Source organism: Thamnophis elegans, chromosome 4, assembly GCF_009769535.1.
Source record: "Thamnophis elegans isolate rThaEle1 chromosome 4, rThaEle1.pri, whole genome shotgun sequence".
Lineage (NCBI taxonomy): Eukaryota > Metazoa > Chordata > Lepidosauria > Squamata > Colubridae > Thamnophis > Thamnophis elegans.
This window is the reverse complement of record NC_045544.1, coordinates 113,275,268-113,419,446: the sequence shown is the minus strand read 5'-3', so window position 1 is coordinate 113,419,446 and position 144,179 is coordinate 113,275,268. Positions and strand designations below refer to the sequence as shown.

At 40.9% G+C, this 144,179-nt stretch overlaps 2 protein-coding genes across 2 annotated transcripts in view; one reads left to right on the top strand and one right to left on the bottom strand.

Moving 5' to 3' along the window:
• CHRNA2 (cholinergic receptor nicotinic alpha 2 subunit) overlaps nucleotides 1-14,061 on the bottom strand; it is a 26,232-nt gene extending 12,171 nt beyond the window's left edge. The window contains exons 1-4 of the mRNA XM_032216348.1: nucleotides 13,808-14,061; nucleotides 6,721-6,878; nucleotides 5,344-5,388; nucleotides 3,551-3,660 (exon numbers count right to left, since the gene is read on the bottom strand). Of these exons, the coding sequence (XP_032072239.1) occupies nucleotides 3,551-3,660; nucleotides 5,344-5,388; nucleotides 6,721-6,878; nucleotides 13,808-13,877 (383 nt within the window). The 5' untranslated portion in view covers nucleotides 13,878-14,061. The remainder of the gene's footprint in view (nucleotides 1-3,550; nucleotides 3,661-5,343; nucleotides 5,389-6,720; nucleotides 6,879-13,807) is intronic.
• A 46,477-nt stretch (nucleotides 14,062-60,538) lies between these two features.
• Nucleotides 60,539-141,916, top strand: EPHX2 (epoxide hydrolase 2). The gene is made up of 19 exons (XM_032215143.1): nucleotides 60,539-60,705; nucleotides 67,980-68,064; nucleotides 70,052-70,211; nucleotides 71,032-71,222; nucleotides 72,098-72,220; nucleotides 78,217-78,291; nucleotides 79,804-79,899; nucleotides 80,112-80,190; nucleotides 84,178-84,212; nucleotides 86,915-86,941; nucleotides 106,543-106,628; nucleotides 109,364-109,475; nucleotides 126,679-126,753; nucleotides 128,044-128,092; nucleotides 129,196-129,298; nucleotides 130,663-130,732; nucleotides 134,395-134,475; nucleotides 135,193-135,251; nucleotides 141,516-141,916. Exons 1-19 carry the CDS (start codon nucleotides 60,599-60,601, stop codon nucleotides 141,598-141,600), a joined length of 1,698 nt encoding a protein of 565 aa, XP_032071034.1. The 5' UTR covers nucleotides 60,539-60,598; the 3' UTR covers nucleotides 141,601-141,916.
• Nucleotides 141,917-144,179: the final 2,263 nt, after the last annotated feature.

Genomic DNA, 144,179 nt, shown 5'->3' with positions numbered 1-144,179 from the left:
ATCTCTAAGCAGTTTACAGAGTCAGCATATTGACCCCAACAATCTGGGTCCTCATTTTACCCACTTCGGAAGGATGGAAGGTTGAGTCAACCTTGAGCCAATGAGATATGAACTGCCAAATTGCAGGCAGCCGGCAGTCAGCAGAAGTAGCCTGCAGTACTGCATTCTAACCACTTTGCCACCGTGATCTTATCATTTATTATATCATTTATTGATGTCTACAGCTGGCGGAGATATATGTATATTACTGAAATGACAGTACCTGCATAATTCGGCATGACTGCAGGATGGGTACAACTTATAGATATGTTGATTTTGAGATGTATTGCTATTCTACTAAGAAAGTAAGGGTGGCTGATGCTTTTGGAAATATTCATGGTTGAAAGTCTTCTTCCTCTTACTAGCTAACATTTGTTTGGTTTTTTATTTTTATTTTTCATTTATTTTAGGACGCAGATGTAAATATTCATAAGATTGTCCAAAATGAAGATCTATTTTATGACTGAAAGATGTAAAACTTGTCATAATGAAGTGGTATAGATGTGGTTGTGTGTATGTTCTGTCTTCTTGGTTTTTTTGCTCACCTTTCAGTGGCTTACTTGGACATGATCCACTCACATCAAAATTAACAAGTAAAATTACAAACAAGGAATCTTCTACCATATGTGGTGGACCTGCACCAAATCCAGAAAGTATTAGCTTAAAATAAAGGAATGGCTGGAACAAATTACAGAACAAAAGATCGATCCGCAACCAGAACTATTCTTATTGGGCATATTAGGTAAAAAATGTAAACATTTTCAATATATAATATTACATATTCTAACTGCAGTAAGAATTGTATTTGCTTAAAATTGGAAACAGAATAATATCCCTGCAGATGCAATGAAAATTAGAAAGGTACTTGAGTGTGCAAAGATGGATAAGTTGACCATGGAACTGAAAGATAGAGAAGAATCAGAGTATTATAAAGTGTGGAGTAGATGGTATAAATGGCTGGATGATAGATGCAAAAATACTGTATAAGAATTAAGTATTATTAAGATTAAGATTAAGATTTAGTTTATTTGTTTATTTGTATGCTGCCCTTCTCCGGGAGGGACTCTACAATTTACAATACAATCTATTTATCTACAATAAATATGACAACACTTTATATATCTGTAAATATTATTATATTCTAAATACTATATAATATAGATTACACTAGAGAATATAGAAATAGAGCTTATGTAAATATGAATGATATTAAAGATACTGATACGGAAACACTGTAATGAGTGGAAATTCGTGTTTTGTTTTTAATGTTTAAATAAGTTCAATAAAAAAAATTTTTTTTAAAAAAAAGAAGTAAAATTTATAGCAGTAAATATGACACCATCACTCTGTCTCACACAGAGACAATGTAGATGAACACAGAGACAATCTTAGAGAAGGTATGTGATGACCAACCAGGAATGAGAAATAAGTTTAGCCCAGGGAAACAAACAAAATAGCATGAAAAAGAAACTTAAGATTGCTTTGGGTAGCCTCTTTTTGATGTAGGAGAGAGGGAAAGGAAGTCTTGACAAGCTTTCGAGATTCCGTTATTATAATCTATACCAATAAAACAGAGTTGTAGTATTTTTTCTGCTGCTTCTTGATCCACTAACCTCAAAGTGCTAAACATGTACATTTATGTTTGAGCATGTATGTGTGGTTACACCAGTAGTGGGATTCAGCCAGTTCACACCTATTTGGGAGAACCGGTTGGTAACTTTCTAAGTAGTTCAGAGAACCAATTGTTGGAAGAAATCTCCTTTTGTTTTTTTCCACTTTACAGGGCTAATCCTGTAAGGAAGGCAGGAAGGAAACATTCTAGTGTTGTTTCTAGCCTCAACTTTATTGACCTGCTTACCGAAACTGCCTCTCTGGTTAACCGTTATTACATTGTAACAGCTAAGGCAAAGTGCCCATCGACCTGAGTGACCTTGAGTTGGCCACGCCCACCCAGTCACATGACCACCGAGCCCCACCTACCCAGATGGTCATTAGGACAGAGAACCGCTTGTTAAATTATTTGAATCCCACCACTGGGTTACACATATAGTTAGGATATCTCTGCCCTGATAAACTCTGCCTCTTAACTCCCACAGTCTGACAGGAAAAGTTGGCTTATCTTCAGTTTAAGAAAATGAACATCTGTGTAGTTATTTTTCCTACATAGGATGCTGCCAATATGCCTCTATTTCATTTGCATTTCTAACATCCTCTCAAATTGTACACAAGAAGATAGATGAATGCCAGGGACATGTACCAGAGAGCTATGCTTTCCACAAAAACAATCTTCTCTTTATCCCTAAAGATTGAGGTGCAAAAATGAATGGAGGCATCATGGAATGTTTCTTTTTTTAAAAGAAGAAGAAGAAGAAGAAGAAGAAGAAGAAGAAGAAGAAGAAGAAGAAGAAGAAGAAGAAGAAGAAGAAGAAGAAGAAGAAGAATATTGCAGTGATGATCCTGTGATGGAAACTCCACTCCTTTCTTATGTGCATTGTGCAACACATTACATGAGACTTATGGACTTTAACTCCCAGAATTCCTCATCTAGCATAGCTGGCTGGAGAATTCTGGGAGTTGAAGTCCATAAGTCTTAAAGTTGCCAAGGTTGGACATCCTTACATTAAACAGTAATAGAGTTTTGATTACATGTCATGAGTGTCATCTTGATTTTTTGCTTCTCCTTATGGATGCTCATTGAAATGGAAGAGTCTCTCTCCCCTGAAATTCAGATTTGCTGTTGATCTTCATTCACGTGACAAGGGGAAAGTCCCTCCAAACCAATCAATTCCAAATGAGGTTCGGAGCTGTCTGGAAGCCAACTTTTGAAATTAAGTTGGAAGAAAGGGCAGCCTAACCTGTTCCTTGAAATTCTCTGTCTTCCCTTGACATCACTTTGCTCTGCAGCAGGTTAGTGTCAGAGCAGTTGGCAACCACTCCAAAAATCTATTCAGGCCATTTTCACATAACATTTCTAATCTAATTACAGAATTAATTAATTCTCTGGGTTGTGATTATATATATATAATTACAAAGTCACAAAATGACCTTGATTCACACCATACATTAAGCACCAAAAGAAATTTTAGTGAAGGTCAAGAGAACCACATTGAGCATCTGATGTTAATGCAGACATTTCATTTTTAGATGTTTGGTCCTATGTGCTCAGTGGGGAAATTCAATTTCAAGGAGAATATCCATTTGGATACAGAACAGGCAGGATGTCAGAGTTCCATTAACAGAGATAAGTTCTCTCCAAATTTGTCCCCCTAGGAGAAAAATATATAACAACCTTACCTCCATTTCCCAGTGTGTATTATGATTTTGGACTATATTTCATTCAGCCCCTTCAATTCATGACATTTAGTGAATTTACCTCTGTGTGTTCTTTTGCATTAGTCCTTTCTATGTTAGGTTTTAAGGAAGTTTTTTTTTGAAGTGCAACGTTGAGATGTCCTTACATTTGTATTTCTCACTGTCCCAATTCATCCAAATGTTCAATCCCATCACCTACTTGTTATACAGCACAATATCTGGGATCCAAATCATCTCAGAAGGTACTCGAATAGAAGTAACATTGTCAAAATCTGTTGGATTCCACTGAAGCTTGTAATCATTCCATTCCTGATGGTAAAGAAGAAGTCTTTGTTCATTCCTTTCTAGCAGGATGATGTGATTATTTACAAGGGCACAACAAACATAATTTGTTAATTTGTTTATTTACAAGACTTATATGCAGGGGTGGGATTCAAAAATTTTACGAACTGGTTCTCTGCCCAGTTGCTGGGTGGGTGTGGCCCTGGTGGGTATGGCCATACTCGGCCTCCTGCACCACTGTGTGGAGGAAGGCTCCAGAGGGTTTCTTCGAGCCTCCGGGAGGGTGAAAATGGCCACCCCTGGGCTCCGGAGGCCCTCTGGAGGCCAGAAATTGATCCATTTCCGGACTTCCAGGAGGCCCATTATTTTCCCTCCCAGAGCCTCCGTGCGGGCTTTGCACTTACCTAGCATCCAAAACCATCTACATGGAGACTCCCGGAAAGGGAGGGCAGGGATGGGTGGGGCCAGCCAGTCCTTGCAACTACCGGTTCAGCATACCAGATGTAAAATTAGTATCCCATTTGCCCGAACCAGTCTGAACGGCTGAATTCCACTCTTGCCACCCATCTCATACAATGACTCTAAGCAGCTCATGACAATTCATAAAACATAGTTAAAAAGAAATATATTGTTCCTCCCATGCACTAGATCAAACATCCTCATAGCTCAACCATGGTCCTAGATCAATACCTGGGGCAAGAATCAGGTCTTCCAAGCCTTCCAGAAGGTTTAAAGAGCAGGAATCCCTCTGATCTCTGGTAAGAGACTGCTCAAAGGGGCTGGGGTGGCACTTCTGAGGTCCCACTGGAGGGCCACAAGAGTGGGTGGGGACCTGGAGCACACGCATCTTATCTAATCTAGTAATACAGGTAGATACCCTCAAAAGAGGCAGTCCTACGAATAACCTGGCCCTGTGCCATGTGGATCTTTGAAGTGTAAATTACACCAGAATTCAAATTCAGGGAACCCAAACTGTGTGTTCTGCTGCATCCTGGACCACTTTCATTTTTTGGATGGTCTCCAAGCACAGCCCCATAGAGAGCACATTGCAGTAATCCAAATGACTAAGCCATGGATGATTGTGAGCAATTGGTGGCCTAGAAATTGGTTCAGTTGGTGCATAAAATGGATTTGTGCAAAGGCTCCCCAGGCCACAGCTGTCACATGCTCTTCCATCAGGAGTCACAAGTCCAAGAGGACCCTCAAATTATAAACCAGAACTGTAAGGGATAATGATATCCATCCCAAGTCAGAAATATTTCCCCCCGCAAAACAGGTAGATTTATAGGACTTACTAACCCAGAAAAATCTAATTATGGTTAATAGGAACCAAGACCATATCATGGGAAAGCAGCTGTTAGCTTTTTACTGAACTTGATGGTATGAACACAATGATGGTGTGCTCATCTCAGACATTGTCTTTCCTGGTTTTTAAAAAGGATTAAATAAACAGACTATAGCTCTCAAAAATACAATATATTGGCCAGCCTACAGTAGACACCCACCATATTCAGATATAGGTAAAAGTTGGAAAAACAACACAAGGTTTGCTATAACGCCCTCTGGAGTCTCTTATTAGAAGTGAAAAAACAAAGGAGGACACAGCCCCCTTTATATGGTACAAGATCCATATAATGTTGTTGTATTTGGATAATCGATTTTTGGAGTCACCCAGCGTCAATTTCACTAGATTGTACCTGTACTGCTTACCTGTTTCAGCCAAACATTTGTGGTCATCATTTGATTCTTTTCATCCTTCATGGGCAAAGAAAAAAGTAGAGGTATTAGGATTGAATGGAAAGACACACATTAAATCCTGTCACTGCATTTAACCCTAGAAAGCAGGGCAAATTCTGTACTTGTAAGGCTGGCTTGTTCAGTATGCTAGATAAGGCTAAAATTGGAAGTTTCAGCATAGTGGTGGGTTTCCAATTTTTTTACTACTGGTTCGCTCGGGCATGCACTCGCATGTGCAGAAGCATCTGGGTGGGTGGGTGGAGCGTCCTGCCGCCGCTACTATCAGTTTGCCCGACCCGGGCTGGACCAGAAACAACCCACCTCTCTTTCAGCATATAGCAGGAACTCAGCTATTTCCCTTAGCAGGCTATGTGGACCAAGCCATTGAGCTAAACATAAGGTGAGTCATTTTGGGGGGGGGGGGTATAGCATATTCCATGAATACAGCAATGTAACTGCTGTTTGTCTAGATTTAAGCAGGTTGTATGAACTCAGCCTCTGGAAACTTTAAAGATAGCAATCCCCTTTCTTCATCAGAGTGAAGAGCACAAATACCTTCTCTCTGACCTCTGAAAATGAGTGTTATAACTGGTTGTGAAAGAGCTGTGGTGGCGCAGTGGTTAGTATGCAATATTTCAGGCTGATTCTACCCACAGCTAGGAGTTTGATCCTGACCAGTGCAAGGTTGATTCAGTTTTCCATCCTTCCAAGGTCAGTAAAAGGAGGGCTCAGATTGTTGAGGGCAATAGGCTGACGTTGTAAACCACTCAGAGTACTGTAAAGCACTATGGGGATATATATGAGCCTAAGCCTATTTTAGATATGAGGAGGCACTGAGGTAAATAACTGAACTTTATTTAACAGAAGTAACTCGAACAGTCAGTTCAGAACACGTGCGCTGGACAGCGCCGCCTGACAGCTATTTATACGAATAGCTGTCAGGCGGCCGGCCAATGGGAGGACCGCAATTCTCCCGCTGGCAGGCAGCCACGCCAGGACCAATCGGCTTCCTGCAAGGCGTGGCTTGGCTGCCAGCTGCGTCAGGAGGACGCAACAGTCTATTGCTATCGTGTTTTCCAAAACATCTAAAGAAACATATATCCCTGCCTGTCCCTGTCACCAAATATGTCTTCCATGATATATATAATGCAAATCATTCTCTAGGGGGGAAAATCCCCAAACACATGCATTTTGAAACCACAAAGCCAATTCCAAAAGAGGGCTTCAATCTGAATCCTTTCTCTTATTTTCATAGTATATTGACAATAGAATTAATATGTGTTTTCTCCAACTGCAAATATTTTTACTGAAAGTGCTACAGAAAGATCAAGTGCTAGCTTGTATACATACCACATCAATTAGCTGAGCTATGGAGAGTCCAAACTTGACAATCACAACATCTGAAGTATTAGGAACCGGCCTGGACCACCGGTTGTAAGCATGGAAAAGATATCTGAAGAGCCGTTCTTCTGCCTGGGTCTGTGTCCGGCCTTGGAGAGATGCAGATTCTACAAATAGGAACATGCAAACCTGTTATGGACAATCTAACCAAACTTTTAAAAAACCGGCATATCATTCTCAAATATTGCAAAAATAAGTATTGCAAGTCAATGTCTAAATCAGTTTGAACAATGAAATTAAATACTAAGATCAATGTTCAAACATGACCAGAATTTAGAGATGGTATTCAGCCAGTTCTGACAGGTTCTGGAGAACCAGTAGTGGAAATTTTGAGTAGTTCAGAGAACAGGCAAATAGGCTGGCCCCGCCCTGCTGCCTCCCAGCTGATCTTCTTTTGTTGCCCTGAACAGGAGAACGGAGCTGGAAAGCAATTTGTGGGGTGGGGAGGGAATGGGTTTTTTGCAGTAACCTTCCCCTGCCATGCCCACAAAGCCATGCCCACAGAACCAACAGTAAAAAAAATTGAATCCCACCACTGGGCCATATGCTATTTTTTTTAAAAAATACTGAAGCTGAACAATCCTCCCCCATTTCTTACATTAATCATTTTGAGAACCCCGTGAAAATCAGCAACTTTACTGAGCCTTCAGGATCTTTATATGGTTTTTCATAATGGGCTAGGTTGCTCAAATAAATACATAAAAAATCCTCCCAACCCCAGATCTTGCAAGACTGCTGTGTGGTACAAAAGTTTCTCGTGTTATCTATGCAAAGATAACAAACTCCATAAGGTCTTACATACTGGTGTGAACTTGCATGAGACTGTGGTAATTTTTGCAGCGACTATTAGGTAAGGAAATGAAGAGTTGTTTGGATCAATGGCAGCCACATAAATTTGTGAAACCAAACAATCAATCACTAGAATCCTAAAGCTGGAAGAAGAGTTCATTCTGCTCAGCGCAGGCATCCAGATTAAAACATTGGAAACAAATGAGGGATGAGACTGAGAGAGAGAGAGAGAGAGAGAGAGAGAGAGAGAGAGAGAGAGAGAGAGAGAGCACCTCTATTGTATTGCATTATGCACAAACACATTTATATGTAGGAAAAACTCAAAACTGCAAAGCTCTCGGGGAGAAGTTGGCATGCATAAAAAGGAAATGTACCAGCTCAAGAAGACAAACAAAGCTTGAGGAAAGGATATAAGCTTCATGTTGCCACAAATTAACAACAGAAAATAGGGAAGCTTAGATGTATTCATTATAAATCCTAGGTTTGAATCTAGTAATATCTGCAGGGCAGCCTTACAAGTCAAGATGACAGTTGTAGCTTGGATCATCGTAACACCCCTTTATGATGTTTAATAGATATACAACAGAAGCAGATGGAGGCAAGGAAACATAGTTTGCACCAGTGAGATGACAGTGGTAAGAAAACAGCTAGGCTTGACTAGATCTGATGGCCAAGATCCTACAAGGAGTTTCAGCGACATAGGGTTGGTCATGAAAGGAGCGGAACTGTCTCAGAGGAAAGATTACATTGAAATCTTCACAGCCCTTCACAACTATGCTGCCTCTTCTAAGACTTCTTAAGAGATTTTAAGCTTGCTCCTCTCAAACGGCCAAGGGAGATGGGAATTGTGGGAGTAGCTTGTAAAAGAAGACTTTTCTAACTTGATTTTTGCTGTGAGGTTCTTGGTGCCCCCTGGGCTTGGTTATTTTCTTGCAGAGGTTTTATTACCCACCTAGGTAACATCAGCACTGCTAGAGATGACACCTAATTGGGTAATGGAATGTCTGGAAGAAAACAACCAGGCTCAAGGAGTATCAAGACTCCACAGTTCAACTCTTACAAATATTGTCTTCTATTGAAGACAAATGAACAGCCAAGGAAAGATTCGGATGAACAGTTGATGTGGTGTCCTTTTCCAGTTTATATTATTTTTAACTGTTTTTTAACATTCTACACCAACCGACATCATTATGGTATGTGTGCATATGCCTTTATCTACTTTTTGAATCCTGGTGACTGCCTGGATTAATCTATGCACTTGTCTTGGAAAGCTTTTCAGAAGTGGTTGGCCATTGTTTGCTTTGTAGAGTTGAGAGAGAATCACTGGCCCACTAGCTGGCTTTGGGCCAGTGGCTTTGGCTTTGTGTCTAAGATGGGACTAGAATTTAGGGTCTCCTGCTTTCTAAGCTCGAAACTTTGTATGCCACACAAATGCATCTTGCTACGAAATCTGGAAAGGTAAGCAGGCATGGGGACCAGTGGTGGGATTCAAATAATTTAACAACCGGTTCCCTGCCCTAATGACCAGCTGGGTAGGAGTGACTCAGTGGTCATGTGACTATGTGGGTGTGGCCAACTCAACATCACTCAGGTTGATGGGCGCTTTGCCTTAGCTGTTACAATGTAATAAGGGTTAACCAGAGAGGCAGTTTCTGTAAGCAGGACAATAAAGATTAGGCTAGAAACAACACCAGAATGTTTCCTTCCTGCCTTCCTTACAGGATTAGCCCTATAAAGTAGGGGGGGGATAAGATTTCTTCCAACAACCGGTTCTCCAAACTGCTTAGAAAGTTAACAGCCAGTTCTCCCAAATAGGTGTGAACTGGCTGAATCACACCACTCATGGGGAACATCTTTCTGCATCAAATCTTTCGATGGCAAATCATTAGGTAATTCTAGATAAAATAAGATATGATTGCAGAGGCCAATTCTGAGGTGGAAGCACACTCAAGAACAAAATTTTGGACTGGTGAAGTTGCCAGTAGAAATAGGAATCTTTTAAACTAATGAGACTTGTACTCCATCAAAGATGTTCTGCTTCTTTGTTTATCTCCTCCATTGTACCGAAGGAATTCTTTCATTTGGACTCATACAGCTGACATCCTTAAAAACCAATGGCTCAGAATGTCTTTGCGTTCTGAGTCAAAATACCTTTTGGACAACATCAGGGACAATACCTAACACTTAGGTCTTGAATAAGCAGCAGCATGATGTACGTACTATATGTGATAGATTGCCTAACAATCTTTGGGAACATAAAGAAGACAGGAAGAAAGTTAAGGGAGGAAACAAGGCTGTTGGAAAAGAGAGTCTTAAGTCCAAGGGAGGGGTAAAACCTGAAAAAAAGACTTAGGAAAACTGCCTTAATTATACTAAGCATAAGTTGTGTAGGAGAATTGCTTTGGTAGGCTTTCAAGATTCTGATGTGTTACCTTACCAGAAACAAATATATTTCCAGACATTCAAATAGTTCTTGTTTCCTGAGTTTGCTAGCTTCACAGAAAAGAGAGTATAAGACAGTATAAGACAGTATCCTGGTCTAAAACCTAATCTGAATATTGTACGCTCGAGCAGAAAACCCTACACCATGTCAGACAAAAGACTGTCCAATCTCCTCTTAAAAATGCTCCAGTGTTGGAGCACCCACAACTTCTAGAGGCAAGCTGTTCCACTGGTTAATTGTCCTCACTGTTAGGAAGTTTCTCCGTAATTCCAAGCTGTTTCTCTCCTTCAATAGTTTCCATCTGTTGTTTTTTCTCTTGCCTTCTGATGCTTTGGAAAATAAGTTGACCCTCCTCTTCTTAGTGGCAGCCCCTCAAATGCTGGAATACGGCTATCATGTCACCCCTAGTCCTTTGTTTCTCTAGAGTAGACTGACCATACCCAATTCTTGCAACTGTTCTTCGTATGTTTTTATCTCCAGGCCTTTAATCATCCTAGTTCTTCTTTGCACTTTTCCCAAAGTCTCAACATAGCAATAGCAATAGCAATAGCAGTTAGACTTATATACCGCTTCATAGGGCTTTCAGCCCTCTCTAAGCGGTTTACAGAGTCAGCATATCGCCCCCACAATCTGGGTCCTCATTTTACCCACCTCGGAAGGATGGAAGGCTGAGTCAACCCTGAGCCGGTGAGATTTGAACCGCTGAACTGCAGATAGCAGTCAGCTGAAGTGGCCTGCAGTACTGCACTCTACCCACTGCGCCACCTCGGCTCTTCAACATCTTTTTTGTAATGTGGCGACCAAAACTGTATACAGTACTCCAGGTGTGATCTCACTAAGGCTTTATAAACCGATGCTAATATTTCATGTGATACTGATTTTATGCCTCTGGTTTACACAACCAAGAATTGCATTAGCTTTTTGGGCTGCTGTCGCACACTGCTGGCTCATGTTCAAGTAATCGTCCACTAGGACTCCAAGATCCCTCTCACAGCTACTGTTTTTGAGCCAGGTTTCGCCTGGTCTGTATTTGTACCTTTGGTTTTTAGGTGTAAAACCTTGCTCTTCTACTTGCTTTCTTTTTTAAGTGGCTCTTTGCTTTAAATGCAGTTTATGTGTATATTTGCAAATTCGTATTCTGGTTCTTCAAGATGAGATAATGCCTTTGGATAAATAAACTGACAAACTACTGTGCCAAATAACTGTCAGGGTAGAAACAAATCCAGCAATGGGAAAAGCTAGTAAATCACATAATAAATGGGTGGCGTTGGCTCAGGCAACTTTCCTCGTCCCCAAGGACAGATTGACACAAAGAAAAAATAACCGTTTTTGCATCTGAAAGTTTTTAATCTGCCCCTTGGCTGCCCAGGTTATTTTTTTCTTGCTGTTGGCAAGTGGGTTTGAAATACAGACACAACCCTACATCTGTGTGAGTGGACTGATTGGGGAAGCACTGAAAGAGCGATCGTACAAGAACAAGCTTGTGCAATTGATACTCTCAGAAGCATGCAACATCAAAAAACCCATCTGTTAACTCAAACTGCAGAAAGACATTTCCCTTGTTTTGTAGCTGTTCACATACGTATTGCTATATTCGTAGAGGTTGGGACTCAAGTCAAGCATCTGAATTTTGCCTCTGGAATTCATTCAAAGTGAAGAATGGACCATAAGTGAATAGAGGTTTGCCAAGCAGGGACAGGAGATTAAAATGGTCAAAATGGCAGGAGGTGGTTGCAATCAATAAGCACTCCCACCCTTTTGAAGATGCATCAGACCGTTCAAAAGGGGCAAAAGGCATGCTTTATCTGCCATGGTGCTGGTTTTGACACTTCCCTTCCCATGAATGCCATTGAGGTTGGTCATCAGAAGCAAATTGGGTGCTAGGAATCTGGATGGCACTGAGTTTGTAATTCACTGGATGGAGAAAAGAGTGGGGAAGGAGAGCTAAGAATCCTAAAATGAAACAAAGAGGTTCTAACAGACAGAATGGAACCTGGATGGAAATCATGGAACTGGACCTTCTGAAGGGATGGGAAAGATGCCCTCAAGAAATGATAAGAAGAAACAAAACTTTTGGAAAAGTATCAAAGGTATGGAGTTGTGGGTGCAGGAACAGACATATGGGACAAGAAACAGTTCTAAGGACTCCACTTGATACAGAGCTGATACAGCATGGGTTGCATAGGTAAACCCACCAGTGGCTGGCCAGGTTAGGTGGTCTTAATAGAATGGACCTTATAAATTCATTTTAGTTTGGCTTTTCATTCTAGTGCCCTGGAGCCCCAAAGTTGACTTTTAGCTGGAGTGAACTCTTCTCTCAAACTTCCTCATAAGTATTACAAATAGGGCTGAACTGTGTGGCAAGACCCTGTAAAGTGGAGGCACAGGAAGCCAGACGTGGGTGAGAGATAGAACAGAGGTAAAAAGCTGCTGACAGCTTAAGATGAAATAGGAACTTCTCTTTTTTATATTTCTCCTATGTACTTTGCTGTAACAGTCCAAGTGAACTTCCCCTTTTGAAATGTCATGCTTGTCTCGTGTATGGAAACGCCTTGAGAATGTACCGTGTGGAACACGGCATAAAAGTAGGATCCTGGGCAGAGCTCAGTTCAGTTCAGATTTTGGTGTGTGAACACGCTGAACTCGATGCATCCAATAAACCTGTTTCTCTCACTTTCGTGGTCTCAAGTCCTGGTCTTTCGTAAGTAGATTACAAACCACAATCTGCTGCAACAGAGCTACCCACAGATGGCGCTGAACATAAATCATACCCCACTGAACAGTACAAACAGACTAGCCAAAGTCAGTCTGAAGGAGATTGCCTCTTGGTATCTTGGGCTTATATCCTTTAGCACTAAATAAGTTAAACCAACACTTGAATTGCACTCGTGCAATAGTCACAAAATGTATGTTCTATTGCTAAAGGAGCTGGAGCTTGTCAGCACATATGCCACTGCTTTTCACACCAACTGCGATTTCCTAGCAGTCATCAAGGGCAGTCTCTGATAGAGTTAATTGCAGTAACCTCATCTGGAGAGATCACAATGACACGAATGACTGTTGCCAGAGTTCCCTACTCTAAAAAGCTGCAATTCACCCATCAGCCAAAGCTGCTTGCCCATAATCACAGTTTCTACCTACAAATCTAAGCAAAACCATAAATCCAGGAACCTCCCAAATTACAGACATGGTCTTCCAGATAGAGGACAACCTCTTCTAAAGTCACCAGGGGAGGCACCTAATCACTGTAATGTCACTGAACAAACTGCCACACTGTCTCATCAGAATTCAAATCCCAACACTGGGAAAGGACTTCTACAGCATCGCCTCTTTGGCTCTGAATAGAGAAGTACAACCAATAAATCAATGATACCTCTCCCCCAAGCAATGGATGATTTCCTCCAGTAACTTTTAATTAATGCTAAATGGGGCAGGTGAGAGGATCGACACTGCAGCATCCCATATATAAGGATTTATAACCTTGACCACTTATCCCCTACCCCTACTGACAGGTATTATCTACCCAAGTAGGAGTAAAATCAGTATAAAATCATTCCCTCAATTCCTGATACCTTATAGACAGCCCAGAAGATACCCACTGGGTAATAAAAAATAAATCTCTTTAACTGATTTGACATTTGGAACATTTCAAACTTCTTTTTTTCCCCTCTAGTTTATGCATTCCTTTGCAACATTCCATTAATCACTCCCTTCACTAATTTGCAGAATAAGACACTGTTTAAAGAGGGAGGTAGATAATTTTACAATTGATGTGGTGGAGGGGGAAACATAGTTGTCCCTTACCTGATAACAGCACAAACCAAAAGGATAGGATGATCCAGAAAGCTGGAAATCCACTCATAAACAGCTCCATCTTCTCAGAGGTTGTTGTTCATCACTTGACCCTGAAATTCTTGGCCCAGGGATGGAAATTTGGTCAGTGCTTCTTTCACTGGCAAACTCTCACAAAATGATACCTAGGAGGTTAATGAATACACACGTTCATCCTCTTTGACTCCATCAGGGAAGGTAGTGGAGCTCAGTGCCGCATCGGTTGGGTTCCCTCCTGGTTGACAGCTGGCCGGTCTTATCATTGGAATAACTTCTTGTCACCTGAGATTTGAACATCAACAGGGACCTTCACAGTGTAGAGACAGTTCAAACATGTTGTCCCACATTTACATGGGAACAAAGGAAGAAAAATGTTTGATTGCTGCTTAAGGCAGGACACTCAAGCAAATCTGCAGGCAGGGACAATAGGACCTAGGACCCTAACAGAATGATATCATGAAGAAGGAAGTAGGACTGGTGTTAACAATCCAGTATGTTTTAAACAACATATGCCATAGGTTACAAGAGAGAAGGTAAGATTAATTCCTCTTGCTAGGAGTGTGGGAAAGATTTGAACCTTCAGTGCTAAAACTGGGATTCAGGCAGTTGTTTTTTGCTCCTTTCTAAAACAGGATACATGGATTAGGGCTTAAGCAAAACAAGCACACATACACACAGGCATAACAGAGAGAGGGAGGAGGGCCCATGAATATCTGCACCTTACATACATTCACATTTTGCAAATCACAAACATGTACAAAATTGTATACACATTTGTATACATGTGATGCACATGTATATAATACACATGTGACACATTAGATCCTTCCAGCAGATATTGGCAGGTAATAGAGGGTGAAGCAAATGGAGATAACACCTTATTTGCTTTTTAGAAGGCTAGGTCTACAAATATGCCCACATCTTGCCCATTATTCTCTGATTTCTCTTTCCTACTTGCCTTTTTAACGCCTATAACAGCAGCAAGGAAGGGGAAAAACAGATGGGGATAAGAGTGACAGTCACTCATTGTAAGATCAGGATAGGCCGTTCCAAAAAGCACAGCGTAAGCAAGAGGATGAGACCAAACATGTACAATGTAGTGATTTGTTTTCCATAACAACTAACCAAGTGTGCTTGGGCAAAGTCAAATGCAGAAGGAAAGGCCAATACTTCTCCCCCTGTGGTTCCTCCACAATTTTCATTCAAAGGTGTGATGTTGGTAAGGCCAGGATCCATCAAATTCTGTGCACAATGTAAGGCATTCATTTTTCTCCTTTATTTCCCATTTTTAAAAGCACCTCAAATGTTGACATCATCCACTCTGGGAAAGTTCTGGGGGCTACAAATACAATAACAGCAGGCCCCATAACGTCCCAAGTCACATTCTTTACATAATATAATTTTTATTGAGGTTCATCATAATATAAAATAGAAATGAAAATAAAGATAATAGGGGAAGAAACAGAAGGGGACAAGAAGTGTGGGGTAAAGGGGAGAGAAAATAAAACAACAACCTCCAAAATATAAAACACAGTTACAACCTCAGCTTTTTACTTTTACATACAGAGCAAATACTGGTCACTTTTGTAACAACAAACTAATCTAATTAGCAAAACCCAAAATCAAAATTTCACATACATATTTTTTTCTATTTTGAGCACAAAATCTAGAAGTGGTCACCAAGCAGAAACAAACTGTTAGGTTCTTTTCTTTAATTAAATAAGTTAATTTTGCCCTCTGCTACTTCCATTAGTTTTTCCATCTGTTGTTCTATTGCAGGAATTGACCTGAGTCACATTCTGTGTTTGGTTATAATCACATCAGACCATTTGTAATATTCAGGGCATCTGGTTCAATCTCCTGCTCTTTTTTTATACTTCCTTGCGGATACAGAGGCTGGTTCAGTTAGAACAGCATATAGATATCAAAGAAGAGGCCATTTCCACACAAAAATGACAAGAAAGTAAGACTTCAAGGCTCTCTACTTAAATTAATAGGCTTTGCAATTTTTTTAAAAAGTGGATATGTTCTGAATTTTCTGTGCCATAAATGTATGTAGTCATGTTTGAGCCCTAGTCAGCGTATGGTATTATAAAAAGGAGCCCAAAGCAATTGTCTGAATCCCAAACAGCCCTCAATGCTACAATGTAGTTCTCTTTAAAACTTGGGAAATTGATAGCATTGGAGTCCAGGCCAAAAGAAAGAAAAAAAAGAACACGATTTGCATGCAGTTCTTTTCCTTTCAGATCTATAAATCCTTTTACCGTATTTTTTGCACTATAAGACGCACTTGGGCTGTGTCGTCCCCCCGCCCCAAACAAAGTGGGTGGAAATGTCTGTGCATCTTATAGAACGAATATTGCCACAGGGGGCAGGAGGGTTGGTGCAGCAGCGGTGTTTGCCGCCACCGCCTGTCACCCCTGCCTCCATTCACAGCCGCCAGGGAATGCTGGAGCCTCCACTGCCGAGAACCTGATCGGTGGTTGGATCGACCTCCTGGAATACTGCCAATCAGCTGTTCTAGGCAGCGGGGATCACTGCCGCCATTTGCCCCCCCATTCTCCACCGCCAATCACTGCCAATTGCCACTGCCGAATGGTGGCGGTGGCAATAGGCAGCAGCAGCAATAGGCAGCTATTGGTGGCGAACGTGGTAGTGAACGGCGACAGCGAAGAGCAGTGGTGAGCAGCAGCAGCGAACAGCGGTGCGAACAGCAGCTGCGAACAGTGGTATTCTGGGAAGCCGATCCAACCACCAATAAGCTATTTTGCAGCAAAGGCTCCAGCATTCCCTGTCAGCAGCAGCAGCTCAACTCAGTTGACTGGTGGTGGGTGCAACGGAGCGGAGCCCTGATGAGCGATATGCTAGGGCTGCGATAACGTGCTGAAGCTGCCCAGGCTGTTTGCTGTTTGCTGCAAGGATGCTAGCCAGATGAATACTGGATGGATGCGAGGAGGCAGAGGCAGATTTTTTTTTTCTTGTTTTCCTCCTCTAAAGCTAATGTGCATCTTATGGTCCGGTGTATCTTATAATGGGAAAATACAGTAACTATTCTTCTGACAATTTGGCAAATCCCTATATATTTCATTTGGCACACAGAAGACTTCAGGGCCAGTTTTACCTAACTGAAAATGTCAGCTGTCTCTTTGCAGTCCCAGGAGACAGCACAACACCCAAGTGGTCAGGGCAAGCAGGTGTCTACTTCCAAAAGGATGAGCACAAGAGTACCTCTTTCAGGAATTTGTTCTTCATCTCATCTAGACTTCTAAATGGAAGAAGAAAAAACCCAAATATGATAAAAAATATCAGAATTATCATCTGTAAGCATGTATGGACCTATTTGGACCTACTTCAGTGAAGAGCTGTGTGCCAAGGAGGCCATGCGATTCTCTTGGCAAAGCAAAGAGGTGACACAGTGGAGACTGAAAAGGCACGGGGTGTTACTTGGCCTATCTTGACCAGCATTTGCACAAGTTGGAAGGTCTTTCTTCCAGCTATCGCAATTGCCAATATAGAGATGCAGAAAGTAACAATGAAACCACTTTGCTCTTGGGAAGGGGCCACCTGGGTTCATGAGGGGGGGCGGGCTTCAGATGAGCCTTCTTCAAAGCAAAGCACCCTTTTGAAGATCAGTATCATCCTAATCATCAAATATACCGTATTTCTCGGAGTATAAGACACACCTTTTTCTCTCAAAAAAGAGGGTGAAAATCAGGATGCATCTTATACACAGAATACAGCATTTTTGGTCTCCCGAAACCCCGCCCCCTTTGCAAAAATGGCTGCGCATAGCCTTTAGGAGGCTTCCAGAGTGCTCCTGGGGGCTGGGGAGGGCAAAATGAGCAAAAAACTGGCCGTTTTGGGGAGGTCTGCAGAGTGCAAGAACTTTTTTTTTAATTTGCCTCTTCAAAATTTTGGTGCATCTTATACTCCGGTGCATCTTATACTCCAAAAAATATGGTAGTTATGGAATGGAATGGAACGGAACAGAACAGAATGGAATGGAATAGAATAACAGAGTTGGAAGGGACCATGGGGGACTTCTAGTTCAACCCCTTGCTTAGGCAGGAAACCCTAGTAGTAGCAAGATTATTGTTTCCAGAGCACCAATAACTGTCAAGCCAAAAGGGCACCATCCATACATAAGCAGGAAGTATCAACTACTTTGGGAAAATGTGAATGTTGGCAAAAGTATAGATATTTTGGAAAAGTGTAGGGAGTGGGACTGGTTCAGTGAGGAACCAGCACACTGTTTGGTGTGGGAGAAAAGCAATAAACCCCAAACCCCTTGGTTTTTGCACCTCCAACATACTCACCAGTATGGTGGAGTTAACATACTCCGTCAAGTTCTCTATTATAATCCACTCCAGCCCTCTCAAACTTATTTTACTGTCCGCAGGGCAACATAATAATTAACCTAAATCAGACACTGAGTAAAGTGTAAACTCACATCTTCCATGTCAAAAAAAAAAAAAATCCCCACCATTCTTTATGGAACAAATTAGAGAAATGCTAGGCAACCAGCCTTTCTATAACCCAAGTCCCCTCATTTTACAAGGAAAGGGAATCAGAGCTTGAGCAGGATATTCTGACTATTTACAGTTATGGGTACATTTGAAAAATGAACCAAGGAACAGACAAATGAGAGCGTGCTATTTGGTCAGTATGATGCACCTCATCTCATCCATTCACTTTTGCATCAGATCCCAGACAGGTCAAATATCCATCAATTTGGCAACCTCCATTCTGTCTGCTGTGGCTTATTTACCCAATAACCCTGATGTCTGCTGCTATGCGGGAATTTACTGCCACAATGCTGGAAGGCTGGCCAAGCTGAGTCAAGCATTCTCTTCAATGGGTGCCCACAGTGCCCCTATTTGCACAACACTGTAGCTTCTGCAGCATCATCCCTTGTCTTCAAAACTGTAGAAATCTTTCTAATTGCAGAAGAAGCTAGGAAAGAAGCATAATAGTCACTGATTGATAGTCCTAGCAACAAGTCTGTTTTCTTTAATAGCACAATTGCTGCTCCATCTGATAGCATCTTGAGTCTAACCTGACCTGTTACTCCATTGCTAAGTAATTCCATTAAGTTTGTCCATTTTGTGCAGATTATTAGACTATGTAATGACACACTCAGGGATGTAGTCCTGTATGCTGCTTATTTATTTCCAAATTTCAAGGACACCTTTAAAAAAATATCTAAAAGTTTGTTTGGACTTGTATCATTGATAAGGCAAATGGACACAACCCCCCACCCAAAAAAAGCCAGCTAACCCCAATATGGGGCCCAGCTTGGAGAGCTCTCAAAACTATCAGAAGATTGGGAAGGTGAGTTAAAGCCTCCCAACCCTCTCTGGGGTGGTCCAATATCGTGGCACGACAAAACCGCGCTCGACTAATCCGCGCCCGATTAAACCGCGTTGCTGACGTCATCAACAGGGCGACAACAGCGAGCACGGAGAAAGAAGGGTGCTTTAAATAGCGCTTTGAAAGCAAGCCAATTCAACTTGAGGTAAGGGTTAGGTTTAGGGTTAGGTTTAGGGTTAGGGTTAGGGTTAGGTTAAGGGTTAGGATTAGGTTTAGGGTTAGGTTAAGGGTTAGGATTAGGTTTAGGGTTAGGTTTAGGGTTAGGTTAAGGGTTAGGCTTAGGGTTAGGTTTAGGATTAGGTTTAGGGGGTTAGGTTCAGGGGTTAATTTTAGGTTTAGCGTTTACAGCGTGCTTCTGTCTTCGCGCTGTTGTCACCCTGTTGATGACGTCAGCTACGCGGTTTCGTCGAGCGCGGTTTAGTTGAACGCGGTTTTGTGGTGGAACCGTCCAATATAACTGGTAGGAGGCAAATGAAACACCAGTTGAGACAAGAATCTATTAAACCAGGGGTCTCCAACCTGGACAACTTTAAGCCTGGTGGACTTCAATTCCCAGAATTCCCCAGCCAACTTAAAGTTGCCACGGTTGGAGACCCCTGCTTTAAAAAGACAAACAGAAGCACCTTCCTTCTTCTAAAATACTTTATTAGTTCTGATTTTGACTGGCAATTTACTGAGTGCAAATACTGTAATTTTCGGAGTACAGGACGCACCAGAGTATAAGACATACCAAGATTTTGAAGAGGCAATTTTTTTTAAAAAAAAAATTGCACTCTGCAGACCTCCTAAAAACAGCCCGTTTTTCATGAAAATGAGCCTGGTTTTTTTTTCAATAAAAAAGGGCATGAATAGCCTTTAGGAGGCTTGTAGAGTGCTCCTGGGGGGTGCCCTCCCCCAAAATGAGCAAAAAACAGCCCAGTTTGCAAAAACGGGCCTGTTTTTTGTGGGGAAAAAAGGGCATTTATAAGCCTTTAGGAGGCTTATAAAGTGCTCCTGAGGGCTGGGGGGTTCAAAATTGAGCAAAAAATGGCCTGTTTTTCACTCATTTCTGCCCTCCACAGCCCCCAGGAGCTCTTTGAAAGCCTCCTACAAGCTATGCACAGCCATTTTGGTGAAGGGGCGGGGTTTCAGGTGGCCAAAAATGCTGTATTCAGTGTATAAGACACACCCAGATTTTCAGCCTCTTTTTTGAGGGGAAAACGTGCATCTTATACTTCAAAAATACAGATAAATCCAATATGATTTGTGATAAATTTGCAGCTTTGCCGCTGAGCTGTTTAAAAGAGTTGAAAGCAGCAGGGACAACTGAATCAAAGAACAATCATTTCTGTGGTTCAAGTGGTAGAGCCAATTAGAAGCTGCTTGCTGGGGGCGGGGGGGGGCATGACACAGAAATCTATGCACAGTCAAAACAGGCAGTGTGATGCCTGCACAGAACTACCTGCTTGGCATGCATCCTCAGCAGAGTTTGAACTGCAGAAATGGCCCTCAAAGGAAGATCTAAGTAAAAGAAGATCTAAGTAAAAAAAAAAAAAATTAAAAAGAAAGTGTTACTATAGATGATAATGGCAGGGAAGCCTCTTTCCTGGAATGTGGAAAAACAAAAACGCTCCGCTCCTTTTAGCCCAGGAAAGAGACAGTAGGAGAATGGGGACCATGTTTTGATAACCATGTTCAAAAAAGGATAGAGGGGTAGGGAGGTTTTTTTTTTCCTCTCGCCTCTGTAACACGGACTTTTAAGATGACATTTTGAGCAGCAGATTCAAGATGGAAAAAATGGCAGGTACTTTTTCACTTGATGCATAATTACTTCTAGCACTTGCTGCCACATGATATACCCACTCATCATAGGCTTAGCTGGAAGGGGGAATTGGACATGCACAATCATATCAAGGCAATGTTCCCCTCTGGGGCAGATGCTGGGGGCACAAAGCATTGGGCTCATTGTTGCTTTCGTGTCAGGTTTTGGGGAAGCATCTGGCTAAAACTCTGTCGGAAAGAATAAACAGGAATCCTTGTTGCAACAAGGATGCTGCTTCTGTCCCGAATGATGAATCAAGAGATCAAGAGATCTCTGATCTCCGGCACTAGGAACTCCCACATCCTGCACATTTAACAACTTCATAAAAGCAACGTACAGTTTCCCTGAGTATATCTTTCACTCAGCAAGCCTTGGTTTTGGAGGCTTTAGAGTTTATAGGATTCCTCCAGCAGACTAGCTGCATTCCCCCTCCCCCAAATGGGGGCTGCAATCTCCAAATCTAACTCTTTAGTCCTGAATATGTCTATAAAAAGTTCTAAAATGTTGTGAAACTAAGAGTGAAGCTAGGACATGGTCCTCCTCACCCCACCTATAAGACAGAGATGACTGATCTCAAAACTCTGAGGCCGCAAGGAGCAAGATGTGACACATGGGCAGGGACTGCAGTAAATATTGCAAAAACCCAAAACCCTTCTATTAGTGCTGATTGTCACTGCTTAGAAGCAAAATGCCTATCATTGTAGTTGGTCAAGGACCCTGCAAGACCAATGGTCACGAAGATTTCCAAACAGGGACATCTTCATTTGTATACATCTCTCTCTCTCTCTCTCTCTCTCTCTCTCTCTCTCTCTCTCTCTCTCTCTCTCTCTCTCTCACACACACACACACACACACACACACACACACACACCAAAAAAACTCTCAGATAGGCGCACGTGGAGTTAAAGTGGCCGGGTTGCAAACATCCGAACTGTCTGCTGTCATCTGGTGGCCGTCCGGATTGCTACAGCCTAGATACCATGGCCCCAGATGCATTGAACGCGGGGGAGCCGTCCTATGTTGCAACTTGTCGGATCCTCCCCTTGCCTCCCCTTGCCGCCGCCTGCCTTAAGGGGAGTGAAGTCGGGAAGTTTTTTGCGGGGAGGTGGGGGGAAAGGGGTGTGAGGCAGCAGCCCCTGGAACGTGTCGAAAGCAATCGAGAGCAGTAGGGGCTAAGCAAGCAAAGGGGACGCCCGGAGGCCGGTTTAACTCGGAGCCTTTCCCACCTGCCCGGCACGCTAGTAGCGCCTCCTAGTGGTTGCTGGGGGAAAGAAAACTTCTTCCGTTGTGCTATTTGAAGTTTTTCGAGCGGACGGTGGGGGGAGGGAGGGGGGAGCGGATCACGAGAAAAAGTAAATAGCAGCGGGCCGGGTAGAGGCGCTGTCCGAGCTGGTGTAAACGCAACACTTTGTATTTCTGAGTTTTATGCTCTTCTACATCCTGTTTCCAGCTTATAGGGCTGGTATATGTATATTCATATACATTGTGCCTACAGTTACGGGTATCATAACGTTGCCATCACGATTATTTTTGTTTTGTTTCATTTTTAAAGAGGTAAAGTATCCCATTAGTCTGATCATTTATAATCCATCCCGCAGGGAGCATGAGTCCCTGGAGTGTCCCTTTAAGGGTACAAATGAATGAATACCTTTGCCCTTCCTCAATTTAATCTATAGTAACGTGCCCGTTTGGGCTTTTCGGAGTTAATGGTTAAGGGCAGCTTATGTGGGAAAGCTTTACAGACTATCCCACCACTTTGCACGTGTCTCTGCCCCTTGGCTAGTGGTGGTGAGGCAGGTGAGTGCCCCCCTTTCCCCCACTGACATTACAGTTCTGATGGGTCAGGGAAGCACAACTACTGGAGCCTTTGCAATTTCAGCTGCTGCTTTAAATTCTCTATGTTTATGAAGTCAATCAACTGTCTTTCCCAGTCTGATGCCTTCCAGATGTTGCCTGGAAGTCCTTGCAGTTCCATGGCTCATGTGCAGAGTGCCGGATTGGTAAAATTACCTCTGACAAGTCTGTAAAGCAGGCCATAAATAGCACTAAAATACTAGCTCAGGAAGGAAACCCAGGTTAGCTTATGTTACATGAACCATTGTTCAGGTAAAGGTAAAGGTTCCCCTTGCACATACGTGCTAGTCATTCCCAACTCTAGGGGGCGGTGCTCATCTCTGTTTCAAAGCCAAAGAGCCAGCACTTTTCAAAGACGTCTCAGTGGTCATGTGGCCGGAATGACTAAACGCCAAAGGCACACAGAATTCTGTTACCTTCCCAACAAAAGTGGTCCCTATTTTTCTACTTGCATTTTTACATGATTTCGAACTGCTAGGTTGGCGGAAGCTGGGACAAGTAATGGGAGCTCACCCCGTTATGCGGCACTAGAGATTCGAACTGCCGAACTGCCAACCTTTGGATTGACAAGCTCAGCATCTTAGCTACTGAGCCACTGTGTCCCTTTAACTGCCTCAACTGCCTTGTTCCCAGAAACTCAAGATCTTTAGCTTGTCCTATAGACGGCAGGTATGAAGAGCAAATTGGTGTTCCATTCAATCCATTCAATTTCAGGAAGTTCCACGCCTCTATTGAAATGCCCATAGAAAGAAATGATTCTGCTTCAAGGTGTAAAATTTGCATCTTCCTGAGGAAAGAAGATAAGTTGGCAAACTTATGTTCTTCCACTTTTTCCCATTCATTGGAATAGGATTTGTGTTAAAAGGATTTCCTGGAGGATCCTGCCCTGAGGAAACTTTACTTCCATCTGCTGTTGGTGTGGCCAACTTTTTTGCACCAACCACTATGCATGGAGGTGCCTGTGTAATGACTCGTGCTAGCACACCAGAATTAGCAAACCAGGATTACTTTTACTCTGTTCCTCTGGATAGGCGCTAGTCTAGTAGCTACTCTGCAAAGATTAGAAACCAAAGGACTTACCTTCAGGGAGAAGAAAAGAAGAAACATGTGCTAGCCAGTATCAAGTAGTACAGAGCCTCCTGCACTGGAGAGCAGTTGTCCAGACGCATCTCCTTAAGAACAAGGTGGAGAATCCACTAGAGCAGAAGCAGGCAAACTGAAAAGCAAAATGTGCACAAACACCCTTCTGGGCATCTCTCTCTCATTCTCTTCTGTGCTGTTTCTTGGCTATGAGTTCAGCTCAAGTTGCCAAGTGAGCATCAGTCGTCTTTCTGCTCTGAAAGCTAAATGGTCCCAGGAAACCTTCCTGTCCAAATGCAGCAATGTGTTTGCATGAAAGAGGGAGAGAGCCTTTCTAGTCTAGTGACGACAGAGGCTGGAAGGAGGAGAGGCTCCCAGCTAGTTTGCCTGTAGGTGAGAAGAAGGAGAGAAAGGTTTGGAGCTTGGCCATGGAAGGGTAAATACAGGGGGATGCTTCAGGGAAGGGGCAGTTGTTGTTCTCAAGGGCTGCCTCTTCATCCTTTGGTGCAAATCCTTCATCCTCTCCTTCACTTCTGTAAAGATTACTTGCCGGAGTGAAACAGCCAGACAAATTTGATTAATTTTCAATCTACCGGAAGAACAGAGAAGACCAAAAGATGGCTTAATAGGCAGCATCCTGAGCTCATTCCAAATCTTAACCCCCAAACTTAGGTCTTCCTCCCATCCACAACCTCTCCAGCTGTGAAATGGACATCTAAAAAGCCACCTATTTCTCCAGCTAAACATAAGGAAAAATCCTTGTGTGTTAAACTCTTGGGGTGGAAATTAGTCACAGCAGCTTAGGAAATCTGCATATATTGGAGGAAAGCAGAGAGGACCAAGAAAGAGAAGTACTTCATACAGTATGCATTTTAAACACGACATAAATTACATTTTGATATAAGAGTGATCAAAGATTGTTTGACTAGATATTAACAAAACATAAGACTTGGTAAATTCTCATCTTTCCACTTTTGCCATCCTTCTGATGGATTGTTTATTATGATCAGATTTAAAATCTTTTGAAAGAGGGGGAGGAGGAAGAGGAGGGGGAATGAGAAAGGGAAGAAGAAGAGGGAAGAATAAGAAGAAGAAGAGGAGGAGGAAGAGGAAGAAGAAGAGGAAGAAGCTGCTTACTAATTAGCTGTAGATAGTTTCTATAAACCCAAAATAGCAGCCCTTCCAGATGGATGACACAATCAGTAGCAATAATAGTCTCTCTGAACTGGGATTTTTGGCTTAATTACTATATAAACATAACCTGAATGTTTAACTGAAGTGATCAATATAGACATTTCCCACTGATACAGCAATTGCTTAAATGCTGTTCCATATTTACAGTGGGACAAACCTGCAACTATCTCTTAAAATAGTTTATCCCATCCTGGTACCCTCCAGATAAATTGGATTATAACACCCAACTTCCTCCAATAGTAATGCCAACTAATATGCAGCCTGCAGTGGGGAATTCTAATGTAACATTTCCAAGAAAAGGGTTTAGAGAGTTCCCTTTGTAAGTGCCAAAGTATAATGACGATGACAAGACTGCTTGGAAGTTTCAGCTTGCACGATCAGTCCAAATCAATTCACTGAAAGATGATTAGTATGATAGGCTGACCATAATATATTTACCAATCTAGATTGGTAAATAGGCTTCGGGGGGAGGAGCCTGCCGCCGTCGGGAGCTCAACGGAGCTCCTCTCAGGGTTCTGGTCTGTATATCTTATAAGATCTATAGATATCTCCCCTTTCTGGCAGAAAGGGGCAGGGAGAAGGTCAGTCGTTAGGATCTCTTTGTAATTCATAGCTTTTTTTTTGCTGTGAATGGAGAAGAGGTTCAACATTAGCTGAGCTTTTACTCCAGCCAGTTCTCCGCAGCTGCCTTTTTTGCAGCCCTAGGCAGATTGCCCCCCCCCCCAGGACAAAGCTAAGCTATTTAAAAATTAATCCGGGCGGGGACCATTCCTGAGGAATTTTTTTTTATTACTATCTAAAATACCAGCTTCAACTTTGCAAAAGGCTCCCTTTTCTAGCTGCGTCACAAGATGGCGATCTTATAGCTTTTGTGTTTGATGTGACGTACTTAGTCAGCCCTACTCTCCTGAAGGCTTCTCCGTATTAACTGTTAAAAGATTAACTGAGGGGAGCAGAGACTTTGATTCTTGGCTAGCCTCATTGCTTGTCTTTTATTTTTATTCTGGAATGGCTCCCAAATCTAAGCAGAAGCGCTTCCTTAATAACATATCTCAAAAAACTGCTATGAAGCCGCTACCCTTGCCTCCTACGTCCTCCACTGGAGATTTGTTAACACAAGAATTTCTTCTCAAAACGCTTAATAATTTCAGACAGGAAATTAATCAACTGATATCGGATTTATATGATCAATTTGATGCTAAAATTGCTCAAGCAAAGGAGGATATGATCAGAGTAATGACAGTCATGACAGATTATATTGCTGAAACGGAGGATAAATTGGAACTTTTGGAAGAAACTAACTTTAATTTGACATCCAAAATTCAAACGTTACAACAGGAAATTGAAAATGCTCAAAAACAACTTGTCATGATAAATTATAATAAGACTGCCTTCGCAATAAGAGTTAGAGGACTGCGTGAAAACGAACAGGAGAATTTGAAACAGATCTTCTTTGAGGCTCTTAGCCGCTCGGTGGGAAGTCCGGGACTTAACTTTGATTGGCAGATTCAAAAAATTTACCGCCAGAATTCGTGGGTAGCAAAACAGCGACAGCTTCCGAGGGACATAATTATATACTTTACCACAAGGGAATCCAGAAATGTGATAATACAGAAGCTTTACAACAAGAGGTTGAGAATTGATGGACAGGACTTGATTGTTTTTAAAGAGATACCATCTCAAATATTAAGAGCAAGGAGAGATTACATTTTCTTAACTGAAGAACTCAGAAATTCTCAGATTCCATACAAATGGGAAGTCCCAGCTGGCATTACAGTTACATTTGGCAATCAAAAACACCGCATTAATTCTGTCTGTGAAGCCCGAGAATTTTATTACAAGACCCTGAAGGCGGGACTTCCTGATTCATCCGGACCTGGAGAGAGACAAGGAGAAGGAGAAGACAAGCAGCGAGACACGTGGCTACAAGGCGGAGGGTGTTGCTTTCCTCTTCCGGAAGGGCAGAAGAGTAAAGAATAAAGACTTAGCGATGTTCTTAAAACTTTATGATTTCTGCCTGGGATAAAATGGAAAAGTTGTATATCGATGATGAGACATGGAGACTGAAAGAAGCGTTGCTGATTGTGGACACATATTGTATATAAGATTTGTTCGAACTCTAACTCAAATTGCGCATGAATTATTTTCCTAGGCGAGGAGAGCGGAGATCGCGATCTTTTTGAGTTGTGGTCTGGGACGAACGGAGTTGGGAGGCGCGTGGGAGAGGGAAGGGTAGCGAAAGCTTAACTAGACTACTTGGGGCTAGAATGCAAGCTGATGTTTGTATCAGTTGCTATTTCAATATAAGGTTAAGAAAGATTAGTCAGAGAGTCTCCAGGAAGGTGGAGTAAATATGTGAAGAGCAATGGACGCGGATAAAATATATATGTGGATATGGATAAAGGCAGGGTGGAAGGTAAAAAATTTACATGTGGATGTGGGTAAGGATAGAATGGGAGGTGTTGGAAATGAAAAATGAAAGAAGTACTTGAGTTTAATGGTTTTATAGAAAGGTTTGGATATTCGGATAAAAAAGAGATAAATTAAAGGTCTGAATAGATAGATAAAGCAATGAGACTTTTAGTTGGGGAATCCTAATTGATTAACTTACCTGGCTCTAACACAGTTTGAAACCCTGCAAGTAGTAAAATAACCGAAATTTGGAATGAGCTACATTGTTTAAGATTTACAGATGATGGGAAGCTGTGTTAATGTAGTGGGTTTATTGATCTTTCTTGTTTTTCCTTTTTTTTTTTTTCTTTTTCTGTGTGTGTTTTTTTCTTTTCTATTTTTTACTATTCCCTTTTTTTTGTTTTTCTTTTATTTTTTTAACTTTAAAGTTAGCTGGCTTTATTATACTCAAGTGCTTGTTAAAGAACTATGCCGGGTATGGGACCTGGGAAGCCGTAAGGGGGTTAGGGAGGGGGGATTATAGCGGGGAGGGTGGAATTACAGTTTCAATTCTTAGAACAATAAGAATTCACTTGTATACTGCGGCTCGTTTTTCTTTTTTTTCTTTTTCTCTTTTATTTTCTAAAAAATAAACTGAATAGATTAATTGTAGGGATACACCAAAGTGAGGAGAAGAGGGAAAGAAGAGGGAGAAGTAAAGAGGGAGCGAGAGGGGAATGTAAGGAGGGTGAGATGGAGGGAGGGGGAGATGTCTGAGGGGGAAGGGAAGTAGAAGAGGGGAATGCTGGAGGGGAGAAATGAAAGTTGGAGGGGGAGAAGAAAGGGTGTATGGGGGATTGAAGTGTCATGTTGGTTTTTTTTTTTATGGTGGATTTTTTCCTTTTTTTTGTTTTTTGTTACGCACAGTATATAAGTGATTATATAAAATGAAAATGAAAATGAAATAAATAAAATGTTTAAAAAAATAAAAACACAACAATCATAGATTGGTAAATAGATATTTCCCAACTTCCCAGGCTAGGGTTATGTGAGAATGACTGTTGCCCACCAGCAGCCAACAGAGTTGGCAGCAGATTCAGACAGTGAGAAGGTTGGAGAGGAACATGGACCAGTCCTGGAGTCTGGGGAAGGCTCTGACGAGGGCTCTGTGTCAGAGGCAGAGATAGGGCCAGGGCCATATGCCAGTCATCAACTGCCTTCAGGGTCAGACATCAGTGAGGCAGACAAACAGCTGGAGCCTGTTCCCAGTGTGCACATGTGCAGAGTTGCCAGATGAAGGGAACAGCTAAAGAACAGGGTCGACTTGGGAGTAAGGCTACAGGTGGATGATGAATGACCCCTCCCAGAGGAAATAAAAGAGGAGCAAAAGCGGAGTGGAGTTTGCAGAAGACAGTTAGTCTGCTTAATTTAGCTTGGGACTCTCTGAGACTCCTTGCCAAGTTCTGCAGATATCGGCTTGTCAGCTCTCCAAGCCAGATAAGGTCTGTGACTGTAAATCCTCCCTTGAAAGACTTTACTGGATATGAATGAGCAGAATTCACAGTAAATTAAGAATAGGGTTTTTTGTCGGGACAAGGAATCTGCTTCATGCTCTCGGGAAACCTGGGTCAGAACAATGACTGGCCCAAAGTTACGCAAACGTCTGATGTGCCTAAGCCAGTGTTTCTCAACCTTGGCGACTTTAAGTCCTGTGGACTTCAACTCCCAGAATTCTGGCTGGGGAATTTTGGGAGTTGAAGTCCACAGGACTTAAAGTCGCCAAGATTGAGAAACATTGACCTAAGGGAAGACCAGAAGGTGTGAGAAACTCCCTGTGATCCCACAATAGCCAATGCTAGAAGTTGCAGCTTTTCAGTGGCACCACTGCTGATGTGGAATGGTCTCTACAGAGATCAGGTCGCCCCACCCCCACCTCTCCGCTTTATGACTTTGCAGAGATTTTCACTCACTGCAATATCGTTAACTTACTTTTTTTCATTGCTACAGTGTATGAGATTGGTAATTTATTTTCATTCTTTTTTATGTTGTGTTTTCATCCTATGGATATTTTAATTCCCCCACCCCTCGTATCTTGTACAGTGCTGAGAGTTATGAGATTGCAGTAGGATAGATATTCAATAAATAAATGCTAACATGCACGGGCACAATCTTTTGTTCAACTTTCTGTCATAATAGTTTGAGGGGGTGTCAGGACCATTTTCATTTTTGCAACGAGTAGGAGAGGTGACTTATATTCAAGACTGCCAATGGTTTAGGGGGCTGAGCAATGATTGGATGACATTTTTACACTCTTTTACTGATTAGCTGAATGGCATCCTGCTTGGCCCAGGATGGTTTGACACATTCCGTGCTTTTCGAGAAAAGAAGCAGCAGTGAAGACAGTTATAATTCAATAAAGAATAGAATAGAATTCTTTATTGGTCGAGTGTGATTGGACACACAAGGAATTTGTCTTTGGTGCATATGCTCTCAGTGTATATAAGGAGAATAAAATACATTCCTCAAGAATCATAAGATAATGATAGTCATAGGGTACAAATAAGCAATCAGGGAAAAATCAATATCAATATAAATCGTAAGAATACAAGCAACAAAGTTACAGTCATGCAGCCATAAGTGAGAGAAGATGGGTGATAGGAATGATGAGAAGACTAATAGAAATAGTAATGCAGCCTTAGTAAATAGTTTGACAGTGGTAAGGGAATTATTTCTTTAACAGAGTAATGGTGTTTGGGGGGGGGAAACTGTTCTTGTGTTTAGTTGTTCTGGTGTGCAGTGCTCTGTAGTGTCATTTTGAGGGTAGGAGTTGAAACAATTTATGTCCAAGATGTGAGGGGTCTGTAGATATTTTCACAGCCCTCTTTTTGACTGGTGCAATGTACAAGTCCTCAATGGAAGGCAGGTTAGCAGCAATTGTTTTTTTCTGCAGTTCTAATTATCCTCTGAAGTCTTTGTCTGTCTGGTTTAGTTGCAGAACCAAACCAGACAGTTATAGAGGTGCGGATGACAGAATAATAAAGGAGAATATTTGTAGCTCAGGATTGAAATGGGAGGTCCTAGGGGCTCTCTGAGTTTGGTTGTTTTCTTGTGGGCATTTGATCACCCAAACTAGATAACATCATCAGTGTTAACACTGAAGATGTTACCTAGTTTGGGTAATGAAACGTCCTCAAGAAAATAACCACGCTCAGAGCACCAAGGATCCCCGCTCAGCTGTAAATCAGGATTAAACTATTTTGGAGTGATTGGGGAGTTTAAAAAAAAAAACCTGTGGTGGAATAGAAGTGCTGAAGCAAGAGTCATCTTTTCCTCCAGAAATTTACAATCTATAATGTGTCAGGTGGGAAAGAATGGGAAACAGATGAGGAAAGAATTACAAGGAGCATGTAGAAATAAATAATGCAATGATATCTACCTAGTTTTCACAGGCTGGCAAAGGCAACTAAGAATGTGAGCCAAACAGTTTGGAGAAAAGTGAATGGTTTGAAAGAAATTTTGGGGAAAGAGATATTGCATCACTGTAAATATTCTAGTGGAGATTAGGAGAAGCACTGGGTATTATATGCAGGAAGCTACCTTGAATGTTATATTACAAAGATCAATGCAATGAATGAATGAATGGGAAAACTGTCAATTGAAAGGATGAACTAGGAAGTTAGTTTTTAGTGGCATCTGAGGATTGGTAACTTTGAATTGAAGGGTTTGAAGGGACTTTGCATGGTGCCTATCTAATGCAGCAATCATCCCTTCTCCTCCAAAAATCCAAAAGGTTTTCCTCAGTGCAGGAAATCCAATATTTTTTAGAAGGCATCCAATGATGGAAACTCTATAATCCTTCTAGATTTATCTCCATTGCTGAGCTGCTATTACTAACAGGATGTTTCTTAAAATGTCCCATTGTAGCAACTTAGAACTAAGGAGAAATTTCCTAATAGTGAGGTCAATAAACCAGTGGAATGATTTGCTTTCAGAATGTGTGAGTGTTCCATCACTGGAAGCTTTTAAGAATAGACTTGACAGCTATTTGTCTGGAGTGGTGTAGGGTTTCCTGCCTAAGCAGGGAGTTGGACTAGAAGACCTCCAAGATCCCTTCCAACTCTATTATTCTATTCTAACCTTCAAGGTCCCTTCCAATTCTCTTATTCTGTTATTCTGTTATTCCTGTAACCTAAATCTATTCAAATTAAACCTGGCCCATAGAATAGAAAATTATAACTTTCAGATTTTCTATCTCAATGCTGCAGTACGACTAATCAGTTCAGAGGTGGGTTCGGACCAAGTTGGTCGGTTAACTAAGCCTGCCACGCCCCTGAACTGGTTCTATCTTGTTTTTTGCTTCTGTACATGCACAAAAGCATTTTTTGTATTACTGCGCATGCACGCATAGCGCGCAGGAAGCGCGTCCCTGAGCAAATCGACAGTAGCAAAAGCCAGAACCCACCCCTGCACGATAATTTAAAATTGTTTCAATTTAAAGGTTTAAATAAACAAAAGTCTTGATGAGGTTGTGATCACCCACAAGACGTCCTTGTAAAATAGACCATTTTTTAAAAAATGATAAAGAATTCTCTTTGGCGGCTGAACTTCTTTCTATCGGCCACAGAACAGACATGGATCTGACCCCCATGTTTATTCTGACCTCCACCACAGTTTTTCTCATCATTTAGTTCTGGCACAGGAGATACACATTTTGGATCATGCCCAAAGTCTGATGAATTTTCAGTAAGTGTACTTGAATGTGAATGTTAACAACTTCACTGTATCTCATTAGATTTACAGGGCAAGGCTACATGATTTAAACAAGCTGGCAATAGACTAAGATTGGGGGCCTAGTGCAGGATTTTTAGCTGTAGAATAATTGATTTCCCCGTTTTTATTACAAAAAGAATAGCAGCCAATAATGTACGCCACAAGAGGGCACTGGAGTCAGTGGTAGCTTACCCTGCATATGGCAGCGAGAGTTGTTCTGCTGTGTTCCAGAACTAATATTGATCCATCTTTCTCCTTCTGCTGGGGGCTAAAGAGACAGAGCATCCTGGATTCATAAAGGAGGATGATAGGCTGAATTCCCTGGAAACACTTGTGGGAGGAAGATGACTGAATTACACCCAATTTGATATTAACAGGACTGAGCCTTTAAAGGGATATTATTTTCAGCTCAATATTTCAGTGCAAAGTTGAAAGTTGAAATGAGTCCTTGGTGCTCTCTGAACTTGGTTGTTTTCTAGCAGACATTTCATCACCCAAACTAGGTAACATCATCAGACCTCGTTTGGGTAATGAAAGGTCTGCAAGAAAACAATCAAGTTCACAGATCACCAAGGACCCCTTAAATGGGATTCCCAAGAAGAATGCTCCATGAACAAAGACAATAATGGCAACATAGCAATAGCATTTAGACTTACTGTATATACTGCTCCATAGTGCTTTGCAGGACTCTCTGGGCAATTTACAACATCAGAATAGTGCCCCCAACAATCTGGATCTGCATTTTACTGACTGCAGATGGATGGAAGGCCGAGTCAATCTTGAGCCCCAACAGGGTTGAACTCCTGGCTGCAGGCAGAGTTAGCCTGCAATGCTGCATTCTAACCACTGCACTACCAATCAATAAGGCTGCAGATGACACCAGCTCATTTTACCATCAGTTTTTCTACAAACCTAGTGTCTACAGTCTATAGTATGGCCACCACCACCCTTCCTGGCAGAGGAGTGTGCTGATCCATTGTCTCTGCTTTACCCGCAGGAGCCGTGGTGGCACAATGGCTAGAATGCAGCGTTGCAGGCTAACTCTGCCATTGCCAAGAGTTCAATCCTGACCAGCTCAAGGTTGACTCAGCCTTCCACCCTTCTGAGGTTAGTAAAATGAGGAGCCAGATTGGGGGCAATATGCTGACTTTGTAAATTGCTTAGAGAGGGCTGAAAAGCACTATGAAGTGGTATATAAGTCTAAGTGCTATTGCAATTTATTGTGCGAAATGACAATTATGCTTTAAAAAAAAGATGGGCACATTGTGGCTTCTAACTCCCAAATGGAATTAATCCATCATGCTAAGCCATGGTTTGGTTAACCATAGATTGGAGTCCTTGGTGCTCCCTGAGTTTTGTTCTTTGCATGCAGACATTCATTACCCAACTAGGTATCCTCACTACTGCTAACGATTGTGGAGTTGCCATTGGCAGGGAAAGCTACTACTATATATAAGCAGTAAGTAAACTGCTACACTCACTAGCAATGTTGATGTTAGCTTGTTGGGTAATAAAACATCTTCAAGAAAACCACAAAGCTCAGAGATCACCAAGAACTCAACAGAACCCTGAATTATATATACTCTACTACTGTAAATATATATTGACCTAATAAACAACATCTGTCTGGATTTACACATTATGTTCAACCAAAATCAAATTAAATCATATTATAGCAAGGGGTTGGACAAGAAGCCCTCCGAGGTCCCAAGTTGGATATTCTGTTATAGTATGACACCATTGTGGAATTCAACCAGAGGTCACCAATGTCATTAAGATGGACAACTTTAGACCTTTTTTTACCATATTGATAACACAGTTTTTTTGCCACATTGATAACAGAGTTTTCCCCATAGTCATGTTGAGTGATTTCAGAATAAATGCACATGAAGGACACCCATTTCAACTCTCTGAATACCAGTTTCCTGTGCTTATACAGGCAGCTAACTTGGCAGAAGCAGAACCCAATACTGCAGATATATTCTCCACCAGTTCCAATGGATATGCTTGGCACCAATTTCTACAGCCTTGAAAGCTATATTGTACAATGTTTCCAGCCCATTTAATGTAAGAAACCCATTGGGTAGCATGCCCAGGAAACTAGTACTTAGCCTTTCTCTAAGAACTTCCAGCAAAAGAGAGGACACAGGTCCTTTTAAGGACATTGGCTTGGTTTGATTGACAACAAAAAAAATTGAACTCTTGCATTCAAAGCTCTTTAGACTAGGACAAGGGTCTATTGCAGTGTTTCTCAACCTTGGCAAGCTTGAAGATTCTGGGGTTCGAAGTCCATACATCTGCAGGCTGTCAACGTTGAGAAATGCTGGCACTTCTTATTGTATTCAGTGTGCAGACCTTCGACATTTCAAAATATTACTCTATATCCTATTTGTCACGTCTTTTTCAGATTAGACATGTTCATATCTTTCAAATTCTCTTTATGAGACACTTTTTCACTCTGCAGATAAACTCTGATAATTTGTTCAGCATCTGTTGGAAGAAACATCCACCTGGGTTCAGTTCCAAGTGGGGAAGAAGACACTGGAAACATGGAGGCTGTTTGGAAAGATGATTTAATGGTGGACAGGATCACATGGCTTGAGCTCCTGAGCAGAATCACATGGCTTGAGTTACTGAGCAGAAAAAGGAAGAGATGTTGAGAGTCCCTGGGTTTTATGCCCTCTCTTGGCTTTGAACTTCCTGGGCCACAGGAAGAGTATCCTGATTGGTTGCTGTCAGAGGTCATAGCTAGCTTTGTAAGTTGTCTGCCTGCTGCATTTGGTTGAAACTTGGTGGGTCATGCAATGAAGGGCAATGAAATGGCTTGGCCTGAAAGGGGTAGATCTTTGTTATGCAGAATAGACTGGCCCAGGCCTTAATGGCCCATTGACAAAAGTGGAGAGGCTGAGTTTCTGCCTCCCTTTTAGGGGGAAATATTCTGCCCTTTTAATATTTCCTAAAACATTTCATTCTTCTAGGAGAGAGGTGGGTGCCAACTTCCTACAAATCCATTCTGTTTCCACTTTTTAAAATGTGGCTACTCAGAAATCCAACCCTGGTTTAACTTTCTTCTTCTGATAAGACTGCAGTTAAGAATGACTGTCAGGCCTGCAGTCATATTCCTTTTTAGGATCTTTGGCCTGCCACACACTCTATTATTTCATTATGCTGTTTCATTAGTGTAGTAGTTGGGAGGGGGGAATAGAAAGGAGTAGAATTGTGGAATGTGTTGTTGTCATTCCTTTCTAGAAGCCCAAGGTCATCTTTTGTCTCCGCACCTCTGCACTTGACCGGAACCAGCTGGGTGGAGATGCCAGAGTGGCCGAAGAAGATTGGACCATGTGATGGATTTATGGGTGTGGGGATAAGATCATGAACTTTCAACTGGGTGGAATCCCAGGAAGCTTTCAGATTTGGGATTCCACAGTTTGTGCCAACATGTCTGTCTTATTAAATTGGAACTTTAAGGATAGTTCTGCCTTGGACTCTGATTTAATTCTGCATGATATTTGGAACACTGACATCGACATTGTTTGGCCTAGGCAAGGCCTTGTGTTGCTTCCCCGGAGGAGGAAGGCTATTTGAGGGATCTTTTGGATGTAGTAATCATAGGAACCAAATTCAATATACAGTTGCCTCAGTATATCCCTGCCTCTTCTGAAATTAATCTTGCACGTGTTTCCAAATGGGAAATTGCCCAAGCTTACATGAGAGAGAGAGAGAGAGATGTACAAAGGGAAGGAGAGAAGAAGACCAGGATGGGTACCGGTCAGTGGTGGGTTGCAGGAGGTACGCCCTGGTACAGGCATACCGGTGCCTGCTGGGAGCACTGGGTACCAATCCAGTACGGTGCGGCAGAGAGCCCACCCACCCGCCCGAGCTCCTTACCTGTATTTGAGCTCTTCGGCGCTTCTACGCACACACACAGAGCATACAGCGCCTGTGCAACACTCCACTGAGCAGCTGGAGAGTCGCGGAGGCGTCGCGGAACATCAAAGGAGGTACGGATGCATGCTGCTCAAATGCATGTGTGGGAGGCTGGGCCCCGTTGCACCATACCAGTTGCACTGGGATCCAGAACCCACCACTAGTACAGACCTATTTCGAAACATTCAGAACTGATTTTGCCAGAGGAGGTAGGAACACCTGTTTTGCAAGCCAAATGCTTGAGAGTCATTTGTAAACATCAGCAGTTAAAAGGACACTTTCTTTTTTACCTAAAACTCTGGAGAACCACTGCCAATTGGTGTAAGCAGCGGCAGGTAAGACAATCAGTGCATTTTTAATTTATTAAATAGATTTATATTCAGCTCGTACACAGTGATTCCAAGTGGCATGCAACATTACAAATCAACAATATAAAACCAACCAATGAAGCCATCCACCCACTCCACCACAATGGTGAGAAAAATGATTATACAATCATTGGATTGACTCCAAATCAACTGGGCATAAGGTGCTGATTTAGAAATCAGGAAACCTTTCATACATTTCCCCCACAGAAATACAGCATTTCCCCGAAAATAAGACAGAGTCTTATTTTCTTTTACCCCCCCCAAAAAAAAATAAGCACTTAGCCTTATTTTTGGGGCGGTCTTATAATTTTTGAGGTGCAGGAGGCGGTGAGCATGGACACCTCTTGGCTGCTGCTGTGTTGCAATATTTTCGGGGGCTCATTTTAGTGTATACTCTCAAAAGTCAGATTGGGCTTATTATCCGTGGAGGTCTTATTTTCAGGGAAACAGGATAGCTGGGAGAAATATATTGAGCTAAGAGAAAAACAAGTCTAACATGCTTAGTGAGATTTCATAGTTGACAGCGGTACAACTTAACCTTGCTTCTCATAATCTTTCCTGTTGTTGAGTATTTATTTTAATTTTTACAATACAATACAATAGCAGAGTTGGAAGGGACCTTGGAGGTCTTCTAGTTCAACCCCCTGCCTAGGCAGGAAACCCTATACCGTTTCAGACAAATGGCTATCCTTCTTAAAGACTTGGCTAACATCTTCTTAAAGACTTCCAGTGTTGGGACATTCACAACTTCTGGAGGCAAGCTGTTCCACTGATTAATTGTTCTAACTGTCAGGAAATTTCTCCTCAGTTCTAAGTTGCTTCTCTCCTTGATTAGTTTCCACCCATTGCTTCTTGTTTTACCCTCAGGTGCCTTGGAGAATAATTTGATTCCCTCTTCTTTGTGGCAACCCCTGAGATATTGGAACACTTCTATCATGTCTCCCCTAGTCCTTCTTTTGATTAAACTAGACATACCCAGTTCCTGCAACTTTTCTTCATGTTTTAGCCTCCCTAATCATCTTTGTTGCTCTTCTCTGCACTCTTTCTAGAGTCTCCACATCTTTTCTACATTGTGGTGTTTTAAATGATATGATCAAACATTTGTCTGAAATGGCATAGGATCTCCTGCTGAAGCAGGGGGTTGGACTGGAAGATCTTCAAAATCCCTTCCAACTCTATTTTTCTATGTTCTATATTCTTTTTAAAGTACTTTATATGAAAAGGATCCTTTGATTTGTGGTTTAAAGACAGAAAAGCTGCAGTTGAAACTGACTTCAGATATAGGTGTTTTTTTTGTTTTTTTTTAAAGGCAGTTCCTGTGCACTTTCAGAATCCTTCAAATTCAACATATGGTATTTCTTTAAGAGTATTTTTTTAAAAGCAACAACTGAGTGCCAGAAAAAAATATTGCAGCCTTGCAATACGCTTACATATGTTTGTCCAAAATGAAGCATTTCTGTAGAAATTCAAAATTAATTAAAATAATGTTTTATTTGCACAACTTATATTTAACCAGTGGAATTTACTGCCACTCAGTGTGGCAATGATCAAAGGAGCAAAACAAATTGGATGGCGGATTGAAATATAATAGTTTTGATGTCTGCATAAACCATCTACCAACCTAGAACTAAGGAGAAATTTCCTGAACACTTAATCGGTGGAACAACTTGCCTGTAGAAATTGTGGGTGCTCCAGCTCTGGAGGTTTTTAAGAAGAGATTGGACAGCCATTTGTCTGAAATGGAATAGGGCTTACTGCTTGAGCAAGGCGTTGGACTAGAAGACCTCCAAGGTCCCTTCTGAGGGGCACGTGACATGGAAGATTTGGTTACCACTTCCAGCCCTGTTCCTCTGATATCTACAATATTATAGGCAAAAAACTGAAATATCAACTGGTAGGCAGAATTGTAGAAACCATCTATTGCCTTACTATGTATGCCAGGGTACTTTCTGGAGGATTCTGGTTAGATGTTGCATGACATAGAAGCTTGGAAGCTTTGATCTGGACCAGGACTGGCTCCTTTTTTTTTTACTTTGGGCTAATCATTCATTAATTCACATTTACCTAGCTTGTTTTAGAGGACTGTGAGTCTGTGAAGATCAGTTGATGAGATAGAAGAATCTTGGATACCAGCCAGAGTTTCTCAAGGCAGAAGAAATGTTATTCAAAAATGGTCTGATTGGTATTTTGATTTCCTGAATCAGGATTCTTCTCTCTAACAGCATTAAAGGGCCCTGTAAGGCAGCAGAAAAGTATGCCAGATTTTTTTAAAAAATGCTGACTGCACTACCAACATCTATTCCCCTCAGGGACTCCAAAGCAGACTCACAGAAGCACAGCAGCTGTAATGTGGGGCCAAAGGGCTAAATAAATATTTTTATCCCACTTCCCTTTGACTGTGGCAAGGGAAAAAGAGGGAGGAGGCTTCTTAGCCACCATTCCCATGGGGTAAAATATGGGGGATTGGTTTTTTTTTCCTCCTTCCCTTCCATGCCCCTATTTCTGCCTCTATAAAGGGTATCTCCAGGGTATAGTTTTTTTTTTAAAAAAGTCAAAATAATGGGTTCATTGGTGCAATCGAAGCCATCTCTCTCTCTCTCTCTCTCTCTCTCTCTCTCTCTCTCTCTCTCTCTCTCTCTCTCTCTCTCTCTGTGTGTGTGTGTGTGTGTGTGTGTGTGTGTGAGAGAGAGAGAGAGAGAGAGAGATATTGTGCAACACACATAAAACCCAACTTCGATTGCACTGTTGTTGCCACCAACTTGACTTTTTAACTACATCTTCTGGACACTCCTGGGTCAATTAGGTGGCAGGGAAAGTGAGAAAGACAGATGTGGGGAGAATGGCTCTTTTGGTAGCAATCCTCTGAACCTTCCAAGTAACACCCCCAATGAAAGAAGACTCCGAGGCTTGAAGTTCCTCAAAGTTCCATTTAACTAGAGATGTCATATTGGCACATCTGGGAAAACCCGAATCTGAGAGCTTCCAGGTTTTCTCCACCCAAAAGAAAGTCCAAACACCTACCCAACACCCACATGTCCTTCACACGGTCCAATCCAAGCACCAAAGCACCAACTGGAGATGCCTCCCAGTCACACCCCTCGAGGAGCAGGGCAGAATGTCCTTGACTCTTGGAGAAAGGAATGTTATTATGACTATATCTCTCCCCAGCTCCATACAATCCCCGCTCCCAGTTTCCACAGACATGTGGCAGGCCTGAAGATCCAATGCCCAAGATGCCTTCCAGGCCTGACACTGGCCTGGAGAATAGAGACCAGCTCCCCACTTAATTCTCTGCCATCTCTCCAATAAAATTGCATTCTTCCAACTGATTAAGCATTGCCGCACCTTATCTGTGGGTGGGAATTCACTTCTGGGATTGTTTGTTTGTTTGTTCATTTAGAGGATTTAAAAATTTATCCAGTCATTTTACGGAAGACCATGGATGCTTTGGCAAGAACTCACTGGTGTGTTATGTGACAGACAAATGCCAACCTGTCTTAAATCTAAGATTTACAAGATTACCATCCGCCCTGTTGCACTATGTGGCACTGAATGCTGGGCAGCAACAACAGGGACCGAAATATATCTCCATACCATGGAAATGCAAATGCTCCTTTGGATATCTGGCATCTCCCTTCTTGACCACATCACAAATGATACCATTCGACAACATTTTGGTGTGGCACCAATTATAGAGAAGATGAGAGAAGGCCGGCTCTGCTGTTATGGGCATGTCCTGAGAGCAGCACCTTCCACGACCTTCCAAGACTGCCTACCAGAGGTGGGTTGCTCCCAGTTTGGTAGAACTGGTACTGGAATTCAGGTCTGGGTTGCAGACCTGGCAGTGACCCAGGCCTGCCACACCCCCGAATCGGTTCCCTTGTTGTCGCTGGGCTGCTGACATTTTGGTTTTTAGTGGCTGCACATGCGCAGTTCACTGTAACTTGTTCCGCACATGCACGAAGAACAATTTACATTGAACAGCACACGCATGCACAGTATGCGTCTGGCGTGTGCAGGTTGTGAACCGGTAGTAAAACCAGCAGCAACCCACCCCTGCTACCTACCAACTAGAAGTCAATGATCAGCAGCCTCACAGGCATCCAAAACAGAGATGGCAAGACAGCATCAACAAAGATATGCAAGCCACGGGCCTGCAGCCTAGAGACGCAGCTGACTGTGCCAAGTGGCATTCAATGATCCGAAAAGCAGATCCTGCACTTGCAGGAATGTGCTAGAAAGAAGAAGATTTTACGAAAGACCACTGGACATGTATTAAAAATTGAATTAGTGCAGTCCCACTAATCAGATGCCAGCCCTTGGAGGTAGAAGCTAAAGCCCTGCCTCATTTCACTGCTCCCACCCACCCCAATTTCCTTTCTCCTAATATTTCTCCAATCCAGAGGTGGGTTCCTACCAGTTCACACCTATTCGGTAGAACTGGTTCATCAAATCTACCGAACCAGTTAGAAGAGGTTCCACCAGTGGACCCGGAAAGCAGGCCACACCTACAGAAGAGGTTTCAAATTTTTTTGAAACCCACTACTGCCACACACACACACAGAGAGAGAGAGAGAGACAGACAGACTGACAGAGAGAGAGAGAGAAAGAGAAAGAAAGGAAGAAATAAATAAATAAATAAAAAAGAAAAAGAGTGAGAAATGAAAGAAAAAAAGAAAAAAGGGACAGAGACAAAAGGAAGGAAAGAGGGAGAGAGAGAACATATGGCTGGCAAGCCACTCCCACTAGGTCACATGGCTGGCAAGCCACTCCCACAAAGGAGGCCACACCCCCAGAGTTGGTTCCAATAAGTTTTGAAACCCACCACTGCTCCAATCCCATGCGATGCCACTGCTTGGTAGAACTACAATGGCTGAAGAACCACTCCCTGCCGAAGACATAACCCTTCACTTGCTATGTCTCCAAACCTGGCAATTTTGGGGAACTGCAGCCAACATGGCAGCGAAGTTAGAAAAGGCTGCCTGAAAACTAGAACAGAAAAATATGAATTCAGGAATCCTGTTTGGTGGATCATGTGAGTTAAAGATGTTATTCCTGTCCTCTGAATATGATTGCTAAAGCATCTCCAGTCTATGATTAGAAGGTTGTATAGAACAGCCTTAAGACAGAGAAGTTGTCTTCCCCATTACACAGAATCACAGTGGCTCAGTGGTTTAATGACACTGGAGATGGTCTCTGCTCCAGAGATTCGAGTCCTAGCACTGCGTATTGGGGTGAGCTCCCATCATTAACTTCAGCTTCTGTCCACCTAACAGTTTGAAGGCATGTTCTATGCGAGTAGATAAATACGTACCATGTTGGTGTGGAAACAACTTGGTGCTCTGTAGAGGCAGTCAAATTCCTGCTGGCTCTGAACCTTCCTGTTGTGGTGCCTGTTTGTGAGGTGGCTCCAGGAAGAGAGGGTCCATGGATGACACTACAGGAAGGGCTATTGTCTTTCTTTCTGTTGCAAAACCAGCTTGTCCTCCTATGGTGCACTTGGAAATGTATGAGCGTATTTTACAACAGAGCAGCCAAAATAGCATTGTGGTCTCCCAGCTAATATAACAATGCCATATGCTAATAATAATAACAACAATTACAAACTACACATACTCTGATATGATACATTTGAGTACATGGTATCCAAAGTTGCCATCACACAATGTGCTGTTTCTTTTTACTGAATTAATTGTTTTCCTATAGGAAAACAATAAAGGGGAGAAGGAGAAGGGGCCTTGGTAATAGCTGGAGGGAGCTAACAAAAGATAGATGCTTTTCAACCATAATGAATCTCACGTTAGAATTAGCAAATCCACTCCTTTCATGGTTTCACTTGTAAATTGTTGTGAGCCTGACAGCATTTAAAGGGAGCTGTCTTCCAAGAACTTTTCCTGCATAAACCCAGTTGAATTAAATGGGAACCATCCAAGAATTTCAAATGCTTTTCTATACAGTTCCTGCTTGTTTTGACTTGAACCAGAAGACTTCCTACAGGGCAGTCCCCAAACTTTGGGGTGTAGCCCCGAAGTAGGTCTTCATAGCAAGGCTTTCTTGCTGCTCGCCTAAGCTACTTTGATTGACAAGTGGCACAATCTCAGAAATACGTGTTGCAAGAAGAGATGTTTGTACATTCAGCCTGCAGTGTTACAGCCAGGATCACTTGAATGGGATTTCTGCTGATTCTTACGGGTTTCTCCAGGGGAAATCACATTGCTGAGGCTCAGTTTCATATCTCAGCGGAAATTTGGCTCAGAGTTCTTGGAGTCTGCTAGAGTGTGAGGGCCGAGAACAAAATCACTCCCTTGCTGTTTCATCTATGACCTCCCTTTCTTGTGCTTATTCTCCTGGTCCTCTTGTCCTGCAGTTCCACGTCCTTGGAAACTCCTCCTGCTCTATATAGCTTAATAACTCTTGGATAAAGTGGATAAGCAATAAACGAAGAAGCTATAAATTATACAAAAGAGCAAACAATTCTTCACCCAATTTATAGAATTCACTGTTGCACAAAGGGTGATGAAGGCCACTGATTTAGAGGATGTCAGGCTAACTGATTTCATAGATCACTTTGTGCATTTGGAGATCTGACTACAGAAGACAAGTTCCCCGGACTTGAATTTGATTTGATTTTTTGATTTGTTTATTTATAGGCCGCCCTTTTCCCTGAGGGGACTCAGGGCGGCTTACAATCAAAAAAGGGAAGGGGAGTGTAGGACAATACCAAAAAGAGATGTGCACAAAGTAAATTAGACAGTAAAACTCAACATTCACTCAGCATTCGGGAGGGGCGAAAATAAGATTATCCCCAGGCCTGACGGGCTAGCCAGTTCTTGAGGGCTGTGCGGAAGGCCTGGACGGTGGTGAGGGTACGAATCTCCACGGGGAGATTGTTCCATAGTGTCGGAGCCGCAACAGAGAAGGCTCTCCTCCGAGTAGTCGCCAGTCGGCACTGACTGGCGGATGGGATACGGAGGAGGCCAACTCTATGCGATCTGATGGGACGCAGGGAGGTAATTGGCAGAAGGCGGTCTCTCAAATAGCCAGATCCACTACCATGGAGCGCTTTATAGGTGGTGAGTAAGACCTTGAAGTGCACCCGGAGACCAACAGGTAGCCAGTGCAGCTCACGGAGGATCGGTGTTATGTGGGCGAACCGTGGTGCGCCCACGATCACTCGCGCGGCCGCATTCTGGACTAGCTGAAGTCTTCGGATGCTCTTCAAGGGCAGCCCCATGTAGAGCACATTACAGTATTCCAGCCTAGAGATCACAAGGGCTCGAGTGACTGTTGTGAAGGCCTCCCGATTCAGGTAGGGCCGCAACTGGCGCACCAGGCGAACCTGGGCAAATGCCCCCCTGGTCACAGCTGAGAGATGGTGGTCAAAAGTTAGCTGTGAATCCAGGAGGACTCCCAAGTTGCGGGCCCTTTCTGAGGGGTATAAATTTTGCCCCCCCAGCCTGAGTGATGGCATCACGTCCACCGCTTCATTGAGTTGGCACGGGGCGGACAGATACAACTGTGTATCGTCCGCATATTGGTGGTATTTTATCCCGTGCCTTCGGATGATCTCGCCCAGCGGTTTCATGTAAATGTTAAATAGTAGGGGGGATAGGACCGACCCCTGCGGCACCCCATAGGTTAGGGGCCTCAGGGACGATCTCTGCCCCCCCACTAACACCGACTGCGACCTGTCCGAGAGATAGGAGGAGAACCACTGCAAGACAGTGCCGCCCACCCCTATCTCCCGCAGTCGTCGCAGAAGGATACCATGGTCGATGGTATCGAAAGCCGCTGAGAGGTCCAGGAGAACTAGGATGGAAGCATGGCCTCCATCCCTAGCTCTCCAGAGATCATCAGTCAATGCGACCAAAGCGGTTTCTGTGCTGTAACCGGGTCTGAAGCCAGACTGGAAGGGGTCAAGATAGTTAGCTTCCTCCAAGGTACGCTGAAGCTGGAGAGACTTTCTTGCCCCTCTCTCCCCCATCATGAAAGCTGATTAGACCAACTTATGGACAGAGGATTGTTTTATGATTTTTCAACCCAAAAGCAAAATAGAACCTCTAAAAGCAGAGTAGTTATATACTAGAGCTTAGAAGCCAAAAAATGGGCCATTTTGGGCCAAAAAGAGGCCGTTTTTGCCTGTTTTTACCCTGCAGAATGCTTCTGGAGGTGGAGGTGAAAAACGGGCACAGATGCCACAGGAGGCCAAAAAACGGATGAAAACTGCCCATTTTTCATCTCCCCCCGCCTCTATCAAGAGAGATTGATAGACAGAGAGAGAGAGAGAGACAGAGAGAGATTTCTCAAGCCCCTTGGAGCTGAGAAGAATTGCTGCAAAACTGAGTTTCCTGAAGTGGACCACTAGACTCCTAAATAACTGAAAAAATGATCTAGTAAAAAGAAAAGCCAACCAAAAGAGCAACATGCAAACAAAAGCAAATAAAACACCCCCAGAAGCAAAACAAATTAAAATGTAATGTTTGTGCATTAGTCAATGGTCTGTTAAATTGGCCACGCCCACCTAGTCACATGACCTAACCATGTCCACCCAGCTGATCCGCGCTCCCCCAACAGTCTGAGGGACCGTGAATTGGCTCCGTTTAAAAAGTTTGAGGACTCCTGTATACTAGAGCAAAGCACAGCCCTATATACTACCTCCTCACCTTAATTTCTTCTGTTGTTTGCACTAAATCTTCTCATATTCCAACAGTAGCATTCTTCCCCCTTCTCTATTCAGGATCAACTTATTTAACCAATCTAAGACCTTCCCAATATTGCTCAATTACAATTCCAAGACAGAGCTAATTTGGCCTCATGGTTGAAGACAGTGGATTAAAAGTTTGAATTCAAATTCTGCCTTAGACTCAGAAACCAGCTGGCTGGCTTTGACCCAGCCACTCTTTCTCAGCCCTAGGAAGAAAAAATAGCATTCATTCTAACATTGCCAAGAAAACTTCATGGTTTTGTTCATACAGTTGACAGGAATCAAGTGACTCAATCGCATCAGCAGACATATATCCACAAACCTCTAAGGAGCTCCAATTAACAGTTCTAAAGCACGTTAGGAGATGTAATTCAGCAACATTCGGAAGTCACAATTTTCCCAACTCCATATTAATTTATCTTCAGGGATAATGTCTGCCTGTAACAGTGGTGGGTTGCTCTTACCTTCCACCGCCCCTGCGACACCCAGCTGCTTGTCAGAGGTCGTGCAGGCGCCGCATGCTGTGCACGCATGCGCAATTGGCCTGGTTGCCTTAAAAACAGGTATGGAACACGGGAGGGCGGGTGGCCAAATGAGCCACCGTACCGGTACAGTGGCCGCTGCTCTCGACTACTACCATACCATCCGGAACCCACCACTGGTCGGTAAGTGTGTGTGTGTGTGTGTGTGTATGAATGTATGAGTGTATGTATGTATATGTATGTATGTATGTGTATACATACATACATACATACATACATACATACATACATACATATATATATATATATATATATATACTGGTAGTCTTAGAAACATAGAAACTCAAAGACTTAAAAAACAAATGAAGATGAGGTTATGATTTCAGTCCATGTCACAGCACTCTTCACATCCCTAGATCAAGAACTAATGAAAAATCCCCAGTATTATATACAGATTACAGACAATAAGCTTTTGGCACCAATTAAAGATATAGACAGTCATTCTGAGCTTTAGCTCCATCTGTGCTGCTGTGATTGTTTGTTGTCCTGGTTGCTCCATTCATTCCCATTGTGTGATTTTAGGTGTATGTGAATTTTAAGATGTGGGAATTTTCATTGTAACTTGAGTTAGGAAAACTGTGACTAACAAATGTTGCTGAATGATACATCCTAGCATCCTTCAGAACTGGCTATGTTGACTGACATCAGTCTTTCATCCCCGAGGTAAAGGAATATGAGAAATGATTCCTTTCTATGACTGGTTGGCTTTTAGAGCACAGTCTGCTTTGGCACAATCTACGTGTCTGTTGCCACCATGATAAGCCTCTAGTTGCAATGAAGTCCATAGTATATGTCAGGTTGAAATCTGATTATGTTCCACTTATTCCAGGAATCCAGGAAAAAAACAGGAAAAAGATGGGGGAAATGTAAAAGTTATCCCTCTCCCTCTCTCCCCCTCTCCCTCTTGCTATTTTATTCAACCTTTTTTAAAAATGTATTTCTCAATTTCTGAATTTCATGAGAGCAAACTTCTGACAGTTCTCACAAATGTCCACACAGTATGCTTAACATATACAACAATCCTTTATGAACAGAGAAGTTACTCCACCTATCCCTGAATTTTCTAACCCAGCTTTCCTAGTTTTAGAACTTCTAGATCCGTGATGGCAAAGCTATGGCATGCATGCCAGAGGTGGCACGCAGAGCCCTCTCTATGAGCACGCACACGCTACTCTTTTGGTTTCCGGTGCGCACATGCGTGCTGGCCAGCTGGTCTTCAAGGGTTCCGGTGCACTGAAAAACAGCCTGAGAACAGCCCCCAAAATGGCCAAAAACAGCCTGAAAAACAGCCTGAAAATGGTTTGGAAAATGGCCAAAAATGGCCTAAAAACAAGCATGTGCATGATGGCCAGCTAGTTTTTGGGTTTCAAGTGCTCCAGCGCATGCATGCACGGATGCACATTTAGGTTTGGGCACTCGGTGCCAAAAAGGTTTACCATCACTGTTCTAGATGTACCGTGTTTCCCCCAAAATAAGACATGCCCTGTTAAAAAGCCCAATCGGGCTTTTCAGAGCATGTGCCATAATAAGCCCTCCCCCCAAAATAAGCCCACCCCCAACTATTGAAAGGCATGCGCAACCGATCCCTGCCATTACCACTGTACCACCTACCAGTACAGCTTGCGGGGCAAAAAGAGGGTCCACCACAAAAACAGCAGCAAGCAAAGCAAAGTGCTTCCAACCCCGTCCTTCCCTCCCACGCAAAAAGCCCGCCGCAAAAAGCCCGCCAGGCCAGCAATGCCCCCTCATACTTGTTCCTTCTTGTGCAAAAAAAAACACAAAACCACCGCCCACCCCACCCCAATGGTAAAGGCAGCCTGCCTGGTTCCCTTCCCTGCTGCCCCTTTAGCGAGGGGTGGCAGGTGGGGGGGGGGAGAAGCGAGGTGCGCATCCTAGCACTACCAGAGACTGGCAGCTCCACTGCATTTCTCACCCTTTCGTCCAACGAAGCCCCTTGTAAAAAAAACCTCGCGAGTTGAACTCATGAGTTTTTTTTTACAAGGGGATTCACTGGACGAAAGGGCGAGGAACGCAATGGACCTGGAAAGGTAAGAGGCGTGCCTCACTTCTCCCCCCCCCACCTGCCACCCCTCGTTAAAGGGACGGTGAGTAAGGGAACCAGGCAGGCTGCCTTTACCATTGGGGCGAGATGGGCGGTGTTGGGCCGCGAGACGCACCTCTTACCTTTCCAGGTCCATCGCGTTCCTCGCCATTGTGCCCAGGGAAGCTCCTGATTAAAAAAAAAACCTCGCGACTTCAAGAAGTTTGATCAAACTCGCGAGAAGGGTGGTTTTTTTTTACCGGTGGCTTCTCTGGACACAATGGCAAGGAATGCGACAGAGCTGGAAAGGTAAAAGGCGCACATCACTTCTTACCTGCCCCAGAAAATAATAATAAGCCCTCCCCCTAAAATAAGCCCAAGGCCATATTTCGTGGGGCAAAAGAAAATAAGACCCTGTCTTATTTTGGGGAAAACATGGTATTGGACTGGTCTTGAACTATAAAAGATATCTCTTGTTGTCAGAGATCAAGAAGGCATTCAGGATGAAAGTGCAAGTGTGGCAATGGGGCAAGAATAATTTCCTGTTGCTCACCTAATTTTGCAATTGAGGTTTTGCAACTCCAAGCAGCATTGTTGTATCCTTGTGCTAGAGTAGGGAAAGGTCATTCAAGGCAGTAAATACAGTTTCCAGAAAATCAGTGATTCACTGCCTTAGGTTCTGAATAGTGGACAATGTTCTCATTATAGGGATTCTGGACTTGCCCACCTTCCAAATCCTGGGATTCCCATCACACTGGCAAGATTAGGTAGAACCTCAATACAAAATTGTCGGCACACCAATAATTAGGAATTGGGTAGGCAACAGAGACTGCACCATGATAAGTGCAGAAACACCGGTAAATACCAACACTTGTCTTATTTCTGTAAACTTGGAGAAACTACTTGGAATCTTAGAAGAGCAGTTTCAGTTAACTCCATTTTCTCTTTAAATGAAGAGACCCTTTACTCACAGGCAAGTGGCTGTGTTATCCTTGCAGGGCTAGGATGTGGCTAATATCAGCGCCCAGTGTTAGTCCCCGCTACTACTAGTAGAATTCTTCAAAAGTATAATCACAAATAGAATTTCTACTAGCTTGCGAGAATGAATGAAACTGACAAGATGCTTATAATAGCCAATGCAATTTCTTTCTTTCCCCCCTTTTTTGTATCTAAACCAGCTACATAAGTTTTCTTTACCATTCCTTGGGCAATATTTCCTTGCCAAAATTGTTCTTTTTGTGCTTGATCAAACTCTGCAGACTCTTAATAAAGACATTTGACATTTCACAAATTGTATCTTGACAGAGTAAATGGATGGACCTAAACCTCATCACTTACACAGCTGAGAAGAAAGAAACTGAAGAAACTCACAACCTTTGTTCTAACAAAGCCTATCTACTCATCACAAACATGCCATTGATAATCTGTTTGAACACCTTGCTCAGTACAGAGGTCAAGCTGATAACTCTGCAGTTATCTGGCTCCTCCTCCTTCCCTATTTCATGACTTCTTCTCCTTCTTCCTTCCCTGGTATTATGCCTGAGCAGAATACTAAAAGAATTAGTAGAGTTGATCTGAAAAAAGCAGATCCTCCATTTGCTGGAAAAATACGAACAGATCTGGATGGCAATTTTAGCAAGTCTTGCCCTCTATTGTGACCCTAGTTAAGAATGTAAGCATGGCTCGATTGCATCACACCTTCACTTTACAACATAGAATAACAGAGTTGGAAGAAACCTTGGAGGTCTTCTAGTCCAAACTCCTGCTCAAGGAAGAGACTGGACAGCCAGTCTCTTCCTAAAAACCTCCAGTGATGAAGAGGAAGAAGAAATTGTTCTCTCTTATCCTTTCCTTGTTTATCCTCCACTCCAGGGATGTCAAACTCGATTTCATTGGGATTGTGTTTGACCTTGGGGGAGCTGGCATGGGCAGAGGGTGGTAAAGAAAACTTATGTACCTGGTTTAGATACAAAAAAAAAAGGGGGGGGGAAATTGCATTGGCTATTATAAGTATCTTGTCAGTTTCATTCATTCTTGAACTACTAAGAAACCATGAAGTCTTCTATTTGTGATTATCCTTTTGAGGAATTCTACTAGTAGTAGCTGAGACTAACACTGGGCTCTGATATTAGCCACATCTAGCCCTACAAGGATAACACAGCCTCTTGCCTGTGAGTAAAGGGTCTCTTCATTTAAAGAGAAAATGGAGTTAACTGAAACTGCTCTTCTAAGATTCCAAGTAGTTTCTCCAAGTTTACAGAAATAAGACAAGTGTTGGTATTTACCGGTGTTTCTGCACTTATCATGGTGCAGTCTATGTTGCCTACCCAATTCCTAATTATTGGTGTGCCAGCAATTTTGTATTGAGGTTCTACCTAATCTTGCCAGTGTGATGGGAATCCCAGGATTTGGAAGGTGGGCAAGTCCAGAATCCCTTTAATGAGAACATTGTCCACTATTCAGAACCTAAGGCAGTGAATCACTGATTTTCTGGAAACTGCGTTTACTGCCTTGAATGACCTTTTCCTACTCTAGCACAAGGATACAACAATGCTGCTTGGAGTTGCAAAACCTCAATTGCAAAATTAGGTGATCAACAGGAAGTTATTCTTGCCCCATTTCCACACTTGCACCTTCATCCTGAATGCCTTCTTGATCTCTGACAACAGGAGATATCCTTTATAGTCCAATAGCATGTTTTCCCCAAAATAAGACAGCCTTTTTGTGCTCTGGAATGCAACGTGCGACCCCCAGTGCGCATGCGCGAATGAGAGGCGCTCCCCCATTTTTTGCATGCTTTTTTCACCCTCCCCAGGCTCCAGAGGCTTTATAGGAGCCTGGGGAGGGCGAAAACAGCCTTCCCCGCCCTCTGGAGGCCCTCTGGAGGTTTCAGAGACCTTCAGGAGGCTTCCCTGAAGCCTCTAGAGTGCTAAAACCACCCCTAAGCCCTCCAGAGGCTTCAGGGAAGCCTCCTGAAGGTCCCTGAAGCCTCTGGAGGGCCTCCGGGAGGGGCTGTTTTCACCCTCCCGAAGCTCCTATAAAGCCTCTGGAGCCTGGGGAGGGCGAAAAAAGCATGCAAAAATGGGAGGAGCACCTCTCATGCACGCATGAACACTGGGGGGTCGCGTGTTGCATTATGAGTGTGGCATGCCAGCGCACGATCCCCCTGCACTCCCCCGCTTATGGTACGCGAGCCAAAAAGGTTCGCCATCACTGAGCTAAGATGTTTGACAGCACAGGGATATGCTGTCAAACAGAAGGTTGCTGGATTGTACATAGTTTGCACTAATAAAGAGCTGTTGTTACTGTTAGCCTGAGTCTGCTGTTCCATTCACCTGATCTAACAGAACTATATATTATTTAGCTTACCTTTTATTTCCAGAAGAACTGCTTTTTGCTGGCCTGCCAAAAAAGAGGCTGTCCATGTCTTAATCAGTATACATACTGCAGTCAAAATACGTGGAGTCTTAATTGTTCATTCTTCCAAAGCAATGCAATTTGGCAGTTTAGTCTAGTTTGGCTCAGACTCTGTATTATTTCCAGGGTCAGTGGTTTGAGCAGTTAACTTGGAAGCCATGGAGGTAATCAGCTAACATCAGCTTTCAATCACCAACCAAATGTTCATATTTCCTTTTTTCACCTCCAGCTCTCTCCAGCATAATGCCAAAGGGGCTGATGTTGGCAATATAAAATTGCTGCTTATGTTGTACATTGAAAATACTTGGCTTTCAATATGACTGGGAAACCTACTGTGAAATTCCTGATTCTAAGAATAGATTTCAAAATGAACATGCTTCCCATGTATCTGTTCAGTGAAATTATTCTTTTTCTGAGCCTGTAGATCTAGACTGGAAAGCTCCAGATATCTGCTTGGTAGCAGCAAATATATACAGGAAGTTGAAATTCTCCAATGCCGTGTAAAGATCATCCATAGTTTTGTGGTCCCACAGTCATAGTTTTTTTCCATATTGTAGACCAGTGTTTCTCAAATGGTTGAATATGTGGACCTCAACTCCCAGAATTCCCCAGAGAGTTAAAGTTCACACATCTTCAAGAGGCTAGGGTTGGGAAAAACTGTTGTAGACTATACAATTCTTGAACCCAAGTCCTCTGTGTCTTAGGAAAAACAGCACATTGAATTGTGGGAGGCTTGGCAGAATTCCAGCACTTCCTATCTGAGTGCTTGATGGATGACTGACCATTTCCTCAACATCCCTAGCTAGGATTGCTATTCTGGGAGCATCTGAGCTGGCTAATACCAGAAAAGGCCAGTACTGCAGAAGTGGTATTCAGCCAGTTCTGACAGGTTCTGGAGAACTGGTAGCAACAATTTTCAGTAGTTCAAAGAACCAGCAAATAGGCTGGCCCCGCCCCCGCTGTCTCCCCCCAGCAAATCTTCTTTTGTTGCCTGAACAGGAGAACGGAGCTGGAAAGCAGGTTAGTGGGGTGGGGAGGGAATGGGGATTTCGCAGTATCCTTCCCCTGCCATGCCCACAAAACCACACCATGTCCACAAAGTCACGCCACGGCCACAAAACCACGGCCACAGAACTGGTAGTAACAAATTTTGAATCCCACCATTGCAATACTGTACTACTTACCCTTCTGTCTGACTCTACTCAAATCCATTTAGGGCCACTTTTTAAGAGAATTCTAAAGTTGTACTAATTCAGTGAGCATCTCTAATTCAAATGAGTTTTACTATAGTCTTTTCCAGCATGAAATGTTCGACATGGCTTCTGATTTTAAGATTGCTGTTTTTGTGACCTTATTTTTGTACTGTAATTTTTTATAGCAGTTATAGCAGTTAGACTTATATACCACTTCATATATACCTTATATACCTCTCTAAGCGGTTTACAGAGTCAGCATATTGCCCCCAACAACAATCCGGGTCCTCATTTTACCCACCTCGGAAGGATGGAAGGCTGAGTCAACCCTGAGCCGGTGAGATTTGAACAGCCGAACTGCAGAACTGCAGTCAGCTGAAGTAGCCTGCAGTGCTGCATTTAACCACTGCGCCACCTCGGCTCTTCTTTTTTGCCTTCAGCAGCTAAGAGAAAGACATAGTGAGATCCAGAGAGATATTATTATTATTATGCAATTTCTACTAGCTTGCATGCACTTTCTGCATTTCACTGGCCTTTAATTAACTCTTTACAATCCTCCCAAATCATATGAGTGTGTGGAGTCATGATACACACACAACTATCATATACATGTGCATTTTCTCCCTTAAGTGAAGAACTTTGCACTAACCTGTTAAATTTTATTCTGGTAATTTCAGCTCATTTCTCCAGCATACCAAGACTGTCTTAATTTTGATTTATGTATTCTAAATTATTAGCTGTCCCATCCAATTTTTTGTGATCTGATTTCCACCTTTCATTCATATCAATAATGAAAAGATGGAAGAATAAAGTATGAAGGATTTCTTTCTTTTCAATATATATTGAACTGGAATAGGATATGCGTCTAAGGTTAGAGTATAATTTAAAGACTAAAACTCTAGCATAGATAAGGATGAAAAGAAATCTGGCTCTAAGTTAGAAAATGTCCTTAGCTTAAGAATCAGAAACCTGATTGGCATTTTATTTTAGCACACCCAAACAATTATCCATCTAATGTTTCCATGTAATGCAAACTATAGTTGGAGTTTTCTGCAGGCCAATAACCACAGTTTCAACATTCAATGTACACAAAAAAACTCACCAAAATTTATCAGCTAAAGTTGATGTCATATGAATCACCCATGGTTATTAGAACTGCATCAACAGACGGGAGATAATCTATTCTTATGAAGCCTGCAAAATTCCTACACTAGAGATTTCCCGCTTAGGCTTTGAATGGTGTATTAGAGTCACCCAAGGCAAAAAAGCAGATCTTCATAGGACAAAAAATGATGTGATTTATTTTAATACAAACACATTTAATATGATCATTCCACATGTGCTTAATAATATTCCCCTTCTCTCCAGAGTTGTCTCCATAAATAAAATTAAAATTCCTAGCTCACCATGACAAAAATTTCAACAAGCTTCAGTGCAGCTTCTAGCCAAAACTTCAATGCAGCTGTTTTCCAAAGACAGTTTATAAAATTGTGTACTTTCAAAGGAGTGTTTGGATCTTCTGCCCCCAAACCATCTCCTTGCAATCCTGTTATGTAAATTGCTAAATTCATTTGGGCCTACTTATTACACAATAATTCCATTAACATACACCCAAGAGAAGAAGGTGGAGTACCTTATCCGTGGCACATATTCTAAGACTTGGAACTGCAGCTTCAACTTTGTGAGGTTGGAGTTCAGTGGAGTTCATTTTTCTTTTTTCAGCAGAATGCTAATGGCGAACCATAAACGATTTCTCTTTTGAAAACAAAAACGACCAGAAACACGTTCAGAAGAAACAGTCTCTTCATTTCCACCTTTCCAACAGGCCTCTCCAACATTGTCTTTGTGAACTAGGGACTAATAAATAGAGGTAACCAACTATCCAACTGTGTTGCTCAAGCATCCAGTTGTAGGTAAACTGAAGGGGGGAAAAGAGATATGAAAAAAGTGATCTGTTACTTATGAAACTGCTTTAAGTAAAGTAAAGGTTCCCATCGCACATATGTGCTAGTCGTTCCTGTCTCTAGGGGGCGGTGCTAATCTCCATTTCAAAGCCAAAGAGCCAGCGCTGTCCAAAGACGTCTCCATGGTCATGTGGCTGGCATGACTAAACACCAAAGGGACATGGAACACTGTTATCTTCCCACCAAAGGTGGTTCCTATTTTTCTACTTGCATTTTTACGTGCTTTTGAACTGCTAGGTTGGCAGAAGCTGAGACAAGTAATGGGAGCTCACTCCGTTATGTGGCGCTAGGGATTTGAACCGCCGACCTTTTTGATCAACAAATTCAGCATCTTAGCCACTGAGCCACCGCATCCCTCCTGAAACTGCTTTACTGCTTTTTAAAAAACATGTTTGAGTAAATCGTGTATGGCTTGCTTGGTTCTACTTGGATAGGCAGAAGGTTTCCCCACATCCATAGCTAAAAATGCAAGGACCGGACCCAGGATTTTTGTTTTCAAATGTTGTGTTTCAATTATAGGCTAAACCAGTGTTTCTCAACCTTGGCAACTTGAAGATGTCCGGACTTCAACTCCCAGAATTCCCCAGCCAGCGAATGCTGGGGAAAATCCACACATGGTTGAGTTCACACAACTTACTATCCTCCCAAAAAAAAAAACCCAACTAAATATTTAACATGTAAGCATAATGAACATAGCCTGTGTTTTGATTGGATTCACATAGGGTAAAATGAGAATCGGCAGGTTCTATCTCAGTGTGTAGCACAAACCCATAAATCAGTTAATTCCATAAACCTTAATTAACCATGGAGAACCCTGCAGTATGCATATAACTATTGAGTATAATATCAGTTACTTTAAAAAAAAATACTTTAAACTTGTACAGAAAAGAATAGTCAAGATTTCTCTACCTTGTGGATGGAAAATTAAAGTATATATTTTTTTAATTTTTAGTTTAGCTAGGGGCTACTGGAAAACAGGTAATAAAATTTCTTAAGGGTGTGAAGAAAGTTGCCACGAAGATTTATAGAACAAGGTTTGGTATGAAAGACTTGTTCACATAAAGTATAAGCAGTTCATGAGGCCCATAAGATACAGTGATAATCATTGGCTATGAAATATCATTAGACAACACCATAAAGAACAATCACTGAGCAAGCGATTGTAAGAAATTATCATTTGTCAACAGAGTTCAAGGGTAGGTATAGACAGGAAAACAAAAAACTGACCAGAAAAGTTCTATATGTAGCTGTAACAGTAACAGGGTGCAAGAAAATTATTCGTTTGTTCTGTTATTTATATAGCTATGTGTCTTACATAAGTGACTCTGGGTGACTTATATAATAATTTAAAAAAATAATTGTCGACAAAGCCAAGAGTGGGCTGCTGGGGTTCTAGCTAGGCTTCTGCCCAGTTTGGTGAATCCACCAAATGCCACCCCTGGCTGGCCACGGCCGCCCGCCCCTCCCACCACGCCCCACCGGTCCCAGGAGTCTCCACACGGCCTGTTCATAATGCCAGGTAAGTGCAGGGTCAGGGAGGGGGGGGAGAAATGGGCCTACAGGAGGTTCTGGGAGTTCAGAAACCGGCTTGTTTCCAGCCTCCGGAGGGCCTCCGAAGCCTGGGGGAAGCAGTTTTCACCCTCCCGGAGGCTCAAGCAAAACCTCTGGAGCCTAGGGAGGGTGAAAAATCCCCCCCCCCCACACTGTGGTACAGGAGGCTGACTACGCCACACCTACCATGGCCATGCCCACCCAGCAACGGCGGAGTGAACCGATTGCTGCAATTTTGGAGCCCACCCCTGCAAGAGATGTCAACTATTACATTCTTGGGGGGGCAGGCCATAACACAAAATCAAGGTTTTGGACCCTTGCAAATGGCCAGCACAGTCAGAACTAATTTACTCTCAAGTAGTATGATGTTCCAAAGGGTTCCACCACAAAACCGTGTTCGACTAAAGCGCGCTCGACGAAACCGCGTAGCTGACGTCATCACAGTGCGACGAAAAAAGCACGCTGTAAACGCTAAAGCTAAAATTAACCCCTAAACCTAAACCTAACTCCCCTAAACCTAATCCTAAACCTAACCCTTAACCTAACCCTAAACCTAACCCTAAACCTAACCCTTAACCTAATGCTAAACCTAATCCTAACCCTTAACCTAACCCTAAACCTAACCCTAACCCTTAACCTAACCCTAAACCTAACCCTAACCCTTAACCTAACCCTAAATCTAACCCTAAACCTAACCCTTACCTTAACTTGAATCGGCTTGCTTTCAAAGCGCTATTTAAAGCGCCCTTTTTTCTCCGCGGTCGCTGTTGTCGCCCTGCTGATGACATCAGCGATGCAGTTTAATCAGGCGCGCTTTAGTGGAGCGCGGTTTTGTCGTGCCACGGTTCCAAAGGATGGGCATTGTGAGAGAAAAAGTATTTCTCCTGGGCCCCTCTAATCAACACACCTTAGTTGGTATCACAAAGAGCAGAACCAGCCAGACTCAATGGGATGGGTAGAAATAAATGCAAACAAACAAGAAATGAATTATGATAATTACTGATTCTCCATTGTAGATAACTGACTGCTTGCTGCTGAGTAAGCAGATGTTGTTACAGAGGAAGACTACAAGGCAGCCAGTTTCCAGAGAAATGTAACAGAACCTTGGCCGAAAAGTTCAGCAGGAAAGTTTGACAGACAGATCCCTAATAAATTTTCCTGCTGAATTGACAGTATGCTTTTGGCAGACATAAGAGCTTAAAAAGGGAATAAGTAGAAACAAAAGCATGTCTATTGGTAGTGCCTTAAGAAATAGGAGAGAAGAGGGATAGACAGGATTGCAGTTGTTGGCTTTTGTTCTCATCTAGTATTTGGTTTTTAAGCAGAAAACAATGGGATCTGCAGGAATAGGTCAAAAGGTAGCATTATGATCCAAGTCATTTTGTGCATTCCTGTGATGTTGACGCATGTAGAAAACGGGCAGGACTCGGATCACAATGTTGCATCTTCCATCTTGCCCAGTGTCTCTTATAGACACTGTTGGAAGGGTGATCACTTGGCATATATTGTCTGCAATTGCAATTGTAGGTTACTCATAGAAAAAGGCAAAACACTGAAACAAGAAATGGTGGCATATCAGTTCAAAAGAGGATTTAAAGATTCACCAGATCAAACAAAGAAGCCATTACAATAAATGCTGAGGGAAGAAACAACTATATTTGAGAAAAACATATAAAACCAAGATATACAAAGCAAAAGATAGAAAAATTATTCTGAGCTGGTGGAAATAAAAAACAGCCTTGAGGCCTTCATACACACATAAAGCCCCCTTGCTCCCCCCACAAAGACAACAGGCTGTTAGTCTTCAGGTAAAGAAAAAGAGAATATTAGCTACACAAGTAGTGTCATCAGAAGAAAGCTTACGGGACATGAGTCTGAGTCATCTAAAAGATGGACTGTAAGCACAAGATAGATTTCACCTCAGAAGTTCCAGTGAACATGTATTCGACAAAACATGACAAGGTTGATCTGAATTCTATGAAGGGTGGAGACAAAATCTTAAGAGAATCATTCCAGAAAAGACTTACACTGTAGAAAGCATTTCTCCAATGGGGCCTACTAGACCATTTAATGAAAATTCAGAAATAGCATTGGTTTCAAGACCTTTATGCCTAAGCACCAATGGTAAGAATATGAAAAACTGATGAGCCTGAACTCTTTATACAGGAAAGAAAATATGATTCAGTAAATATAATCGAAACCTGGTGAGAGAATTCTGATGACTGGAATATAACCACTGAAGGACATAATTTGTTCAAAGAGAAAAGTTATAATAGAAATAAAGGAATATTTGCTATATATGTTAAATCTGTTCAGAAATCCAAGTGAATGAATATAGTGGTACTGGTGGAATTAAACACCAGTAACTCTGAAATTTGTACCTGGGAAAATTCTAGAGTAGATCAGAAGTTGAACCACTGAAAATAATTGGGTAATTATCCAGAGATCAGAGTGGATTTTTAAAAAAATATTGCCATGTTAAGCTTTTTTTTAAATGAATAAATTACCTCAGTAGATGATGGAAATGCAGAGACATAGTTATACTATAAATTTTTGGCAAAACATTTGTCAGAATAATTTATGATATTGTATCTAGTTTGGCATATCATTTAATGGATCAGTGTTTCCCTAACAAACATGATCAGTGTTTCCCTAACAAACATTAATGGATCAGTGTTTCCCTAACAAACATACTGAATGGGCTGCCATTCCTGGTTCTTGGAGTCTTTAATGTTTTATTAATGCCTTGGAATAGAAAGTGGAGGGAAATTGTAAATGACAAAAAGGTTGGCTAATACTAAATAATACTAATAAAAATAAAACTGAAAGTCACAGAATCAAACTTTACTAAGACAAATGCAAAGTTCTTCACTTGTTTGTTTTGTTTGTTTTATTAGTATTTGTAGGCCGCCCTTTTCCCTGAGGGGACTCAGGGCGGCTCACACAAAACCGGGAAGGGGGAATACAGACATTAAGATAGAAACATATAATAAAATAGTAGGCAACATACATTCATCATTCGGGAGGGGTAACTATCCTTCTCCCCAGGCCTGACGGGCGAGCCAGTTCTTCAAGGCTATGCGGAAGGCTTGGACGGTGGAGAGGGTACGAATCTCCACGGGGAGCTCGTTCCAAAGGGTCGGGGCTACTGCTGAGAAGGCCCTCCTCCTTGTAGTTGCCAGCCGACACTGGCTGGCCGATGGGATGCGGAGGAGGCCTAATCTATGGGATCTTATTGGTCGCAGGGATGTAATTGGAAATTAATTAATTAAGAAATTAAGTCCAGAAATATAAGATCGTGGTTACCTAGCTTGGTAATAATCCTTGTGAAACAGATCTTGAATGAGTATTTGACAGCAAATGAAATTTATTCCTAGGTCAACAGAAATACAGGTGTAAAAACACAGGGAGAATTAGCTTCAATTGACAATGCGGTAATCAGATCACAATGAGCATTGTGTTCAATACGGCGCAATAAGTAAAATCCTGACTTTTCTGAACAGGTTGAACAACTCTGGAACGCCTTGAGCAATTTCAACCAAACTTGGTACACAGATGACTTACTCTCTGGAGAAAAATACTGTGGGGGTAAGACACCCCTAACACTCTCAAGGTGTATGTTCTGTTAAGATACATCCTGTTGTGCCATACTGCCTACTGACTTCTACTGCACAGTGCAGTGGAGTTGCCATGGTAATGGCTTCACAGTACTCCACCAGGGGGCTCCCTTTGGTAAGAGGAAAAATCCAACATTGGAAATTACATTTGGTCTGGACATTATATTATTACACTATAAATAGATATCTGGGCAACACCGGTTTATTGGCTGGTATTTGAAAAGATTGGATTGAGGAATATAGCACTCTTTAAAAGGCTATCACAGAGAAGATTGCTCTATTCCCTAGAATGTAGAAAAAGAAACAATACATTTAATTTTCCAGGAGGAGGATTGTAAAAAAAAAAAAAGCCTCTTAACATACAGAAGAGTAGAACAGAGTTGGAGAATGAACCTTTGCCATACTACTGCCTAAGGAAAAAAGTTAGGTAGCCATCTGTTGAGACCCTTTGCTGTAATGTGGACATTTGCCACTGAGAAGAAGATTCATGGCCAACCAATCAATCAGTGATAACTTATGGAATTTCCAACCCAGAGACAAAGCACCACTGATGGGTAGCTGTCTCGATAAGCACCAACTTTTTGTTTCACGCGTTGCTTATAGGCATCCACTTCATCCGGAGTAGGAAATAGCTGGGATTCCTATACTCAAAATCGCCAATTCACCCAGATTTTGGTGAGGTTCACATCAAACTTGGCAGGGTTTAACATGAGGTCGCCCCCCACCCCCCGCCGTCCATAGACCGGTTTTGAATCGCAGGTAGGCGCTAGGACCCAGAATATTTTCAATACCAGAACTATCGTCTCTGATTTGAAAGAGATCGCTGCGATTCTCAGGGGGCGTGGTCCAATAAGTTCCCACACAGCGCGGAGGTGTGGCTTGCGGGAGGGCGTGGCTTATGTTATGATTTTTTTTCTTAAGCGAGAGTTACTGTACTTGTAACCTGCTTCAGAGAGTCTGCTCGGCGGCCTCGGAGAGCCATGGCGGGGAAGCGGCCGCTAGTAGTCTTGTTCGACCTGGGCGGCGTCCTTTTGGGTAGCACTCAGATGGTTTTCCGAAATCTGGAGAAGACAATGGGCTTGCCTGGGTGGGTAATCGAAGGGAGTAGAAGTGGTGATGTGGGTGGGCTGGATTTGCGTGCCCGTCCGATTCTCTTTCTGTGTCTTTACCTACGACGTCTTTAGCACTTTGTGTGCTGCGCCCGTCCGCAGTTATGGTGCAAAACTTAATTTTTGCAAGTTCAGTTGGCTTCATAAACATAAACGCCTGTGGCACTTTCTTTCACTGCGTATACGCAATGAGTTTTCCAACGTATTTATTCAAAAGTTCCAAGAGTTAGACACTGCCAAGTTCGGTGTGAACTTCACCAAAGTCTCTGGGTAAATTGACGATTTTGAGTTATAGGAATACAGATTTATAGAGCTGGCATTTTGTCCATTGATCTGCAGCATTGAGAGAACCAATTGTGTGCAAGTTCTTCGGGATTTTGAGGAGTCTTAAAATAGGGGAGAGAAATTCCGATGCCGCCTTGCAGTTAGGATTATTATGCTCAATAATTGTAAGCAAAGGCGTTGTAGTAATTGATATTTTTATAGCGTCAACTGATGTGTGTGATACATTATCCAGAACAGAGAAACAAATCCACGTATCAGAGAACTTAACTGCTACTAGAAATTATGTATGGAAAATGAGAAGGAAACGGAAGGAAAAGTAAACCAGAAAATAATGCACAATGATTGTACTTGTGATTTGTTATGACAGACTGTTCTGTACTTTATTTAAGATTTATATGCTGCTTTTTATTGTAAGAAAATACCAAAGCAGTTTACAACTATTATAAAAGCAGTCAATTGAAAAGACATTGGAAGTTCCTGCTTTGGAATATAATTTTGACAAATAATTTTGATTTTGTGAACCCCTTAGAGGTTCTAGGGAGACCCTCAGAGTTCCTTGGACCATACGAAACATGGGTATATAGAGGATTCACTTTAAAATATCTGGTGCCAGTTTCAGAACTTTATAAGCTAGTTAATAATTACTATTTCTCCTGTATATTGATTCCCACAGCTTATTTTGTTAGCATTGTGGTAAATAAGGCAAGTTTTATAGTATTGCAAAACCATCACTGGTTACTTAGGGTGTTGGCTTAATAACTTCTTTGATATGTAATGTACTATTTACTTTTCCCATGGATATTATGTATAACAGCTCAGTTTGGTAGAATATTATTATCCTTATAATAATGTATAGGAGACTGATATCTGTAGAATAGAATAGAATAGAATAGAATAGAATACTTTATTGGCCGTGTGATTAGACACACAAGAAACAAGGAATGCCTGGCTAGGTGGCTCAGTGGCTAAGAAGCTGAGCTTGTAGATCAGAAAGGTCAGTAGTTCGGCGGTTTGAATCCCTAAGATAGGTCTCCTGGGTGAGCAAGAGGTTGGACTAGATGACCTCCAAGGTTCCTTCCAACTCTGTTGCTGTTAACTGAATCTGTCTTTGGTGCATATGCTCTCAGTGTACATAAAGAAAAATAAAATAAAATACATTCATCAAGAATCATAAGATACAACACTTAATGATAGTCATAGGTTACTAATAAGAAATCAAAGTATACTAGGATACAAATAAAACAATATAAATTTTAAAGATGGAAGCAACATGTATAAGGAAAAATAATTCCTGTAGATTTGAATTGAACAGAATTTAGAGAAAAAAGTAACATGGATCTTTGAAGAATGCAGGTGGTTGGGATGCGCAGAAGGAACTAACAATGTATATTTTACATTTAATCCAAATCCAGATATGCGGACATATAAACGGCTACCCATAGATATATTTTTTTCAAAAAATATGCTAAGATTCCTATTTCTCCAACTGCAAAGTATGATTAGCAAATGTTCTTCCAACAGTCAGCAAGTCAGAAAGGTGTATACTAGGTCCAATTGTCTGAGGGGAGGGGCTGCTAACCGGGGCAAGTAAGATTTGTTAAGAAATAATTGCATAAACAATGCAAAACACTTGCTGCCACTCCCATATAAAGCAAGCATCTTCCCATGGTTATAGTCATGGGAAGGTACTAGGAAGGAAGAGAAGAAGAATAGTAATACAGTCTTAGTAGGTAAAATGACAGTGTTGTGGGAATTAGTTGTTTAGCAGAGTGATGGCATTTGGGGAAAAACTGTCCTTTGAAAATTGGGACTTGAAATTCAATGACCCTGAGCCTAAGTTGGCCTCCTAAGCAATAAGTTCTACCAGAACTAGGGTTTCTGTATGTAGAAGACTCTTTTTACCAAGAGGGTCTGTGAACAGCTTTCCTATCCTTCTGAAAAAGTAAAAATAAAGTAAATTGAAACTAGATAGTTGCAAGCTGCTTTAAAACCAAAATAAATAAATAAATCCATTCATAGTACAGGTGGAGGCAGGATTTCCCATTCAGAACAGACTTACTTTAATTGGCTTTATCTAAATTCCAAAGAAATATGGTCGTTTTAATAACCCAATGTAGGCAAATCAAAGATATATTTTTCTAGCTTAGCATAAAGCATGTGATCATAAGGATATTAAAGAAGTGTATGAACTTGTTCCACATTGAGAGTAGGATCTTCAGAGTAAATTAATAAGTCAGCCAAATAAATTATTAAAAAGTTATCCAAAAGAATATAAAAATATTCGTAAATCACATGAAGACCTAGGCAGTTTTTTACTAACCCATAATTCATTGCTGTAATGGGTATTCAAAGTTCCCATAATAAGAGTTGAAAGCAGTTATACATTAACGATCCTCTTTAATGCAAATTAGCAAGAGCCAATTGAAGGCGTTGAGAAGTAGTTTTCTTGGGAACAACCAAAAATAGCACAAAAAGTGCAAAGAAACACTTTATTTTATTTATTCATTCATTACATTTATTTATTTATATTTCATATTTCTTAACCACCCATCTCCCTCAGAATTTTTTATTTTTTTACTTTATTTACTGCCTATCTCACTTGATTTCCTCCTCTTGAGGAAAATAAATTATGAAAACTTCTGGAGGAATCAAAAGCTGTCTTCCTGTTTTATGATAGTTTTATTAGTTCCCCAAAAATATCACCAAAATTGACAATTTTCTTTGTTTTTTGCCCATATTTGATAAGGAGCACAGGAAGGTACTCCATTTTGTATGACAAAAATTGGCATATACAGATAGTCCTTGACTTACAACAGACCATTTAGTGACTGTTCAAAGTTAAAATGGCACCGGAAAAAATGACTTATGACTTATCGTATTTTTTGGAGTATAAGACGTATTGGAGTATAAGACGCACCAAGGTTTTGAAGAGGCAAATTTTTAAAAAGTAGGTACGTAGATAGAGGGATAGAGAGGGAAAGAAAGAAATACAGTAGGTAGGGACAGAGGGAGAGTAGTTAGGTAGATAAAGGGATAGAGAGAGAGATTGTGTCGGTAGGTAGAGGTATAGAGAGAAAGAAAGAGAGAAATACAATAGATAGGGACAGAGTGTTATTTGGTAGGTAGGTAGGTAGAGGGATAGAGAGAGAGAAAGAGAATGAGAGAGAAATACAGTAGATAGGGAGAGAGAGTAGTGAGGTAGGTAGGTAGAGGGATAGAGAGAGAGAAATAGAGAGATAGGTAGGGAGAGAGAGTGTGTGTAGGTAGGAAGGTAGGTAGAGGGATATATAGAGAGAAATAGAGATAGAGAAATACAGTAGATAGGTAGGTGTTCCTGCTGGCACAGCACTTGATCAACGTAATTCTCATCAATCAGCTAAAGAGCATTTGGAAAGGGGAAAAATGTTTTTGCACTCTCCAAACCTCCTAAAAATGGCCCATTTTTTTTAAGGCATGAATAGCCTGGGGCAGGGGCTGCCAGAGTGCTCCTGGCGGGGCAGGGGGGCAAAAATGAGCAAAAAGAAGCCCATTTTTCACGAAAACGGGCCCATTTTTTTTGTCAAAAAAATTGCTTGCATAGCCTTATGGAGGCTTATGGAGTGCTGCTGGGGGCTCATTTCTGCCCTCCCCAGCCTGCAGAAGCTCTCTAAAAGTCTCCATAAGGCTATGCACGGCCATTTTGGTGAAGGGGCAAGGCTTCGGGGAGGCAAAAAATGCTGTATTCAGATTTTCAGCCTCTTTTTTGATGAAAAAAGATGCATCTTATGCTCTGAAAAATATGGTACTTATGACCATGGCAGTATCCCCATAGTTATGTGTTCAAAATTTAGCTGCCTGGCAATTGACTCATATTTATGATGGTTGCAATGTCCCGGGGTCATGTGATCATTTTTGTGACCTTCTCACAAGCAAAATCAATGGGGAAGCCAGTTTCACTTAACAATTGAGATACTAACTTCACCACTGCAATGATTCACTTAAGAACTGTGGCAATAAAGGTTGTAAAATGGGGCAAAACCTACTTAACAAATGTCTCACTTACGTTTTGTGCTTAATTGTGGTTGTAAGTTGAGGACTACCTGTACTAACTTTTGCCTCAGAAAAATAGCATGTCTGAAAAATAGTTAAGCTGGACTAGGCTAGATTAAACTAGTCCTCATACTTTCTGAAGGGATGAAGCAGTTTATAGAAATTATAAAGAATCTTCCACTGCAGGATCTTCCATTCCTTACATAATAGGTTTTAGGCATGGCTTATCAAAGATTACTCTGAGATTTTGAGATTGAAAACGTATATATATACTGTATTGTATCTGGATGACTGATTAAAAGAAAAAAAAAACCCCAGGAATCTGGAGGGGCCAATGCAAACTTATAGGACAACAAGTAAGGCTAAATGTGTAGCCACATTAAATTACAATAGTCCTCGAGTTATGACCACAGTTGAGTCCAAAATTTATGTTGCTAAGTGAAACATTTGTTAAGTGAGTTTTGCCCCATTTTACTAATTTCCTTGCCATAGTTGTTAAAGTGAATCATTGCATTTTTTAAGTTAGTGACACGGTTGTTAAGTGAATCTGGATTCCCCGTTGACTTTGTCAGAAGATCGCAAAAGCTGATCACATGACCTCGGGATACTGCAATGGTCATAAATATGAAACAGTTGCCAAGCACCTGAATTTTGATCACATTGCCATGGGGATGCTGAAACGGTCAGAAGTGTGAGAAACAACAATAAATCATTGTTTTTAGTGCTGTTGTAATTTTGAATGGTTACTAAATGAATTGTTGTAAGTCAAGGACTAACTATTGTAAATTGAAAATATGGAACTAGAGGAACAGCTAGAGGAACAGAAAAAAGTTGGAACTACTGAACAGTGCAGTAATGAGTTCTAACTACCTTTTTCTTATGTAAAGGATTTGCAACTTAATGTGGCAATTCTACATTCAGAATGAACAAAATAGGTATCTGTGAAACACTTGGAACTCTGTCTTTTCCCTTCAAAACCACAGTTTTTGAAGAAAAAAAAAAGCAGCCTCTTTTTAAAAACTTGGCAAGAATGCAGGATTTATACAGGTAGTCCTCAATTTACAACCATTTGTTTAGCAACTCTTCAAATTGAATAGAATAGAGCTCGGAGGGACCTTGTAAGTCTTCTAGTCCAGTCCCCTGCTCAAGCAGGAGAACCTATACTATTTCAGATAAGTGGCTGTCCAGTCTCTTCTTAAAAACCTCCAGTGATGGAGCGCCAATGTCACTTAAAGTTAGAACGTCACTGAGAAAAGTGACTTATGACCAGTCCTCACACTTACAACCACCACAATATCCCCGTAGTGATATGAGCAGAATTTGGGCCCTTGGCAACAGGCATGCATTTATGAAAGTTGCAACGATCTAGGGTTGTACATGATCACCATTTGCAACCTTTTCAACCGGCTTCTGACAGTCAAAATCAATGGGAGAAGCTGGATTTGCTTAACAACTGCAGTGATTTCCTTAACAATCTTGGCAAAAAGATCCTAAAATCAGGTGCTACTCACTTAACAATCACTTCGCCTAGCAATGGAGATTTTGATTGTGGTTGGAAATCAAAGACTATCTATATATCGGTATGTGGAATTCACCATCATTTATCCATATTTTGTCTGCAAGGGCTTTTGTCAGGTTCATTCCACATACAATGGTACCTTGGTACTTAGCATTAACTGATTCTGGGAGGCTCAACGTCTACCAAAAATGATAAGTTCCCCAAAAATTTTTTCCATAAGGAGTAATGTAGTGAGTCACGAGGCAGCCAACACCAACAGGTTTTAGCTTGTGTGTTGAGTACCAAAACATGATGAGTACAGGGACAAAATGTTCACATCAGAATGCATTGAGTACCAAATTCCATAAGTTTCAAAGCAGTTGAATACCAAGGTACCACTCTACTTATGGTCAAATGTGTTGATTCTAATTATTTTTAGACATGCCTCCTTTTTTGCTACAGTTGTGTTTTGTTTCAGGTTAAAGTATATTTCACGTTTTGTCTGTTTCAGGTTGTGCAAACACTGCATTGGACCTTTACAATTGAGATAGCTCTGTGATAGGATTGTTTGAACTAATCATCATAAAATTGTACATTTATGTATTTCGAAGGGCAGCATTTTAGGAAAGATGCAGCATATCAAATGATGCAATATCCTTCCAATCCCAGAATAAAATAACTTCCTTTTATAGTTCAGCTTTTTTTAGAAGTGTGTTGCAATTAGATGTGGTGATCTGTGGTGAACTGATTGACAGTTCTTTAACAGAAAGCTAAGCTACCGTATTTTTCGGAGCATAAGTCGCACATTTTTTCCTCTAAAAAGAGGCTGAAAATCTGGGTGCGTCTTATAGACCGAATGCAGCATTTTTGTTGCTTCCTGAAGCCCCGCCCCTTCACCAAAATGGCCATGCATAGCCTATGGAGGTTTTCAGACAGCTCCTGGGGGCTGGGGAGGGCAGAAATGAGCAAACAATGGGCAGTTCCCGCCCAGCCTCCAGCAGCACTCTATAAGCCTCCATAAGGCTATGCATGCAATTTTTTTGACAAAAAATGGCCCGTTTTTTGCTCATTTCTGCCCTCCCCAGCCCCCAGGAACACTCTGAAAACCTCCTACAGGCTCTGCATGGGTATTTTGGTGAAGGTGGTGTGGTTTCGGGAGGCAAAAAAATGCTGTATTCAGGGTATAAGAGGCACCCAGATTTTCAGCCTCTTTTTTGGGGGGGAAAGGTGTGTCTTATACTCTGAAAAATACGGTATTCGTTTTTTTCTCAGATTTGCCTTGCATTCTACCAATATCCCTGCAGCAAGATCTGATTAACTATAGTTTGATATTTAGATGCACAGTATTCTACCATTGGTGTGATGACAAGCCAAACTGCTGTAACCCTTGAAAAGAACTGTTATTCTCTAATTTGTGTGAACGTGTTTTTCAACTTCCAGAGATTTCTTTCAAAAAGTTGTTCAACATGGTGGCTCTGATGGACCTTTCTCCAAAGGGATGACTGGACAGATTGGATTAACTCAGGTAAGAATTAGTTGCTTTTGGAAGAGAACACAGTTCTGGGAAGAACAAATTGTATAAACACCAATGCTCCATTTCTGGCATCTCCTTTTATGCAAAGGGTTTCTGGACACCAGGAGCAGAAAGGAGGAGTAGAATTTCATAGAGCAGAAAGGGATGGATGAGATGAGCCTGACTCACATTATTCAGGATGCCACAAAAACTATTTAATAGCAATAGTACTTAGGCTTATGTACCACTTCACAGTGCTCTCTAAGCGGTTTACAGAGTCAGCATATTTCCTCCCGACAATCTGGGTCCTCATTGGGTCCTCATACCAACCTTGGAAGGATAGAAGGCTGAGTCAACCTAGTGTTGTGGCCCGCTAGCAGCCAGCAGAGCTGGCAGCAGATTCGGGCAGTGAGGAGTTTGGGGAGGAACATGGGCCAGTTCTGGAGTCTGGGGAAGGCTCTGATGAGGGCTTTGTGTCAGAAGCAGAGATAGGGTCAGGGACATATGCTAGTTATCAGCTGTTGTCAGAGGCAGACAGCAGTGAGGCAGATAAACAGCTGGAGCCTGTTCCCAGTCTGCACATGCGCAGAATTGCCAGATGAAGGAGACAGCTAAAGAACAGGGATCAACTTGGGAGTAAGGTCACGGGTGGACAATGAATGGCCCCTCGAGGAGTGAAAGGGGAGTGGAGTTTGTAGGAGACAGTTAGTTCGCTTAATTGGTTCATGACTCTCCGAGAATCCTTTCCACGTTTTGCAGATATGGGCCTGGCAGCTCTCCAAGCCAGATAAGGTCTGTGACTGTAAATCCTCCCCTGAAAGACTTTGCTGGATGTGAATGAGAAGAATTCACAGTCAATTAATAAAAGGTTTTTTTGCTGGGACCAGGAGTTTGCTTCAGGCTCTTGGGAAGCCTCGGTCAGAACACCTTGAGCCAGTCAGGATCGAACTCTTGGCTGTAGGCAGAGTCAGCCAGCAATACTGCATTCTAACCACTGTGTCACCATGGCTTATGGTGGAGAAATCTTCCCATACAGGCAACATAGCAAGTATTAAATGACGATTTCCATAGCCCTATGAGGCTTGGTTATCTGAGGGACCACTTGTCTTCTGTAATTTTGCCCAGCCAGTAGAAATGTAAAGGTTTGCCATGTTCCTGGGCTCTTTGAACAACACAATCTATCTGAATCTGAAGCATGCCTTCTGTTTTGCAATTCCCGCCCCCTAAAATGTGGTTCCCTCTGAGATCCATGTGGTTCTCACCTTTGTGTCATTCCAGAAGCCTTTAAAAAAATCTGACAGTTCTCTCAAATCTTGGGCTAAGCGTGCATGGTGGCCCTTGATAGTTCTGTTTTGTATATATTTTCTCTTGTTTGGGCAGATTCCCCTCTGGTTCATTTATTACATACTGCATTTTTTATTTTGTTCTCTGAAGCCAATATGGAATGAGATAGTGTCTAAATTGAAAAAAAAAGTAAATAAAGTAAAGCCTTATTCAGATATTGGCTTACTTGACAAAAAGCTCACAAAAATATCACCCAGCAAAATTAGTTTCTTCATTGCAGGCAAAAATGTACACATAGAAATTCTATTAACTGAAATACATGTAAATCAAATACCTTATATTTGTTGATGATCTGGCATTTAAATTCTAGGCTTTTCTCCCCTCCCCATGTTTCTGAGTTGGTAGATTATTGATGGCCTTGGGAGGCATCTGATACATGTTGGTATAGTGCTCTCTCTACTGTGAGAACAGCTACTTTCTGTCTCACCAGTTTCATTTCTTAGAAATGTAATATTCAGGACCCATCATATGGGGATTTTTCAGAAAACCCAAACCAGGAACTCCTTTGTAGCTTAGAAAGTGCACCCTCTTCTATTCCCAACATAGTCATCTTCCATGTTTAATATGCTTACAATGGATGTCCTTATCACTTTGTTCTGTCTCACTCTATTTGTGTTAAAATAAACATAGTTGTATTTTAACATCTCTGTTTTAGCTTATTGCTGACTTTGAAGATGATTGCAAGAAAGTTTCTTCTACTTCTAATATCCCCCTCCCTGAAAACTTCTCATTGAGCGAGAGTTTTGTCGAAATGATGGCAAAAAGTGGCTTGAATGTACCCTTCCTGAAGGCTGCTACGCTTCTCAAGAAAAATGGTAAAACTTCTGTTATGCAGGGCAGGGGCATAATGCCTGCTATATTTATTTCACTTTATTTATCGTCAAATCAATTCAGTTCTTTTTAAACTGGAAAATGCTCTATTTCTTTGAGAAGGAACTCTTAGAAGACACATTCCTTTTTGTGCATGAGAATGAAAAGGGAGGAGTCAAATGCCTTTTTCAAGAAGGTGCATGTCCTCTGTGCTTTTTATACTTGATTTAGCTTTAAAAATAATTACTGTATATACTCAAGGATAAGCCATTTTAGGTTGCAAAATACTACTTCAAAGTTTCGTTTTAGCTTATCCGTGGATGGGCTTATTTGCCAATATATGTATATGGTAATTTTTTTTAAAAATACCCATGTTGTTGTTAGTTGTGAAGTTCTGCCCCACCCATTGCAACCCCATGGACAATGTTCCTCCTGTCCTCTGCCATCCTCTGGAGTCCATTTAAACTCACGCCTACTGCTTCAGTGACTTCATCCAGCCACCTCATTCTCTATTCTCCCGTTCTTCTTTTGCCCTCAGTCTTTCCCAGCATTAGGTTCTTCTCCAGTGAGTCCTTTCTTCTCATTAGGTGGCCAAAGTACTTTTGTATGGAAAACCCCATGGACAGTACCAAAAGGCAAAATACCCGCATATACTTACAGATAATCAGACCCTCAAATCTTTGGCCAAAATGCTATGAAAAATGTGCCATCTATTTATAAGCCAGTGGTGAAAATAAAAGTGTAAAGACATTTTAAGGGCTGTCTTATCTTAAAATAAATAAATACAGATAGTCCTCATTTATTCAATTTCCTGCCTCTTTTCAGGTTTCAGAATTGCTGTTCTGACAAACAACTGGATTGATGATACTCCTGGCAGGCATCAAACAGCATTTGCCTTATGTCTGTTGAGGAAATATTTTGACAAGGTGATTGAGTCCTGTCGGATTGGCCTGCAGAAACCAGATCCCAAGATTTACGAGTATGCATTACATGAGCTGAATGTAACACCTGAAGAGGTTAGTGACGTCTCAACATCTCCTCTAACAGATTTCCAGCTTTACCTGTCTGAATCACTCACTACATCAACTTGTAGTGTGTAGTAGAGTTGATAATGTTCCAAGAAACACTGTCATGGTCTGGAGATATTTTTATTGGGATTTAGTTCTCGCTAGTTTAGATTTCAGAGGTGATTCAATGAAATCTTACTTTGAAGCCTATTAAACACAATGGTACTTTGAGTATTAATGAGACCTTGGAGATCTATAATCAGATATTATTTCTCTCTTTAATATCTTTGAAAAGTAATTGTGAGGGAGGGAAATTTGACTAGCATTCCACGAAGGTGATAGGTATTTTCCCATCTCTTCTCTAATACACTCTGATTTGCTCTATTAAACATTTTATTAAGGGCAAATAATAATGTGCATAATATGTGCCTTAAATAAGTGAGATAATTATGGAATTAACATGCTCCCCCGTGCAGCAAATCTTAATTTTTTCCTATTCTCCCCTACCCCAAAGCTTAAAGCTTTCTATAAAGAAAAAACTCTGAAGAACTGTATTGCATAGTTTTTCTTTCTAAATCTTCTTTCCCCTTACTTTAACATTCTAGTCCTAATGGTTGAGGATATGTTTAAAATTGTGCACAGTGGCTATTGATCTTTTTAAAGATAGAGGGATTAATGAATAAGATCCTATATTTTGAGGGAGGGCAGTGCATTATTTTATATATTATTCTTTCCTGTTCTGTAAATTCATTTTGCATACTTAGTACATTTTGCAAAGTTCCACTTCTCTCATTGCAGCATGTAGATTGCCTGAATAAAGAATTTTTTTTTCTGGAATATGGGCCCTCCACCTGGAGCAGATCTTGATTCATTCTTCACTTTAGGTTATTTATCTGGATGACATTGGTGCAAACTTAAAGCCTGCTCAGAAGATGGGGATGACAACAATCCTAGTGAAAGAAGCTGATTCTGCTTTGAAGCAGCTTCAGGATCTGACTGGGGTTCAGGTAAGTAGTCCTTATCTGGGCTTTGGTATAAGCAGTTTCTTTGATCTCATACAGGTCTTGTTTTTTCAAACTTTGCTACAAAGTTGTCGCATATAAGCAAGTCAAGAGAACAAACTTTTAAAGGTTTCTTCAAAGCAAACAGGAAGGCCCGGTATAATTTTTTTTCAGCACAAATTCCACAGATTAGGAATCATTGAGCAACTGCAAAGCTCTTTGGGTGCATTGTATTGATTTGGAAAATGAAGTAAATAATTGCCTTAATTTGGAAAATGAAGTGAATAATTAGAGAATCTCTAGAATTATCTTAAAACTGAACTCAGGTTTCTATTATAAAGTAGTGGGAAGTCCTCTAGATAATTTGGACCCAAAGTATTTTTTAAAAAATTTTATTTTGGGTCTCATACATATATTTATAGGTATATGTTCTCATAGTTATTATTCTTATTATATTTTAACCCTTTTAAACATTCATTTTCCCATATAAAAAAATTAAGATATATAATTGAGATTGCTTTTTTTACCATCCCAATACACCTATTGAAAATATGAATAAAATAGTGTGGAAATATATATGGCAAGGGAAAAAGGGAATTAATATAAAAATGCTGCAAGATTCAAGAACCAGAGGTGGGTTTGGATTACCAAACTGGGAATTATGTTACCAGGTGGCAGCATTAACTTGGATGAAAGAATGTATTTTATTCAAAAATACAAGGTTGACTTTGGAGGGACATGACTTACAGTTAGGCAGGCATGCATTTTTGTGGTATGGTAAAAATAAGGTACATGGTTACTTTCAGAGACATTATGTAAGAAATGGATTGTTAACTGTATGGGAAAAAGTGAAAGAAAAACACTCTTTAGAAATACCAATGTGGCTTTCAACAATGGAAGCGTTGACACACCCGAATATTAGTAGTATGAGAAATATTATTAGATAACAAACATATTTTATCAGAAAGAGGAGAACTAAAACAAAACTAGAACTAGCAGAACAAGGGATTGATATACCATATTTTCCGGCGTATAAGGTGACTGGGTGTATAAGACGACCCCCTACTTTTCCTGTTAAAATATAGGGTTTGGGCTATACTCGCCGTATAAGATTACCCCTCTTCCGATGCACACCAAATAAAAATTAAAAAACATCAGATTTGATTTCAATATGGTAATTTTAATTCAAGTGGTTATGACATGCCGGTATTTAGCAGGAAAACTGTCACTTATAAATATAAGACTGTTTGTCATCAAACATGTAATATAAAACATTGCAAGTGGATTAAACTTTTCCTAATTCACTCTAAAGCTGAAAGGAAGGATAAGATGATAAACCCAGGGGGGTGCCATGCTGTTTGTTTTTTAAGCTGTCAACCAAACTGGAACTGATGATGATAGGGGGAAGATGAGAAACAATAGAGAGAGAGCTCATTCACCATGTCTTCCTTTCTCCCTCTTTTACCCTGCACTTCTCCAGGAGTAGTTTATTCATTATGTGGATTCAGCTGACAGTTCTCCCAAATGGAAAGAATCAGATGAGCAATAGCCAGGGAGTTTTAATCCCAACCCCAATCCCCTTTGCAAATCTTTTTCCACACTAATCTCACTGTTTAAGATAAATGACTTAATAATGCAATAGCCCTGATCAACCACACTTTCCTTAAAATTAAATATTTTTGACACGTAGGAACTGAATTTTCTTTTGGTTAGAATGGCCCTTCATATCATAGGCTGATGTCACAGAGTAAGAAAGAAAAACCCATATGTGATATGTAAGTCATTTAGTTTATTTGTTCTCCTGATAGAATAATTTCTTTAAACTATCCAAACAAGAACCCCACTAGATAAGATCAAAAGATTATTTTGTTCAGAATCCTGTGGGCAAATGTTTCTAAAACTCCATTAAAGAACAATTAGGATTCTTCCTACTGTCTTGTTTTCAGAGATGTACTGTTTGTGTGGATTTCACAATCAGATTTTTTTAAAAGTCCTAGAGTTAAAATGTCAGAGAAGCGCTATGCTTTACCATCTTAATAGCATTCCAGTTCTGGCCCACTACAAAAATCACAATATTCACTGCTCACCTGGAGCTGGGTTCTCCTAAATGTTATAATAGTGTATTAAGTTAAGCTCGAAAATACCGTATATAAATGACAATACCAAAAGGCCCATTTGCTAGGAGGCAACCGGTGACAGAATACTACTGTGTGGCCAACTTGTAAAATATGGTGAAACTCATTTAACAATGCTGTTGCTTAGCAACCAAAATTTTGGGCTCAATTGTGATCATAAGTTCTCTTTTTCTTTGTTTCTTTGTTTGTTTCCTTCCTTCCTTCCCTCCTTCCTTCTTTCCTTCTTTCTTGCGTCTCTCCCTCTTTCTTTTTCTTTCCTTCTTTCTCTCTCTCTCTCTCTTACCCCCTCCCCCCCAAACACACCTTCCAGTTGGCGAAAATTTCTATTTTGCCAGCTTCCCAGAAGTTTGTTTTCTCTGCTGCCCACAGCTCTCAGAGGAAGGAGGCAGGGAAGCAAGCCCTGGGCCTCATCTCTGCCTCTTGCCTCAAGAGCTGCCTTCGGGGACGGCCAGCCAGCCTCTCACGTCACTGCACCCTTCACTCGCCTTTCACCCGGAGGCTCTGCTGGTGGGGCACCTCCCATTTAACCTCCCGAGAGAAGCTTGGGAGAGATGTGTAAATGGATGCGAGTCTCCCGAGGAGGATGCTGGACACCGGGGGTGGGTGGGAGGGATGGCTTGACGCCTGCTGCTGCTGCTCCCAGTAATGCAGGCTTCTCGGAGAGCATTAAGTTGCAGGCACACCGATTCCAGCAGCTGCGTTTTGCCTTGAAACTTGCTGTACCTGAGACACCGCTGGGAGAATGTCCCCTTCTGGTTGCCGGGAGAGCAAATTTCAAGGCAAAACACAGCTGCTGGATATACCCAGCATATAAGACAACCCCTGATTTTTGAAATAATATTTTTGGGTTAAAAAGTCGTCTTATACGCCAGAAAATACAGTAGGTTGGTTCTCACAATTGCAAATACAATCAAGATATGAAAAAGATAACAGAGAGTATGGTTTTAATCTGGGAAGCTCAGGGCTGGATAAGAAGAACCTCATGGGAACAGAAGAAAAAATGATTAAAATATTATACAACTATCTATTACGAATCAGAATGGAAGAAGAAAAGGTTAAGGAAATAATGATAGCATGGGAAAATAATTTTAGTTATACAATTGAGTTAGAAAAATGGCAACAACTATGGGAAAGGAATTAAAAATTAACTATGTCAACAGCGTATAAAGAAAATTTGTATAAAATGCTTTATAGATGGCACATGCCACCCGAAAGATTAGCAAAGATATTTAAAGATAAATCAGCGAAATGTTGGAAATGTCAAACAACTTCCAGGTTTGCGCATGTGGTGGACATGTGCAGAAGCAAGGAATTATTGGATTTAAATAAGAAGATGGTTAGAGAAAATGTTACACTGAAGTATAGAGTTAAGACCAGAGACATTTTTATTAGGTATCTTACCAGAGAAATATAACAAAGAAGATACATATTTGATTATACATGTAACAACGGCAGCGAGAATTGTATTTGCACAAAATTGGAAAAAATTTATGAAAAAAATAAAAGGATGCTTCCCTTAGGACTGTTGCAGGCAGTAGCTAGGGTTGAGTGCAGGCAGGCGGAAGAGAAGGAAAGAATCCAACTGGGCAATTTCTGGAATAGCTGCTGCCTTTCTACTTCCATCTCTTTTGGGGCTCATTCTCATGGGGTAACTATATGTGTGGCTAAGAACTACTATAATTTTTCCTGACTGATAGTTGGTTCTGTATAGCTCATAAGCTTACATGCCTCTTTTGCCAGTACTGTACAGTTAGTGTTAACTGTAGTCATCTTGACATGATAGCAGTGTTCCAATATTTGAGGGGCTGCCACAGAGAGGAAGGGGTCAAGCTATTTTCCAAAGCACCTGAAGGCCAGACAAGGAATAATAGGTGGAAACTGATCAAGGAGAGATTCAACCTGGAAAGAAGGAGGCATTTTCGGACAGTGAGAAGCTTTCAAGAAGAGGCTGGATTGCCATCTGTCCAAAATGGTGTAGGGTCTGTTGGGCGAGGGGTTGGATTAGATAATCTACAAGATCCCCTCCAACCAGGGGTGGGATTCAACTGGTTCGGAATTTTACATCTGGTTCGCTGAACAGGTAGTTGCAAGGACTGCCTGACTCCGCCCCTCCCAGGAGTCTCCACGTGGCCCATTTTGGATGCCAGGTAAGTGCAGGGCCCGCGCAGCGGCTCTGGGAGGTTGAAAAATGAACCTTCTGGAAATCTGGAAAAAAACTCTTTCTGGCCTTTTTTCCCTCCTGGAGGCTCGAGGAAAGCCTCCGGACCCTGGGAAGGGCAAAAAACAGGCCTTCCAGAAGTCCAGAAATGGGCCCGTTTCCAGCATCTGGAATGGCCTCCCTCTGGAGACCGAGGGAGGCCATTTTCACCCTCCCAGTGGCTTAAGGAATCCTCCGGAACCTGAGGAAGGCAAAAGAGCCCTCCCCATGGTGCAGGAGGCTAAAAATTTTGAATCCCACTCCTCCCTCCAACTCTGTTATTCTGCAAGATGAACATGACAATAATAGCTGAAGCCGGGAGGAGATTAGTGGCAAGGCATTATGGTGATGGAAATGACACAGCTGCCCAGGACTGGCTGATTTCCACATTCCTGGGTATACAATATTAACCTTGTAAACCTGACTCAGTGGTTGGCCGTTTAAAGCCCAGCAGGATCTGGTTACTTTGTGCTGCAATGGACACGTTTTTTTCTGTAATACTTTTGTTAGGTCTACCCAAAAGTACTTCATCCAACTCACGTAGCAGCTGATTCCTTGAAAGGGGATCTGCTTCTTTCCCTTTAAAAAAAAACAAAACATAGGGATCTGCATTTCTCTGTGGACCCAGGTTTCTTTCTACCTTTCCAGTGAGCAAATTATTGGATTTGTGTTGCATTAAAATTTTGAAATATTTAGAAGAGCATTTTCCCCTTAGCAAGATTGTTTTTAAAAGCAGGCCATTTAAATGTGGGCTTTTAAATCATTTTTAGCTGGATTTCATTATCTTCCAGGAATGGAATTTTTATGAGAAATTGAGCAGAATGAATTTCAGCTTTTTACTTCCTTTTTACTTTTTTAATTGGGTTTTCAGTCCTTTTTGTTATATCATAGATATTTGGAAAATACTATTATATTATTTTAGCAGAAGGTTCTTGAATACTTGCATCAATTAAAACTTCTCTGTTATCTATAATTACAAGAGGAATAAGCCTGAATATTTGTACATTTCCCTCCACATCTGTCCATTCCTCCATCCATCTTCAACTTTGATTTGTTGCTGGAATAGATTGATTTTCTCAGTGTATTCAAGAGTCCTGTGTGAACCTAGTCAGTATGGTTATTTTATGTTTGTGCAATTGACTTAATTCAGCTGTTACTAGTAAGTAAGTGAAATCTTCAAGTTGAGGTGTTCATTTAATTTTCCTGGGAGCAGTATGGAAAACATGATCCTCTCTTTTCTTCTGGGTCCTTCTCTTGATGTGAAATTTAAAATGTTGCATTTTGTCCTCTTTCAATTTAGCTATTATGTGTCTTCTGAAATTATTGCCAGGTTTTATTCACGAAGTCTAACTATTGCTTTTTTTACAAGCATTACAATGATTAGTGGTATCAAAATCATTTTAATGATAGAGACAGATTATGAATATTTAAAATAAAAAGATACTAGCTCTTCGTTCAGTAATGAGCATGCTCTCTTCATATTGAAACCTTCCAAGTTCAATTCCTGACATCTCCCTTCATGTTTTTTTTAAAGGAAAAACTTCAGGACTGGGGCAAAAAATCCTGTTATTAAACATCGTAGAGATCAGTTGCTAATCATAATAGATCCCCATCCTGAACAGACTGATTTGGTGCTTGAAATCTCATTCGTTTAATTATCTGTTCCACAGCTTCTTGACCAGGAAGACTATCTTCCTTCAGCATGTGAGCCCCAAGATGTGGCCCATGGATATGTAAAAATCAAGGTAATGATAGAAATGATATTTAAAATTTATGTTTTAATTGCTTTCAGTAGGGGTGTTCTAATCTAGGCTTCTCAAGAGCTTGAAACAAACTCCTTGTCCCGACAAAAACCCCTTTTATTAATTTACTGTGAATTCTGCTCATTCACATCTGGTAAAGCCTTACAAGGGAGGATTTATAGTCACAGACTTTATCTGACCTGGAGAGCTGCCAGGCCGATATCTGCAAAACTTGGCAAGGAGTCTCAGAGAGTCACAAACCAATTAAGCGAGCTAATTGTTTCCTGCAAACTCCACTCCCCTTTTACTCCTCTTTTATTTTCTCTGGGAGAGGCCATTCATCGCCTTAGTCCCAAGTTGACCCTGTTCTTTAGCTGTTCCCTTCGTCTGGCAACTTTATGCATGCGCACACTGGAAATAGGCTCCAGCTGTTCATCTGCCTCACTGATATCTGACTCTGAAGGCAGCTGATAACTGGCATACGGCCAGAGGTGGGTTTCTGCCGGTTCACCCTGTATTGAGCGAGCCAGTAGTGGTGGCGGCAGGAGGCTCTGCCCACCCACCCATCGCATGAGCACGCACAAGCGAATCAATAGTAAAATAAATTGAAACCCACCACTGCATACAGCCCTAACCCCCTCTCTGCCTCTGACACAGAGCTCTCATCAGAGCCTTCCCCAGACTCCAGGACTGGCCCATGTTCCTCCCCAACCTCCTCACTGCCTGAATCTGCTGCCAGCTCCGCTGACAGGTCACAAAAGGGAAAGCAATTCTGTTTATTGTGATTTGAGCATATAAAAATGAAAAATCATTTTCAAGAAGAGATTGGAAAACCATTTGTCTGAAATAATATAGGGTTTCCTGCCTGACCAGGGGGCTGGATTAGAAGACCTCCAAGGTCCCTTCCAAATCTTATTATTCTGTTCTGTTCTGAATCATGTATTGTGCCTTAGTCATTTCATATAGTGAAAATAGCAGGCTCAGATTTATCCCAAATAACTAGCAAGACATGGCTTCAGTCACCTTGTTTGCATCTGTCCAGATGGCATCCAGCTGAAAGCAAATCTGGCCTTATTTTCAGTCTCTCTCATGTTCTTCATTGCAGTTCAGCAAATGCTTTTTCAACCCCTCTACATGTAAACAGTGCCATTTAGCTGGGGCTGTAATGTACTATAAGAGAGAGAAAATAATGCCATTTTGCTGCTGTTGTAAAAGCTAGCAATATCTCCCATTTTCTTGGATTCATTCCTTGACTTCTGCCACTGACAATACGTTTCTTTACAGGAAGGTGGGTTTTGATTATCTATTTCTCATTTCCCATATGGCAATTTTAAGTAGGGGGTGGAGGTAGGTGCTCTCTCCAAGCCGTTGCTTTGCTTTGCATATAGCTGTTTTCTGTTTTTGTTATTATGCTTGACCTACTTTTCAACAATTTGCTCTGAAGTTTAGAGATGCAGTTTCTTCTGCCTTTGATAATTCCGACTCAAGCCTTTCTTCCTTCCTTCATGTCTTTAGCCAGACACCGAGTTGCACTTTGTGGAGATGGGGAGTGGTCCAGTGATTTGCCTCTGCCACGGATTTCCAGAGTCCTGGTTTTCTTGGAGGTTCCAGGTGACATAATTTTTAAACATATTTATTCCTAATTTGCATGAATGCCATATTTTGAAATTAGTTCAACTTACTTGAAGGAAAAGGAATATCTCTTTCTCATACATAATATATGGCAGCTGCAATGTTTACATGGAAGCTTTGGGTTGTAGGAAAATGAGCCCACATTACCTGTGCACCCAACAAGGTTACTTTTGTCTTTTTTTCCATGTTAGATTCCTGCCCTTGCTGATGCTGGCTTCCGTGTCATTGCCTTGCAAATGAAAGGCTATGGAGATTCTGTGGGTCCACCAGGTATATGTCCCACCCCCTCTCTCTCTCCCTCCTTCCCTCCCTCCCTCCCTCTGTGTGTGTGTGTGTGTGTTTTAAAACAGATTCACTGAAATCGTCCATTTTTAAAATATGACATTGCTATTTAAGTCACTTGTTAGTTCTTCACTCACAACTTCCTGATGGGTTTTAGCAATACAAGAGACACCTTGCAAAGCAAAGAAATCACGGTAATAATTTTAAATGAATGAAAGTGTGTTACAGTAACATTGACCCCTTAATCTATGTAAGTCTGCTCTAAAGACCCTGAAATCAACTGTTTTGTCAGGATCCAAAATATGAGCAAAGAGTTTAAATATTCCCTAACTAATTCTTGCACCTTTGCTGTAGTTTAAACCCTGCAATGATGTTTGCATTTTTAAAGCTTACATATTAATTGGCTTCATGCAGTAAACGTGTCTGTAACTGATAGCAACTCTCAAAGGTCACAAGTCAAGATAGGCATTTCCCAACTTTACCACCATAAAGCCAGTATGGTGTAGTGGTTGATGTGTTGGACTAAGACTGGGAAAACTAGCTACAAAAGCTTTGTTATATGGAACCCAGAGTCACTTGTTGTAAGTTGGGCAACAATATAAATTTGATAAAGGAAAGGAAGAAAATTCTCTACCCTCACGCTTGGAGACTCACTGGGTGACTTTGGGCAGAAATTCTGTCTCGGCCCAATCTATCTCAACCACCTTGAGTTATTTAAGGAAAATTAATAAACAGTAGATACAGAGATGCTGGAATTTGAACTTTGTGTGTGTGTGTTTCAGTAACATTTGCTGCCTTTCTTCAATGCACAGGCATACATGTAGAGTAGTGCTTACTGATAGTCATCTGCTTATGAACACAATTGAGCCGAAAATTTCTGTTGCTAAGTGAGACAGTTATTGTGTTTTACCCTATTTTCCTGTCATAGTTGTTAAGTAAATCACTGCAGATGTTAAATTAGTAACACAGTCAAGTGAATCCCTACTGACTTTTTCAGAAGGTCCCAAAAGATGATCCCATGACCTCGGGACACTGCAGCTGTCATAACTATGAGTTTATTGCCAAGCATTTGAATTTTGATCATGTGGCCATGGGGATGCTACAACTGTCATAAGTGAGAAAAACAGTCATACGTCACTTTTTTCAGTGCCATTATAACTTCGAATGATCACTACCATTTGTAAGTTATCTACATTAGAATCTTGGGAATCTTTTCCCAAAATAATAGCCTTGACTGTCAAACAAGGCTTCTTGAATTGCACTCAATGGCCAGCTGATAGTCAACACAGCCATAGTAGAGTTGTCACAGTGGCAAACTGAGCCTGTCTTTACTTGGTTCACCACATTTTAAACTAACTGAAGCTTTGAATAGCCTACAAGGGCAGCACTATGTAGAGCAGGGATTTCAAACTCAAGGCCCACGGGCTAGATCTGGCCTGCAGGGTGCTTAGATCTGGCCTGCAGGGCCGCTTGGAAACAGCGAAGGACTGGTCCATGGTACCTCTGCCAGTGAAAATGGAGCTCGGGAGGGCTGCAAGTTCTGTCTTCGCTTGCAGGAGGGGTTGCAGGAGGCTGGCACAGCCGAAAACAGCTCGGGAGCCCATTTTCACTGGCAGAGCACTCGGGTTACCACAGGCACTCCCGACACGAGTGACGTCAAGATGGCCACACCCACCCTGCTCCCCCCGAGATAAAACACAACAGATGCGGCCCTCAATGACATTGAGTTTGACACCCGTGATATAGAGCATAGCCCCGCTGATAACTTTTGCAAATGTTAGGCCGTATGGCATGAAGTAGAACAAAGCAGCTATCTGAATGTTTGGCATAATCATCTCCTTTTAATGACCCCATAATCCCTTGCAGGGTAGAGTCTGGACAATTGAATGGAGCTGATTGTTTACTGGCTGGATGCCCTTCCTGTCTCCAATGTGGAGTTATATTCAGTAGATATATTCTCATCGTACCCAGAGAGAGAAATATCTGCTTCTAGCTAGGTTCGAACTCAAGCCTCCTGAATGTGAGGCGAGAGCTCCACCTCTAGGCCACTGCACCACTCTAACGTTTGCATAATGCTAGCTATAAAAGCTTATTGCTCCATTCTGCCATTTTTGAGATATCAAACAACAAAATGCCCAAATCAACACTGCATTTGAACATGATTTTAAAAACATTTTACTGATTTACTTGCATTTTATATATGCGCGTGCCACTTCGTTGGCCGACACCGCTAGGAAGAACTTATAAATAAACATGACGTTTTCTCATCGTATTTAGATTTGTAATCCTCTCATTATCGGAATGTCAAGCATTATTTTCTCTGATTATGTGTGGGCACACAACTGTGTGTCAGTAAACAAGTCCCAGTAGTAGTCAAACAATTGAGATGTAGTTGATTTTTCTTTTTATATTTGCAGAAAAATCTAGGGTCAGATTATATTTATATTTCACATTTCACAAATCGTAAGAGTCCTCCTTCCTTTTGGATGTAAAATTGCTCCAGAATTTTCTTGGCACAGTGCCTCTGACTTCTGGTCATGGACGGTCTTGGCAGCAGTGGCAAGAAACAAGAGTGTTCCAGTCTGATTGTTGTCATTTCATTTCCCACACTGCCAGAGTGATGACATGTAAAGGATATAGTTGGGAGATTAAAATGGAAGGTTGACACAACTGGGTCCTGAGTGGAATAAGACATTAAATTGCCCTGAGCGGATGAGTGTAGGGACTACTTATGGATTCTGGTGGCTACTAGGGATGCAGAGGGTGGACATAAATCCTTTGAAGCTTGTTAGAAATACAAGGAGAGCTTGCTTCTTCATTTCTCTCCCCCACCCCTTTCTTCCTTAAATGATTATGTTCAGAATCATCTTATTGTATGTCATATGCTGAGGGGAGCTGTTGTGTCATCATTATGCAAGATCCATGGTTCCAAAAGGAATTAGATTCTAGCATAATATTGTGGTCTCAAGAGTTTCAGGGTGCAAGATTCCAAACCAGAGTTCTGTTCAATAGCCCTAAGATGGGATTTAAATGGCCATTATGTTTGCTCTGTTATTGGATAGTTCAGTTTGATTTTATTCTACATTTTGTTAGAAACTATCCTTCTGGCTGAAACTTCTAACTTCAGTAGTAAGATTGGCATTTCTATTTTGCCGGAGTTTGTAATTTTCTTTTTTTTCCTCTCTAAGTTGTCATGGGACATGACTGCTTATGCATGTAGACTTTTGGATGGACGGGAGAAAGAGGTAGATACAAAGTAATAGCAATTCCAGGAGTGATGTGTTCCGAGAAAAGTCTAGGCTTGCTGACTGGTGGATGGATCATTGCCTTCTGCTAATACAACTAAGAAATTGAAATGCTTTTTGGGTGTTGTTCATATCCTCAATAGGACAAAACTTTTGTTTTTCCACTCCATGGAAAAACATGAGCCATGGTGATGCAGTGGTTAGAATACAGTACTACAAGCTACTTCTTCTGGGTGTAGTTCGGCAGTTCAATTCTCACCAGGCTCAAGGTTGACTCAGCCTTCCATCCTTCCAAGGTGGGTAAAATGAGGACCCAGATTTTTGGGGGCAATGTGCTGACTCTGTAAAGCACTTAGAGAGGGCTGTAAAGCACTGTGAAACAGTATAGAAATCAAAGCGTTATAGTATATTGAATACTATAACTATACTATAGTGTTATAGTATATTGAATATTTGAAATTGGTTTTCTCCAATCTTGATTCAACCATCTTCTATTCTACCATGTAGAGACTGAGATACACTCAGCAGCATTTATGATATTCTTTCTATAGTCCTGTATGAAAGCAACTTCTCTTCCTTATGCAGTCTATGAAAACAAACCCATCTAGGATGTTAATTTGAAAGTTTTTGGAGAGGCATTACACACATGAAGAAGTCCATGGCAAGTCTTGGATTTTAAAATTAATTTATGGGCTTACAGTGGGTATAATAATGCCTGTTTTTGTTGCAGATACAGAAGCCTATTCTCAGGAAGAAATTTGTAAGGTAGGTCATGATCTTCAATAACATATCCTTCACTTGTAGTGACTGAGATACACTCAGCAGCATTTATGATATATCAATATGTAAAACAGTTCAAAGAAGTATTTAAACCAAAGAAGGTCAACATCAATACAGGTGATCCCCACAAATGGTTGTTCAGCAACCATCTGAAGTTAAAATGGCATTGAATGAGGGGAGCTTATGATTTTTGTATTGTAGCATATCAGCATCTTCACAGTCACATAATGTCATTTATCATCTTCACTGCTGTCTTCTGACATGCAAAATTAAAAGGGAAACTGGTAGGAGTTACAAAAGGTGATCATGTGACTTCAGGAAACTGAGACCACGTGAGATTTACCTATTGATAGCAACTGGGATTGCTGGAACTGCCCATTATGAGTCAACATGGTCACATAATGTCACACCTAACAACCATGTTGCTTTACAGTGGAGTTGCTGGTCCCAGTTGCCATCAGTAAGCAAGAACTACATTCAGGCAATTGAGCGTTCAACTTCGAGGTCCAAATGTAATCACCATTCATTCAGCTTTGTCATAACTTTGAACAGTTGCTCAATGGATGGTTGTAGATTGAGGACTACCTGTACACAATAGAGAGGAAAGAATAGCATTCGTATGCTAATCCAACTCAGCCTAAAGTGGTTTAATGTAGCAACCAGACCATTACATACTTCTTATAAGGCTACGTTGGATCAGCAAGAAGATGCTAATATGATGGTGCTGCTATTGTTATAGTTATTTAATTGCAGCATACTGTGGTTATTACTGTGGTAAAAAATCTGGTGCATTTTCAATGAGTTCTAGGGACAAAATCAGATAAACTGAGGCTTTGGTAATCCAGTACAAATTCTAGCAGGAGATGGCACATATGGGAATGACAAAAGTCGCTAGAATTTTCAGGATACATTTCTAGTTTATATATCAGGGGTGTCAAACTCAAGGCCCCGCAGGCCGGATCTGGGAAATAGCAAAGGACCGGCCTGCGATGCCTCTGCCAGTCAAAACAGAGCTTGGGAGAGCCCCGTGCGACCCTCTTGGGCCCTGCTTTCAGCCTGGATGGCCTCCTGCAGCCCTCTGCCAGTGAAAATGGAACTCTGAGCTCTTTTTAGGATGGCAGATGACTGCAGGAGGCCGAAAACAGGGTCCGGGGGGGGGGGGGGGCGCACATGCCCCTCCCTGAGCTCCATTTTCACTGGTAGAGGTCTAGCAAAAGAAACTAAAAACAAAATAAAAGGAGAAATGTTTTCCCTTTTGCATTTGAGCATGCAAGAAGGGAGAGGAAAGGAGAAAGGGAAAGAGGAAAGACAAAGAAAAAGAAGAAAGGATTGGAAGAGAGCAAGGAATGAAAGGAAAAAGAAGAAAGAAGGATGGAGGGAAGGAGATTTTGAGAATGAGGGATGGTCTGAAGGAAGTCCTGCTTTAGCACTTGATCACCACAGGTACCCCTTACACAAGTGACATCGACCTGGCTACACCCACCCTGGCCACGCCTACCCTGGCCACTCCTACATTGGCCCCCCGAGGTCAAACAACCCTGATGTGGTTGACACCCCTGGTATATATCATAGCCCATTTATTTTTTAGGAATTGAGGATTATAAAATAAAAAAGTTACTGGTTTTTCCTAGGTAAATATATCACATCACATGGATTCTTAGTAATTTATACTACAGGAATTGTAACTTAGCCAGCTTTTTCTCCTCCATATTACCAAAGCTGTTTAAAACTAAATGAGAGTGATTTCCTTAAGTCACTTTTTCAATTCCACTAAAAAATCCACACTTGAGAATTGTTAGTTCATACAGCTCTAAAACATCGACTTCCTGAACATTTTAAATAAGTGTGGTGATTTGTGTGAGAATTTGTAGGATTATAATTATGGTTTTGGAATACAATGTTCATGGGCAGCATTCTAATAGTGAGATTCCTATATTATACTTTTGGTTGCAAGAACAATTAAGCCATTTGATAGGCAAAGCAGCAGATGCGATGCTTATACGTGTAATTATCTATCTGCTTTCTGTTAAACCGGTATTAAGGAATCTAAAAGGGCTATTTGCTTTTATACAGTATCTGGCATTCTGCAGCCCAGGAGTAAATGCCATCGCTGAGTGAAGTCCATCATTAAGAAGAGTCATTTTCTCCATGCAGAGAAGGACAGGGCAGGGAACAATTGCACTGCGGGGTAGGGTGTGTGTGTGTAAGAGTTAGTAAAAGATGCAGGTTTCTACTGAAAGACTGTCCCCACCTACCCTGAACCCATATAGACATAGGAAATAGCCTAAGTTAGAAAAGCTAAACTTCAACTTGGAAAGCATCCACACTTCTGTCAAAACACAGTGGAATATGATTCAGAAGGTGACCAGTGGGAGACATAGGAAAATTTCATTTCATATACTGAGGGTGTTTCAGGTTTTGAATGAATAAGATAGTGTCTACCCTAGGTAGATTGAATTGGCTGCATGCCCAAAGTGCACTTTTATGATCTGCTAAAATTCAATTCCGATGGAGTGCAAATAGCGTTGAGAACATGCATGATGTTGTGTTCCTTCTGCTCTCAGTCTGAATCTGCCTGGGCTGGCCCAGGATGGACTAAGCAGTGGAAGACAAAATAAGAGGGTTTTTCTCAAGAACTTGATTGTCAATGCCTGACTTTTTTTTTTTTTTTTCCTTATTTACCTCAGGATTTGGTGATCTTTCTGGACAAAATGGTAAGTTATGCTAGTTTCTATCTTACAATATTTATTATCAACAAGGTCGTACCATCCCCTACAATTGGTGGGATTCCAATTTTTTTACTACTGGTTCTGTGTCTTTGTGGACGTGGTGTGGCTTTGTGGGTGTGGCTTTGTGGGCATGGCAGGGGGAAGCATACTGCAAAATCCGCATTCCCTCCTCACCCCACTAAGCTGCTTTCCAGCTCTGTTCTGTTCAGGGCAACAAAAGAAGATCAGCTGGGAGGTAGCAGGGGAAGGCCCAGCCTATTTTCCGGTTCTCCAAACTACTCAAATTTTCTGCTACCAGTTCTCCAGAACCTGTCGGAATTGGCTGAATACCACCTCTGATCCCCTAGGATGCCATAGTGCAGGGTGTCAAACTCGTGACGTCATGTTTTCGTCACGTGGTGTTTCTCGACTTTTTTCCCCTTTGCTAAAATGGGGATAAGTGTGGCCAGTGTGTGACATATCCAGCCCATGGGTCGCAGGTTTGACACCCCTGCCATAGTGTATTTTGAGTCTCCAGTGTTCAACTAACCACAGGTGACCAGCTGCGTTATATCATTTCATCTCCACATGAAAGAAATGAGATTCTAAAGATGCGAAAATGGCTCTCCATTTTCAATAACCAAAGTTCACCCTGAGAATTATGCAGTGGTGTCTTAGTGGTCCTAGATCCTTAATTATAGAAAAGAGAGAATCCTTGAAATGGGATTTATCAGCATGGCTATGTCCACTGCCAAAGTGTCAGGAAAAAATAGTACATTTTCCCCAATTTTCCTGTGTGAGCAACTAATTTTTACTCAGTGACTGATATTATCTCTTACCAATTTAATAGCAATGGCACCCTCTGTCAAGAGATGGGTGCTTTATGTTCTTTTTTATTGCTTTCAAAATAGAGATGGGTGCTTTATGTTGGAGATGGAAGAGTCTGTCAGCTATCCAATAAAACATATGTGCATTATTGCTTTCTGCCACAGTTGGGCCATAACTAACTTCTAGGCTTCTTTGACTCACAAATTTAAATTACCCTGATTTCATCTTCATGTACAAAATGACCTGATGCAGACAAGGTGGACTAGATGAGCCTAATAATCCTTTATTCAGCCAATAGCAGCCATGGATTTCGAGATGTTGATTTTCAAGGTGGAGATTTGGGGAGATCTTAAGGCTTTATCTGGCAAATGAAGAATTCCATTGGTATTGGAGGAGGGACTATGATTTGCTATCTTGTGCTAATATTTGTTTTCTGCATTTTTGCATTTAAGGCTAGTAATAGTATACAAAGTAATAAGTTTCTGTAAGAACATACATTTTTATATTTAATTTGCCAGCTGCTTTAGATCTACATGGTTATTTGCTTGGGTATTTGTAGCTAATTTTGAGCAAGACACTATTTTCTGTATTATGTTACTGTCATACATGAGGGGTAGCAAGGAAATGAGTGCTTGAAAAAACAGGGAACAGAAATACCATTTCTGTAACTTTTGCATGAGTTCTCTGCCTAATAAAGAAGCTCTTTCTCTTCTTCCTAGTTTGCAGGACTTTCAACGAACTATTGAAAATACGAGACCTTCTTAATTCTATGCAAATAGGTTCATTCTTTTTGGTTTGTTGTTCCATAATTTATATTTCACCATATTCAAATAGTGGGATAAAAGATGGTTCACAATAATAAAACTATACAAATCAAACAAAATAGTTAACCACCATAAAAAAAGAACTGTTAAGCCCCGTAAAACTATAATATGCTTCCATAAATTCACATTTTAAAAGAAAATAAAGAATGAAATGTCATTTCGATTCAGAAATAAAAAGACTAAAAAAATCATTTTTCATTCCCTGTCATAAAACAATCTTCACTGCCTTCCTAAGAGATAACTCTGTGGGGCTGATCTGACCTCTTGGGGGAAGACTATTCCATAACTGACAAGGCCTGTTTCTGGTCTCACTTCATAGCCAAGTTCTGTTGTGAAAGGAAATGCGTACATTCCAAGCTTCCTCTCCCATCCCGAATGCACAGGAACCCTATAGATTCTGTTTGAAGGTAACAGCCTCATTGGTAAATGGGAGCCAAGCCATGTAAAAGGCTACACAGGTTGAAACCAACACATAGAATTTTATTTTATGTTTTGAATTTAAAAAAATACAACTTTTATCAATCACTGAAGCAGCTCTTACCCACCAGCAAACAGGCTACTTGCATTCTGCACCAACTGCATTTTCTGAATAGTGAAATATGTTGTGATTATGTGTTAGTAGTAAAATATTATGGCCGAAGCTGATGCATCTCAGCAGATGCTGGTATGAGAACTGACTAATTGTGGAGATATTTGTTGCAAAAGTTTTTCTTTTGCTTCATATTTTTCTGCTAAATATGAAGCAATTCAGGTGGTGGGTCTTGAGATGTGAGCTTTTGGTGCTAGAACTATGCAATATTTTCTGATTTCCAGGCAGATGGCTGCTGCGCACTCCTCCAACTTGCAGTTGGAGAAAATGCAGTTTCTGGGCATGAAAGTTTGTTGTTGTGATGCAGGCTTACAGTGAGGAGGGTATGAATAGCTGTCACTAAGACTGTAAAGGACTAGAGCTCATATTGGCTGAAACTAATATGAAAATTGCCTTTGACTAACTGTGGAGAGACCAGTTGCAAAGGCTCTTCTGAACTTCTTAAATATGACACAAATCAAGTTTATGAGTCTTGAGATGTGGGCTCATTGTGCAACAGTTGTACAGTAATAACTGTTTTCCAGACAGACTTTCCACGCAATAACGTTTACCTTATGAAAAGGTAATGAGACATAACCTAGTGAAGTAATGACAATAGGATTTCAATAATGATTGAGCTAGTTCTGGATTTCAAAGGGTTGGTGCATTTAACTTAATTTAATTAATTTAATATAATTAGGTAATGTAATTAGACAGCATCACCAGCAGATGGATTTGTAACTGGCTGACCAACCACACTCAACTTGTAGTCCTCAATGGAACTGCATCTACATGGAGGGAAGTATACAGTGGAGTACCCCAAGGCTCTGTTTTAGGCCCAGTACTCTTCAACATCTTCATCAATGATTTGGATGAGGGAATAAATGGGGAACTCATCAAATTTGCAGATGACACCAAGCTGGCAAGAATAGCCAACATTCCAGAAGACAGGCTTAAGATACAGAAGGATCTTGACAAACTTGAACATTGGGCACTATCTAATAAAATGAAATTCAATGGTGAAAAGAGTAAGGTTCTACATTTAGGCAAGAAAAACGAAATGCACAGGTACAGTATAGGTGGTACCTTGCTCAATAGTAGTAACTGTGAGAGGGATTTTGAAGTCCTAGTGGACAACCATTTAAATATGAGCCAGCAGTGTGCAACAGCTGCCAAAAAAAGCCAACACAGTTCTAGGCTACATAAATCAAGATCACGTGGAGTGTTAATACCACTTTATAATGCCTTGGTAAGGCCACACTTGGAATACTGCATTCAGTTTTGGTCACTACGATGTAGAAAAGATGTGGAGACTCTAGAAAGAGTGCAGAGAAGAGCAACAAAGTTGATTAGGGGACTGGGGACTGGAGACTAAAACATATGAAGAACGGTTGCAGGAACTGGGTATGTCTAATTTAATGAAAAGAAGGACTAGGGGAGACATAATAGCAGTGTTCCGATATCTCAGGGGTTGTCACAAAGAAGAGGGAGTCAAACTATTCTCCAAGGCACCTGAGGGTAGAACAAGAAGCAATGGGTGGAAACTAATCAAGGAGAGAAGCAACTTAGAACTGAGGAGAAATTTCCTGACAGTTAGAACAATTAATCAGTGGAACAGCTTGCCTCCAGAAGTTGTGAATGCCCCAACACTGGAAGTCTTTAAGAAGTTGTTGGATAGCCATTTGTCTGAAATGGTATAGGGCTTCCTGCCTAGGCAGTGGGTTGGACTAGAAGACCTCCAAGGTCCCCTCCAACTCTGCTGTTGTATTGTATTAATTCTATTTAATTAAAAGGGCTAATGTGTTCTAACTAAGAAGTGGATTAATTCTTTCACTCCAGGCCTGTGTCACTGACCTTTCCTGACAAAATAGCTTCCTTTTTTTTTTACCCCTGATAAATGGTCTGTCTCAAGCGGAAACTAAAGAGAGAGGTCACCAGAACAGCACCAAGATGTTAAATAACAATTCCTCCTTTAACCTTTCTGGGAGCATTCATCTGTCCTGACAATATAATTAGGATTATAATTCAGATTGCCCGATTGGAGAGAAAGAATCAATTTGGGATTTATTAAAAAGGGATAGGTACATAAAGGAAGAGTATCTGAAATGCTGGCAACTGATTAACTGAAACATTAATGTCAGCAGATTTTTGTTTTTCTGCTGAAGCTTAACATCTTTTTAAAAATGCAGAGCACCTTTTTTAAAGCTCGATTCAACTCCAAATTTCCATTTTTCTAAATGAAAAGAATAAGCCATACGCAGCACTTTACAGTTGCCCCTGCTACAATTCTTCAGAATTGTTATCTTTTCAAACAAGCCCTTAGTCTAGAGCAGAGGTGGGGTATGATGGCCCTTTAACGATTTGTGGACTTCAACTGCCAGAATTCCTGAGGTGGTATGGCTGGCTCAGGAATTCTGGGAATTGAAGTCCACAAGTCATAAAAGGACCATTGTTCCCCATGCCTGATCTAGGGCTTCATAGAGTTGCCCCCCACAGGCTCAAGATCTGTTTGAGAGAAATTTACACCAGATGCTCCCATCTTGGATAAAGAAGGAGACAATTGAAGACAGACATACAGGCAGACCCTTGTGATGGTGTCCCTGTTCAGAATTTGCTCATCGAAGTAGGGTCAACTCTGTTGAATTTCAAATGCCAGTTGGGAATATTTTTAGATTTTATGGATGTTCTATCTTATGTGTCGCTTTATAGTAATATTTGTTTGATTAAAACTCAGCTTCTTTATAGGTAAGTCTCAGATTAAAATCTGTACATCTGTGCATGGTCTGTATTTCATTTTTTGGTAATGAAACACAATATTGTATGATTGAAAGCGTTAGGAAAAACAGTCCCTTTATTTAGTCTATTAGGCAGGAATCAAGCTTGAGAACTTTCCTCTGTGATTGTTTTTATTTACAAAGATTTTTTGATTTTTTTTTCATGGAAGTTCTAATATAGAATGAGTTTACACTCAGGGCAGTTGGCTTTTACAGGGCTGCCATATTAATACCGTGTAGCATATTTATTGTTATATGTTTTATATTGTTTCTGAACAAAAACAAGCAAAACCTGTGTTCAATGAGAAATAAGATTGACCTTATGTAGAATTTTGGCTTTTTCAGTAATGGCATACTATTTGAGTGCCTAGCTGCTTTTATTCTTGAGGGGTGGGGGAAAGAATAATTTGCATTGGAGAGAATAAAGTCTTTTATTTGTATGAAGTAGTGGTGGATAATATAATTGATATAGATGCAGAGTGTTTTATTCAGAGTCCTTAATAAAAACTGTCTCCTTTGACAGTCTCTTCACTGAATATTTAGTGGCTCTGGAATAGCAATCAAGTATTCTAATTGCTCAGGGTTACTGTCAGTAGTTTTGCTGACAGAGTCTATTTTGTGAGCTAAATAATAAAAGGTTTAAAAGTTAAAATTTACACACAGTGTTGCGGGACTTGAAGTTTGCTCTTGCAAGACATCATGGGCCAAATTTGCTTTAAATGGGAACAAGTGTTTGAAAATATTAGGAATCAGGCATATTTCTATATGGGAACATCTGGTTCAGAGGCTGAATAGCTGGAGCCACTTTATGGAAACCTATGGATAATCTAGTCAATGGTATGAAGAATTGGGACTGTATTACTTAATGTCTTTTCCAAGTTTCAGTAGTTGAAGGAATTAAAAAAATAATAATGATAAGACCATTGTTAAGAACATTAGAACACTGAGTATAGTCAAATACTCAAATACTTTGGCCACCTAATGAGAAGGAAGGACTCACTGGAGAAGGGCCTAATGCTGGGAAAGATTGAGGGCAAAAGAAGAAGGGGAGAATAGAGAATGAGGTGGCTGGATGGAGTCACTGAAGCAATGGTGTTAGCTTAAATGGACTTCGGAGGATGGTAGAGAACAGGAAGGCCTGGAAGAACGTTGTCCATGGAACCGCGATGGGTTGAACACGACTTCGCAACTAACAACAACAAGAACACTGAGAGACACCATGAAAATAAAAGCTATTTTGTCCTAAAGTCAGGACAGAACTTTAGAATATGGAATGCTTGATCTGGAGTCAGGACACTACACTCAAATAATAGACTGGAAATTGATAACTTTCCTGAGAATGTTTTGTATACCCTAATAGGGTCGCTGTGTCATCTCAGGTTCTTTTAAACTGAGAAGCAGTTGTCTTTTTGGCATTTTCTAGCTATACACTTTTCTCTGGCGCCTCCCATTTGTGAGAGAATTTAACCATGATGCAATTGCCTGTCTTTCAGCTTTGAAAGGCAGAGAGGAAACCCAGTGCTAGGAAAATGGAAATGAACATGCTGAATTCTCTGAAATTCTCTCCCTGATTGAAAGACAAGAAGGGACCAGATCCATATTTTATCCGTTCCCGAGTGTCTCATAGGCACCCAAACACATTTTTCCCGGACAGAGAAATGACAGAGATTCAAAGTTTTATCTTTGGAGCAATTAGCTCCATTTGCATGCAAACGAAGCTTTGTCTTCCTCTGGGCGAAACGTGCGCGGTAGACCCAGGCAAAGGCACAGTAGGGGAGACAGGCGATCCCAACGCACCAACCACTCCATCCCACCATCTCTCAGCTTGGCTGTGCTGGGCAGGCACATACACGGGGCATCAGGTTCGCCTGCCTCCCCTCTCCCCCATGCTTCTGCCTCCTCCAGCTGCCAGTGTCTCCACGGAAGCCTCTCACGAGCATCCTGTGAGTCAGGCAACTGTGCCACACGTCCAGATTGCCTGTCTCTCCCCATCCCCCACCCCTGCCTCTGTACTCAGACTTGATTAGGAACAGACTTCCCTGGTGTGTGTTTTCCTCTGGAAATATTAGTCCTTAGTACTTCAGAATGGCAGCATTTTGGAGAAGGCTGTTTTAGGAATCCCAACACTTTAAAATCCATTCAGCTTCCCTATTTCTGTGAGCTTCTCCTGTTCCAAATGTCTCTGTTGCTCGTTCTCTTGTCTCAACCAACTTGAATTGACTCAAAAACTTGCTATGGTCTTTCTTCTTTTATGGCAAACTGTCCTTGTCTTCTTCCTGCTGCCTTCTTGCTGAGGTTAGCAACTATTTGTGGTGTCCTAAGAATGAGATCTTGCTGGCCTAATCACTATAAAAAATAATTTGCTCAGGATAGTGATGAAAGTTCAGCAATTAGTGGAGCAAGAACACTGGAATGGAATTAGATACAGCAATGGTGATAGAAAAAGAAATAGTGTAATAAACTTGCCAAAGGGAAATGAACATCTTGCCATGCTTCAGATGTTTCGTTTCATGCTGTAAAACTGTTCTAATATGTGGCCTAGTTAATAGTAGTGTGTCTTTATAAAAGCAGAGGGCACCTCTGCTGTTCCTGTTCCAGTCCTACTAGTTGGCAGAAATGTGGCTGGCTTTAAGTTTTACGTTGAATTATGCTTGATTTCACGGACAGCCAGGTGGTCACATTTTAATCTGGCATTTTTGTCCACCTTTTAAATCCTTCCCAAGAACCTGGAATAGGCAGATGCTGTGGTTGAATAAGGTTAAAAGTATCGTTGCAGGATGTAAGCTGTTCCTAGTAAAACGCCTTCTGCAGTTGACTGATGGTGATTTTGTCATTGCTGATGGTATTCAAGTGGTGGGTGCAGAAGGTTTGGAATTGCACCCAAGGGTGCCTATCACTATTAGGGCTGTCTTTGCTTCCTTTTGCCACAGTGGTTCTTCTCTTTGCAGGTCTTTATTGTTTGTGATTTTCTCCCAATTATTTCTCTTCTATTCTGCTATCTCCAACTATCTCCACTATACATTTTGTTCAGGTTTTTTTGTCTTTCTTATCCACAATTGTTAAGTCTAGGGCCGTGATGGGGAACCTACTGCACGTGTGCCAGAAGTGGCACGCACAGCCATCTCTCCTGGCAGGCGAGCCGTTGCCCGTTGCTCTTCTGGGCTCCTCCGTGTCAGTTATGCACACTACCCACCTGGTCTGATGTGCATGTGGACACAAAGACCAGATGGTAGGTGTGCAAGCATGCGCTGGAAACCTGAAGATCATCTTCCCGACACGCACATGCACACTGGCAGGCTGCACTTCTGGTTTCTGGCACCCGTGCATGCGCATACGTGCTCCCATTTCAGCACTCGGTGCTGAAAAAGTTCGCCAGCACTGGTCTAGGGCGTTATGTGGCAGGTATTTGTCTATTTGAATTCTAAAGTCCCTAATACTTCGTCTATTCTATAATCCCACCAGTTCTTGCTTGTAGGCAAGTGGTATTTCTTGCAGATATTCCAATGCACCATTATGGCTACTTTGTCATGCCATTGTTCATAATCGGTTTGTGCAATTTCCTTGGCAGTAGCTAACTGTGTCTTCATTTTCTTTGCAGAGGCAGCAATTGCTGTCTGTTGTTGTAGTCTCATTTCTGGCTTTGTACGCATTTGGTCTTCTGCAACCAGAATTAGCCCCTCTGTGTTTTTCTTTAACTTTCTTGCTCTTAGACACTGCCAGGTCTTATTGTTATCTGCTTTGCAGACTAGGTGTGTGTGTGTGTGCGCGCGCGTGCGCGCGTGCGCCGGCCATATAATATTTTTGCCTTGCCACATCTCTTCTTTTATTCTTCACTAGCTGATAATCCAGCGTTGCTCGGATATTTATTCATTCCAATCCTGTATTACACAGGATCCTGCCTCCTTCCATTAATGTCACTGCAATTCCTGAAAGGTGATGGCAAGATCAACTTCTCCCTGAACCCTAATTTCGGCAACAATTAAATTAGTTAAAAATGTTTTCCCTGTGCTGCCAGAAGCATAAAGAAAAATGATAACACCTTGTTGTTTTGCTAGCTGATCCACGATCATCTGATATGCTTTTTTTCTGATCTTGATTTAGTGGTTTAGTGGTTAGTGGTTTCTTGTCTGCGATATATGCACTAAGCTGTTTGATGTTGTAGTTCTTTTCTCATATGTAATCTGCATGAAGTACGTTGTGTCAGTCTCGTAGTGGTGCAGGCAGGCCAAGTTGCAGTAATGTTTTATTAATCATGGTCATACATTTGTCCTCAAGAATAATGAAAGCATTGTTGAAAATGTCCAGACCAAACATAATTTCTAATGTTGGATTTTCCCTTACCAGAGGGAGCCCCCTTGTGTACTGTAAAACCATTACCATGGTAACTCCAACTGTGCTGTACAGTAGAAGCCATTTTAAGGCACAACAGGCTGTATCTTAACAGAACACACACCATGAGGGGTGTTCGGGGTGTGCTACCCCCACAATATTTTTTCCAGAGAGTAAATCATCTGTGTACCAAGTTTGGTTGAAATTGCTCGAAGTGTTCCAGAGTTATGCTAGAGCATACACACACACACATATACACACACACCGTCATTTTTATACATATAGAAGATTTGGCCACTTTGGTCTCTCCAGCATTCAGTAAGCCTTCATGCTTTTGTAGCTTTAAATCAGCTTCTTCACTGTCCTTCAAATATTCTTCCAATGCCCCTTTTCCTTCTTCAACCATCTGGTGTACTTACCACATTCTATACCCGCCTATACTCCTTGTCTGCCAACTTTGCTGCGTGGATGAAGGGCAAGGTTCATTGCCATTATATTTATCCTTTTATCCTGCCTGATTTTATATCAAACTCAAGGTGACAAATACACCCCCTGTCCTATTTTCCCCCACAACAATAACCCTGTGAGATGGATTGGGCAGAGAGAAAGTGAGTGACCCAAAGTCACCCTCCCATGCGCTCTTCTTTCTGGCCCTGTCTATGATCCTAGTGCTTTGCCCCAAAGCATTAGTCTGATAGGGAGCCATTGAGAGGGGACTTTCTTCCCCTACTCCCATACCCATCATCCCTGCCCTCTCCCATGCGTTTCTCTTTCCTGCCCTGTGTACAATCTCCATCTACTTTGCCCCCAACCCCTCAGGTTCTTCCTCATTGGTCCACTGGAGGGTGAACGTTACGGCTGGCTTTCCAGAGGAAGCAGCAAAGAGGAAGCTGACATCACATACAATTGCTGCTCTAGGGTGCCGCATTCGCTCTCCTTAACGGCCCAGGCTCATGTCTTAAGGTGGGACTAGAATTCACACCCTCCTGGTTTCTAGGCCAGCAACTTACCCACTAGACAAAACTGACTCTGATGTTACAAATCATATTATAGGTTCGTGCCGGATGTTCAAGACCACAGTGCCCTGAGGATGGCATCTTCCCATCATGCTGCCTCGGCGAAGTCAAAACACCTTTGCGGCAGATGATTGGCTACTGACAGACACTGGGTATTGGGATGGGGGTTGAAGAGCTATACACTTCATGCCTGAATTTCAGACTCCACCTGACTTTTCTGCAATCACTATCTCTCAGTAAAAGAGAAAGTGATTGCATTCTTTTGAAATGTGGCTGGTTTTAAGAGTTTTGCTTTCTTGGGAGAGAAGTTGAGGCAGATCTTTACACAACATCTGATAATGCTTTCAGAGTAGCTGGGTGTACTCTTGAGGCAGATGAGATTGACCTCAATATATGCAACCGCAGTCCTCAGCAGTACAATTTCAGCCGTCATTGACCTCTGCGTTGATTTGAATTTCTTGCCCTGCACCCATGGGAAAAAAAAGTTCCACGTAGCTTTTGTTCCGAACCTATGACCCCAGTTCTGATGAGCTTTGTTTGTCCAATCAATAATGTGTAATGCATATTCTTTAGTGCTAGATCATTATAGACAACCTTGTGAGCTTGTGAGGTAGGTGTCAGGATGTTGGGCACAATAATAGAACATTGCAGCTGGCCTCGAGGCCCAAAGCAACATCATGCACAGCTAATTATGTATCAGACTTAAATTCCTTTCTATGTTTGTCTATAAAGGTCAAGGTCAAGTTGTAGAAAGAGAACCCAGAATAGGGAGAAGATGAGTTTACAATTATTGTGATGTTCTAATTACTATTGAGTCGATCTTTGTAGAAGTCTAATGTCTTCACACCAGTCAAAAGATTGATGAGTGTGAACATGAGATGGGGAGTAGATAATGCAATACTTTGGATCAGAATGACCAGATTCAAATCTCTGTTTAATTGTGAGACTTAGTGCGTATTTCTCGGATACTACTAGGTATGTTTAAAATTAGCTAATTTGGATATGGATTCTTCTTGCGATTTCCAAAATGTTTCCCATTTCCCTTTGAACCTCTTCTGGATTGGGGGATGCAATGGTTTCTTGAAGTAAATTGTCGTAAGCAGAAAGGGTATGAGATAATACAGAGAGGTTCTAGGTCCAAATAAACCTTCTTTTATCGAGAACATTATTTCCAGGACCCTTCAAATCATTTCTTATTTGAAAGTTTTACTTCTGAAATCCTCCAAAATACCTTTCTCCTCTCCCCCCCCCCCCCCGCCAGATCTGCATGTCCCAAAGGAAAACAGAATGTTCAGGTGTTCTCTGGCAAGAGCCAGTTCCAGATGGATGGATTTCACACATCCTTAGTCACCACTATCAATAAAACTAAGTGTTTTACGGGGAGATTGTGATGATAGAATGGAAGTAGAAAAAACTAATTGTATGTTTTTCGGAGTTTCTTGCCAAATGATGTTATAATGAAAATCTTGAGAAAATCTACACTAATATTAAGTTGTTGGAAAGTCATTCTTCCAGTTATTCTTCTCTAGATCTTGGGTCTTTGGCTCTCTTTCTCTCTTTCATTTATTTCATTTCATTCATTTCATTTATTAAATTTATATGCCGCCCAATCCCGGAGGACTCCGGGCGGCTTACAGAAATGAAAAAAATTAAAAAGAATTATTAAAAACAATGGGACACAACAAAGTTAAAAAGGGAACACAACAAACACCCAATCAGGAGGGGGCTGGACCTCAATTAAGGGGTCAACAGCCCCAAGCCTGCCGGAAAAGCCAGGTTTTAATGGCTTTGCGAAAAGCCATGAGAGTGGGTAGGGCCCGGATCTCAGGGGGCAGCTCATTCCACAGGGCCAGAGCAGCAACAGAGAAGGCCCTACTCCTAGGCGTCGCCAGCTGGCATTGTCCTGCTGACGGCACCCGGAGAAGGCCCATCCTGTGCGATCTTATTGGTCTGAGGGAGGTATGTGACAGAAGATGGTCTCGCAGAACGTGGCACGACAAAACCGCGGTCCACTAAAGCGCTCCCGATTAAAGCGCGTACCTGACGTCATCAGCAGCGCGACAAATACGACCGCAGAGAAAAAAGGGTGCTTTAAAAAGTGCTTTTAAAGCAAGCCGATTCACGTAAAGGTAAGGGTTAGGGTTAGGGTTAGGTTAAGGGTTAGGGTTAGGTTTAGGGTTACGTTAAGCATTAGGGTTAGGTTTAGGGTTAGGTTAAGGGTTAGCGTTAGGTTTAGGGTTAGGTTTAGGGTTAGGTTTAGGGTTAGGTTTGGGGGGGTTAGGGTAAGGTTTTCGCGTTAATTTTAACTTTACCGCTCACAGCGGGCTGTTTTCGTCGTGCTGTGATGACGTCAGGTACGCGCTTTCGTCGAGCGCGCTTTAGTCTACCGCGGTTTTGTGGTGGAACCCTCGCAGAAACTTTCCTTATCTTCCCCCCCCCCTTGTTTGTCACCCCTCCACGTCTCCCTTGTGTCCCTGGGAAGAGCATGCTTTAAACAATATACCATACGTTTCGGAGTATAAGATGCACCTTTCACCCCATAAAAGAGGGTGGAAATGTTGGTGCGTCTTATACACCAAATACAGCCATTTTTGACCTCCCGAAACCCTGCCCCACGAATCCCATTTTCCCCCAAAACGGGCCCGTTTTTCACAAAAAATGGGATGTGCAGAGGTTTGGGGAGGCCTTCAGAGTGCTCCTGGGGGCTGGGGAGGACAAAAACAGGATTTGTGAGGGGTTTGGGAGGCCAAAAACAAACCTGTTTTTTGCAAAAATGGAATGCACAGAAGGTTTGGAAGGCCTTCAGAGTGCTCCTGGGGGCTGGGGAGCACAAAAACTATTTTTTTTCTTGTTTTCCTCTTCAAAATCTTGGTGTGTCTTATATGCCGGTGCATCTTATAGTCTGAAAAATATGGTACTTTTCAGAGCAAGGCTTTGAACTCAAAAAAAGACCATGTGTAGTCTACAGATACTATTAAAGAGTTATCAGTAACTGTCTTTCTTGTTTTGTTGGACAATATTTGATTTGGGAAGCTTTCCTACAAAAGGAAAAGTCCTTTGTGTCACACTAATTAATGTAGTTTCTTTGTTCTACTCCTAAAGATAACTTAGCCAATCCTCCATCCTTTCTGAAGAGTTCTCAATAAATTGCAAATGCATTTGCTATTTTTAATTAAAAGTGTGTGATGTTTTAAGGGCTGCTCTAAGCTTTAGATATATCTGCAGAAAATAGTGTAGCAGGCTATTGCTTACATTCTGTTTTGTCTAGATTTTAAATTGTGTTCCTAGTTTTCTAATTTAGAAACCCAGTCCGGATAACATTCATGAATAGGTGGATTAAAAATGTAATGAACCAAATTAAGTGATAGAAGTAACCAATTGTCTTTACTAGATTTTGAAAGGAAATATGTCAGTCTTACTTGGTATATGGGTCAGAAATCACAAAAAAAATCCCAGGGCTCCAGGCTAGACTGGAATGCAAAAAATAATAAATAAATAAATAAATGGCATCTTATTAGGAGGTAGTGGTGGATCACTTCCAAGTTGTTACATTTTGATGTAATCATCAGCAATTGAGCTTAACTAATCAAGTAATGAAGTGTCTGCAGGCTCAGAGAGCACTGTGGACTGCACAGTAGACACCAAACTCTTTGGTCTTTGGGTACATGTCTATCACCTTTAAGTGTCAAGGAGAGTTGGGAAACTCCCAGATTGCATGCCAAATGTATTTATGTCAATCTCCGGAAAGCTAACAAAAATAGAATAGAATAGAATAGAATAGAATAAATAGAATAACAGAGTTGGAAGGGACCTTGGAGGTCTTCTAGTCCAATCCCCTACTTAGGCAAGAAACTCTGTACCACTTCCGACATGGCTATCCAACATCTTCTTTAAAACTTCCAGTGTTGGGGCATTCACAACTTCTAGAGGCAAGCTGTTCCACTGATTAATTGTTCTAACTGTCAGGAAATTTCTCCTCAGTTCTAAGTTGCTTCTCTCCTTGATTAGTTTCCACCCATTGCTTCTTATTCTACCCTCAGGTGCCTTGGAAAATAGTTTGACTCATTCTTCTTTGTGGCAACCCCTGAGATATTGGAACACTGCTATCATGTCTCCCCAGGCCTTCTTTTCATTAAACTAGACATACCCAGTTCCTGCAACCATTCTTCATATATTTTAGTCTCCAGTCCCCTAATCATCTTTGTTGCTCTTCTCTGCACTCTTTCTAGAGTCTCCACATCTTTTCTACATCGTGGCGACCAAAACTGAATGCAGTATTCCAAGTGTGGCCCTACCAAGGCATTATAAAGTGGTATTAACACTTCACAGGATCTTGACTCATAATCTCTAAAGAAGGCATCATGTTGTAAATCTGTCATGTCACTCCAACTGGTGGTTTTATATAGTACAGTGTAGGAAATGCCAAACCTTACAGCTTTTGCATGTAATGAAACTGCTCCCAATTTAGGCAGACTGTTCTTCTTTCTCTATGATAACGCTATATTAAAATGTGGTACAAGTAGTTCTCGAGTTGTATCCACTCATTTAAAGATAGTTTAAAGTTATGACAGACTTGGAAAAAGTAACTTACAAACTGTCCTCAAAGTTACAGCGGTCACACTATCCTTGCGGTCACAATTTGGGGACTTGCCAGCTAGCTTGCATTTGTGTTGGTTGCAGCATCTTGGCATCATAACCTCACGATGTGAGACCTCCCCAATCAGCTTCTAACAAGCAAATTAGGAAAGCCAGATTAGTTTAGCAACTATGTGATTCACTTAACAATCACATTATTCACTTAACAAGCATGGTTGCAAAACCATGTGATTATTCCCTTAGTGACCCCATCGCTTAGAAACCGAAATTCGGTCCAAATTGTGGTTGTAAGAACTATTTGTAAATTGAATGAGGCATGTTATTTTAGATTAGGCTGCACCTTCCATTTAAATAAGAACATTATATAATAGGGTTGTTGTACTTTTCAGCTCATTTTCCAAATTACCGATAATGTGGAAATTGCTCCCATTTTATATCTTTTTTTATTTTTGCTTCATAGTGAGTTAAATTTTTTCACCAAGAGCGTTTCTTCCGCATTCACTCATGCTCTCAAAAAAGACTGAAGAGCACTTACGAGTTTTTAGAAAAGATCCAGATATCATACATTCTATTCCCTATTAATTTGGAGCTGCTTTTTAATCCCCCCCCCTTCTGACAGAATGCAGGGGTCCAGCTGTATATGAGCATACACAAGTGGACAACACTCTACAAACTGGACTGGAGGAATAAATTGTTTAAACAATTTTTTCAAATGAATGTTCAGCTTGGAGTGTTAAAATATGTTTTTTGGTGAAATAAAAACCACATCAATTCCATAAGTACTACATCAATTTCCAAACAGTAATAGATCTAACTTGGAAGTGGAAGGGAGGAGGGAAATGGATGGCTTTGTTCCATTTTCTTTTTACTCGTTTATATTTGTCTTTCACGTGTGCTTTCTTATTGCTGCATTTATTACTCAAATACATCTAAAAATAATACATTCCAACATGAGAAAAACGTATTGTTAATCTAGGCACCAAACCATGTTGTGGATTAGAAGGTGAAGAATGTTTGGAGGACTTGAAGATATTTTTTCTAAAATAGTCCTTACTGCTTGCCATAGTGGATCTAGTGCAGGGGTGTCAAACTTAAGGCCTGTGGGCCACATCTGACCCATGGGATGCTTAAATCCGCGGGACTGGCCTGAAAATAGCAATGACCCCTGGTTTGTTTGTTTGTTTATTGGATTTATATGCCTTTATATGGTGCCTCTGGCAGCCAAAACGGGGCAGGGAGGGGGGGAATGCGGGCTCCTGTACTCTGTTTTGGCTGGCAAAGTGCTGCAGGAAGCCGTCCAGCCCGAAAACAGCCTCCTGCAGCACCCTGCCGGGCCAAAACATGGTGCAGGGTGTGCACGTGGGCCCCCTGCACTCCCTTTTGGCCAGCAAAGTGCTGCAGGAGGTCAACCAGGCCGAAAATGGAGCACAGGAGGCCACATGTGCCCCTCCTGCCCCATTTTGGCTGGCAGGGTGCTGCAGAATGCGTCCGTCCCATCTCCTTCCCTTCCCACCACCCGGCCTGCGGAAGAGAAATACAATGTTGATTTGGCCCTCCAAGAAATCTAGTTTGACGTCCCTGATCTAGTGGATCTTAAATTGTAAATTGTAAATTTAATGAATTTATATGCCGCCCAATCCCGAAGGACTCTGGGCAGCTTACAAAATACAGAACTAAAAAAATAAAAAGTTAAAAATAAGGAAAAAGAGAAACAGATTAAAAAGCAACACATCACACACTCAATCTAGGTGGGGCTGGACCTCATTCGTGTGGTCAACAGCCCCAGGCCTGCCGGAATAGCCAGGTTTTTGTGGCCTTTCAGAAGGCCGAGAGAGTGGGAAGGGTCCGGATCTCTGGGGGTAGATCGTTCCACAGGGCCGGAGCAGCTACAGAGAAGGCCCTCCCCCCGAGGAGTCGCCAGCCGGCATTGTCCAGTCGACGGCACCCGGAGAAGGCCCATCCTGTGAGATCTTATTGGCCGTTGGGAGGTATGTGGCAGGAGGCGGTCTCGCAGATAACTTATGTATTTTCCAACTGCTTTGCTTGTCATTCACCCCCTCCAGCTGATGTGCTGTCTTTTTCTATTGCTGCTACAAAAGCGTGCATCATCTCATTTGTTGGTATGCAATTTGTACAAAGCACAAAGCAGTGCAGGATGCACTCCTGGAGGAGAAAGAAGAGGTGGTAGTGGTGTTTGGTAGTGCCTTCAGGATTAACCATCTTTATTAGGGCATAGATATTGACTAGCCATAGGTACGGCTCAGCTTAGTTTAGGGCATAGTTTTTCCATGAGCAATAGCTCAGAAGGAGAGGAAAGAAAAGAACATTCACAGCTCAGATGGAAGGTGTAAGATTGACACCATGGTAAATTTTGTGCTGCCTGAGCAAATTCCACTATGTAGGTTGCGTTGGACATCTGTTCTACCTCACAGTTAAAAGAATAAAAGTGGCAGTTCTTTTATAAAACTGAACTTCAAACCTTCCAGTGCTGCAGGACGCTGAAATGCTTTGCTATCTTTCGAACTTTCTACTCTTTTTACTTCTCTGCCAAATTATAAATTGCTGAAAAGGCCAACCCAGTTTCTTGCCTGCAAGATGCTAATTTGTTAAAAGCAAAGAGGGGAGGTGTTTTCTGATGGCTGTGATTTATTTATTTATTTATTTATTTATTTATCTATTTATTTATTTATTTATTTTGTATAGCTTCCTTCACTGGGAGAGGTTAAACGTTTCTCACTGCTCTCAACTAGAGTGGGTGATACAATGGCCTATCACATGTTTTGCATATAGAATCCCCAAATTCAGTTGTTGGTATCTCACGCTGTTAGGATCTGGCAGTACCTTGATTTGAATGACCTCCCTACATCCTAGGTCCCTGAGAGTCAGGGCTAGAAGGTGGACAATTATTTTGACATGTCATGGCTTCTACAGCAGGTGTCAAACTCGATTTCATTGAGGGTCGCATCAGGGTTGTGTTTGACCTCAGAAGGCCGAGGTGGGCGTGGCCAGCTCAATGTCACTCCTGGTGGCCTAAGCACTCTGCCAGCAAAAACTGACTCCTGAGCTCCGTTTTCGGCTGCGATGGTCTCCTGCAACCCTGGATTGCAGGAGACCGTCGCAGCCGAAAATGGAGCTCAGGAGCTTATTTTCGCTGACAGAGGCACTGCAGGCCAGTCCTTCACTGTTTCTAGGATGGCCCCACAGACCAGATCTAAACATCTCATGGGGTGGCCCCGTCTCCATATATTCTCTGCCTCCCGAGTCCCAGCTGGTCTGGAGGAAATGGGGATTTTGCAGTATCCTTCCCCTGCCACACCCACCAAGCCATGCCCACCAAGCCACACCCACAGAATCAGTAGTAAAAAAAATTGGATCCCACCACTACTTTCGGCTCATCCTAGTTTCTTAAAGAAAACTCTTTATTGAGCAAGTAATGAACTTTTGGAACTTTGACGCATCTCCTTTTGCAATAAGCAAGGAAAGAGATTGGAGGAAGAATAGCTGAGCATGAGCCCGTATCTTGTACAAACAGATGGTGCTTAAAAGCAAAAAATTGTCTTTCAAGTAAAGTGAGGGGTTGATGCTCAGAATTAGATTTTTTCCCCCTCTCATTTCTTCTTTTTCAAAGTAATTTGGCAGGCTGCTTCCATTAAGTTAAGTGACTGAACGAATGTGTGAAGGCGATCCTATTTAGTAACCTCAATCTGAAAATGCATTTTTTTCCTTGAAGTGAAATAGTAGCTTAATAGCTGGAACTGTGTGCTTTGTCCTCCCTTTTCCATTGAAATATAGCACCAAAGTAATGTTAATTCCCCATTTATGTAAGGGATATCACACTTTTTGTCTAGCTGAAACCATTGGTTAAATTGCTATGATATCGTCAAAAGTTCCAGCTTCTGGGGAGGAAAGATCATAATAAAACATTGGTAAAAAGGAATGAGGCAAGCGAAGAAACTCACCCTCGTACAAACGAAAACAGGATCTTGAAAATTTTAAGTTATAAGGTATTAATCACAATTAAACAAACCAGAAACTGCTGGTATTTGCAATTTGCAGTCCTGGACACAGTAAATTGTCTGAGTTCTCAAACTTTGGTGGCCTGTGTCCATATGTGAAATGTTGAGATCCTACTGCAGGCCCTCTCATAAACAGGCTGTCATCTTGTACCTGGCCAGTCAAGAAATCCTGTTTAAAATATGAAAATGAAATTTTAAAAATGTTTATCATTAAGGAATTTGAATATCATATTGCTTAACTTTATCATTTGGAGGGAGGGGGTGCTGGGCATCTTCCCAATAAATAAATAAATGGGCTGCAGCTGCTGGCAATATACATTATATACATATGACAAGAAAAAAGAAGAGAGAAAGAGAAAGAAAGAAAGAAAGAAAGAAAGAAAGAAAGAAAGAAAGAAAGAAAGAAAGAAAGAAAGAAAGAACGAACTATGCTTATGGGAAGACATGAACACCAGAGGTGATATTCAGCTGGTTCTCTCTGGTTCAGGTGAACCCATAGCGGTGGCTGTGGGAGGCTCCGTTCACCCGCCCCAACATAATATGCAAGCACCGCGCATGCGCAGAAGGCGCTCGCACTCACATTTGTGAATCGATAGGGAAGGTAAGTGATCCCACTGCTGATAACACTAAATTTATCCTTTTTTCTTTCTTTCCAGAGCATTGCTCAGGCGACATTCATTGGTCATGATTGGGGTGGTGCCACAGTGTGGAATATGGCTCTCTTTTACCCAGAGCGGGTCAAGTAAGTTAATTTTTCTGTGACATTTGCATGCAATATATATGATAGTGATGGAACAAACACCAAACAGTGCTCATCACCTGGAGTTGTGAGCAGAAGTACAGTTCATAGTTCAGTGCTATGTTTTACAGTATATAGTACATATTAACCTTAACAAAATTAAATATGTGGGTAGATTATCTTTAATTGCTACTTTTCACCCTTTTTCCCATCAAGTTCCATTTTTATTTCTTTTTCAATTTAATTAGAATAATCCATAAAAATGTCATAAGTCTCCTGTTAATGACTTGTCAGATTTTACCTTCCTTCTCCTTTGTCCATTACTTTGTGAGCCATTTTGATTTTGTCATCATTCAGCTGCCTAAATAATACATTTCTAGTCATTTTGGTTTGTCTCTCAGTCATTGTATTTTTTAAAATTCCATTTCATTGAGTCCTATTATCTGCTTCTTTTTGCCTAATCAACATTTTATTATATTTGTATTCCACTTTTACTCAAGGAAATTATAGTCATCTGCAATTGATTTATATGTTAGACTAGCTAATAACCCGGAGTTGCCCGGGTAGTTGTTGAAAGGGGGAAAATGTCCGGACCAAACATAATTTCTAATGTTGGATTCCCCCTTACCAGAGGGAGACCCCCTTGTGGAGTTCTGTGAAGCCATTACCATGGCAACTCCACTGCACTGTACAGTAGAAGCCATTTTACAGCAGTATAGTAGAAGCCATTTAAAGGCATAGGCTGCATCTTAACAGAACACGCACCCTGAGTGGTGTTAGGGAGGTGACTTACCCCCACAGTATTTTTCCCAGAGAGTAACTCATCTATGTACCAAATTTGATTGAAATTGCTTGAGGTTATGCTGGAACATACACACACAGAGTTATTTATAGAGAGAGAGAGATTTATATCCCAACATTCTTCCAAGAGCTCAAAGTGGAGTATACCACATTCTTTTCCTCAATCTCTCCCATCCCACAACAAGAAACTGGGTATAGACTTGAGCCTGTGACTTTCTTCTAAGCCTAGTCCAGTTATTTTAATCACTGTCCATATTGACTCTCCCTCTATTCTTTTAGAACTTATAGAGATATCTGCAGGGTCTCTCACTTCTGTTTGTCTCCATCACACTTCCCACTATGTTTAGTTAATATATTGTCTTGCTGTGATACTCTTGTTACAAAAATGATTGTATGGAAATTTTAATGCACTAATCCCTGCCTTTCCCAGCCTGGTGGCTCCAGATGTCCTAACACTGTAATTCTTAGAATATCATTCTGTACAACTGAAAGCCACTGAGTTGGGAACCATTATATTAATATATTTTCTGCCACCACTTCTGTCTCAAATAATTCTTTGGATACACTACATAAAGTGATAATTCATATTTCTCCTTCTGATGGGATTTTGTCTGTTAATAAAGATAATAAAGAAAATACTGGACTGTGCAGAAATGAACAGGTTAACTGAGAATAAGGATAAAGAGGAATGTACTTCAGGGCATGGGGGCGATTTTATGATTGGTTAGAAAAGGAATATGAATAAAAGATTACAGATTAAGTAACCCAGATAACACACTATTAAACAAAGAGGAGGGGAAGGGAAAAATAGAAACGTATTAATATATAAATATACAGACAAAAGATGACATATGTGAAACACTTGCAATGAAAATAAAATGTGGAAGAGGGAATCTATTTTTATGTAAATATAGAACCGGATTTACTTGAATCCCACCCCAAAAATCCATCAGAGTGAAGAAGAAGAAAAATAAATAGAATAACAGAAGGAGGGAGAAAGAAGAAAGGGAAAAGGAGAGGAAGTAAGGAAGGGATAGTAAGAGAAGGAGAGAGGGTAGGAAGGAGAAGAAGAGAGGAGGAGTGGGGAGAGGGAGGGGAAGAAGAAAAGAGAAAGGAGAGGAGGAAAGAAGAAGGTAGAGAAGGGAGGTTGGGAGGAAAGGAGACGGAAGAAGTAGGGTTGTTGTAAAATACCGTATTTTTCTGAATATAAGGCGCACCTTTTTACCTCAAAAAAGAGGCTGAAAATCTAGGTTCGTCTTATACACTGAACATAGCATTTTTTGCCTCCTACAATCCCGCCCCCCTTCACCAAAATGGCCTATAGGAAGCTTTCAGAATGCACTTGGGGGCTGGGAAGGGCAGAAATGAGTGAAAAACGGGCCAATGTTTGCTCAGTTTTGCCCCCAGGAGCACTCTACAAACTTCCTAAAGGCTGTTCATGCCCTGTTTTTTTGGTGGGAATGGGGCCGTTTTCACAAAAAATGAGTCATTTTTGTGAGGTCTGCAGAGTGCAAAAAAATTTTTTTGTTTGCCTCTTCGAAATCGTGATGCGCCTTATACTCCAAAAATACAGTAAGATGGATGTATGGGTGGCAGGAAAGCAACCCGATGATATTTTTAAACTTTTAAATGAATTGTGATAAATATTAAAAGATAACACATACACATTAAGTTACTTATGAGAATGTATATTTGTGAATGTATATATGAGGGGAAAAGTAAAACTTTCAAAAAATTCTTCAATACTGTAACTATCATTGATGTTTAATGTAGGACAGCTAATTCTATTTAAGGTACCAAAACACTTTTTAAATTAATTGTTTTTGTTGTTGTAGCATCAGGCATAGAGGGCTGCCTCTCTGGACTTGTGCACTTTTGAATCAGAACCCTCCCCTCGCTTTTCATCCCCTCTTCCTAATATCTTGCTGTTGTTTTAGGGCAGTGGCTGGAATAAATACACCCTATTCACCTTCAAAGGCTGGAGTCGATATTGTGAAAAGGCTGGAAGCCATTCCTGTTTTTGATTATCAGTTGTACTTCCAAGAGCTAGTGAGTATTATAATAAGACACAAATTTGTACTTGTTAGGAATGTTGGCAATATATAAATCATGTAACGATGCTATACCTGTTTCTTTAAATCATACTGTCAAATGTGATTGGTTGCTGTTCTTCCTCAATCGGCCATAAGAGGGAGCCAGAATGACTGTTAGCTCTCTGTTAGATGTGGGGCTGATCTGATCAGAGTGTTTTGGAAGCTGGCTGTTAGAAAGTGCCGTGAGCTATTGTAAATTCTGCAACTGCTAGCAAACTTTGAGTACTGAACTGATTATATGATACTGGACTATGTTATTTGGATTATCCCTTAACTGAAAGACATTGATGACTGACTGTCTTATCCGTGTATGACTTGGACTGTTTGATGGACTCTGATACCTCTATTTCCACAAAAGTAAAAGCCTACTTAAACTGCAGTGTTTCTCTATGCTGGTTTGTGTGTTCTCCAACAATACTCTCACAACGCTTCTCTGAACGTACTCTCTCTCCCAACGGGGAGCTTACCTAACAGTACTGCATAGGTGGAGGACTTAGGCTGTATTGGAATCCAAATTTGTAGTTATGATTGTCCCATCTTAATTGTGTCCTTTCTAAAGAATGATGAAAATGAGTTTGAGATTGATCCTGACATATAAGAAATGGAACATCTGACTATGACTCATGATAGGGTCAGGTAGGGTCCGCAACCTGGGTGTCCTCTTGGACCCGCAGCTGACGTTAGAACACCATCTGTCGGCTGTGACCAGGGGGGCTTTTGCCCAGGTTTGCCTGGTGCACCAGTTGCGGCCTTACCTGGACCGGGAGGCACTTTGAATGGTCACTCATGCCCTCGTCACCTCAAGGCTGGATTACTGTAATGCGCTCTACATGGGGCTGCCCCTGAAGAGTGTTCAAAGACTACAGTTGGTCCAGAATGCAGCCGCATGAGTGATACTGGGTGTACCTAGATACACCCATGTTACACCCATCCTCCGCGAGCAGCACTGGCTCCCTATTGGTCTCCGAATGCGCTTCAAGGTGCTAGTCATTACTTTTAAAGCCCTACATGGTTTAGGACCTGGCTACCTGAGAGACCGCCTCCTGCCACATACCTCCCAACAACCAACAAGATCTCACAGGTTGGGTCTCCTCCGGGTGCCGTCGCCAGACAATGCCAGCTGGCAGCCCCCCGGGGGAGGGCCTTCTCTGTAGCTGCACCGGCCCTGTGGAATGACCTACCCGTAGAGATCCGGACCCTTTCCACTCTCTCGGCCTTCCGAAAAGCCACCAAAACCTGGCTGTTCCGGCAGGCCTGGGGCTGTTGATCAATGTCCAGCCCCACCTAGACAGAATAGATGGTGTGTAATTTTAATAATTGTATTTTTATTCTTAATTTTTTTAATTTTTTTTTATCTTGTTTCTGTAAGCCGTCCAGAGTCCTACGGCAGCATACAAATTTATTAAATTTCAATTTTAATTTCAAATGATCAGAGAAAGAGCAATAGAGTCTGCAAGGGAATCCTTAAATTACAGGCTTTTTGTCTCCCTAGTCAGATATCCTATATAGCAGTCAGCCAGTTTTAACATATAGTTATTGGTAGAAGTATATGTTATATATATTGAAGTATACTGTAGAAGAGCCGAGATGGTGCAGTGGTTAGAGTGGAACAATGGAAATTGTTCTGTGCATGCACAGAACTCAAACAAAAGATGGCGACGGTAGTGACCGGGGAACCAGTTTGGGGGCTTGGTCAGCCTGGGTCATTGCTGGTTCTGCAACCCAGGCCAGCGTATCACTACCGGTTCAGCTGAACCGGTCCAAACCGATAGGAACCCACCTCTGGGTACTGCAGACTATTTCAGCTGACTGTTAGCTGCAGTTCAGCAGTTCAAATCTCACTAGCTCAAGGTTGACTCAGCCTTCCATCCTGCCAAGGTGAATAAACTGAGGACTCAGATTTTGGGGAGCAATATGCTGACTCTATAAACCGCCTAGAGAGGGCTGTAAAGCACTGAAGCAGTATATAAGTCTTAAGTGCTATTGTTAAGTGTTATTGCTACTGTAGAAGCATCTAGCTGATCTTGGCTAATCTCAAATAATCTCAAATCTCATGGTGAGATTCACCTAGCAAAATAGTAGGACATTCCAAAGTTGTAAACTAGAGTAGGAACTAGAAAATTATCCTCAGAGAAGGCCCTTCTATATTGCCAAGGTTAGCTCTGTACTTATTTATTAGTGAACAAATTGTTTTTTTTAAAAAAAAAAACGTCATACGAATCTGTCCTAACATATTTGCCATCCAACCTATTAATGTGGTTACCATGTAATTATGGAAGTTTCAGGATGGGGCCAAGGCTGAGAATTCTGGAATGATGCTGTTTTAATATTTATTTGCTTTGTTTAGTAATACATAAATATTATTATATCTCTCCCCATTGAACCGCTTAGAGAGGGTTCTAAAGTACGGTGAAGCATTATAAAAGTCCAAGTGGTATCGCTTTTGCTAAATTAGTGGAATGACTTAAATGTTATCATTCTATTGGTACAGCTATAAATGAATCCCTATAGAAAAAGAAGGAGGGGACTAAAACACTCCCTGTCCCCACAGCACTCTACTTTACTGAAACTACTAATCAATTGTATTTTGCATAATTTAGAACTTTTCATACACTAGGCTGGAGGTTTTTCTTGGCAGTGAATGTGTGTTGGCAAATTGTAAAAGAGAGATTTAGACCTGAGAACTCAAGCCCAAACTTGCAAGGCTGCCATAAAATTCTTTTTTTTTTTTTTTGCCTGATTGTAATTTGCACACCACTGTAAAGTTGCTTCTCCAGCACAAAGTGGCCAGTCCTGTCCCAGAAGCCATGTGCCAGACTTGGCTATTCCTGGGAAAAAGAAAGAGGGTTCCTCCCCTTCCAATTTGAAGTTGAGATCCTGGTGGTTTCGGGGTGGGGGGATGGGGACATACGTAGTGAATCAGGTACATCTTCCCTTGTATTAAACAATGAGATAAGAAGGAACTTCTAGACAACTAAAGTGCATTGCCTTGTCATTTTTCTCGGTGCTCGCTATTTTAATTTAAATGATGAATTATTGAAACTGCCCAGTTGCTTCTCAAGTTTTCTTGAGTATTTTTATTAGGGCTTTCTTATGCAAATGGATCTTGGCTCCCAGATGCTCCTCCTCTTTGTGTTAGTGTGTGTATGGTTGCAGCACTGTTTGACATCTAAAAAAGGTTTGAATCTCTTTAGCAGGGTTTCTCAACCTTGGCAACTTTAAGATACATGGACTTCAACTCCCAGAATTCCCCAGCCAGCAGGTAGAATACATGTGTCTTGAGCATTGCCAAGATGGAGAACCACTGCACTATAGGGACTGCCCAACTCTACCAGCCACTTCATTGTTTTGGGGGAAGTGCTAGTAATGTTAGCTAAGAATAGGCAGCTGATGGCCCATGAGTCTGATTCCAGCCTCCTGGTTTCCCAAGCAATTTAAAATTATGATCAATTGTGGTAAAACTCTGTTTTCAGTTATAAAGGAAACTTTTTCTAACACTTGTGAGAGTTGTCACGTCAGTTTTTTTAATGGATAATACATGTGACATTACATTGTATAGATGTCTTATTCCTGCCATGCTCCCCTCCTCATTATGATCAGCATATAGATCAAATCTGCCTATTTCTTCCACAGTCCAGCAGAAAAAATGGAAGCAGAAAATAACAATTGACAAAACATTGAGTTTCTTGGAAAATATTAATTCTTGCTTGCCCATAAAATAATTTCAGAAAAATCACAATTTAATGTTACATGTGAATACAATTTTTCTAGGTTTGCTTGCTTCTGTATTGTGAATTAGCTTTTGGCCATTGTTGAGAACAGGTTGTGGTATTAAATAACTTCATTTCTCCAGATCAGACTATTAATTCACTTACAGTACTGTATGCCACAAATCCCTCCTCTGTTGAATTCTGGTTTTTTTTTTTTTTTAAATTACTAAACTTTTATCATGCCATTCCTTTAGCAATAGTAATACCAATAGCACTTAGACTTATATAATGCTATATAGCTCTTTCTGAGCAGTTTACAAATGTCAGCATATTGCTCCCAACAATCTTATTTTACCGACCTCGGAAGGATGGAAGGCTGAATCAACCTTGACCTGGTCAGAATCGAATTCCTGGCTATGGACAGAGTCAGTCTGTAATATTGCATTCTAACCACTACGCCACCATGATTGGTGCACATGCAAGCTTTGTGTGTTCCTTCACTTTAATCCTCACAGCAATGGCAAAACTATAAGGTAGGACTACAAGTCACCCAAGGAGCTCAATGGTCAAGTAACAATTTGAATTTGGATCTCCCCAATCACAACCCAAAACGGTAGGACAGTTATATACTGTCCTACTCCTCCACCATACTGGTTTATCAGTGGTGGGTTCCGGATCCCGTTGCAACCGGTACGCTGTAATGGGGTTGGGCATCCAGCATGTGCAGGTGCGCTGTGCATGCATGCACACCCACTGCCCCCGACGCTCCAGCTGCTTGGCAGAGCGTCACACAGGTGCTGTACACTCCATTCACGTGCACCAATGGCCCAGTTGGGTCAAATACAGGTAAAGAGGGTGGGTGGGCCCTCCGGAGCACCATACTGGAATGGTACCTGGTGCTCCCAGCAGGCACTGGTATGCCAGTACCAGGGCGCATCAGCCGTAACCCACCACTGTGGTTTACAAAAGAAAACATGGTGACCATGAACGCAGAGTGTGATCCTTAGTTCATAGAGCTAATCACTGCCAAGGGAAAATCTTGGAGATGAACAGTCTAAATCAATGTTTCTCAACCTTGGCAACTTTAAGATGTACGGACTTCAAATCCCAGAATTCCCCAGCCATCCATATTGAAAGCCAATCTAAGTCCTCACTTGCATCCTAGAGTCACATCTCATCAGCAATTCAGCTTGCAGAGTTAGGAAGGCTGAGTGCTGAATCATAGCCCCACTAGGCTACAGAGTAATCTAATTTAGCTTTGCAAGAGAAGGCTCAATTAGTCAGAGATCAGAGAATGACGATATGGCTGCATTCGAGCAATTGAAAATTCAAGCCGACGGTTCTATCGGCCCAAAGAAAGAAGGGACTACAAATTTGTTCCTGACAGAGTCTATTTATTGAAGAATCTGATTGGCTTTTTCCCCCTCTGCTTCTTTTAAAATATACCAAGCATTTGGTTTCAAAGCCAATCGTATAATAATAAAGTGGAGGATTGGGGACAATGGGCAAACTCTGTTCTGAATAGCATTCCACACGCATATATAATCATTTTTGTGCATGGCCAAAAAACCCAAAGAACAAATAGCAAGTACTGTTTTAAATATTGGTAGAAGATAGAAGTTTAATAAATAAATTAAATGGATTTTTTAAAATGATTTATTGATAAATATTGCATATAGTAAAACATTTAAAAACTCAAACTCATTACTTTCTTAGTAAATAACTTGTTTTTATAGCCATGGTTAAAAATTTTACTGTCACCACTGTAATTTTAGGATTTTTGTCTGATAGTTAAATTTAACTAAATTCAGAAATGCATCCTCTTGGTCTTGATTTTAAAATAGGCCAGATAAATATTGTGCTGAAAAAAGTACAATGAAATATAAGCTGCAGTTTCAAAGTCAATACCATTACAGGAACAATATCTGAGAGATGGGAAACTTTTGAAATCTGCTATATAATATATTTGATAGTGACACATTTAATCTGGCTTTTCAAAAGGATTTTTTACATTTACTTATATGTAGCAATAGCACTTAGACTTATATACCGCTTCACAGTGCTTTACAGCTCTCTCTAAGCAGTTTAGAGAATCAGCATATTGCCCCCAACAATCTCGGTCCTTATTTTACCAACCTTGGAAGGATGGAGGGCTGAGTCAATCTTGAGCTGTTGAGGATCGAACTGCTGGCAGTCAGCAAAATTAGCCTGCAATATTGCATTCTAACTACTGCGCCACCACAGTTCCTGTAAACCGCTGAGATAGAAATAGATGAAAAGCATCATTGTAATTTATTCCAAAGGTCAGGAGTGAAACCAGAGATTTGATTAGTAGAATATGTATAGGTCTTGCCTAGATTGTCTGGGACTTGGGGCTCATTTGTATAGAGAATATAGTCAAATAAATTTAAGATGATGGCCATAACAAAACAATCAAAGGTGTGCCTGGTTTTTATATGTGTTTCAACAAAAAAAACCCAGATATTTTGATTTCCCATTGTGGCTGTGCCCTCCTCCTTCTCCCCATACTCTGAAGATGTGCTTGGTTGGGATGGAATTCAGGAGCAGCAAGTAAAATCTAGTTGTATTTAACTGACACAGATGATGCTTGCACTTACATTGTGTGGTACCTTACAGTAGAGCTTTCAACGGCATTTAGCATTTAGACTTATATACGGCTTCTTAGTGCTTTAAGACAGAGTTCTGTAAGCAGTTTACAAAGTTAACATATTGCCCCCAATGATCTGGGTCCTCATTTTACCAATCTCAGAAGGATGGAAGGCTGAGTCAACCTTGAACCAGTCAGAATTGAACTCCTGGCTGTCGGCAGAGTTAGCCTGCAATACTGCATTCTAACCATTATGCCACCAAGGCTCCTAAGTATTTCAAAAAATAAAATAAAATGACTGTGAATAGCTCACTTCTCTTGGATAGAGAGAAACACTTGTTCATAAATGTGACATAAGTGCATGCATTCTTCTTTTCTAGGTCCAAATTACAAATTTGAGCAAAATTCTGAATCACTTACAAAGGCCAAAATTCTATCAAGAATAGAAAACAATGAAGTCTTTTTATATGATTAATGTGATTGTCAGGGGCCTAAGAAAATATAACTTCAGAAATGCTTTATGGAGATATTTGTATCTCAAAAATGCACATTTTTCTTCTTTGTTTCCTTTACATTAGGTAAAAAGAAATCAACAAAGGCAGCCAGTTGCCAAAAGGGTAGAGGCTGCCTTTTTTTCTCAGATGGCAGCAGCACAAAAGTGAAGGGAGCTGAGAGGGGCCTCCCAAGTCTTGTGCTATAGAAACAGCCCTGCGCTTTAAATGGGGCAAGGGAAAGGAGAGAAATTGACGTAGATAGGTTTAGATCCATTTGGAGAGGGGAAAATGCAGGAAAATAAAAAGATTCAAAGTCTTTCAATTATCATGCTAGTCAGTGGCGGGATCTTGCCGGTTTAACAACCGGTTCGGTGATCACGTACTTCTTTGCGCCTGCTCAGTTTTGAGAAAAAGTACCTTCCGCATTACTGCCAGGGGAGAAAAACAGCTGAGGCACAGCAGCCCGTTCTGCCACGTGACTCAGCTGAGAAGATATAGGTGAGTTAAGCGCAGGGGCAGGTGGGCGGGCCCACTTCATCGTCAGAGAGAACCGGTTTGCCCCAGCTGATGGCCGGAGCTACTGATTCGCCCGAATCCGTCCGAACCGGTAGAATCCCACCCCTGATCCTAGCCAACATGTTGAGGTAGTCCTCGACATACACAGTTCGTTTAGTGCAGGGGTAGCCAACCTTTTTATACCTACCGCCCACTGTTGTATCTCTGTTAGTAGTAAAATTTTCTAACCGCCCACTGGTTCCACAGTAATGGTGATTTATAAAGTAGTGAAGTAACTTTACTGTATAAAATTTATAAAGCAGAGTTACAGCAAACCCCTACCGCCCACCATGAAAGCTGGAATGCCCACTAGTGGGAGGTAGGGACCAGGTTGACTACCACTGGTTTAGTGACTCTTCAAAGTTACAGTGGCATTGAAAAAAGGGACTTATGACTTGTTTTTCACACTTGTGACCATTGCAGCATCCCTATGGCCATGTGATCAAGGCTCAGACGCTTGGCAACCGACTCATATTTATGATGGTTACAGCATCCTGGGATGATTTGATCACCTTTTGTAACCTTCTGAGAAGCAAAATCAATGGAGAAGTCAGATTTGCTAACAAATGCAGTGATCCAATTAAACAACTGCGGCAAGAAAGGTCATAAAATGGGACAAAACTTACTTAACAAATGTCTCACTTAACAACAGCAATTTTGGATTCAATTGTGGCTGCAAGTTGAGGACTACCTGTAACCTATGAGGGCATGTGATTTGCTTTGCTTTAAGATTTGATTCCAATTTAACTACTGGCACTTTGAGGACAATCAGAAGCAGGGGAGGTTATAGGAGATACCACTAAAATAAATGGAGAAGTTGGGCTGGAACCAGTTTAATCTGAATGCAAGGTTTGACAGTGATGCAGAGCTGTGGTGGTGCAGTGGTTAGAGTGCAGTACTGCAGGCTACTTCTGCTGACTGCTGATTGCCAGCAGTTTGGCAGTTCAAGTCCCACGGGCTCAAGGTTGACTCAGTCTTCCATCTTTCCGAGGTTGGTAAAATGAAGATCCAGATTGTTGGGGGCATTCTGTAAACGGCTTAGAGAAGACTATAAAAGCACTGTGAAGCAGTATATAAGTGCTATTGCTATTGCTATTGAACTCCTTCTTCTGAGCACCATTCCAAATTCTTGGTACTACTTGCAAAAATCCTAAATCAGTCCTGCCCCTATCTGGTATGTTAGATTTCAACCCTTTTGATCCAAAGGCCTTGCTGTGATTGAGATTTATTGAAGTTGAAGGACAAAACATTTGCAGGACATCCTCCAATACAAGCATTTCCAATCAACAGGATTCCTATATATCCTGTTATCAGAACTATTCCCTAAATTGGGAGTCCTTGTATATTCCTCCTTATATGTATTTGATGTGATAGCAATTCCACCTGCCTCCTCCCAATGTTCTTTTTTCCTTGTTGTGCCTTTGTCTTAGGCTGTGATACGGTGCTTCTCTTCTTTCTGAGGTCTTAATAGATGCCTTCTCCTTATTTGTTTTATAGGTTTATTGTTTATCACCCAGTGTTTATATACTGCCAAATTATGAAAACTCCACTTGGCTCATACACATAATAAATAAAAAAGCCACTTAGATCCTGCCATAGCACATAGATTGTAGCTAACAACAAAGTTTTCTGAATGTAGCCACTTATATAACTAACTGTACCGGACAAGTGTTCCCAGATTTAAGGTTTGTGGAAACACACCAGGAAGGAGTATTTTGATGCAAAATCTTCTCAAAAGACTTAGTGGCAACTGAGCACTGGGGAGGGGGGATGAAAGAGGAATAGAACTGTATATCCTGAAAAAGGGAATGACTGAAGAGTAACAATTTTTTTTAATGATTCCACCCATGGTATTTCAGTTAATGGTGCAAGTTTTCAGGGATGCGGTCAAGTTGGTGGGAGGTAGGGCTTCCTGGGAGGAGCCTACTGGTGGAAGCAGCAAAAAATCAGCTGCCTCCGAATTCCTGGCTACGTACCTGATTAGAGGATCTTCCATCTGACGTCTTATCAGGTTTTCTTATCCTTCAGGCAAGAGGGAAAGAAGAAACTGTTTTGCTGGCAAATGCTCTTCGATTTTTGCAGCTTTTGTGCTTGCAAGGAAAGGGGGGCTAGCCCAAGGCAGAACGGCTGTCCGTGCTGGGAACTTCCAACTGCCTTGTGCAGGACAAAGTAGGTCTCTCCCACTCTGCTCTAAGTTTTGTTTGATTTAATCTTATCACGAGCTGAATCCGTTTACTGCGAGGACAATAATTGCTTATCAATATTTTAGCTTCTTCTCTTTTTCTCCTCCGAAAAATTATTTACTCAGAGGCTTTTAAAATGGCGCCGAGCAGGCTGGTTTCTCCGGTAATAACGAACACTTTTTGCTAATTCTCACAAGACTTCAAAAGAATTCAAAACAAAGAGATAGCTTATCACATGTTTTGGTTTCACAATAGAAGAATTTTACTCCTTCATTAACTTTGCTTATTGGAAGTTAAATGGTGATGAATCTGTTGAACGGTTTTGTTACAATGTTTACTCACTGAAACTTTTGCCAAGCCTTAAATTTCAAATAAAAGCCTCTTTACTTAAAGCTGCATATTTAGGCAATAGAGTTTTATTAACTGCAGGCAGACAAATTTTGAAATGGCCTCAAAACCAAATATTAACTTGAAGACGTCACCCTCTACTTTCAGGGGCACATCCTCAGTGCCTGGTACAAAGCTGCAGCCTCCGCTTCCTACGCCCCCTGCTGGGGATGTGTTAACGAAAGAATTTTTCTGAGTAATCTAAGCGAGGCTTTTAATGCACAGACAATTAAAATGGAAGATAAGTTTAGAGATAATAGAGAGGAGAGAAAAGAGGAAATAAAAGAAATGAAAGAAGAAATTAAAAGTGAAATTAAAAGTGAAATAAAAGGACTTAAACAGGAGTTGTATGAGAAATTTGAGGCTAAGGTTGATAAAATTAGAGACGACATGCTGAGTCTTGTAACTGTATTAACAGAACATATTTCTGGAGTGGAAGATACTCTAGAGGTTCTTAATGATGCCAATGCTAACTTGACATTGAAACAGAGGTGGTGGAACAAAAAGTGGAAAATGCTGAAAAAGAAATTATTATGATACAGTACCGACAAATGGAGTTCGCATTAAGAGTAAGGGGGCTGCGTGAGGAGAAACAGGAGAACCTGAAACAGATCCTATCGGAAGCTTTTGACCGCCTGATGGGAAGACCAGGGACCAACCAAGGCTGGCAAATTGACAAAGCTTACCGCGTTAACTCCTGGCTGGCAAAGCAGAAGCAGCTTCCTCGAGACATCGTTATATATTTTACTACAAGAGAGTTCAGAAATATGGTACTGCAAGCGTCTTATAACACTAAGCTTCAAATTGGCGGTCAAGACCTGGCTGTTTTGAAAGAGATACCACCTCAAATGTTAAGAGCCAGAAGAGACTACGCTTTTTTGGTCGAAGAACTCAGAAATCGTCAGATACAGTATAGATGGGATGCACCATTTGGCATCATATTTACATTTGATAAGCAAAGGTACCGCCTCAACTCTGTATGGAAAGCCCGAGATTTTTATTATAATATTGAAGGCCGGACACCCTGCACCATCTGGACCTAGAGAAAGACCACAAGAAGGACAGGATAGACAGCAAACTACACAACCACCAGACAAGATGGAGCATCTCTCTTCTCTAGAAGTGCAAGGTGCTATGGAACCAAGACCTAGCCGCATGACTACTAGACGTATGGAGAAACAAGCTAAGAGGCAACAGCATCAACAATCATCGGCCATCGATCAAGGAACTACAACAACAAATCTGGAAGCAGTGGGAGGAGCTAGACCTAAGGTTAAACAGGCCGTGCAGGAAGCTCTAAAAATGCTTCAACCAACCAAAGATGACAACTAAGATTTTAACATGGAATGTCAACGGACTGAACTCTCCACAGAAGAGGAAGAAAATATTTCATTATCTTAAACAGTTTAAGAACGATGTAATTTGTTTGCAAGAAACTCATATCAAGTCAACTGATCAAAATATTTGATCAACTCAAAACTTGGTCAACATTTTGCAGCTTCTGCTATGGAAAAGAAGAATGGTATAGTTGTATACTTAAGAAAAGATATGAAAGCTGAATTAATAGAAGCAGATCCCTTCGGAAGATATATTGCTTTAGACTTAATCTTAGAAGGGAAAAAGACATTACTTTTGGGAATTTATGCTCCCAATCAACAGCAAGATAGATTCTATAGAAATCTTCATGCTAAATTAGTACAGTGGGACTATAGTTCCTGTATACTATTGGGTGACTGGAATGGAGTGATAGATACTAAGAGAGATAAGAAGATTTCCCGCCTAAATACCAAGATGCGAGCAAAGTTACCCAAATCTTTCTTTGACATTATGGATGATTTTGAATTGAGAGATATCTGGCGAGAAAGAAATGCAGAGGAATATGACTTCACTTTCTTCTCGGACAGGCATCAATCCCTTTCAAGGATCGATTTTATTCTAACCACTAATGATTTGCTTCCTAGGGTCAAGAAAACAAAGATTGCAGCTAGAGTCCTTTCGGACCATAACCCAGTTTGGATGGAGTTGGGAAGGGTAGTGCAGGCAAGAAGGTCTTGGAGACTGAATGAAAATTTATTTAGATATGAAAACTATATTAATGATTGTAAAAAATTACTATCTGAATATTTTGTTTTGAATATGAATAAGGGTACATCTATGGAATTTGTATGGGATGCAAGCAAAGCGTATATGAGAGGAGTTTTGATGAATATAAATAAAACACATAGAAATAAGCAAGGGCTAAAACGAACAGAACTGGAAGAGGAAATTAAGAGAAAAGAGCTGGAGTTAACAAGGAAACCAGACGATACAAAGGTTAAGGAAGCTATTAACATATTAAAATCTCAATTTGACATGTTGATCTCTGACCAGGTAGCTACTAATTTATTATATGCAAAACACAATACTTTTTGTAATGCAAACAAACCTGGCAGATGGTTAGCTTATCAGATTAGGAAAAAAAGGAAAACTCGAAATATATCTAAACTGATTTACAGAGGGAAGGAGGTGTTCCAACAGGAAGAGATTCAAAAGGCTTTCTGGGAATTTTTTACAGAACTGTATAAAGGGGATAAAATTAATGGTTTAGACATAGACAAATATTTAGACAAGGAGAAAATACCTTCAGTTAGAGAAGAACACAGGCAAAAATTGAATCAACCAATAACCTCGGGGGAAATCCTGCAGGTAATTAAGCAATTAAAGCCAGGGAAAGCACCAGGTACAGATGGCTTGACAGCGGTTTACTACAAAAATTTACAGTTAGAAATGGTAGAACCTCTTAGAGAATTATTTAATATGATTCAAACGGAAGGTAAAGTCCCTCCATCTTGGAAGACAGCGTTTATATCTTTGATACCCAAAGAAGATCAAGATACTACTCAACCCAAAAATTATAGACCCATTTCATTACTGAATGTAGATTATAAAATTTTTACTAAAATATTAGCAAATAGGTTAATGTTGGTCATTCAACAATTGATACATACGGACCAAACAGGTTTTATACAAGGGAGACAGATGAAAAGTAATGTCAGATTAATTATTAATGCATTAGAATATTTGGGAAAGAACAACCAGATCCCTGCTGCGTTTATATTTTTGGATGCTGAGAAGGCCTTTGATCGAGTTAACTGGCAATTTCTGCTGAAGATATTGCAAAAAATGCAGATAGGAGATAATTTTTTACAGTCAATTAAAGCAATATACCAACAGCAAACAGCACAAATCATAGTCAATGGAAGTTTAACAGACTCTTTTCAAATTGGAAAAGGTACAAGACAGGGTTGTCCTTTGTCCCCATTATTGTTTATTATAACTTTGGAAGTATTGTTGAATAAAATACGGGGCTTGGATGGTTTAAAAGGGATCAAGATTAGGCAGCAAGAATATAGAGTCCGCGCTTTTGCGGATGATTTGGTCATAATATTGGAACAACCGCAGGAATCCAGTATGGTTTTAATGAATACGATTAATCAATATGGTCAAGTGTCTGGCTTTAAAATAAACTTAGGAAAAACCAAAATATTAGCTATAAATATGAATATTAAACAAAAGGAAGAATTAGGAGTGATGCTAGGATGTGAGGTAGTTAAAAAAGTCAAATATCTTGGAGTTAACATTTTAACTTCAAATGGGAAATTATATAAGCATAATTATGAACCACTTTGGCATAGCATACAGACAGAGATGAAAAAATGGGAGAAATTGCACTTATCTTTGCTGGGCAGGATAGCGGCAGTGAAAATGAACATTTTACCAAAATTTTTATTTCTTTTCCAAATGTTACCTATACTTAAAAAAGATGCGAACCTTTTAGAATGGCAGAAGGGTATCAACAAATTTGTGTGGGCAGGAAAGAAGCCGAGGGTAAAGATGAAAATAATGCAAGATGTACGTGAGAGAGGAGGATTGAAACTACCTAATTTAAAACTATATTATGATGCAGTGGCATTATCTGTAATTAGTGATTGGATTCATTTAACCAATGATAGAATATTGAACATTGAGGGACACGATCTGGTATTTGGTTGGCATGCTTACCTGTTATTCAACAAAAAATTGGATAAGAACTTTAAAAGTCATATTTTGAGAAATGCTTTATTGCGGGTTTGGAAGAAATACCAATATAAATTAAATGACAAGATACCCATGTGGGCAATTCCTAGACATGCAATTGAAAATATGAATACAGCACAAAAACAGGATAGATTTACTTACAGACAGCTTCTTACCTCGGAAAGGGGGGTATTACAATTAAAATCTTTAGAGGTATTAAAAGAGGAGAAGGTAGTTCAAACATGGTTCCAGTATGGGCAATTACAGGCTAGGTGGAAAATAGATCAAAAAATTGGCTTTATTCAAGTTGAGGATAATCTGTTTAAACAAATAAGAGATCAAAGCTTAATGCATATAAAGAGGATATATAATGTATTAATACAGATGGATTCGGAAACAGAATTAGTTAAAGATTGTATGATAAAATGGGCTCAAAATATTGAGGAACCAATAATGTTGGATACATGGGAAAGAATTTGGGTAAGAAATGTGAAATTTACACAAGCTCAAAATCTGAGAGAAAATTTTTACAAGATGTTTTATAGATGGCATTTAGATCCTAAAAAGTTGGCTTCTATGTATCCGAATGTACAGCCTAAATGTTGGAGGTGTGGTTCTCTCGATGCTACATATTATCATATATGGTGGACCTGTCAAAAGGTTAAGGCATTTTGGATAAAAATATGGTGGGTCATGCAAAATGTTTTTAAAAAAAGGATAAAGTTTATTCCTCAGTTATTTTTACTAGGTATATGTACTGATTTTACAGTGGTAGAGACCAATTTGATTCTGCACCTGATAACTGCAGCAAGACTGTTGGTGGCGCAATATTGGAAGAAGGAAGACTTGCCTACAATCCAAGAATGGACATTGAAAGTAACAAACTTAGCTGAAATGGCTAAGATATCGGCATATCTTAAAGATCATTCAAATGAGAGATATAAACGAGACTGGAAAAAATGGATTGACTATATACAAAATAAATACGGGACTAAGAAATTCCAGTTAGCCTATGCTTAAGATCAGAAATGATTTAAACTGTTAAAAGTTAGTTCAGTAAGAAGAAGCTAAGTTCAATCTAGAATGTCATTAATTTCTTTATTTCTTTTTTCTCAATAGATTTTAGACTGTGTTAGTTAAAAATCCATACCGTGTACGGGTTCTGGGAAGTCGGGGGGGGAAGGAGGAGGGGGGATGGGGGGGGTGGAGGGAGGGAGGGGTACACACAACAAAAAAAATTGTATTTCAATGTCTTAATGATTGACAAATGATGATATATTTGTGTTTTTTTTTTTTTAAAGAAAAATAAAAAAGTTCTCTTAAAAAAAAAAAAAAAAAAAAAGATTGTTGGGGGCATTCTGTAAACGGCTTAGAGAAGACTATAAAAGCACTGTGAAGCAGTATATAAGTGCTATTGCTATTGCTATTGAACTCCTTCTTCTGAGCACCATTCCAAATTCTTGGTACTACTTGCAAAAATCCTAAATCAGTCCTGCCCCTATCTGGTATGTTAGATTTCAACCCTTTTGATCCAAAGGCCTTGCTGTGATTGAGATTTATTGAAGTTGAAGGACAAAACATTTGCAGGACATCCTCCAATACAAGCATTTCCAATCAACAGGATTCCTATATATCCTGTTATCAGAACTATTCCCTAAATTGGGAGTCCTTGTATATTCCTCCTTATATGTATTTTGATGTGATAGCAATTCCACCTGCCCTCCTCCCAATGTTCTTTTTTCCTTGTTGTGCCTTTGTCTTAGGCTGTGATACGGTGCTTCTCTTCTTTCTGAGGTCTTAATAGATGCCTTCTCCTTATTTGTTTTATAGGTTTATTTGTTTATCACCCAGTGTTTATATACTGCCAAATTATGAAAACTCCACTTGGCTCATACACATAATAAATAAAAAAGCCACTTAGATCCTGCCATAGCACATAGATTGTAGCTAACAACAAAGTTTTCTGAATGTAGCCACTTATATAACTAACTGTACCGGACAAGTGTTCCCAGATTTAAGGTTTGTGGAAACACACCAGGAAGGAGTATTTTGATGCAAAATCTTCTCAAAAGACTTAGTGGCAACTGAGCACTGGGGAGGGGGGATGAAAGAGGAATAGAACTGTATATCCTGAAAAAGGGAATGACTGAAGAGTAACAATTTTTTTTAATGATTCCACCCATGGTATTTCAGTTAATGGTGCAAGTTTTCAGGGATGCGGTCAAGTTGGTGGGAGGTAGGAGAAGATAAGGAGTGATGGGATCTTCATACATCAGTGTTTCTCAACCTTGACAACTTTTAAGATGTATGGACTTCAACTCCCAGAATTCTCTGCCAACATATCTGGCTGGAGAATTCTAAGAGCTGAAATCTGCATGTTTTTTTTTTCTTTTTTTAATAAAGTTTACTCACAGACACTTTTTTGAAAAACAGAGTATACCATTCACAAAAGTCCCCCCCCCAAAGGAAGTATTAAACATTGTTATACAAGCTAATAACAATAATAATGATATAGTAACAATGGTAATAATATAACAAAAAAGCTTTTAGCTAGGTTTCTTCTTACATTAAAAGTATTGTAATTATTTACTTTCTTGTTTTCAGTACTAGCATTTATGATCTTACTTTTCTCTAATTCCTACCTCTTGCTTCTATCCATTCATAGAATTTATTCCAAATCATATAATATTCTGTATCTTCTTGAACTTTAATTTTAAAGGTTAATCTAACCATTTCGGCACAGTCAAAACATTTTCGGATTGCAGCCTCCTCTGGTGGGGTATTCACATTTTTCCAGTATTTAGCATATATGATCCTTGCTGCTGTCAGTATGTGTAAAACTAAATATCAGGTCCCTTTATCATAGCCCTCTGGTAGTATACCTAGGAGACATGTTTCTGGTTTCAACTCAATATTCTGTTTGATTATCATTTCCAGTCAGTTTTGTATTTTCTCCCAATATTCTCTTGCTTTACTGCACATCCACCACATGTGGTAAAAGGTATCTGGGGTCTGACTGCAGAAAGCCACGTGTTTTAAAGTCACCAATATTGAGAAACACTGTCTTAGATATGGATGCTGGGTGCCGGAGAGGGGAGGAATATTCAACTCCTTGCATGCCCTCAATGAGCGATTCAAATAACCTTCCCTTCCCCCCCCCTTGCAGGGAGTCGCAGAGGCTGAACTGGAGAAAGATATAATCCGAACTCTGAAGATTATGATCCGATCTACCAGGAAAGAGGTCAGTCCTCTTGCATGAATGGTTTTGTCCCAAAGGAAAAGAAGGGGTCTCAGATGGTATTGGATGGTAAAGTTCTGTAAAGAAGTATATTGGAAATGATGTTTTTGGACTAATTACGCTCTTTATCTTAGATTAGCACAAGTATAGCCAGAAATACATTTTTCAGATGTCCAGCATGGGAATAAGGAGGAGCAACCTAGAATGATTGGTATATTTCTGGTTAAGAGAACATTGAAGGTATTGGTTTCTCCATTTCGAAACAAAAACAACAGTCAAAATGTTTTATTCTTTAAATTAATCTTCAAAATAAAATGGTAAACCAAGATTTGATTCCTAAACAAAATGAGAATTTGGGCAGTTGGGGAACTGAAAACAGATTTCTAGGCTTAGCATATGTGGGTGGCATTGTGTCTCTTCTTTATCTCCAACAAATGACTTAGACTTAGAATGACTTTATTGTCACTTTAAATGTACACTAATCGACATACATTAAAATGAATTTTTGTTGCATACAGCTCTCAAAGGGTCACCACTTCCAATATACACTACATAAACATAAATAAATAAATAAATACAAAATTATGCCTATACCCACATATATTATATGACCACCCCGAGAAACAACACAGTCTAGTTCAGATGTATACATGTACATACAAGAAAAATGAATGTTGCAAGTTTACCAGACGGATGGCATAGGAAAGGAAGCTGTTACAGAGTCTGGTAGTCCTGCTAGAAATACTTCAAAACCTCCTCCCAGGAGGGAGCAACAGAAACAGACAGTAAAGTGTGTGGTGTGTGGGATCTCTAACAATGCTTTGAGTTCTAAGCACATAGTGCTTGTAAGTGCTATGTGCTTATGAATGACGGGAAGGAAGCTTCCTGTAATCTTCTTGGTTGTCCTTACTACTCTCTGGATGGACTTTCTATCTGAGGCACTGCTGCCACCAAACTAAACAGTGATGCAGTTTGTTAAAAGGTCATCAATTGTGCCTCTGTAAAAAGTGGCCAGGACAGAAAGAGAAAGATAATGCTGTAGTAGTGAGCTCAGGAGAATTTGATATAAAGGGTAGTGCTACTTGGCTGCTAACGCTGCATGAATTACACAAATTTGATTTAATTGGCACAATATTACACCAAATGCAAAATTAAGGACTTCCTGGATTAAAATCAGTTTAACCACTGAAATAAAAACTGGCTCAATGTTTCTTTGTGGCTCAGTTATCAGCCATCTCTGATCTGCCCTGATCTCAATTTTGCCACATTTCATTCAAAACGTTTTCTTTACAGGATAAAATGGAAGGACCTTCTCTTAGTACAGCCGGAGTTAGGAAGCGAGGTAAGACATTGCAACCGCCACATCAATGGAGGTTAATTGCTAATAATTTCAATTTTTTAAAAAATGGGATGAGAAAATGCTAGAAATCCAGAACTATAGACTAGACCGGGAAGTTGAAAAACATCCGAGAAGATGGTAATGGCAAACCACATCCACATCCAGCCTGGAATGGAATGGAATGGAATGGAATGGAATGGAATGGAATGGAATGGAATAGAATAGAATAGAATAGAATAGAATAGAATAGAATAACAGCTGAAAGGGACCTTGGAGGTCTTCTAGTCCAACCCTCTGCTTAGGCAGGAAACCCATGGACACAAGAATTTGACCTGAGAGCATATTTTACCCTTTATTTTAAAAATTATTCTCTTACCACATTGAAAATCGCAGTTAGCAGTGACTTCTGTACAGGTTCTAAGTGCTGCAATCAAACCTTTCGGGGAGCACAGTTGTGCCTTCTTATTTAAATAATGTTACTTTACTGATGCTGCCTTAGAAAGTCTTAACAATTCAGGTTTTTACTCTGAATCAGAGTATTTCATGCATTGAAATAGGTAGCAAAACAATCTGATCCAGTGCTAGGAGGGGGCACTTGCATTTTGGCTTCTACCTTTTGCAAGGAAGCCTTTTAAAGAGCCAAGCGTGTTGGACAGCTCTGCCTGGAAGGCTTTGTGCCTTTGTATCAGTGCCAGAAGTTGGAATTAAGATTGCCGGGAGAAATATCAACAACCTCAGATGTGCAGATGATCCCACTCTAATGGCAGGAAGTGAAGAGGAACTAAAGAGCCTCTTGATGCGGATGAAGAAGGAGAGTGCAAAAGTTGGCTTGAAACTCAACATTAAGAAAACTAAGATCATGGCATCTGGCCCTCTCAATTCCCGGCAAATAGATGGGAAGGAAATGGAAGCTAATAATAACAATCAGTGCCAGATAGTCTTAAAACGATTCAGGAAGAGAAAAATGTTGATACTAAGCATGAAGTTTAAAAAAGTGAAGGGGTTTATTGAAAAAGAGCTTTCTAGCTAAGATTTAAGGCCTCATAGTTTACATCTGAGGCAGCAATACTGAAGTACTTCTCATTCCAATCTTTTCTGTGATGCAGGGGGGCTGTTTGCGGGGCTTCCTGAAGATACACCTCCAAGTTCTCTTCTTCCAGAGCCAGTCCTCCAGTACTATGTACAACAATTTAAAAAATCTGGATTCAGGTAATGTAGCTTTGGATGTGTTCATTTTGGTTTTATTGATGTGCTCAATACCCATATTATTTACACTGAAGCAAGGATTTGCCAGTTTCATTGCTGGAGACAATGAATGGTGGTGGCCACTAGAATATACATGGGCAAGTTTATGTAAGAGGCAGCGTTCTGTTAGATATTTGCTGAAAACAAACCATAGGGATTGGTAAAGCATTATTCTCAAAAGAGGGGATATCTGACAGGGGTGGGCTTCAAAGTTTTTAGGAAGGAGTTCTCTGTCCGGTTGCTGGGTGGGCATGGCCATAGTGGGCGTGGCCATGGTTGGCATGGCCTAGTCGGCCTCCTGCACCATGGGGGGGGGGGCTTTATACCCTCCCCAGGCTCTGGAGGCTTTCCTCCAGCTTCTGGGAGGGAGAAAACAGCCTCCTCAGGCTCCAGAGCTCCTCTGGAGGCCTGTTTCCGGCCTTCCTGAACGTCCGGTAGGCCCATTTTTTGCAGTCTCCAAGCCTCCACGTGTGCCCTGCACATACCTGCATCCAAAACGGGGCATGTAGGGCCTCCTGGGAGGGGCAGGGTGGTCAGCGCCAGCCAGGAGTGGGATTTGGGGGTTGTCCAAACCGCACAGAATCTTAGCTAGAGGATATCCTGAACCCCTGCGAACCCCGAGCAGCCTGCTCCTGATCTACAACTGTTGAGCTGTGGAGAAGAGAGAGAAATGGTAGAGATATTTAAAAAACAGGAACTCAAAAGCTCTCATAAAATTATTTTCAACCAATGTCTTTTACATTTCAATGGCAGCTGGTTTTAATCCATGCAAGGGACAACTAAAACTGATTGTATATGCAAATGCATACAATGCTTGTTTAAATGTACCTTCAGATCTCCTTCCTCTTTATTTTTGCTCCTGACTTTTTTTCTCTTCTCTGCCTATCACTTTCTTGAAGCAGGAAGCCGACCTAACCAGGCGTTTTTAATGCAATGCAGAATTTTGGAGTTCTGTTGGGGGGTGAGAGGTGAGAGGAGAGCTGGGAAATGACAGGCAGCAGCTGCCAGAAAAGTTTTCTTTGCTCCCAGTGTCAGAAAACTACAAATGTGTCCCTGACCATGAGTGAGGTGGTGGAAAATTGCCTTATATTGGGAGGACTCCACATTTGACATAGATGTTAGAATATTCATGATTGGGAGAGACATGGTAACAAGGTCAGCCAATGAATAGGCATAGCAACTAAGTCAACCAGTGGGAGCTTAAACAGATCTGAATCTGTGCTGAGAATCGAAACTGAAATAAACTAACAGTAGATGCTTGAAGTTTGGTGGTGACCCAGAAAAATGTATGCTAAGTCCTGCTTTTTTTCTTTTTCTGCCTCTCTCAGGTGTCCACTGAACTGGTATCGAAACCTGGAAAGAAACTGGTCTTGGGGTGCTTCTGCCCAGGGCAGAAAGGTGAGAGTTGAAGGGTGTATTAAGCAGATTTGGGCTTTCAGGAAGGAAACTCCAATAATGGTTCTTTTGGGGGATTTTGCATTGCACAGAGCTCAGAAACTTCCCACAAAAACCTTCCAACTCTGAAATAGATCCCATCACCTCCTCCTGAAAGAGTTAATCATGGCCAACATTCACTGATATTGAGTAGAGTCAGATATGGTTAATACATGGATGAGGGAACTCCAGGAAATCCCAAGGCAGGGAAGGAGAAACAAAAATCAGAAGGTAGTTAATGACACATCAGTTCCATATTATTGCTAAGAATGTTACAAAGACATACCTAAAAATCTGGCTCAGTTCAAGAGCTACATTGACCTTCCCTGAAGGATCATAAGTTAACGGCTCCCGCCAGAAATGAGCAAGGCTGAAATGAAAAATTGATCTGGCCATCCCACACTGTTGTGTTGTTTTGTTTTTGCTTTCACACACAAATACTGCCCCTAGCTATTCACACAAATGGGTAGACATTAATACATATTTCTGTGATTTATATTGGGGAAATATTTGTTCATTCCAATCAAGGGTTTTTTTCTTTCAATGCATGCTGTAGGCAATGCACTCCTTTCCACTGTGGTGTAGAGTAGCCCTTAGACTTTTAATTTCATGTACCAATATTTAATAACTTTCTATTTACTCTCCTTGCCTGCCTGTTGAAAGATTCTAAGAATCTTGAAGTAATTTTGATGGGGTCTTTACATGTTTCTTTCCCAAACTCTTAGATGTCAAACTTGGTTCAGGTCACCCAGCAATCTTCATGTGAACTGAAAGATTCAATAGCAATTAGACTTATGTACCGCTTCATAGTACTTTACAGCCCTCTCTAAGCGGTTTACAGAGTCAGCATAACTGCCCCCAAAAATCTGGGTCCTCATTTTACCCACCTCGGAAGGATGGAAAGCTGAGTGAGCCTTGAACCTGGTGAGATTCAAATTGCCAAATTGCTGGCAGCTGGCAGCCAGCAGAAGTAGCCTGCAATACTGCACATTCTAACCACTGTGCCACCCCAGCTCAAATCCCAACTGTCCTGTTCTTCAGCCAATCCTGAGTAGCACTGTCTGTACTATTACTGTTTTTCTGATGTTCAATAATGAAAAGCATGTATCTGTTTCCCATAAAACATTTCAAAGCTGTTATAGACTGTTTTTAACAATCTCACTCTAGGCTGTGCATCAATCAAGATTAAAAGCTCATGTCTTTTCCTGGAAAGTCCCACATTCAGTTTAATCAGATGCTATTATTTGGACTCTCTCTTTACTCTGAATCATATTGGTTGAAAATGCAAATGCAAAAATATAAAATGGTTAAGAAAAAATAAAACAATAAAATTGAATGAAAGCTGCTTTTACCAATTGCACAGCTTAATAGCCAGGGATGTGTGGATTTTGAAGTTATAAAAGCAGTGTAAGTTCTCTGCCTAGCAAACGCTTAATCATCTCATCAGCATCCCTCTTTGTCAAGCTACAAGATTAAGCTATTGTTTGGAATGACAAGAAGCTGTCATGGGGACGAGTTGAGCTTGCTTTGTGCCCGTGCCTTCTGCCGAAAACATTCTTCATTCGTGTAAGAGTTACAGTATTGGATTCCTGCAGGGATAGGAAATCATTTTGAATTAGTGGGTGCAGTCGAAATGCTGACAGCATGATGGGGAAATGATTGCCATGGCTTGCTTATTCACAAAATGGTGCTACGTTGAAGTTGGGTGAGTTATAAAACGTTCTGTGAAGAGAAAGTAGGGAGGGGGCTATCTGACTCTACAGAATGATCTTTAGCACCCCATCTTGCTTTTATCTTTTATTGGAAATGGTAGGCATATTTTCAGACACAGCACTAGGTATGGTGACACGTAATTTTGCTGACCTTTGGATTACTGACTCATTAAAGCAAGAGTTTACTTTTTTAGTCACACCTCAGCCGGAAAAGAGATGGGGGTGTTTGAAGAAAATAGCTGAGAGGAGCAGTGCTAATGTGAGATCCAGATCACTTCTGAAATTTTCAAAGGCTCTATATCAGGGGTGTCAAATTCAAGCCCCATAGGCCAGATCCGGCCATGGAGTGGTTCGATCTGGCCCGCAGGGCTGACCTGAAAACAGCAAAGGACCGGTCCACAGTGCCTCTGCCAGCGAAAATGGAGCTTGTAAGCCTGTTTTATCTGGCAGAGCGCTTGGGCCACCACAGGCACCCCCGACACAAGTGACGTCAAGCGATGGCCCATCCTGGGGGGATCCAAGCTCAACCACATCCGTGATGCAGCCCCCAATGAAATTGAGTTTGACATCCCTACTCTATAGCCTTCTACTGTTACCATGTTTTTCCAGATTTTCCAGCCTCAGGGTCTTAAAAAATGTCTATGGCCCTGCTGATCAGATGTGGTATTTTAATCCTGTATCTGACAAAATGGAATGCAAGTACAGTGAAGTTTATTCTTCAATACCATTGTAGTGTTTTAAAGTGCCACATGATTCCTAGACTATTGTTGAGGGAAGAGGGAATAGGTCCTTGAAGGCCAAAGCAAGAGCCAATATTAAGACAAGGGTCAGATAAAAGAAAGCTAAGCTTGGGCAAAAAGGTAAACCGAGAAAGTGTCTCAGAAAGGATCATTCTCATGAAGATAAGGGAAGGAAGAGGGAGGTGCATTCAGGCTTGCAATATTCTATTACTGCAGCTGTATAATACAAATAGGATTGGTCTACATTTTAGTTTCTTTGGTCTACCTTGAAGGGCTGACACCTCAGCTGCAAACATAGCTCTTTGGGGGGGGAAATTTGCACTACAACCATGAATGTTCATTTCTAGATCTTTATGAGCAACTTTACAGTGACTTTGGCCTCCCAAGAGCAATTATTTTTTCAAAATTGACAGCTGCCTTTTACTTCAGTTTTGTTCTTACCCAGGCTTCCATAACAAGCAACAAGCGGAGTCCTGGTCCCGGCAAAACCGCATTTATTTACACGACTGAATTCCTTTCATCCACAGTCCACAAGGCTTATCATCTTTCAGAGGATTGTTTATCAAATACGATCCTTATTTTGTTTGGCGAGCTGCCAAATAACTAGTTCCAAACACAGGGCAAGACCAAACTTGGTGCAGAGTCTCTGATAGTTACAAACATAATTTTTCTCTCTTGACATGACCGAATGAACTTATTGTTTCCTGCAAAAGCCCACTCCCCATTTGTTCCTCTTTTGTTTCCTCTGGGAGGGGCCAATTACCTCTAAGGTGTGGCTTTACTCTTAAGTCTACCCTGATTTCTAAGTTGTTCTTTTCTTCTGGCAGCACTGCGCATGCCTACACTGGGAACAGGCTCCAGCTGTTCCTCTGCCTCACTGCTGTCTAGTTCCCTCTCTACCTCCAACACAGAGCTCTCATCTGAGCTTTCCTCAACCCCAGGACTGGCCCATGTTTCTCCCCAACCTCCTCACTGTCTGACTCTGCTGCCAGCTCCATTGGCTGCCAGCGGGCCACAACAACTTTCTTCTGCTCTGCCCATCTGAGAAAGCTCCTAATTTTTGTCAATATATTAATATATAGCTGTTAACATGTAGCTGAAGTGTTCATATGTGTCAGTTTGCTGATTGCCACTGCATATGGCTTCAAATCTCCATTCATCTCTAAATCCACAGATCACAGTTCCTGCCCTGATGGTTACTGCTGGAAAAGACAAGGTTCTCAGTCCAGAAATGAGCAAGCACATGGAGAACTGGGTGAGTAACAGATGTGTTACCCTTTCCATAATTAAACAAATACAAGAGATCAGAGGGCAGGACAATGTCTATCTACACCATATTATTCTATTTCATTGCATGGAATGTGGTTGAAGGAATTCTTGTTACTGGTGTTGCTACAGCAGTTCAAGGTCAAACAATGATTTTTCTTTCTCTCTGCTTTGAGATTGACAGACTTGAAGATCATTCAGTGCTTTTAAAAATTTGCAGTGTGGAAGCCAGGGTGATATGAGAGTGCCTTTTACCTCCTGGTTTCTCTTCTCATAAAAGTCATCCCAACGTTTCATTTATTTTAATTTCATGTATTTTAATTTTGATCTTGTGTTTAAGAATCATCAACTAAATCAGTGTTTCTCAACCTTGTCAACTTGAAGATGTCTGGACTTCAACTCCCAGAATTCGCTGGCTGGGGAATTCTGGGAGTTGAAGTCCAGACATCTTCAAGTTGACAAGGTTGAAAAACACTGAACTAAATAGTGACTCCTTAGTTATTATACATAGGCTTAGATTTCTTGAGACAAGGGAAAAGCTCAAGAATGCCACTGAATTGGGGTTATTTGTCATCTCATTTTAGATCTCATGGGATGACATGGTTCCTGACTGACATATCTTCTCATAGTCAAGGAACCTTTCCTGTTTCCCAAAATAGCAAAATACTTTCAGTTGGCCATGACATGTACCTTTTTCTCCCCCTAGATTCCACAATTGACTCGTGGCCATATTGAAAACTGTGGACATTTCACACAAATGGAGAGGTAAGTAGTGTTGAGAGCTAAGTTGAAAGAGAGAGGGGGGGGGAGAGGGAGAGGGAGGGAGGGAGAGAGAGATGCAAATAATTTATTTTAAAATGCATGCCTGTAAAAAGCACATTAGCTTATTGTTTTGCAAAGGTTCTTGAGATTCGTTATTAAATAATCTTCATCAAGATTCCCATCAAATTCAAATTAAGTATTCCTGAGAAAATGTTTTGGCAGGGACAGGTTTTCCTAGCATGAACTAGTTTGATCTGCATCTTCAAAATTATACAATGATCATAACTTACGTTATTTCATGGTATTTTTGGTGTCAGGCAGAGGAAATCAAGAGCCAGGAAAAAAATTCAAAATCACTTGAAAGTGTATTTCATGCTATCTATTCTCAAGAATCTGATCTACTAAACATCAATGAAAATTGGCACCAGAAGAGTCAATGGACTTCAAAACATAGGTCTCTTATGGGGGCATAATGACTTTAAACCGATGGTGCATTTGACCCCATCCTCGGGTTCAACCTGGTAATCTCTTACATTTGGTTCCTAAATATTCTGATTCAATCAAAACACATATCCTAATGTGTTTATAATTGTTGAGAGAGATTTCATTTAGAAATGCCCATGTGAATGCATTTTTAAATATATATTTAACTAAATACCTTTGGGTTGCATTTAAAAAAATATCACAAACTAAAGTGGGATGAAATGCATTTACTGGATGAACATATATAGAGGAACATGAATATAATTTTATTAAGTTTAATTATAATAATAACTAATGCCAACTAAACTTAAGGAAAGAAAAAAGAACGGAAAGAAAGAATACAAATAAAAAGTCCAGGAAAAATGAGGAAAAAGAAAAGAAAGAATATAATAAAAAAGAAATATATATATATATATATATATATATATATATATATATATATATATATATATATATATATATATATATATATATATATATATATATAAAGTGATTTACAACATTCATTACCAGTATAACTCTTCACCTCCTATAAGATTACAGATTAATATTTCTTCCTCCCAAATCCCATTCCTCATCTATAAATAAATCAATAAAACATCAATTTAAAAAGGATCTGAATACAAATGTCACTAGTTCAGAAATCCAGCCAAGGCACCAGAGATTGTTAGAAATGGAAAAAGAATTCCAACCGTTTTCATATGTACAGTATCTTGAAGAACAAGTTTTAAAGTAAAATAAGAAATCTGGAATTTAACAACACAAAACAGAATTGGAAAGTGAATTATGTACAAACGATAATCCTTTACAGATAGTCCTTGATTTACGACCGATTGCTTAGCAACAATTTGAAGTTACAGCAGACACCCCCCCCCCCAAAAAAAATATTTATGGCCTGGTCCTGAAGTTAGGCCAATGCAGCACCCAGTTGGCCGCCTCAGGGTGCCGTCGGCTGGCGACCCCCAGGGGCAGAGCCTTCTCTGTGGGAGCGCCTTCCCTTTGGAATGAGCTGCCCCCAGAGCTTCGCATAATCCCCGACCTCCGATCTTTCCGGTGCGCCCTAAAAAGTTGGCTTTTTCAGCAAGCCGGCCTGGTCTGAATAGAATAAATTAAATTATTAATTTAAATTGTTAATTTTAATTTAATCCTAAATTTGATTTAAATTGTCAGTTGAAGGTTATTGGATTTCCTATTTAATCTTTTTTAACTTTTGTCATATGTGTTTTTATGTTGTATGCTGCCCTGGGTCCTTTGGGAGAAGGGCGGCATATAAGTCCAATCAAACCAAACCAAACCAATATAGTCATCTGTCTTAACACCCAACCGGAGGGACACTGCAGGGATAAAGATACCTCTTTCAAGAGCTGAGAACCATTTAGTGATGCTAAACACTTCAGATTCTTGGTCCATCTGATCCAGGGGTGTCTTCAAACTTTTCAGTCTGAGAGCCACACTGGACATTTTGCAAACATGGTGGGGGGGGGGGGGGGAATATATTTTATAAATAAATGAATAAAATTTAATCGAATGAATATATTTGATCCCCACAATGGGCGAATGGCTGCAAAAGTTGAAGGAATTAGCAGATATGACTAAATTGATTGCTTTGATAAAAGAATAAAAAAGCATAACTGCTTTTGTTTCTTCTTGGAAACCTCTTCTGGACTTTGTGCTTGAGTTGGAGGGAAAAAATGAAACTTTGATTTTGGGTTTTCACGATTAGATAAATTTGTTGATATAGAAATGGCTAGTTTAATACTATTATGTAAAAGTAAAAAGGTGAGGTTGGATGTTACTATTTATTTTACTGCACCAAAGGGAATTGGAAGCCAATGCCTTTTTTTTCTTTTTCCCTTTCCCTTCTTTCCTATGCACTTCCCTTTTCTTTCCCCCATTTTTCTGTATATCACAGAAGTGAGTACACCCCCCTCACATTTTGTAGATATTTAAGGGTATCTTTTCTTCAACACTGAAGAAATGACACTTGGCTGCAATGTAAAATAGTGAGCATACAGCTTGTATAACAGTGTAAATGTGTTGTCTCCTCAAAATAATGCAACACGCAGCCATTAATGTCTAAACTGCTGGCAAGATATACTTACAAAATGTGAGGGGGTGTACTCACTTCTGTGATATAGTGTGTGTGTGTGTACACATACATACACATTATTTTGCTCAATATGCTATGATTCACAACAAGAGCAAAAAAGAAACTACAAAGAAACAAGGCTGTGCTTGTTTGGAGAAATGATATAAGAAAAATGTCACATATTAGCAAACATAAAAATAGAAAGAAGCTATGCTTGATCAGACCAGTAACCAATCAGTCCAGATCCCTCCTCCCCCCTCAAGTAAAGAAAGCAATACTCCAACTGGCAGGCATCCTTTTCCCCATATGCCCAGCCCTAAGCCAGTTCGGCCAGCTCAGAGCTGGTGCAAATTTTAAAAGGGAAGAAACTTCCCCTTCCTCATTCAGCAACCGTCCACTGGCTCATAACACACACACACCCCATCACAGAAATCAAGGGAATCCTCTCTTCCTTTGCTGTTTGGAAAGGATTGGAGCACAACACATGGGATGAGCTGGCAGACTTGAAGGAAGCTTCTGGAGAACCGGTTGTAGCCCATGGGCCATAGTTTTGAGACTCCTGATCTAATCCAAGATTAAGATCTCCAAGGTTTTTCTTACAGAGATGTGTGTGTATGTTTGTGTATATATGCAAACATGCGTGTAAGCAGAGTTATATATCACTCCAAACTTTTATCAAAGACTTCTGTATGTTAAGGCATTCTGTGCTCCTGTGTGCAAACTGATGTTTTATTTATGCCATAAAATCTTTTTTCTCGTTCGGTCTACCCCTTTCCTGCTCTATTGTTCACCTGCTTTTTATAAACTGCTGTCTTTGTAATGTCATGGCAGTTCTTTTCTTTAAAAAAGAAAAATACTATGAAAAGGGCCTTGAGATACTGGCTGAAATTACATAATTACATTTAGGGAAGCGTTCCTACACAAAGGATGATAAATTCAAGTAAAGAATGAATAAACTGCAGTAGGAAGATGAATTATTTTAGTCCCTTGTAGGAATCAAATGTGCCTTTCTCTCACATCCCATATTTTACAACATTGTAAAATGTTTCACTAGTATCACTAGTTAAGTAGGATGGAAAAATACACTTAAAAAGTACAAAGTGGGTGAGGGAGCACTAGGGACAAACTGAATGGTGAAGGGCATGCAGCTGTATTGCTGCCTGTAGGCCAAAATACCACAATGCTGTATATTTAGGTACCTTTAAAAATGGGTTGATTTGACTAGAACCAGATTCAACCAAATGGAGATTGGATTATTCTTGTAGTTCTTTTTAGCTTCTTCTTACCTGACACCTTTCCTCTAGTCCCTACATTTGGATAGGGACTTTTTTGGAGTCCTTGGTTGTTTACTTGCAGATATTTCATTATCTGACTAAGTAAACATAATTAGTGCTAGTGTGTGTGTTGCGAAGGGGGGGGTTGCTCCCTGTTTATAATAGCTTGCTTTGCCTGTATCAGTAAAGATGTGGCTTTCTCCTTGACAGTGCCTTGATTAGTGTTTTGATTTCTGTTTGAGTGTCTGGTATTAATCTCTGCTTATTTGGGTTTCAGTTGCTGGAGAAGATGTGTTCTGGTCATTTTTATTTCTTTCTTAGCTTTTTTATTGCCTCTTTTGAATGCTTTGCAAACGTGGTTTGTCTGTATGTGTCTGTTGATGACTGATTTGTCTGAATGCCAAGCTTCTAGGAATTCTGGAATTTTGGGGTTCATCTTGGTCTACGGTGATCAGTTTCCCAGTTGAAATTATGGTTGATTCTGTCCACGTGTTGTGAAATTAAACAACTTTCATCCTGACAGCTACTTGATGTTCATGGTTGAATTCTGCTAGTTTTCTGCCTGTTTGCCCTAAATAATGGCTGTTACACTGTATTTTGTAGATGAGTCCTGTTTTCTTGAGCTATAGGTCTTTTCATTTATTTAAAATGTTTTGGAGTGCTTAAATTGCTTTGTCACACTGCTTGTCAGTAATCATCTGCTAATAGTTTCTGGTGGATGGCAGTGTTATCTCTTTCATAGCTTCTGTTGATTGTGCTATGGTGCGTTGAGTGATCAGGTGCTTTTTGATATATTTGTGTGGATAAATTTTTGATAAATTTGCCATTTTGTTGGAAGCAACAGAATCTGTCTTCATACAAAGTCTTATAGTTCAAGGTTAGAAAATATGACTAGTAAATCTCTTGAGTTCTTCTTGTTCCAACCACTTGTCCTAATTGAAAGTGTTTAATAAAGTCTATCATATAATTTGCTTTATTTATGTGAAAGATTTCCTTGGCTGGTTTGGAAAATTATTTGTAAAAATAATAAAAGCAGGATACAAATAAAGGAATGTGGTGGCTCAGTGGCTAAGACACTGATCTTGTTGATCAGAAAGGTCGGCAGTCCGGCGGTTCAAATCCCTAGCACTGCGTAATGGAGTGAGCTCTTATTACTTCTCCCAGCTTCTGCCAAACTAGCAGTTCGAAAGCACATTAAAAAATGCAAGTAGAAAAATAGGAACCACCTTTGGTGGGAAGGAAATAGCTTTCCATGCACCTTCAGTGTTTAGTCCTGCTAGCCACATGATCAGACGTCTTTGGACAGTGCTGGCTCTTTGGCTTTGAAACAGCCCCCTAGAGTTGGGAACAACTAGCACATATGTGCGAGGAGAACCTTTACCTTTACAAATAAAAAAAAATAGAGCAAGGATTTCTTTTAGTTATTGCTTGCTGGATAGTAGGTAGAGTGCAGACCATATCATTATAGGTTTAGAAATTCTCAGTTGGTAGCAAATCCCATTCCCAACCCTGGAAATAGTTAATTCCTTCAATTTTAGTATTCAGAGGAAATCCAGGGAGAAGTAATTACAGGCCAGTTTTGTCTGAACTTAGAGACCTAGGCAAATATAGATTCTATGTGGAAATGGACAATAGGGCAGAATTTTGAGGGCAAGGGCCAGCAGAAGACTAAAAGTCTGATTACATCCAGGGCAATTTCTTACATTGATGCTCAAAAGCTAGTATATTCATGTTAATGTAGAAGTTATGTTAAATGGGTTGATATGTAGAAAATGCAAACATCTAAATAATGTTCCAAAATTGGTGAGGCCAGGCATTTTCCATTCCTACTCTGCATTCTGACATTCAGGTTTTTCTTTTGAGGATCAAATGAGAAAAGGCTCGTTTTTTTTTTATACCATATTGATATTCCAGAGGAAAGGCAGGATGTAAATGTAATGCAAATCCAAATTCAATCTGACTACTGGTCACACATTGGGAAAGGAAAGTAGACATGACAGTTTTTTGCAATTTTAAGCAAAACATATGCTTTACTTTGATAAAGGTTTAGAGAGCAGCATTCCCAGCCTGTAACCTTCTAAATGCGCTGAATGTCAATTCTCAGTTTCTCCAATCATCATGGCTAACTGGGGGCATTCTGAGAATTGAAGTCAATTCATCTGGAAGGATCCAAACAAAAAGTTGGGTTATAATTCAGTTTTTAGCCACCACAGTGGATCAGATCTCTTGTTCTCGTCTTTATTTCTCTGGATGCATGAGAAAATAAGACTGATAAGCTTACAAGGAATCAGAAAAAATGTGACTTTGCATTAATTTGGGTTCTTTGGGCACTAAATTCTGTTTTGCCTCCCATGAGTATCTGTGCGTGCAAGTGCACACATTGCAAAATACCTGCCTTGCCAACATGTGTTTTCTCTGCAGGCCTGCAGCTCTGAACAAAATCCTGATCGACTGGCTGGAAGAGGTTCACAAAAATGCTTCGTTGCAAACAACCGCCAAGCTTTGAAGAGGACTTCAGCCCACAAATTGGCTAAACTGTTAGCCAATTCATTTATGGAAGGGGGAAATAATTCATAAGATAATTGGTTATGGAGCTCTTGCAGTGCTTTTGATATATACTGTATCTTCAGTGCATTGGAAAGAATTAGTCATGATCCTCATAAAAGGAGTTTTAAAAAATAACCTAAATCGAATGCTGAAAACATAACCATGCTGAGGTTATGCTATCCTTTGATCACTATCCTTTTGAGTCAAAAGAGAAGAAAAAATATATAAGAAAATTCGTTATGGCCCGGGTGTGTTTGGACCATGATTTATTTAAGCAGAGATCACATAATTGGATGGGCTGATGTAGCATACTGTATGCAAACCAAATAGAACTGCCCTTTAGTACAAGGTAAGAGCTGTGGTGGTGCAGCGGTTAGAATGCAGTATTGCAGTTTAACTCTGCTCACTACCAGGAGTTCGATTCCCACAGGCTCAAGGTTGACTCATCCTTCCATCCTTCCAAGGTCGATAAAATGAGGACCCAGATTGTTGGGGGCAATAGGCTGACTCTAAACCGCTTAGAGGGGGCTGTAAAGCACTATGAAGTGGTCTAAGGGCTATTGCTATTCCTTCCTTCCTTCTTGACGCCTCTTCACCCATCGTGGGTATAGGCGACTTCCATGGAAATTTGACACCACTGTAGATACGGCGATCCATGGAAGCTGTTTCGGCTGGATATACCCAAGGGGACGCCAGTCCCAAGGGTTCTATTGCTATTGCTGATTTGTGGTCCATTATAGTTTCCCTAACATATTGGAATCAAGTTTCAATTCTAATTTGTGGGAAGCTTAAATCACAGCTTCTCAGTTCAGATGAATCTAAAAGTGATTTCACAAACTCAGGATGCATTATCTGAAGCAGGCACAAGGCAGCGCAAAAATGTTTGATTAATGCTGTGATTGGGGATGGGGTTGCTCTCCAGGTTGGTATCAGTTTTATTATGATAGACTTTTTGGGGTGTGGCAGATGGGAGTTGTTTCTCAGAAAATTCTGGAGAATCATAACCCTGTGGTGGGCTTTCTAACTGCGGAATTCAGTTTAACTTCATGATTATGAACTTTCAAGTGTGTATGTTTTGCAAAAGTTTGTGTTCATTTCTGAAAAGATACTATTGATTGGAGTTTTTCAAATTGTGTTCCACTGAAACCCTAGCATTCCATAAGAAATTGATGGGGTTTGGCAAGAGAATGAGGAGAAAAATACATTCAAACATGGCTAAATTTCTGAAATTCCTTGGATTATATTTTGCCTTTAACTAAGAAATTTTGGCTGAAAAAAATTAACCTGCCATATTGTCCACTATTCATTCAAGCAACTGTATTTTTTCCTGGGATCACAGGGAGAAAAGAGAAAATGCCCCATCAAAGAGCTGCAGACTCATTTGCACTTTTGCGTGTTCCAAACCCCCTCTTGTGAATTGAACCTGAACCACTACACATATGTGTGTAGCCATGTTGAACAAGCACTTAGAGGACACGAAGCCCTTCTGAATTTCTTGTACAAAGTAGAAGGACAGGAAACATAAACAAAAATATTTCTTTGCATACTTTGCAAAAAAAAAAAGTATGGATACTGTTTCTTTCAGCTCAGGTTGTATTTTTCAGCAGATTTTAAATAGGAGGATTTAGTACCAATATCAGAATTTTTTCTGCATATTGGTGGGCTTTGGTACTGCTGAGAAAATGATTAGTTTCTGAAGAAGCACAGCTTCCGTTTCTTTTTCTTAAAATGAAGTAGCCTTTAAGGCACTGTTTCTCAACCTGAGCAATTTTAAGAAGGGTGGAATTCTGGGAATTGAAGTCTACCCATCCTTAAATGAGCAATGAGAATGGTTGGAGATACTCTTCAGTCTCTTATTCGTTTTGGATTAGGCTTAACTTAATATCTTCCACCCAGGGTTTGAGGAAATGTTGAGGAATGTGTCCTTTATACTCACTCCTCAAAGATCTCTTGAATAGGTTGGGATTTATGGATGATTAGAGCAGTATTTCTTAACCTTGGCAACTTTAAGATGGGTGGACTTCAATTCCCAGATTTCATGCTGTCTGAGGAATTCTGGAAATTGAACCACACCCATCTTTATGTTCCCAGGGTTGAGAAACACTGATTTAACGCAATCACCAGCTGGCTTGGAATTCTGGGACAAAAATATAATGGAATAGATTTGAGATCTTCTTTTTTATATACCAATATGCGCCTTGCTACAGAATAAATCCCCTTGTCTCACTGAGCGTTACTCTAAGGCAGGGCTGTCAAACTCATGGCCCATGGGCTAGATGCATCATGCACTGGCCACGCCCAGTTTAGCAAAGGGTGGGAAAGTCTCGATACGTCATGTGATGCCAACGTGACAATGCAAGTTTGACACCCTGCTCTAAGGCAACACAGAAAATGCCTGATCAGCACTTGAGTGGTGCATGTTTGGGTATGTGGTTGTGTGCTATTACTTGTAGAATACCAATCAATAGAATAAAATTTTGGAAACAGTATTCTTGTGTTGTTGAATAAAGTTTGCTGCTGAGAGAAATGAATCTACAA

What these genes read in the sequence shown, in the direction of transcription:
- EPHX2 (XM_032215143.1), top strand. Translation starts at nt 60,599, where the DNA reads ATGGCGGGGAAGCGGCCGCTAGTAGTCTTGTTCGACCTGGGCGGCGTC. An exon ending in TACGCTTCTCAAGAAAAATG is followed by an intron (nt 70,212 to 71,031) that starts GTAAAACTTCTG and finishes GCCTCTTTTCAG; the next exon opens with GTTTCAGAATTGCTGTTCTG. An exon ending in ATGGATATGTAAAAATCAAG is followed by an intron (nt 78,292 to 79,803) that starts GTAATGATAGAA and finishes TCATGTCTTTAG; the next exon opens with CCAGACACCGAGTTGCACTT.